The 116,097-nt window shown below is 42.7% G+C and overlaps 2 protein-coding genes across 4 annotated transcripts; one reads left to right on the forward strand and one right to left on the reverse strand.

Moving 5' to 3' along the window:
• Positions 1–27,979: 27,979 nt before the first annotated feature.
• Positions 27,980–103,068, forward strand: SLC16A12 (solute carrier family 16 member 12). 3 transcript variants are annotated; one of them, XM_013054759.2, is made up of 8 exons: positions 27,980–28,487; positions 28,919–29,012; positions 79,563–79,812; positions 89,237–89,340; positions 92,249–92,392; positions 94,131–94,710; positions 96,970–97,229; positions 101,088–103,068. In XM_013054759.2, the coding sequence occupies exons 3-8, from the start codon at positions 79,703–79,705 to the stop codon at positions 101,348–101,350; spliced, it is 1,461 nt and encodes a 486-aa protein (XP_012910213.1). In that variant the 5' UTR covers positions 27,980–28,487; positions 28,919–29,012; positions 79,563–79,702; the 3' UTR covers positions 101,351–103,068. The 3 variants fall into 3 exon arrangements, with proteins under 3 accessions (XP_012910213.1, XP_012910214.1, XP_012910212.1); XM_013054760.2 differs by having other exon boundaries at positions 28,923–29,012; XM_013054758.2 differs by lacking the exon at positions 28,919–29,012.
• LOC101680447 (U1 small nuclear ribonucleoprotein A-like) lies at positions 33,958–35,015 on the reverse strand. The gene is given in 2 exon segments (XM_045068610.1): positions 33,958–34,435; positions 34,438–35,015. Coding segments are annotated over 2 exon segments (846 nt in total). The 5' UTR covers positions 34,940–35,015; the 3' UTR covers positions 33,958–34,091.
• Positions 103,069–116,097: the final 13,029 nt, after the last annotated feature.

Consider the following 116,097-nt stretch of genomic DNA (forward strand, 5'->3'; position numbering starts at 1 on the left):
CAGATGCTTAACCACCAGAGCCACCCAGGCATCCCAACATCATTCGATTTTTCAAGCATTTTTTTTTTTCTGTGTAGTATTGAATAGTTTTCTACAATACAAGATACTTGTTTTGCTAATGAGGCCAAGAACCATCTAGATGTTTCAGTCAAGAGTTAAAAGTCTGCTTAAATGTTTGGTCTGTGATAAAGTCATTAATGAGCTTAGGAATCTCTAGTGAGACTTGTTAGAATGTGGATTCCTTGGCCCTATCTGCATAGATATCAATTAATTTGCCAGGAAAGGGATTGGGTCGTTGGTATTGTTTAACTCTCCTTAAATGAGCCTAAATGTGAAAACAGGGTTGAGAGCCATTGGATTCAAGGCAGCAAAGAATACTGAAAGTGAATACTCATAACATCGTATCTCACATCTCACATTAGTGAGAACTGCTGGGTGTAAAGACACTGTGTCAGGTGAAGGCAACTAGTGAAAGCTTTTCTGAGCAGAAGAATGATGTGGTCTAAAGCCTGTTTCCTTTGAGACCCTTGGGCTCAGTTGGGTAAGCGTCCAACCCTTGATTTCAGCTCAGGTCATGATCTCAGGGTTGTGAGATTGAGCCCCGTGTTGGGCTCTGATCTGGGTGTGTAGCCTGCTTAAGATTCTCTCACTCCCTCTCTCTTGTTCCCTTCCCCGCCCTCTCTCCTTCTCTAAAAAAATAATAATAAAGGGGCATGTGGGTGGTTCAGTTGTTAAGCAGCTGCCTTCAGCTCAGATCATGATCCCAACATCCTGGGATTGAGCCCCGCACTGGACTCTCTGCTAAGCAGGAAGCCTGCTTCTCCCTCTCCCTTTCCCCCTACTTGTGTTCCCTCTCTTGCCATCTCTCTCTCTGTCAAATTAATAAATAAAATCTTTAACAACTATAATAAAGACTACATTTTCATAAGCAAATAAACCATGGCTCTTTTTGTTGTTGTTTTGCCAATTTAAAAAATTATAAAAGCAGGGGTCCCAGCTGGCTCAGTTGCATGTCAGCTGAGCATGCAACTCTTGATCTCAGAGCTGTGAGTTCAAGTCCTGTGTTGGGTATAGAGATTATACCCAAAAACAATTTTAAAATAATTTTTTATTTTTAAAAAATAATAGAAAAAAATAATTTTAAAAAATAATTTAAATTTTTTAAATTAAAAATAATTTTTAATTTAAATTAAAATAAAATAATTTTTTAAAATATAATTTTTAATTATATTAAAGAAATAATTTAAAATTTTTTAATTTAAAAAAATTTAAAAATTATAAAAGTAACATAACCTTCTTGTGATAATTCAGTAACACATCAAATGAGAGTCCCACCTTACCCCTGTTCACCCTCCATGTCCCCAGAAGGAGACACTCGTGGCAATTTGGGCTACTATATTTCCAATTGTTTTTCTGTTCATTTGCATGCCTAGGTACTCATGGAAATATGTGATCTGAGTCATACAGATTGGTTATGGATATATACTTGTATATTAGAAATATAAAAACATGCATGGGGGCGCTGGGTGGCTCAGTGGGTTAAGCATCTGCCTTTGGCTCAGGTCTTGATCCCAGGGTCCTGGGCTCAAGCCTCACCTCCGGCTCCCTGCTCAGTGAAGGGTCTTGTTTCTCTATCTGCCCCTCATCCCTCTCATACTTTCCCTCTCACTCTTTGTCTCTCTCAAGTAAATAAATAAAATCACACACACAAAAATAATAACATGCATGGGATTAATAAACATGAAGTTCAAGATAAGGTTATGAGGGGAGAAAGACATAGATGAACATGAGGTGGTTTTATATGTTGAGAAGTAAGCTCGGTTTGGAGGAGAGTGGCTTTTATGTTATTATCTATACTTCCTTAAATGCATGAAATATAATATAAATCCATGCTTTTATTGTGTGTTGAAATACATGTTTAAACGTATTTTGATTTTAGAACAGCTTTTTTTTTTTTTAAAGATTTTATTTATTTATTTGAGAGAGAGAGAGCAGGAGCAGGGGGAAGAGGGAGAAGCAGACTCCCCACTGAGCAAAAGGCCCAATGCAGGGCTCCATCCCAGGACCCCAGGATCATGACCTGAGCCAAAGGCAGATGCTTAACCAATTGAGCCACCCAGGCGCCCCAGAATAGCTTTACATTTAGAGAAAATAAAATGGAAAGATCGGACAGAGTTCAGATAGTACAGGGCTCAGATGCTACAAGGCTCCCATATATACTGTACTGGTTTTCTCTCTCATAACATCTTGCATTAGCAGGATACATTTGTTACAATGATAAAGCAATATTATTAACTTAACTAATATTTTATTCAGAGTTGGTAGTTTTAATTAATGTTCTTTTTCTGTTCTAGGATCCCATCCAGGATACTACCTTATATTTTGTTATCATGTCTTCTTAGGCTCTTCTTGTTTTGGATTCCTCGTTTTTGATGACCTTGACAGTTTTAAGTACTGGACAAGCATTATGTAGAATGTCCTTCAGTTGGGATTTGTCTGGTGTTTTCCCATGATCGAGCTGGGGTGATGGATTTGGGGAAGACCACAGAGGTAAAGTCCATTCTTATCACATTATATCAACATGACATCACTGATGAGGTTGGCCTCGGTCACCTGGCTCCTTGTTAATGGTCTTGGGTTACTGGTGGTGTTATTTCTATTTGTTTTTAGTTACATTTAATGTTAGGCATCAAGAAAGATACCTTATTGAGTAAGATCATGAATCACGACTTATATTGTTCTTAATTTATACTAGGATATCACCACCTCTAACTTTAGCAGATGAGATCTGTCAGGACCTGTTCTATCTTGAAGTGTGTGTGTGTGTGTGTGTGTGTGTTTTAAAGTTTTATTTATTTATTTGAGAGAGAGAGAGAGCACGCATGCGTGAGGGCACCAGTTGTGGGGAGGGGCAGAGGGGTCATGACCTGAGCCAACAGCAGAAGCTTAACAGACTGAGCCACCCAGGTACCCCAGTAAATTGTTTTTTATAAAAACAGCTTTATTGAGGGCACCTGGGTGGCTCAGTCTCTTAAGCATCTGCTTTTAGGCTCAGATCCGGAGGTCCTGGGATCAAGTCCCACAAGAGACCTCCTGCTCAGTGGGGAGCCTGCTTTTCCTTCTCCCACTCCCTCTGCTTCTGCGGGCTCACTCACTCTCTCTCTGTCAAAAAAATAAATAAAATCTAAAAAAACCCAACCAGTTTTATTGAAACATAATTTACCAGCCATACAATTTGCTCATTGTAGGTATGCAAATCAATGGGTGCTTGCCTGGCTCAGTGAGAAGAGAGTGCGACTCGTGATCTTGGAGCCATGAATTTGAGCCCCATGTCAGTGGTAGAGATTACTTGAATAAACAAGTATATATAAATAAAGAAAGTGTGTGATTCAATGGCTTTTAGTATAATCACAGAATTGTGTGACCATTACCACAGTCAATTTTAGAATATTTTCATCACTCCCCGTCAAAAACCCATGCCTATGAACAGTCATTCCCTCTTTGTCTCTAACCCTTCTCCTGAGCTCTAGGTAACTGCTAGCTTACCTTCTGTCTCTGCAGATTTGCCTATTCTGGACATTTCGTATAAATGGAATCACACAACATGTGGTCTTTGCGACTGACTTTCTCACAACATACTGTTTTCAGGATTTGTTCATGTTGTGCCATGATATGTTATAGTATTTCACTTCTCTTTGTTGCTGAATAATATTCCAAGGTATGGAGGTATCACCTTTTGTTAATCTACTCATTATACGATAAACTTTAACTTGGGCTCTTTCCACTTTTCCATTATGGTGAATAATGCCGTCACAGACATTCTTGTACAAGTTTGTGTGGGTGCCTGTGCGTTTAAGTTACCAACACTATACACCTGTATTATTCTGTACCATTCTGTATTCTAGCTGTCACATTTGTGGCAATTCTACCATAAGCTTAAGTTATTTTACCTTTTATTTTTATTTTATTTGTTTATTTGAGAGAGAGAGAGAGAATGAGCAGGGGAGGGGCAGGGGTCGAAACAGACTTCCTACTGAGCAGGGAGCCTGATTCGGGGCTTGATCCCAGGACTCCAGGATCATGACCTAAGCTGAAGGCACTCGCTTAACTGACTTAACTACCCAGGTGCCCCGATTTTTACCTTTTCATGAGATTATGACTGTTTACTTGTCAAAACATTCTATATTATAAATTACTGTCTTTTTATTCCTTTGTATTAATTTTAGCATCTTATATAGGGTATTGGGTTGATTCTTTTAAAATTCTGCTAGGTAATTTACATCTAGGAATTGCATTTCAGATGGCCAAAAAGAGCATTACAATGTATATCTTATTAAGAGGAAGAGCTGTTGGATTTGATAAGATTGGGGAACACTGGACCTTTTCTTTCTCCCAATCAGACTTAAGGATTCCTTTCCCTGAGCACCACTGTATATATCATCACTAAAGCAAATCATGTGACCATATGATCATTGTTAACAGATTAGTTCTTCGAAGACTACGAGCCCTTTGAGCCAGTGTCTTTGTCTTTTATTTTTATTTTATATTTCTAAGGTTTGGATAGCTTCTGGGGCTCAGCAAATATTTGCTGCATGTTGAATAATGGGGAATAAATGAGACGACCACCCAAAGGCAGCAAGGCAAGAAAAAACACTAGGTGGGAAGAAGGGAAGACTACTGTGTCCTGACATCTGAGTTCAGGCTCTAGGCTCTGCTCCCTCACTTCCAATCTAATTCTCCAAGTTGGCTCTGGACCCATTGGGTGGAACTCCCCCAAGCCACCACCCTTCACCATCACCTGCCCCAGCTCTGGGCAGCCAGGCCTGGACAGATTGCCCCAATCTCTCAGCAATGCAGTGTAGTGGGAGTGTACTTGCAGCTGCTGACCTTGTGCCCTCTAGATGAGTGCTGCCTTTCAGAATATTAGTGCCTGGATCCCGCTGCTAGAACAGGCATCAGTGGGATGCACACTGCTTCATTTGCTGGGCTCGATGGCAGCATGTTTAAATTAAAGCTGAGCTTCTCTGCACCTGTGCTGGTTTCCATAAGGCTCTAGCTCTGGAAACTTTCCCAGGGGTCTTTGCTGCGTGGCACAGCCTCAGCAGCCCCCACAAGTGTTGTGCCCTTCTCCAGGTGGTTAGTCATCTTTCCTCTCCATTGTGCCACTTATCACATTCCACCTTCTACTATTGGTATTAGAATATATGAAGCTTCGCCACTTAACTGTAACTTTTAGGGATAGAAACTGGGTTACACACCTTCACATTCTCATAGTACCTAGAGCATTGCCTCGGTCCACAAATGACAGGACACATATGGTTTATTATGTTCTGTGTTAAATTAATGTATTACAGATTACTATGTTTCATGCATGTATTTTATTAAAAATGTGTCTCAATGAAGTAAAATTCACATAGCAAAATCAATTATTTTAAAGCAAGCAATTCAGTGACATTGGTACCTTCACCACCTTATGCATCAACCGTCTCGTTCCAAAACATTTTCTTCACTGCAGAAGAAAACTCTCTGTATACTGAGTGGTCACTGCCCATTCCTGCTTTCCCCTATTGCCTGGCAAGCACTCATCTGCCTTCTGTCTCTATTCCAGATAGATACTATTCCACATAGCTCTTATACCTATTCCAGACAGCTCATATAAATGCAGTCATACAATAGATGACCTTTAGTGCCTGTGTGCTTTCACTTACCACCACGTTTTCAAGATTCATCCATGATGTAGCACTTAACAGTATTTCATTCCTTTTTATGGCTAAATAAATTCTGTGTATTTGCAGTTGATTGCAGGTACCCAATGTTACCACTAGATGGCACTACTTTCCTAGAAATTTCCTGGTGGTGGTTCCGGCAAGTTAGTGAAATTATGGAAACAAATTACATCAATTCAAGGACTGCTTTCATTGCAATGCCTGATGAATGAGCCATTATGTGTTCTTTGACAGTACAACATACAAAATGTTACGGATCTAGCCATTATATGTTGATATAAACAACAGTGGTTTTCACCAAATTAGATACTACTTTCCAGATTTGTTTACAGTATTTGTTTCATCTTGAATTATCAAAATATAAATCTTTTTATTAAGCTGTTAATGAATAATAACATCCCTGTCTAGAGTGGCATAACAAAACATTGTAGAGAAGTTTGTAATGTCATTGTAAAATCTGCATGATATTTGGCTTGGTTTAGACTCTGGTTCTGCTATTAGCTAAAGGTTCATGAGAAATTCTTACTGGGCATACTTAATCCCCCAGAAAGAAATGAAAGCAAATTAACAACTTCCTTTCAGGGATTTATGGGTATCAAGTGAAATATGTCTGTGAAAATGCCCCACTATCTGGGAAGTATTATACTCATTGTTACTAATTTTGAAGATTTAAAAATTCATACTTAGTGTTTACATCATGCATAAAAATGTTATTCTCTTTTAGGTAGTGTAATTAAGCTCAGAGCTTATCAAGAATTTTAAGAATTTTGGGGGGTCTGGCTGGTTCAGTCAATAAAGCGTGACTCTTGATCTTGGTGTCACAAGTTTAAGCTCATACTGGGTGTAGAGATTACTTAAAAAAAGAATTTTGACAACTTAAAAAGCAATTCCATTTTGAGCATTTCTCTGAGACTTTCATCAGAGAGAGTAGTTTGAGAAGATTCTGTGTGAGGAATTCTGTGAGGAAACTACAGCAATTTTAAGTAAGTAACCTTTGTACTGGAGAATTCGGCTGCGTTTATTTAGATTAGGTAACTTTGATTTGACCAACAATATTTCTTAGTACGAGAAGCATTTGTCCTATCTGGTGATAACAGTTCAAAGATTCTTTGTACCTTTAATTTAGTGCCCAACAGAGTTTGACATATAACAAGCCTTAAGTATATAATGGTAAACAAATAAACGAGTTCTAGTCCCTATATTTCTCCCTTATTTGACTAGAAATTTTCCCTCCTTCCTTTCCTTCTTCCAAGATTTTAAAGTAATCTCTACACCTAATGTGGGGCTAGAACTTAGGACATTGAGACCAAGATGCTCTACCAACTAAGCCAGCCAGGCACCCTTTCTAGGAATTTCTTTACGGTAACAAACGTTTTATTTATCAAATGCCCAGACCAAATACTGCCCAGCCCCCAAATAAAAAACAAAACAAACAAACAAGTAGTGTTTATTGGATGCACAAATGAATAGGAAAGTACATTAGTACTAAAATGCAGAAAATACAGGTTTAAAACAGTTTGTTATGTTTTTAAATTATTTAAAGTCTATTTCAAAGTTACAAATTCTCCCCTAGTTGATCTAGCAGTTTAGTTAAAAGCTAAAGCAGTTAGCATCTATAATCATCTTTTTTTTTTTTTTTTATAATCATCTTTTAACGGATAAAACCGAAGCAAGCCAGGGGTGTTCACAGATAGATTTGCAAGTGATTCATATGACCTCAATTTCTTAAAATGTAAGCAATACAGAGCTCTTTGCATGTATAGGGAGCACTGGGACCTTCAAAGCCGAAAGGGAGGGAGGTGTGGGGCAAATGGACTCCATGAGATTACATCCACACAAGCATTCAACTCGGAACCTGGCTCAGAGCACCTTTGTGCTAATTAGGTAAGGACCTCTCTGGGCAGCTGCAGCCCAGCTAATGGATTTCTGTTCCTAAGCTTCTTTGGTGGGGGGCAACCTTGCACAATAAACAACCTGCAGAACTATTTTTGGAGGCCCTGGGGCTAGCTGTGGTCATTAAGGAGATGGCACGATATAGTGGTCAGATGGCATTCCCCATCTTACCTGTAGGGAGCTAGGAACAGAGCCACCTTTCCGTGCCCTGACTTGTAAAGTGAGACAATGCGACAATGTCACTAGGGTTGTTTTGCCCACGAAATGAGCGAATGCTGTCCACGGCTCTGTCAGGATGGCTGGTGTATGCGAACCTCACATGAGGTGGTTTTCTTAGTCTTCTTCTGAGATGATTATTTATGAGTCCTTTCCCAAATGCGGCAGCATTCTGAAACATATGCTGCTGCATCTCTTACTGTTTGCTGTCACCTCCACTTTCTCACTAGGAATGTTTCTGTTCCGGTGGTAAGGAATATAAACAAACACAGGATTCCTCAGAGTGCATTCTCCTGGATTTTGGAATAGCAAAATTTCTCATCATAGACTTAAAACACTGAATAAACTTTATTTTATAGAGTAGTCTTAGGTTCACAGCAAAATTGAGAAGAAAATGCAAAGAATTCCCACGTCCCACACACCCCTCCCCCGACAACAGCCTCCTCCATTGTCAATGTCATGCCCCAGACAGCTACACTTGTTACGGTTGATGAACCAACATTGACACATCAATGTTAACCAAAGTCCACGGTTTATATTCAGGTTCGCTCTTGATGATGTGTATTTTATGGGCTTGGAAAAATGTGTAAAAACACCTATCTACCATCATAATTCTATACAGAAAAACAACAACAAAATCCCCCGTGCTTTACCTAGTCATCTCTCCTTCCTCTGAGCCCCTGGCAACCACTGATCTTTTAATATCCCTATAGTTTTGGCTTTTCCAGAATTTCAGGTAGTTGGGATCATACAGCACGTTAGCCACTTTAGACTGCCTTTTTTCATTTAGCAATATGCATCTAAAGTTCTATGCCTTGTCATGATTTGATAGCGCATTTGTGTTTAGTGTAGTATAATATTCCATTGTATGGATATACCACAATGTATGCACCCATTCACCTACTGAAAGGCATCTTGTTTTGGCAACCATGAATAAAGCTGTATGAGCATTCATGGGTAGGTTTTGTGTGGACGTAAGTTCTTGATGCCTTTGGGCAAGGAAAGTGATTGCTGGATTGTATGGTTATAATAGGTTTAGTTTTGCAAGAAGCCGCCAAACTCTCTTCCAAATGGTTACATCAGTTTGCATTCCCACCTGCAATGAATAAGAGTTCCTTTTGCTTGGCACCTGCACCAGCATTTGGGGTTAGTGTCTTGGATTTTAACCATTCTACTAGGCGTGTAAAGGTAACTCATCATTGTTTTAATTTGCAATTCCTTAAGGATGTGTGATTTTGACCATCTTTTCATACACTTCTTTGCCCTCTGTATATCTTCTTTGGTGAAGTGTTTGTTCAGGTCTTTTGTTCAATCTTAACTGGATTCATTTTCTTATTGGGTTTCACCATGATTTTTTTTTTTAAGTTGTGGAGACTTCAGTAAATACAGAAAAGCACAAGGGAAAAAATAGAAATTTCTATAGCTTAAAAATAACCAGAACACTGTTTTATACCCTTTGGACCTGTTTTCTCTGTACATATGTAAATATTGTTACATAAAGTACATAAAAAATTATTAGGATAACACTCAACAACTAGAGAAAGGCCATGTTCATCAATGTTCCCCTGCAGAATTAGAATAGGATCCCTTGTCTTCTTGTCCTCATGTTGCCTCAGTTCCAGAAGCTCCTCCTATACTCCTTGTTGCAAACTATGCCAGCATCTTCACAATGGCTGAGTGACCGACAGGCAGCCTTCCATCTTTCTTCCTTAAAAACTGCAGTGAGGGCAAGCAATGTCAATACATTATGGAAAGGTTTTCTACAAATCTCCTACAGATGATACTTCTCAAGGAGTTTGGAAAATTACACCAAATGCAGTTCCTAATCCACACATGTCCAGTTTACAGCTTGGTACAGGTTTGGATGTCAGTAAATCCGGATTCAAATCCCAGCTCTGGGTGGTAAAATGTAAGTTGTTGCCGCTGTCTCATTTTGTCTTTCTTTTTTTTTTTTTTTTTTTTTTTTTTTTTTTTTTTAAAGATTTTATTTATTTATTTGACAGATCACAAGTAGGCAGAGAGGCAGGCAGAGAGAGAGAGAGGAGGAAGCAGGCTCCCCGCTGAGCAGAGAGCCCGATGCGGGACTCGATCCCAGGACCCTGAGATCATGACCTGAGCCGAAGGCAGTGGCTTAACCCACTGAGCCACCCAGGCGCCCCTCATTTTGTCTTTCTTATGTACTGAATCAGAATGACCAATGAGAGCTTACCTAGTTCAGTTTGACACCAGGCCCCTTCCCAGTTGGTAGCAAGTACTAGAGGCCAGCAGGCCAGGCAAACACTATGGGCTGGGCTGGTATTATCGAAATGAGTGATTACTCGGGCGCCTGGGTGGCTCAGTGGGTTAAGCAGCTGCCCTCTACTCAGGCATTGGGACTGAGCCCCACATCAGGCTCCCTGCTCACCAGGGAGTCTGCTTCTCCTTCTCCCTCTACTCCTTCCTCCTGCTCATGCTCTCTCTCTCTCTCTCAAATGAATAAAATAAAATCTTTTAAAAAATGAGTGATTACTGGGGCACCTGGGTGGCTCAGTGGGTTAAGCCTCTGCCTTTGGCTCAGGTCATGGTCTCAGGGTCCTGGGATCGAGCCCCGCATCAGGCTCTCTGCTTGGCAGGGAGCCTGCTTCCTCCTCTCTCTCCGCCTGCCTCTCTGCCTTCTTGTGACCTCTCTCTGTCAAATAAATCAATAAAAATCTTTTTAGAAATGAGTGATTACTGATATTATTTATTCATTCGCAAACATTGTCTCTCTTAATGATCTATTATGACCATGTGGGTATTTACACATCGAAGATATTGAAAGGAAAAAGGAAAGAAAGCTTCTTGTTTTGGAGAAGCTTGTTGTCTAGCATGTCAGGCAGATAAATAAACCACCAGCTAGAACATGGGGTTGGAAGAAGGACAGGACCTAGCTGTGTACAAGGCGTCAAGGTCTCCTGAAGGGGTGGGTGCTTGCCTTGTCAGGGTGAGGGAAGCTTTCCAGGGCAGGCTCGGATTAAGCTTGACTTGATGTGTGAAGAGGAGTCAGCCTAGATAACCAGAGAAGGCACAGAAGGCTGAGTGAGTACAATCTATTCACAGAACCATGAATGGCTGTGTACAAGAGAGTACCAATGACTCAGGCAGCCATAGGAGAAGAGCCCAAGAGGTAATTTCAGCAGACATCTTTATCCGGTGTATAATTTGCCTTGTCCTGACCCCACCTCATTTCCTACAAATGCCCTCCCTGTTCCAGTCCCACTGGCCTCCTTGCTTTTCCTCCAAGACACCAAACACACTTCAAACTGCAGATAGCCACAGGCCCACTCCCTCAGCTCCTTCCGGTTTCTGCCTAAGTGCCACTTCCCTGACCGCCCTGTCAGGCATTTTTCCTGTGCGGTCTCTCTCCATGGCGCTCATCACAGCCTGACACACTGTATGCTCCACCCGTCACTAATCTGTTGCTTGTCTCTGCCGCTCTGCCCTCCGGGATGAGAACAGAGCCTGACCTTTGCCAGGCAACTCACATATTTTTTATGTTTAAATGAAGCCACACGATTGCTGTTAATTCAAAGTTACGACAATACATCTCACGGGATGATACTTTTGTTCCTGTTTGTACATTTGTTTTTGCTGTACTGTCATGTAAAGGCTAAAGACATACAGAGTTCTTACCTGATCTTTCCCTATGTATGAAAGCAGCCAGGGCTATGATCAAAACAATTTAAGTTGCTCCTAAAAGATGTTCCACATCACTCATCATGAGGGAAATACAAATCAAAACCACAATGAGATAACACCTCACACCTGTCAGAACAGCTAAAATTATCAACGCAGAAAACAGCAGATGTTGTCAAGGATGAGGAGAGAGGGGAACTTTCGTGCACTGTGGGTGGGAAAGCAAACTGGAGCAGCCACTCTGGAAAACAGGATGGAGGTTCCTGGAAAAGTCGTAAGTTGACTACCCTATGACCCAGCAATTGCACCACCAGATATTTACCCAAAGAATACAGAAATACTAATTCAAAAGGGTACATGCACCCTCATGTTTATAGCAGCATTATCTACAGTAACCAAGTTACGGAAGCAGCCCAAATGAACATTGACAGATGAATGGATAAAGATGTGGCATAGATATGCAATGGAATATTACTCAGCCATCAAAAAGAATGAACTCTTGCCATTTGCAAAGATGTGGATAGAGCTAGAAGGTATTATGCTAAGTGAAATAAGTCCATCAGAGAAAGGCAAATACCATGTGATTTCATTCATGTATGGAAGTGAAGAAACAAATCAAATGAGCAAAGAGGTGGGGGAGAGAGGCAAGCCAAGAAACAGACTCTTAACTATCAAGAACACATGGATGGCTGCCAGGGGGAGGTGGGCAGGAAGAGGAGGATGGGGAAAATAGGTGTTGGGGATTAAGCAGGGCACTTGCTGTGATGAGCACCTGGGCGTGGTATGGAATGTGGAATCACTGTATTTTCCACCAGAAACCAATATATCACTGTATACTAACTAACTGGAATTTACATAAAAACTTAAAGAATTTAAGTTGATCCTGGGAAATGGTGATGGAGAAATCTGTAAGAATTTTTTTATTCCTTTAAAAGGGGTTCACACATTCCTCTTATTTAAGCAACACTGTTAGAGTATCTTGGCGTGTTTTGTTTTGTTTTGTTTTGTTTTCAGTTCGTAAGGAATATAAGAGTTAAACATTAAACATCTTAGTACCACCACCTACAAGCTCTCTGTTCTTGTGCAAATTATTCACCTGAGAACCACCTGACTATCGTTTCTGAGCGGATTAGATGAGATAATGCATGAGGAGTGTTTAGCACAGAGCCAGAGCATAGTGGGCTCTCCATAAACTGAGCTACGTTAGGCTAATTATCTTAAGAGGTAGGGAATAGAGTTGAATCATTTTCAAAGTCATATCCTTTCCTCCACAATATGTATTTGAAATACAAATTCCCTATGTTTTTGAAAGATGAGCATTTCTCTCACGAGATCTCAGGAGCTGTGTGGGTTTTGCCCATTTATCACTCTCTAGTTACCTAGCCCTGTGCCTGGTTTGCTCAAGTGTTGACCGTCTCTCAGGTGCCAGCATTGAAAGGCCATGTAAGTTCCAATACTGAGCACAAGAGGACAGTGTTGTCCCACTTATCCCCACCCTGGCTCCATGCAGTTAACTCGCCTGAGGAAAACGTATTGTTCAAGCCTACTTCTAGTCAAGGAAGCAAGTCCTTCATTTCTTTTTTTTTTTTTTAAGATTTTATTTATTTATTTGACAGCGAGAGATCACAAGTAGGTAGAGAGGCAGGCAGAGAGAGAGGAAGGGAAGCAGGTTCCCTGCTGAGCAGAGAGCCCGATGTGGGACTCGATCCCAGGACCCTGAGATCATGACCTGAGCCGAAGGCAGCGGCCCAACCCACTGAGCCACCCAGGCGCCCAGTCCTTCATTTCTTGAAGGCTCAGGCTCTTCGTTTTTGCTCCATTTCTGCCTAGAATATAAACTATCCTTCCCACAGAAATAAAAAGAAATTCTAAAAGCTTGACTGTGTTTGTACCCAAGACTTCATAGTTTAACGACAAATTATTTAAATCAAAGCAATTTAAACTGGTTATCCCTCTCTATTGGGTAACATAAAATATAATGATATTGCAATTAACATGATTATGTGGACCCTCTGAAACACTAGTTTGCTTGTGAATCATTGTGAACAACTTTCCAAAGGTAGTTGCTAACCTTGAACACTTCATTCTACAAATATTTACTGAGTGCCTTCTAGGTGCCAGGGATTTTTCTGGGCACTGGGGAGTTAAGTGAGGAAGACAGAACATTGTTGTGTCTTTGTGTTTAGCCTGGTGGATATTCTAGAAGGACAGGGAGGAAGAGATATGCCTGCTTGCAGAGGCTCAACACCCTTGAAAGAATATCTTAGAAACATCTAGATGTATTTAGAGAGACAGGGATTTAGAGATGATCTTGTGGAAATTCAGATGCTTAGAGGGGCTAGACAGATGATATAAATAAGTAAAATGGGCCAGGTGGGAACTAGCATTAAATGAAGAGCAACATCCAATTTAAAGACCACACCCTCCCCATCAGCTCAAGCTAGAATTTTCTTCTCTCTCTCTCTGTATGTGTGTGTCTCTCTCTCTTGTCTCGCTCTCTCTTTTTTACAACCAAAACCCCCCTCCCCTCAGCACACACACCGTTTTCCTCAGGTCACCAAACAGAAAGAACAGCTCTCAGAAAGGTGGCTTCCAAGAACCATCGCCATCAGGTGCTACAGAAGAGGAAGGAGCTGGGTGAGCAGTGCCTTCCTATTTGCAAACATGAGACGTGAGATGCGGAAGGGAGTCTCAGAGGCCAGAATTTTCCAGGGAATTCAGATTTGGATTTTGCCGAAGAAACCAAGAACCTGGACGTCCATGGGCAATCTCCCAATTTTAGAAAGGTGCCTATGAATGAAATTTTTTTCTTTAATGCCATGAGGGCCAATCCAGGAGATCAGCTGAGAGCTAAATTTGCCTCATTGCCTAGTAGCTTCATCTCTAACCTAGTTCAGTCCTCTAATTTCATAGTGCAAATAACAGACTCAGACATTAATGACTGCCCAACATCCCTATTCTTTCCATTCAGTAGTAAAACTGATAAAAAAAAAAAAAGTGGAGGAAATGTCTGACAACCATGAGATAACTCCTGTCAACTTTAAATAAGTTGGGCTTGATATGAACCATGCTACTTGGCAGTGTTGGTGCTGAGACGATTCAAAGAATGTGATTCATCCCAATAATGAATGTAGTACCTAATGTGAAAAATGATGTTATTGTCCCAGCGGTTGGGAGGGGGGTGGGGAGAAGGGCTGGATAAAAGCACAAGATGTGCTCCAATGGCTGCCAGGGGTTCCAAATGGGCACCCCGATGGCACTGTCAAACGTAACATGGACACAAACCCGCATGGGAAACCAGCTGCAGGGTAACATGTCAAGAAATCCCAGGTAAGTCGGCAGTTGCATTATTTCACAAGACTAATCAGAGAAGGGCATATGCCTTTTACTATTAAATTAAGAAAGAAATGGCTCCGTATCACACAGGAAACACAACGGCCATGCGGATCTGGTGAAGGAGCTCAAATGAACAAGGGGATGAGGAAATGTTCAGGAGAGGGCAGCTGGGGCTTCAAATTCTGGGGCCGTTTCCAATGCACTGAAAATCCTGTTTCATGGAAACAGGAGCTAAAAATATTGTGGTACTCTTCAAGAAAGTTCCATTGTCTTGACTGTTTACTCTGCGTGGCTAATTCCTGTGTTTTGCTATTCCAAGGCGATGGCCAAGTGCTGACGTCACCCTCTGGATTTGCTAAGTCTTCTTGACCTCCCATTTATTCTGTTAGGGCAGAGTGGATGTCTCAATTTTCACTGTCCTATTCCCAGCGCGGTTTCTGGCACTCAGAGGGCCCTCGGTAACTGTTTCTTTAGTTGGGTTGAGTTGGCAAAGGGGAACTGAGAAATCAGAAGCAATTGGAAGGGACCTTAGAGCTAGTTCTCATGGTCCCCACCCTCTGTCACCCCTCTGAGTGTGACAAGGCTCCCTCCTCTCACACATCCTTTTCCGTCGGTGATGGGAAATGCAATATACTATCGAGCCATACTTGGCAAGCAGCCAAATTGAACTGCTCTAGACCCTCCCTAGATGATGATTCCTAACTCCAAAATAGATTGTCCTAATGTTCTTGGCCAAAAGCCCATAGTTTTAAAATGAGACTTCATGTGATTCATGGGTTTTAATATAACCATAATAAGTATTAATAACACATGCTGTGTAATCAATTGGCATTCTCCCACGAAGAGCTCTAACTCTTCTTATTTCTTATTGTGATATCTTTATACTTACATATGAATATTAATAAATCTCTCTTCATAAGGGGCAAAACAAGCTTTTGGCTTCATGGAAGTTTCCTGACAGCAATGTGATCTAGCTCCACTAGTTTGGAAGAGCAAAGGGCTGGGGAATTTCATTTTTTTAATTTATTTTTTAATTTTATTTGTAAGTAATGTCCACACCCAGCACGGGGCTCATACTCACAACCCTGAGGTCAAAGGTTGCCCACTTTACCAACTGAGCCAGCCAGGCATCCTGTGGGCTTGGGAACTTCAGTCACTGAGATCACCCTAGAATGATGTTTAATTTCTGAATTGCACACTCTTACCCCACCCAAATGAGAGTTTCTAACTTGTCTAAATCAGGGACTTATCCACACCTTGAAAACTTGGGGTTCTTTTATCCACTCATCCAATAATCAAATTCCTAACATACGCTGGGCACTGTGGTACACGTAATGGACAGGTTCCTGTTCACCTTGAACTTTTAGTTTAGAGCAGAACAAAATGAAAGCAAACAGCAACAAAAAACTCAAGTTGCAAAAAAAAAAAAAAAAAATTATGAAGGAAAACATAGGCTAAGATGGAGAATAATGGAGACTCCGGGAGACTGGGTTTAAGTGGCACGGTCTCGGGAGACCTCTGTGGAGATGATACTTAAGCGGAGGTGTTTGCAGAAGAAGATGCAGAGCTGTTCAGGAGGAGGAAGAGGAGATGCAAAGGCTTCTCCCTCCTTGTCTTGATGCCAAGCAAAGAACCCAGCCTGGCCACAGTTCTAGCGAGACATGGGATGTGGCTCCAAGTGACGTAGGGGGTCTGACACACTCGCGCACCGTGCTCCCAGGAGCCCAGGCTTTGTTTTGGGCCTTTTGGAGCCATAGAAGAGTTTCCGCCTGCAAGGCAATGTGATCCCAATTAAGTTTTGAGGAATATGTTCTTGATGCTCTAGTGGGACTGGCCTGGAGGAGGCTAAGAGCAGCCCCAAGCGGAAGGGTTAGGAATCGCAGACCAGACGGAGTGGGCAGTGCCCCTGGAAAACAAGTGGGACAGATCAGGTGTCGTGTTTTGATGAGGTCATGGATAGAACTTGCTGATGGATTGATGGGGGAGGTAAGGGATGACTTGGCTTGACAAATGGATTGCATAGAATCCCAATATAATAAAACCATAAATAGAGCTGTTCTATTTAAGGAGGAAGAAAAAGAAAAGGGGCAGGTTGGGTCCAGTCTGCTGGGTGCCTTCCTCCTCCCCAACCACCCTTGGGTCTCCCTAGATTACCCACGTATGGTTTTCTGTTTTTAGGGAGCTGAGCCACTTGGAAAGCTTGTTAAATACTGGTTCCTACAGGTAGTGTTCTGGATCAGAGCATTTAGAGCAGATAAGATGGTTAATATGGATGTGTCTGCTGATAAGAACTATGTATCCACTGGTTTCAACTAACCTGTAGATTGCTGGGTAGAAATACCTTTTTTTTTTTTTTAAGATTTTATTTATTTATTTGACAGAGATCACAAGTAGACAGAGAGAGGGGAGGAAGCAGGCTCCCCGCTGAACAGAGAGCCCAATGCGGAGCTCGATCCCAGGACCCTGAGATCATAACCCAAGTTGGGTAGAAATACCTTACAGCAACTGGCAAGCAGTTTGTTGGCAGACTTATGGCTCCTTTTTTGTAAGCTTTTTCTTTCTTTCTTTTTTTTTTTAAAGATCTTATTTATTTATCTGACAGAGATCACAAGTAGGCAGATAGGCAGGCAGAGAGAGAGGAAGGGAGGCAGGCTCCCTGCTGAGCAGAGAGCCTAATGCGGGGCTCAATCCCAGGGCCCTGGGATCATGACCTGAGCCAAAGGCAGAGGCTTTAACCCACTGAGCCACCCAGGCGCCCCAGCTTTTTCTTTTTTTTAAAGGAGCTTTTTTTTCTTTTTTGATTTTGTGCTTTTCTAGTCTTCACTCTCTACTGAAATACAATAGGACAAATGGTTATTATTTATATTCCTAGAATTTCTATGAGTGGTTCTTCCAGTAGTTGGGATGAGTTGTACCTTTTTTTCTTCTTTTTTTTTTTTTTTTTTTAAGGTAGATGCCATACCCAGTGTGGTGCGTGAATTCACAACCGGAGATCAAGAGTCACGTGTGCTCCCAACAGAGCCCGTCAGGTGCCCCTGAATTGTACTTTCTTAACTTAATGATGTTATCATAACCTCATCTAGAACCACAAGAACTAAGTAATAAGGCTGTGTAAATATGTGTTTCTGCTGAAGACAGTAGATACAACAGAACCCGTAGCACAGCTTGTAGGAACTTGTGGATGTACTTACAGCGTATAAAAAACTAAAAGTTACAAAGGATTTGGTCATTGTTTCCCTTGATGCTTTATTTCTTTGGACTGGCTTTATCCCCATCTAACATGTTCTTCAATTTACACATGCTGAACTTATTAAAATGAATAAAGGTGAAGCAGAAACGTGCTAATTAATCCATTAAGAAGATCAACACAGAGGGTCAAAAAGGGTAAATCAGCCCCAAACAAAGCCGGCTGGCTTTCGTTTTCTGTTGTGTGGTTTCGTTTTCGGTTTTTGCAAACGAGTGTCATCAGTCCCTACTATGTTTCTGTTGTTAGCAGGTGAGACGTCCAGCCCGGACCACGCATCCCTCCACATGACTTAACCGAAGCGGCGTGGTCCCATTATCACTCCTCCTCTTGGAAGAGAACGTTTCTGCTCTGCTGGTGTGTGTCTCCGTCCCTTCTCCGACCTTCTCCAAGGGGTTATCACACTTCTCTGACTCCCCTGGCGCTTGTGACATCCTGCTGGGCGGGCAGCTGCACCTCTTGCTTATCTCCCCCACTAGACATTGCCGACATTCCCCGAGATCCAGTCCTTGACCTTCTGCTCTGGTTTCATCTCCGCTTGCTTGCACTGAAGGCTTTCAAGCCCGATCTCCTTCCCCCTTGGCCCCTGACCTGAATTCCCAGCAGCCTGCTGGGCATTTCACTCCCACCTCCAGTTCCGCCATCTAACACAGAACAGTTCACCAGCGGCTCCCTCCTAACTTCTCTGTTAATGATCACCATCCTCGGGCTGGAGACACACACACTCCTCACGCCCCTTCCACTCTGTATCTCATCAGGCACTTTGTCCTATTGATTTTCTCTGCTCTCATCAAAAGGACTTATTTACTCTCTGCCAAATACACCTTGCGCTTTCCCTTTGCTGGTATTTTACCTGCCGCTAAGCCTACCGAGACAGGCCTCCCAGCTGCTTATTGAAAGGCTCCCAGAAAGAGTTCCAGCCCCACCTGTCAAGTCAGCCCCCACCTGGGCAGTCCTCTGCCAAGCCTTCCACTTCTGAGTTCTAGCAAGGGCTGACTTCCTTTCTTTTCGAGACACAAGGTTCTGGTGCAGGGTTCTTGAAATCATTTATTGTTATCCAGTTTCTCTCATTTCACGGCTACTTATGTGTCTATTAGATTGTAAATTCCTGGAAGACAGGAACCACATCTTAAAATACTGTGGTACTGTGCAGAGTGCCTATACAGACCAGACACTCAAAACTGCTGGTTGATTTGTTTGCATGGGGTTCGTCTGATGATAGAAGTGAAGGAGAGACACCCGCTGCGGTTCCGTTTGCAATTTAGCTGCTCATTCCATTGACCTACTAAATGCAAACTCTTTCCAAATATATTGCTCACAACATGTTTTTTCCCCCGTGAGTACTTGAAAAGAACAAAATAGCATGATAAAAACTGGGGGAGAAAAGACTTCTAGTAGAGGTGATGATGTTCTAGAACCTAGGTGAGGTTCGGTGGGCTGAGGTCCGGAGCCCATGACCAAAAAAGAATTCTTGAGACATCTTTGGTGCAAAATGGTGGTTTATTAAGCAGGGGACAGGACCCATGGGCAGGTGAGGGGAAGGGAAGTTTCAACGGAGTTTTCATATGCTAAGAGGGCCTATAAGGTGCCGGGATACCAGAGGGATTGATCAAAGTTCTTTTGGCAAGCCATTCACATTTCTGCTATCAAGCATTTTTGTTAGTGAGATTTGGGTTTAGAAGAAATTTAACTTTATTTAGGGCTGAGGAACTGAGTGATTTGCCTCTGGAAATTTGTGCTATTGATAAGGTAACTTCTTTGTAGATCTCTAGGACATTTGTAAACCAAGCAAAACTTTGTCTTGCAGGACTGTGATCTCTGCAAGTTAACTATTTGTTTCTCATTTATGGCAGTCAGGGGTGCCTGAGGAATGTCACCCACCAAGGGGAGGGGAGCGGGTGGAGAGGGGGTGCAAAGTGCCAGCTTTTGCTTTGTCCTCAGCCAGCCTCCTGCTCCCTCATCAGAGGCATTTGCAAAAACATATCTCTTCATGCTATTGGCAGGTGCAAAGGAGATCTGCCGGTGTTGTGAATTTATATTCTTCCTTGGTTAAATGATGATGCATGGCAAACAACCACAACACCTCAGTGGCTATGATGGCAAACCTTTATTTTTGTGTATGAGTGTGTGGGTTGGCTGGGCAGTTCTGCTGATCTGAGCTGTTCTTGGGGGGCTCACTAGTGCACCTGAAGCCAGCTGTGGGGACGGTAGCCAGTTTTGGTGATCTTGGCTTGGCTCTCCTGGTGTCTGGAGCCTTGGCTAAGGTGGCAGAACTGGGTTCTCCTATCGTCCCACAGGCTAGCCCTGGCTTGTTCTTGTGGCCATGCAGTGCTCAGAGAATGAGAGGGGGAGAGAGAGAGATTTAGATTAAAGAGGTATGGCCCCGTTAGACTCAGAAATGGCCCCAGGGCAGCTGGGTGGCTCAGTTGGTTGAGTGGCTGCCTTGGGCTCTGGTCATGATCTCAAGGTCCTGGGATAGAGTCCCACATTGGGCTCCCTCCTCAGCGGGGAGTCTTTCCCTTTCCCTGTCCCAACGCATTCTCTCTCTCTCTCTCTCTCAAATAAGTAAATAAAATCTTTAAAAGAGAGAGAGAGAGAGAGAGAGACTCAGAAATGGTCCCCTGCTATTCCTCTTTCCTACTGGCTAAAACAAGGGCCAGACTAGCCCCGATTCAAGGAGTGGGACAATAGGGATAGGGAAGATAAAAATTCACATCACAAAGGGTATGGAAACATCTGGTGCCCGCTGTTTTTGTATCCCGGCTACTCCAGACTTACACCAGGTTCTACGGACCAGCACGGCTTCCTAGTTGCACAATACTGGGCAATTCGTGTAACCACTGTGTAGGGGCTGCGGGCAGGCTGCCCCAGACCAGCCGCTGCGGTGTGAACATTAGTTTGAGCTACAGGCAATTCTAGACCTGCTGGCTTGAGAAATTTTGCCCCTCAGCTAACTGCATGGAAAAATGTCAGTTGGGGGGGGGTGGGTCTTTCCCCAAATAAGGGTTATCTGGCAGAGGTGAATTTTATCTAAATGACCATCTATATGGCAGGGCAAACATCTACACACCAAAACTCTGCTTTTCTTCTTCTTTCCCGGTGAACTACATTCCTTGTCTCTGAAGTGCCAGACCCCTACCACTTCTCCTTAGTTCAGGAAGACAAATATACCGCATCGGATCTGACTGTCTTCAGAATTTCCATGTCTGTATGGATTCCCCGTAAGTACCCTAGTACATTTGATCTTCTCTTGTTAATCTGTCTCATGTCGATTTGATTCTCAGTCCCGCTAGATGGACTGAGACGCGGACAGACATTCTTGCTCCCCAAAACTCTGAGCCACTTTCCCTCACTTGGAAAATTGTCACTGTAAGAATAAACGGATACACAGGACCCGGGGCCCTGAGGGAATTCGGTAAACCCCTCCTGCTCCCCCACCAGCCATGCAGAGGTGGGAAAGAAGGGTATCCCCGCTGCAAACATTATGGACATTAAATAACTTTATTTAAATTCTATTTGGAGAACCAAAATGCTAAAACCAAACACATCCTTTGGGGGAAAAAATGACTTAAAAGTTTCAGCAATAACTTGAAAGATTTTGGGTAAATTCACTGGGAAACAAAGCTTGATGTTATTAAAATCAGTAGGGCCTTTGGGCGCCTGGGTGGCTCTATCCGTTCCGTGTCTGCTTTCTGCTCAGGTCATGATCCCTGGGTCCTGGGATCGAGTCCTGCATTGGGCTCCCTGCTTAGCAGGGAGACTGCTTCTCCCTCGGCCTGCTGCTGCCCCTGTGTGTGCTCTCGCTCTCTGTCAAATAAATAAATAAAATCTTAAAAAAAAAAAATCAGTAGGGCCTTACACTACTCATGGGAGCAAGAAAGAGTGGGTCATGATGTCTGTGGGCTAGGCCCATCCTCAAGGGAGGAGTGTTTGTTATTTTCAGCTAACATGTATTTTAATTTTTCCCCCAGCTTTACTGAAGTATGATTGGAAAAATTGAAGTAATGTGCACAACATGATGATACGATACATACATACTTTATGAAATGATTCCTGCAAACTAATCATGTCTCACAGTTAGCATTCTGGTGTGCGGTAAGAACACTTAGGATCTACTCACTCAGCAAATTCCAGTATATAACAGAGCACTATTACCTATAGTTACTAAGTGGTACATTGGATTCCCAGAGCTTACTCATAAGTAAAAGTTTATAGCCATTTCTTCCACCATTGATAAAGGCAACCACCATGCTATTTGCTGTTTCTGTGAGTTTGAATGTTCTCGAGTCTATCTGTAAGGGAGATCATAGAGTAATCGTCTTTCTGCGTCTTCCTTATTTCACATAGCATGATGTCCTCTGGGTTCATCCATGTTGTTCCAAATGACAGGATCTTATTCCTTTTTTATGGCTGAATAATATTCCATTTTAGAAATACATACCACATTTTCTTTTTCCATTCTCATCAACAGATTTTAGGTGATTTCCATATCTTCCTATTGGGAACAACTTATTAAGTCCTGACTGTGTGTCAGCTCCTGTGCTAGGCATGAGAGAAGTCTATGTCTCATTTAACTTTGCAACAGTCCCACAAGGAAAGTGTTCTTCTGTCATTTCATAAGTGAAGAAGCTGAAGTTTTGCACTGATCTGGAACTTGCCCAAGGTCATCCAGCCAGCAAGAGGTGGACCTGGCTTTGAACCCAGGTTTACCTAACACCAGAGCCTAAATTCTTAATCACGTAGGGCTAGAGTTAGATGGGAAGCCTTTTATATGTTTGTTTTGGCTTTTTTTTTTTTGTAATTTTATCTCATTTATTTTTATTAGGATAATTTTCAAACAGAGAAACAGTTGAAAAATTATGCATCTGCTGCTTGCTAGATTCTAGGTGAATATTCAGCTAAAGTGCTTTTTCAACTGACTTTCCATCTCTGTCTCTCCCTCCCTCCATTCATCTATCTTTTTGGGGGGTGCCTTTCAAAGAAAGTTACGAGCATCAGTAGAAGTTGGGATTTGAATTGAGACTTGAAGGATGTTATCAAGACTATAAAGGCAGCCGAGAGAGAGGGAAGAAGCCAAAGTCCAGGTATGGGGGAAAAGTGTGGGTGAAAGAACAAAGGGGCAGGAATGTGCATGATGACTTGACAGAACAAGAAGGAGACTATGATGCAGAATGACAGGTGGGGGGTGTGATGATGAAGGATAGACAGGAAGGCGGGATGGAAGAGAAGGATGGCCAACCAACAGTGGAGTTCCATTCAGTGAGAGTAAATAAGAGGAACAGGAACTACCAGAGTTTCCAGCAGAAAGAATGTAGGGCATGAATAGTATCAGGAAGGCTCTTTGTCCAGATGGGCAGGAGTAAGGAAACACTGGACTAATAGAAGTCTAGTAATTCTAGTGAGCTATGCGTAAGGGAATCTGAGTCTGGAGATCAGTCAAAATAGATAGGGAGAGAACAAAACTATTAAGAAAATTTAATGTAAGAAATGTGTCTTATTGTTGCTTAAACTCACAAACAGCACCTGCTAGGATAGAATAATAATGTAGAAGAACACAATCTAAATTAATTTTTTTTCTGAAAGTGTTTCTCAGCTGTGAGTTTCAGAAAATTCCTCCCCTTGACAGAGCTTCAGGAGTGAGTAGATATCCATATTCTGCTGATGCTGACCTGGTCAGGCTCTGTGCGGGCTGCCTTCAATGCCCATCAGTCTCATGGAATCCTCACAGACCCAGAGAGGAAGGCCCTTCTGCTCCCCCCAAAATTCCTCTAACCCAGGGGTGGCTAACAGGAGGTGATTTTGTCCCTGGCCAGGGGACTTGTGGCAGTGTCTGCAGGCAATTGGGATTGCCATGACCAGAGGGTTACTGCTGGCATCTAATGGGTAAAGACCAGGGGTGTTGTTGAACATCCTACAATGCACAGGCATCCTCACGATGAAGAATTATCAGGTCCAAAATCTAACGAGTGTGAAGGGCGAGAGTCTAAACTAATTAGCACAGAATCGGAGATAAGTAGCTGCCCAAGCTGTGTTTTTTGAAAGGTACTGTTGGTCTAATTTTATAGATGAGAAACATGAGGCTCAAGAGAGTTAGGAAATTTCCTAATTTCCTCTTGCCAAGGACTGACAAAGATGGAAGTTGTTTTTTGTTTTTTTTTTTTTTTAAGATTTTATTTATTTATTTGACAGAGAAATCACAAGCAGGTAGAGAGAGAGGAGGAAACAGGCTCCCTGCTGAGCAGAGAGCCCAATGTGGGGCTCAATCCCAGAACCCTGACACTATGACCTGAGCTGAAAGCAGAGGCTCAACCCACTGAGCCACCCACGTGCTCCAAAGATGAAGTTTTTTACTCTGGCCTTTTGATTCCAAATTCAATGCCTTTCAGTTATACCACGACTCCATGAAAAAGAAAAAGGGGTTAACATCATTCCATTGTTTCAAGTTACAGGAGATGGGAGAATTTCAGCACCAAAGACCAAGGCAGTGATATCAAAGAGGAGAAAATAGAAAGTCTGGGGTGGGAGGGGAGCTAACTACAGAGTGTACTGATAACTTCAGTTCCTGAAAGGTTAACATTCGAAGTAATGGGGTACGGAGAAGGTAAATGACAGTGTCTAGTGGGGATCTGGCGAGAAGCCCTGGAGAGAGGTCAGAACCAGAAAAGTACTGCCTCTCAGACAGGTGTTAGCCACAGGCATGACAGGAGGGGTGTAGGATAGGGGTGAAGAAAAGAGAACAGAAAAATAGGGGCTGAATTCTAAGAAAATGTTCATAAGAAAAGAAGTGCTGAAAAAGAAACCAAGGAAGACAATAAAGAAAGTGGGAACCCAAAGCAGCCCATAGGATGTGACTTTATTAAAGAAGCCAGAAAAATAGGAGTTTGAGAAGAAGGTCATTCAGAAATCCGTGTTTCTCGGAGTGCCGGGAAGAATTTCCCTGCTTCCTGTTCCGCGTGTTGCCCTGATTTGTATAACTGACTGCAGACAATCTTTTAAAATGATGTTTGTAGTTATTCCGAGAATCTTTATTACTCATGAAAATAAACTTTCAACTTCTATTTAGGCAAAAGCCTCAAATTGTCAGTCCCAGGCCCCGCTCCCCAGCTTCTGTAGCTTCCAGTCTGATGTGTACACCCCAAATATTACTTCTCTGGAGCCAATGTTCTCATTTCTCTCTGCTGAGTCCACATACCCTTGTTTGACCAAATAACAGGAACAAACAATTCCTTCCATAATGTACTCTAAGGTGTCACAATTCTGAGAATTTCAACTGAAAATTGATTCCCCTGAACTATGGTGCAATATGATTTTAGTTAACACACTTCCTATTTATTGGACCCAAATGGTAGGGATTTGAGCAAGTATGCTGAGCCTCAGGCCAGAACAGTACAGGTGGTGCCCAGCTCTGAGCAGGGAGGGGGGAGGACGGGAGGAGTCGGGGCAGAGCTATAAATGGTTGCTGAGGGAGGAGAGCGGCTGAACCATGTCAGCAAAAGGCTATTTAACTAATACTGATGTAACTGTAGGACTATGTCCCCCCGACAACTTTTCTTTACAGTAAAATAACTGTTAATGCTTATTCTGGTCAGATTTTTTGCACATTTACTCTATGCAGGGATGACATTCATTCCCTGGAATGATTATGGATGAGCCCATTCCGACCCTCCCGAGGACTCAGTGACTTCGGTTTCATGACCAATGCCTACACCCACCTTAGGACAGCTGAGGTCCTGACAAGGATTTGGAAAAGCTGGAACACTGGGGCTTCCTTTTTCATCAAAATCCTGGCTTCTAAGCCACCACTGTAACGAAAATTTGTGTGATGAAGAAAACGTCTTATCTGCCATCTGGTACGGTAGCTAGCAGCCACACGCAGGGATGGAGCAATTGAAACTTGGTTGGTCCAACAGACTAGCACTAATGCACACTGAACACTAATGCACACAAAAACCCTGAGTTTTCATTAAAATATAAATGTAAATAGCCACACTTCGTAGCCATATGGACCACGCAAATGCAGAACATTTCCACCCATGGAGGGTGTTCTGTGGGGTAGTACTGTTTAGGAGAAATGTTGTCTTTTTCCTTTCCTGCCTGGTTGGATTCCAAGGCAAGCAGAAGGGTCTTTTTGCTTCCCTTCCCAGCTCCTCCAAACCCCCAGCCTCTGAGAACGGAGATTCCTCTCCTCTGACCATCTTCCCCTACTCCACGTCCACACTGCCCATCTGCAAGCCATCAGCTTGTTCAACAGCCTTGGGTGGGCAGATGGAACTGACCTTTCCAACTCAGGCACTGTCAGGCAGCCTTACCCTCCTCCTCATCAACAATCTGCAATTACCCCACTCACACAAGACAGAAATCATCCTGCCAGAGCTACAATCAGGCAGACTAAATCTGAACATTCCAAGAATCAAAAACAAACACAAAACCCAAACACATAGCATTTAATGAAATAAACAAAGTGCATGCTTCGGGCTTTGCTAGAGCTTCTCTGTGAGTGATGACTTCCGTCAGATGGAAGGAAGGTGAGGTTTCTATTCTCAAAAACTTTTTCTTTCCAAAACTTATTTTTTAAAGATATTTTAATTTATTTATTTGACAGAGAGAGATGCGGGGCAGGGAGAGAATACAAGCAGGGGGAGTGGGAGAGGGAAGAAGCAGGCTTCGAGGCTTGATCCTAGGACCCTGGGATCATGACCTGAGCTAAAGGCAGATGTTTAACGACTGAACCAAACAGGTGACCTCAAAACTTTTTAAAAAAAACTGGTTGTCCTACATTATTTAAATAGAGAATGGACCTTATTTGCCACCCAAAACAATGTTCTGAAATGTGAAAGTATTCAAGTCTTGAACCTAAAGACCTTCACAGGTCAGCATTCAGGGCTCTCCAAGGCTCTAGATTGAGAAATCTGTTTGAAATCTGTTTTCAATGCTAATGAATTATTTTACAAGCCATATTTGCTAATTCTTATGTGTGTTTTAGACATAGATTTACTAATCATTATTCAGTTGCAACCCAAAGGTTTTTGCAATGAAAATAAGACATAAATCCAGATTTATAAAGAGCAGGAGATTAGAGAAAGGAGAAGAAATAAAACAGCCAGAGGGTAAAATGATGAAGGGTTTCCTAGTCTATTTTTAAAAATAGACTAAAGTATTATATGGCTACTGCTCAGTAGCTTTGAAGCCCCTTTTTAAGATTTTCCAAGAAATTCAACTCTTACCGAAACTTTGATGTACCACTGACTAAATCACCTAGGGATTCTTGTTAAGACACAGATTGTGACTTAGAGGTGCCGGGGGGGGGGTGAGCCCCAGATTTCGCATTTCTAGCAAGCTCGCACATGACAAAGATACCGCGGAGTGGCAAGGGTGTAGACCCCAAGAATCTGGAATCAGACAGACAATTCGGAGAACCTGCTTCTGACAGGCTGATTTACAGGAAGGTTAGCCTAGAATCTGCCTTACGCGGGGTGCTTCTGGGCAAACCCGGGAAGCTGCCTCTCTAGGTCATTGAAACCGCCGCCTTTAAGGCAACATTTGAGGAATGGGGACGAGCCGCCATACAATCAACAGCAGTAACGTCGACCGGGGGCGTGTGACATGCCCGGCGCCTGCACTTCGCTTCATTGTGTCCTCTCGGCGAACACCTGAGCGGACTATTATTATTCTCATTTCACAGGTGAAGAAACTGAGGCCCAGGGACTTAACTTGCTCAAGGTCACAAGCTTTTCAGGAGCGTTGAATCCAGGTCCAGCTAACTCCCAGAGACAACGCTTTTAACTAACACTCCGGGGGCTCGGGGTCGTGCGCTGTGACCTGGGAAGCGCGGCCGGCGGCATCCCTGCCAGCTACGTCTAAGGGAGTCCTTGAATTCCTTCTCCAGACGTTGCTCGTCTACCCTGCAGGGGAAAGTTCTTTTGCGAACGCCCGGCCGCCTCTGCTCGCCTCGGTCAGGGGCGCGCGCGGCTGATAAGGGTCACGGCGGACCCCGCGGAGACGAGGGCGGTGCCGGGGCTAGCTGGCTGGGGACCCAGCGGGCTGACCCATTGCATAACCGCGAGGTGTCCCTCCGCCCCCGCGCCAAGCCTCGGCCCGGCGAGCGGATCCCGGGGATAAACCCCTTTCGCCCACCCGGCAGAGTCCACGGCGGCGCTGGCGGGGCGGGGTTGGACCCGCTGGCGCGTTTCGCAGGCCGCACTCTGGGCGCTTCCCCGCGACGCTCTCCTCCTCCCGCGCTGCCCGCCGGGCCCCCGGCCCCGCCGGCGCCTCCGCCCCGAGCGCTCCCCGCCCCTCGGAAGCGCGGACCGCGGCGGCTGGGGCCCGGGAAGGGGCCACGGCACGGGGAGTCGGCCGGGTGGGTGCGCCCGCGGGGCATGTCCGCGCGCCGCCGCCCGGGGTACATCGGTCCACGCGAGGTGAGGACGCGGCGGGACGGGGCGGGGGCCGGGAGAGGGGGGTACTGCGCGACCGGAGCGGGCTGCGGGGCGCGGGCACCGGCCGGGCGGGGCTGCCCGGGGTGCAGCCTCCTGCGAGCGGCTGTCTCTCTCCCCGTTTCCCAGCGGCGTGGGGGCTCGGGGGGACCCGGGGCATGCAGCGTGGCGGGGCGGCCTCGGGCTGGGCGTGTTGGAGCTGGCGGAGGGCGCTCAGTGGCTCCCGCGGCCCCAGCGTCCCCGGAGCCTGAATCCCTTCCCCAGTCCAGGTCATCGGGGCGCATGTTGGGATTGGGTTAGAGGGACAGACATGTGCTCCCTCGTCCTGTCGGCGTTGGGCCCGCGCTCCAGCTGTTTCTGGGCAGGTGGCTGGAAAGGAAGCGGCTTTGATCTCCGTCTCCTGTGCTTTTCCAAAGGTAGATTTCCCGGTGTTAGAGAGACTGCTTTTCTGCTGGATTGGGCTTCCAGTGACTTCCCCCCACCCCTTTTTCTTAATCGTCTTCTGCTCAGGTAATATTTATTTCTCGTGTACGGTGTACTAACAACATACCGACTAGCCTTCAAAACCCTCAACTGACTGAACTTAATTTCTCAGCTCTTTCTTGTCCTTAAGGAAGGATCCCTGTAGTGCAAACTCAGGGATAAGTGTTGACAAGCAAAATTCTAAGCATGATTCCATTAAGTACTGAGGCCATTTGGTTAGCCTTCCGTTTTCACAGTTCAGCTTTCTGACCATCTTTTTTTTTTTTTTTTTAATGTTGAGTCAGATGGAACCTACCAGAACACCGGTTAAACCATTCCATTCTGATGGGACTCTAATTCGTCCATCCTGTTTGCTTCTTTGCTGAGATCTCGGTACTCTGAAGTTGCAGCCGGCTTAGCCCAGGAAGAAAGACAAGGCCTGACAAATTTAGAAACACACTGTCTCCACGGATTTCTGAGATCACTAGCTTTTAAAATCATCAAGGGGAGGGGGGTGGCCTGGGTGGTTCCGTACATTGGGCGTCTGATTTGAGCTCAGGTCGTGTTCACAGAGTCCTGGGATGGAGCCCAGCATCCGGCTCCTTGAGCAGCGGGGAGCCTGCTTCACCCTCTCCCACTCCCCTTCTGCTCTCTCTCTCATTCTGTCAAATAGATAAGTAAAATCTTAAAAAAAGAAAGAAAAAAGATAAAGTCATCAATGGACCCTGCAGTTTGTCTCACCCTCCCTCCACCAATGTCCTGCTCAACTAAGCCAATGTCCTGCCGAACTAAGCGGAGGGTGTCTGACCCTCCTGAGGTGCCCAACGTCTGTCTGTTAAAGAAATAAATGGTGAAAATAAGGAATAGTAACTGAGTGACTGGATTTGGTCATGTAATGGCAGGATCTTAAAAATTGAAAAGGGTTTTTAGAGATCATCTATTCAAACCCTTCACCTGGCAAGCCAGAAAGCCAGGATTCCCATTGGCAAAGATTGGCTAAACTCACATTGTTCATTAGTGATGGAGCCAACACCACAGTCCATGCCTTCTTCTTCCCACTTGGTGACACTGGCAAAGCATATTGTTGCTAGGCATTTTGAACAAAAATGATGAAACTAGAATCACCTATAATTTTATTCTTATTATTTATTTATTTTAACTGGTGGAATTTTGAAATAAATGAGAGGTTGATTTAGCCAAACCACTTCTGTAGTACAATTTAAAAAAAATACAAACCTTTAAATTTAAATAATATTTACTTTCTTCTTGAACAGTGATGAATATTCACATACATCCTAGGTGAACATCCAGAAAAGAAAACTAATCAAAGCAGGTGGACTAAACTTACCTGCATCTCTCCCTGGAATCTCAGCTCCTTCTGGTGATGATTGGTTAGAGTAAAAGGTGTAACATATGACGTCGGAGCCAACTTGAGAAAAGGGGTTTATATGAGGATCGTTTGTGTGTTGTGATTAACACCATGACCTTATAACAGAGCTGAGAAAGGGACTTTAAGCTGACTTCTTTAGCATTTTAGGCATTGCATACTTTTTTACGTTTCTCAATTTTTAACAGAGCTTTTTATTTACCTGCCATATTCTGCAGTGACTACTGTGTGCCCGGTGCTGTTCTGGGCATTTGGGATCATCAGTGAATGCAGCAAAAAGATTTATTCCTGTGGAGCTCAAGTTATAATTCATTCATTAGAATGTTTCTGGATTTTGCTTGGCAGATAGAAAAGAATTTTGGTTTTGCCTAAAGTAGGGAAATGAACTTAAATGTTCCAGATTCTCTTCCTTCCAATCTCCTGATCCTGCTGATTTTATAATCACTGGAAACAAAGAAGGGAATTCAGATAAATTACTTTGACTTCTTTGAAAGGATATCCTCCCACGAAGAGCAAGTGCCACATTAGGTTATTTTATGTATGTTCATTCGGAGTCCCTTAAATTATATTTCCTTTAGTGCAGGGACATCATTGGGGTGACATTAAACTTAATGAAGCATGGGAGGGTTCTTTTTCTCACTAGCGTTAGCGTGCCCGTGGTCGTGTTGCTATTGTAATGGTACCAGTGGGTAAGATGTAGCTGCTTACTTATATATGCAGATGGTGTTCTGCTTTCATTTTTTCTCACTTTATATTTTGTCCCCCACTCCTCTCCATATTCCTAAGCTTCACAGTGTTGTGACTTCTTGGTAAATCCGTTACCACGGAAGGTTTTTTTCAGACATTCCAGTTTTAAGCATTTTCTAATTCCCTCAACTGCTTTTTCTTCAAAACGGCATGGTTTGCAAGCTTAGGCATGTTTATTGTTTTTAACAAAGGCTTATCAAAATGAACTTGGCAGTTTTTCAGTCATATACAGCCAAAAAAAGTATTCAGTGCAGACTTTGGGGTTGTTTATGCATTCCTTAGTACCCTATTGGTTTGCTTTTAAAAATCGCTAATTTGGAAGCTATTTGCTTATAAGGACCTTTGTAGGATATCTCAAAACTCACCCATTAAAGTGGTATGGTATAACAATTTAATTGGGGAAAAACCAAATCCACATTTGATGTTGGGAGATTTGGGGTACAGAGATTTTCCGTCTGTTTTTAATTTCTTCTCCATCAAAGGACATCAGGAAGTGTCATTATCAAACAATGTCCTATTTGAAAGTGGTCTCTGTGAAGCCCTTGGAGGAGAGTCATGATTTCTGATGGCTGCTAGGCACCCGGACTCGTTGATTTTCTTCAGTTGCCCTCTGCTTCTCCCCATCAGTCGCTCATCCCTAAGCTCATCTCTCCTTTTCCTCTTCTTTGACGCCATGTTGATGAATGGGCTGAGTTGCTCTAGCCAGGTAGGAAATGCCTAAATAAATTAGTTATTTAATGTGCTCCTTCTTTACTTAATAAATAAATAATAAATGCTTAGCGAATTTCTCCTTTTTTTTTTTTTAAAGATTTTATTCATTTTATTTGACAGAGATCACAAGTAGGCAGAGAGGCAGGCAGAGAGAGAGGAGGAAGCAGGCTCCCCACTGAGCAGAGAGCCTGATGCGGGGCTTGATCCCAGGACCTTGAGATCATGACCCAAGCAGAAGGCAGCGGCTTAACCCACTGAACCACCCAGGTGCCCCTCTCCTTATAAATATTGGTATAAAGATTGTGTTTTGAGCACCTTTTTTTTCCCCCCTATGCTCTGGCAGCATGCAAGGCAAAGACACAGACCTGCCTCCGAGGTAGCTTTCAGCCAGGTATGGAAAAAAAACAAAAAGATGTTACATGACTGGCTGTCATCCGGGTTATGAGCTTCATAAGTACTCTGGAAATTAGAAGGGAGGAGAGAAAGCATGCAGGCACTATAAGTAATCAGGGTTTAGGGAAGACTTAAAGAGAGGACATGTTTGAGCTTCTCCTTGACAGTTTGGTAAAGCTTTCTAGAAGTAGAAGGGTATATCTATCTTTTGGGGAATGTATCTCTGGTTTTTCTCTTTGTGGACCTATGGAGGACTTCCTTTTGAGGGGCCAGGTAAGGCTGTGTTGGGTTGTATAATGAACCCTGACCATTTCTACACCCTCTGCATGCTTCCCTCTCCATCTTGGATAATGGCATACTGACCGACACTACAGCAACTCAGGGCACCTGTGTGGCTCAGTTGGTTAAATGGCTGCCCCTTGGTTTAGGCTCGGGTCATGAACTTGGGGTGGTAGGGTGGAGCCCCACCTTGAGCCCAGTGTTGGTCTCCACGCTCAGTGGGGAGTCTGCTTCAGAATTCTCTCTCTCTTACCTCTCTACCCACTCTCTCTCTAACATAAATGAATAAATCTTAAAAAAAAAAACAACCCAACTCAGGGTTAGCCATTACTCTTCTTCCCTCCGGAACCCTTCCTGGTTGCTCCTCAGCACAGAGGCCGCGGTGGGAAGTAGCTGCCATCACGATGAATTGGTGTACTTTGCTTTTTATCAGCTCAGGGCCATGCTCATAGTCGTGTTTGCTCATAGTTCTGTTTATCACCAGCCTACCACTAGTACTTGCTATTATAATTTTGCAATTTAATGAAATATTACATAAAATGATGTAATGTAAATGCCGAAGAATGTTTTTTCTATAAAAACTGAATGGATCGCCCTATAGGCCCATAAAAGTGAGTCATTTCTAAAAAACGATGTCAACACATGCTACAGTGTGGATGAACCATGAAAACATTATGCTGAGTGAGAGAAGCCAGATACAAAAGACCACATATTGTGTGATATGTCCAACGTAGGCAAATCCACAGAGACAAAAAGTAGATTGGTGGCTGACATAGTAAGGGGGTGGGGAGAGTGGAGACTGACTGACAATGGTACATGGTTTCTTTGGGGGATGATGGCTTTATTCTAGAATTAGATGGCAGTGCTGGCTTTATAACATGGGAGTACACTAAAAAATCACCAAACTGTAGTCTTTAGGATGATTAAAAGGGTAGATTTTATCTCAAACCACAGCCTGCAAAAGACAGTGAAGCTAAAAAGAGAAAGAACAACATCAACAAGCAGGCTACTACTCCTTACATGTGGAGTGGACAGCTGTAGAAGATGGTTAAACTCTAATAAAACGAATCTAGGAAGATTTGGCACTTGGGCTTTTCCACAAGTAACTTTAAGGTACAAATGCTTTTACTGTCTTCGAGAAAATGTGGCAAGATAATAGACAAGGTGAAAACACTGATCTAGTGGATTTCTTAAAACTGATCTTAGTTGTTTGTTTTGTTTTAAAGATTTTATACATTTATTTGTCAGAGAGAGAAAGAGTACGCACAAGCAGGAGGATCGGCAGGCAGAGGAAGAAGCAGGCTCCCCACTGAGCAAGAACCCTGGGATCATGACGTGAGCCCAAGGCAGATGCTTAACCAGTCAAGCCACCCAGGCATCTCAGAACTGATTTTTTTTTTTTTTCTCAAAAAAAACCACTTTAATTCCGGCCTAACAGCGCCAGGTGCAATGTTGGGGATAGACTCTGGGTACAATGCTGTGTGGCGACCACTCACTCACACATGGCTCTGAGAAGGCCCCCAAGGGGGACTTACCTTCAGGGGGCTGAGCCAAGGGGGGGAAGGGGTGGCCCCAGAACAGGGGGCAGGGGCAGGCAGGGGGAAAAGGTGCTACTTCTTGGCAAAGGAGATCTTCATGGCATTGTTCTGGGTGATCTTGAAACCCTGCAGTGCGTCCCGAGCGGCCCCTGCCTGGACCTCATTGTCAAACTCCACAAAGGCAATGTCGTGCCGCCCAGGGACCAGTTGGACCTCCTTGAAGCCAGGGAACTGGTTGAAAAGCATGGACAGCATGAGCTCGTTGGTCTCCTCGGGCAAGTTGGTGAGGAATAAGATGTGATTTGGTGGATTTTCTGAAAGAGGCTGGGCAGGCAGCATCTGGCCCGGCATAAGCTGCTGTGGGGGCAGGGCCCCTGGTGGGATCTGGCCGGGAGCCAGGCCTGGGGGCGGGATCTGCCCGGAGGCGGTATGTAGGGAGGCTGGCCGGGCATGTGGTGCATGATGCGGGGTGCCTGGGTCATCGGGGGCATGCCCAGAACAGGGCCCTGGACAGCCCCCACCACAGGGGTGGCTGCCCCACCCTGCACGGCCTTCTTGGCTGCTGGGGTTTCCTGGCTCTTGGGCTTCCTTTTCTCCCGCTTGCGGTCCCGCTCCACAAAGGTGCCCTTCATCTTAGCAATGATATCCGAGTCAGTCTTTGCATACTGAATGCGCATGGGCTTGTCGTAGAAGGGGAAACCCTGCATGGAGCGCAGGGCGTTGGTGGCACTGCTGACCTCCTTGAAGATGACAAAGGCCTGGCCCCTCATCTTCAGGCTTCGGGAAACCAGGATATCCAGGATCTGGCCAAACTGGGAGAAGATGGCATAGAGGGACTTCTTTAGCTCATCCTTCTTGATCTTCTCGTTGAGATTGTTGATATAAATAGTGTGGTTGGGGCGGGTCTCGGGAACTGCCATGGAGAGGTGCCGAGGTAGAGCAACAGAGCCGCAGCTCCTGCAAGTGTCGCCGCGTAGGTTTCTGAGCGTCGACTACAAAAGCCAGAACTGATCTTATTTTTAATGACATTTAGTCTTATTTTACTCTCAACAGTAGTGGGAATTCTCACCCTCTGTTACCAGTTAGCTGTCCCCAAATGTGTTTTCACTGTTGATTTTTGTATTAAATGTAGTACTTCTGGGGCGCCTGGGTGGCTCAGTCACTTAAGCCGCTGCCTTCGGCTCAGGTCATGATCCCGGTGTCCTGGGACCGAGTTCTGCATGGGGTGCCTTGTTTGGCGGAGAGCCTGCCTCTCTCTCTGCCTCTGCCTGCCACTCTGCCTACTGGTGCGCTTGCTCTCGTTCTCTCTTTCTGACAAATAAATAAATACATAAAATCTATAAATAAATGTTTTACGTGGGTTTCAAGGAGTCTCGACACATGAGGGGCATGGGGACGGTGTGGGGAAAGATGTCCTACATCCAGCTTGGCGTTCCTTTTGGTGATCTCTTTGGCAACCTGAGTGCTGTGCTGGTCTTGATTTCACATTTTGGGTTTCCAAGTAAGATTTTCTCTGAACAAGGGATTTCTTGGTGAAAACAAGTTTGTAAATGATTAGGCCACATGTTTATAAGTTTCTGCTTCCCTTTCTCTGCCAAATTTGGTTTATGTCATTCTGGTAGCTCCTAATTATTTCAAAATACTACCGTGCACCTGTGTTGAAAAAGCATGGGAAGACACTGGTCTTATTAACTTTATATCCTCTGTGCCTGTGCACAGAGAGCATCAAATGAGTAATTAGATATTCTGGGCAAGAAGCATAAATTGGAAGTCATTAGCATAGAGACTCAGTTTAAGTCCTGTGTGTGTGGAAATAATCACGCCAGGAGGGTGTTGATGGAGAGATGTGAGGTGGGTTAAAGATGAAATCCTGAGGAATGGTGGTGCTAGGTCAGGTACTCTCTGTACTCACATTTTGGTCAGCAAAGTTCCTTCTTTAGTTTGCTATTTCCCCACATATGCTCGGGCATAACTGTCGAAAGAATTGAAGCATGAGTGTATATGTGTGTAGGTGGAGGTGTGGGGTAGGGTCAGAGCATAGGCCATGGAAGCCAGCCAGGGAAGTTTCTCTTCGAGGGCTCCTTCTATATGTGTACTGATGTCCAGAATGAGAAGATAAACTTGAGTGTTTGCCTCATGGATTTGGTAGTGAGAGAGCCATTGCGGTATTTTTGTCTTGCAGTGATTTGTTAAGAAGCATTACAGTAAAATTCAGACATCCCCCCCCCCCGCCCTGCCCCCACCATGTCTTCATTTCCCTTGTGGGACTAGAGTGGTGACTACTAAGTTCTGGGTAGGGTCCCAGAGAGACCCCAGGTAAGTCCCCATGCCACAAAGGTCTGAAGTTTTATTTTGTGTCATTGACACAGACTTTGCCTTCAGTGTTGGCCAGCTGTTTAGCAAATGTGTTACAAGTCTCAACAGGCAACAGTGTATTAACATAATTTATAAACCCTCTTAGAAGAAGTCAAAGTACCCTGATAAAGAATAAATAAATGCTCATAAGTAAGGCACTGGCAAATATATTTTACTTAATAGGGGGTTCTAATAATAAAGCAAGCATGATATGGGGGTGGGGAAAGTTGAGAGTGACTTGTATCAAAAAATTAAGCACCACACATTTTTTTCCCTCTTGTTTTTACTTCTTTCAGTTGACTTCTTCCACATCAGAAAAGAAAAATTGTAGATAACCCTATGTTTTAATTTTATTAGAGATGAAGGTGTAATTAAAATTTCAAATGAAAGTGGGGGGGCATCTGGGTGGCTAAGTCAGTTAAGTGTTTGACTCTTGATCTCAGCTCAGGTCTTGATCTCAGAGCGCTGAGTTCAAGCCTTGTGTTGGGCTCCATGCCCTGTGTAGAGTGTACTGAATAAATAAATGAATAAATAAAACTTCAAAAACTAAAAGAAATTTCAAATGACATTGAACAGCTGATGCATCTGAATTGGTCTCTCGGAATGGTTCTGGTACATTCTGCTTTCTTTAGAAATTCTTGCATGATCATATACCTAATTGGCTGCAGATACAGGCTAGATTAAGGCAAAGTTTAAGTTGTTTTTTTTTTTTTTTTAAGTTTTAATAGTTTTAAGGTAGGAAGAGCCTTTTGAATTAGATAGAATAGAATTAATTACTTTTAGAGGCCCTAATAAAAACATATTGTGCTTAAGCAATGTTAAAATAGCTCAGTGAGTTTACCTCTTCATCGGGCAAATGTTTGCTGAGTCCCAAGCATGTCAGGTGCTGAAGGCCCACAGAGAATAGATGGGGTCTTACCCAAAGGCTTGCAATCTCCTAGGGGAGGCAGATTACTTGTCTCCTAAGCAGACAAGTTATCAGGGCATTGTGAGTCCCTTCTTTAGTTCAAAGCCAGAGGGTCTAAATGCTGCCTGGGTTGGTCAAGCCATTAAGGAAGTATAGAGACTCATGTGGTGAACACCCTGAGGAAGGGTGGTCTAGGCACCAGGCACAACATGTACAAAGGCACTGAGGTGGGAAAGTAACACTGTGGACTGAAAGAGCTGCGTGGCTTCCCAGGGTGGTTAGGGATGGCTGACCTGCAGGGCATGTGTGTGGCTCCATGCCAGATAAGATCAGAAGAACCGGCAGGAGCAAGATCATTTAGGGTCTTCGTGGACCGCACTAAGGAGTTTCAGTTTTGCTTTAGCTGCTAAGAGTACTCCTTGAAGGCTTTTAAACTGAGGAGTGGGGGGTGGGAATGGGGTTTTGGTGATAAAATTAGCTTGTGCTTCAAACATTTCTGAATGAGGCTTGAAGAAAGGTCCAAGAGAGTGACAAATGAGTGGTCTGTTGAAATGGTGCCTGGGGAGTAAGGTTCATGCCTCATGGTAAGACTTCCGCTTTATTCATATTTATAGTCTTTGTGCTTGGTGCCCTTACAGGGCATGTGGTGGAGAGGCAATTTGATGTTCTAGGAGAGCAGTCCAAAATGTGGGCATTATCAGCTAATAGGCTCAGTTGAACATGACAGGATTGGATGAACAAGACATAATTGGATGTAATTACCTGAGGAGCATGTAAAGAATGAAGTGTGAAATGGGTCAAAAAATTGTGGAGAATAACTAGGGTGTGTTCACATTATACCCCGGGCACATCTTGGTCACTGTACCCTCCTTTTTCCATTCTAGTTACATGCCGATCTTTGTCTAGAGCAACTGTGAGGGCAGAGACTACGTCTTATTTACAGTGTCACTGCCATTGTTCACGGCTTAAGCCCTGTGTTTGGAAATGATCACCCAAGGAGAGTGTTTATAAAGAGACGTGAGATGATGGGTCAGAGATAAAATCCTTGCACAATTCCAGAAAGTGCTATTCATATGTCTGCGTAGTTGTGTCTCACTGTGAATAGTGCCTCTTGGGGTTGTGCTTCAGCTGTCTCTACTCAGCTGGTCACAGCAGCTGTCATGCTACCTCAGATATGGTAAGTGTCCAGTATGTTTGTTGAATGGATGAGTAAATGACATGACATCTAATGAGTGGCCAGAGAAAGAAGGCTCTAGCAAAGGAATGTAAGAAGCATAGGTCTTTGGGCCAGGGGTGGAGGATAAACAGGCAGGACTCTGGTCGAGGAAATTCAAGGAAGAAAGTTTCAATAATGAGAGAGCGTGCCAAGCGCTACAGAGAAGCCAGTTAATTAGGGATGGCAGAGTTACTATTGGCAATTAGGAGTCATTGGTGTCTACAACAGCTTGAGCGGTGTATAGGGGAGGCAGGATGCAAATTCCATTCTGCGGAGGTGGGAGTGAGAAAAGGGATGAGGACACAGTCAGTGTGGACAGGTCCTTAGGAGGCCAGGTTTGGGAAGGGAAGAAAGTAGTTGGGGGCAGCTGAAAGGGCAGTAGGGGTGAAGGGGGCTTTCTTCCCAGGTGGTAGGGGTGAAGGGGGCTTTCTCCCCTTGGCTCGAGTTCTCTTCCCTTCTTTCTTCTCTCACATTCCTCCTTCTCGCTTTCAAGATGACAGATACTTGAGGAAATTTGTAAGCTGAAGGTCTAGGTTCAAAATACAGAATGTAGAAGAGGGGACACTACCCTGAGAAATCAAATACGAAGGGAAGCCTCTTTCTTTGCCAAAGGAACAAAAGGGATGAAGGGTGCACATGGATAGGGAAGAAGTGGACGAATAAGCTGAAGGGGGAAAAAATGGAGTAAAAATAGCCCACATTTTCTCTCTAAAACAGTAACTGGTATTTTCGGGGGGCGCTTTATATGTTCTAAGCTTCGTTCAAACTACTGCCCTGGGTGAAGCCTCTGAGTTCTAGCAACAGTCATGTGAGGACGGAGTTATTTTCCTAATGTTGTAAGTGAGGCAGTGGCAGCCCAGATGGGTGAAGCCTCTGGCCTGAGGTTGAACAGCCGCCCAGAGGCAGGACCAGGATGCCTTCAGCGCTGTCCACCATCCTGCTGTGGGGTACATAGAGTACTTATTTTGAATAAGCAATGTGCAAATGGAATAGGTAGAAATATTGTTGCTGAGTCATTCCAAGCACTTGGTTTGTGTTGGAAATCATAATTGTGCCATTGATTTGCGAGGTTGAGAGATCTGCTCTGGCAGAACTTGCCTTACCAGTTATAGGAATGGAAATGTTTGGATGGTCTGGGTTGATTCAAAATTGAGGACTGGTGGCTTGGAAGGAATGGGGATGTCAGAAAGAGAGCAAGTGACATGGTGGAGAAGGAGCTCTAGCCTCTGGAGAGCAGGCAAGCTGAGGGGTTGGGAGGTGAGGGAGAGAGGCCAGGGGCCTGGGAGCTCAGGGAGGTTGGAAACCAGGGGCAGTAGGAGTTAGGGAATTGTGAAGGATAGAAGGTTGAGGTTTGGGACATCTCACATCAGCTCTAGTTTTCAGAAGTGAGGACTGGCATAGGTGATGATTGGTTGATGGCTTTGGGAGTACATGGCTGAATTGAATGGAGGTGAATGTTATGGGACGTGACGAGGTCAAGGTTGAGGCTGAGATCCGCAGAATGTTGGGCCCATGTTGACTAGACCCTCCCTCTTGTGGGAGGATGGTGCCCAGTAGCCCTAAGGACGGGTCTGGACTTTAGAAAGCTACAACCCAAATATGCGGTGGTTCTATCGAAGGATACAGAAGGCTGATCTCTGGCATGCAATAAGTACCACCACCTGCTCCCAACAGGGCAAGTCACAGAATGGTTGGATCGCTCCCATCTTGCACTGTAGTTTTTGAAAAAAATAACTTGCAAGTATCGGTTGGCAAAACAACACCTTTCAAAGCAACTTTGGATGCTTTAGCCAAATCATCTTTATCACACTGCAAAGAAAGGACTGTGTGCTCTGATGCAACCGCCTCCTCCTTCTCCCTCTTCATTCTCCTCTCTGGGAGTGAGCGGCACAGTGGGCGGGGAAGAAACTGAGGATCATCAGGATTCCAGCTGTTGAGCTTTGTTGTGCTTTGTGGGGGTGGGGGGTCGTGGGAGAGGGGCCAGAATTTGAGTGGGGCTCAGTGGGGCTTCTATAGTTAGCCATGTGATGGGAACCAGCAACGCGTGCTCCCTTTGTACAGCTGTGCATACCACGGTCAGCTTTGCTCTTCTGCCCATTCAGGGTTGCAGGAAATCAAAATTAGATCCGAGGTAAGCTTAGATGCCCTACATGTGAAGATCCGGAGCTACTCCTGGGGGACAGAATATGTGTGCCAGGCCTAGGCGAGTGGCCGGCACGGATAGTGAATCAGGCAGGCTGTTCTGGGGTGTACGGAACAAAAACTCCAAGCTGGACTGACGGCACTGGTAAGGAAAAGGATTTCTTCAGTTAGCAGAATGTCCCGGGCTCTGGCTTGGCTTCTCTGTGATTCTCTTGGCTCCGTCCCTGCCATGTGTTCATTTCATTCTCAACCTGATTGCCCTCATGGTCTCCAGATGGCTTCAGTTGTTCGAAGGATCACATGGAGACAGGAACATCCGCTGGGGGATGGGGGGAGAAGCAGCGTCTTCGTGTCTTCTCAGTAGTGAGCGAATCTTTCCCAGAAGCTCCCGGAAGACTTCCTTGTCCCTGGCAAAGAGGGGGGTCACAGCCCTTTCCTTAAATCAGCCCATGACTGACAGGCCCAACAGGGTTGCTGTGATTTTGATTAACCACTTGGGATGGACTGGATGTTGGGAATCATGTCTGTGACAGAGAGAAAGCTCAGGGGCATTGTTATAAAATTCCAGCCTTTTCAAGGGGAAGGAGCCTCAGGATGGCGGCGGTCAAGTCCCACTCCAGCATTTGCTGGCACTGTGAACTCCGGCAAATTACCAACTTCCGTGAGCTTCGGTTTTCTCTGAGATGATCATCGTGGGAGTTGGAAACTATATAAACTTTAAAGAGTGAATTTTTCATTTAATAATGATGATGATGACGATATGAATAATGGTTCCATTTACTGAGCACTTATGTGTTCCAGACTCTTGCTCTAGTAATATAATTCACTAAACACATATCAAGTAACCATCATACTCAAGGCATTCTAAATGTTTTATTTCTGACCCTGTTAAGCTGAGATCTGGAACAGTAAGGCTAGAGAAGAGGCTGGTGGTCAGTTTCACTGTGGGTTTCAGTGCTGTGGCCAGTGTGACTGGGAGTGGCAGCTGGCTATTGGGCCTCTGACAACTGCTCCGTTGTCTGCCACTGACGGTCTTTTGCTAACTAACTAGTTCAGGGCTCCCTGCTCTAGGGGTTTGCAACACACAGGTGTACATGTGCTTTTAGAACACTCGATCCTTTTCTTTTCTCTTTCCCTTTACTTCCCAAATATAAGATTTTTGTGTACTTATGCTTTTGAAATAGTAGAGGGATTTACAAATGTTTATTACACGCTTATCTCTATTGTCTCATCTGAGCCCCAGGAAGAAGTCAAGCCTGAATGTGCATCTGTATTGAGAGTTAGTGGGGTCATGAGTTCCATCATGTACTGAAGGCAGTAGGTGGTGGTGGCGGCATCATTTTTTTTTTTTTTTTTGATGTTGCAAATTACCCTGCTTTGAACATCACTGTGAAGTGAACTTCCCCCATATTTTGGTTTCTATCCATCAGATAGTCTCCTGGAAGAAGAATCTAGGTCAAAGAGTTTGAAACTTTTTATAGGGATTGCTTGATTGGCTCATGGAAAGTTTCTGGATGGTGAAAATGACACACTTGTAGCATTATTTGGGGGATTAAGCGCTTTCTCAGTCTGTGGTGCTTTTATCTGCCTGGGATCATTAACTATTTCCAGAAAACCTGAACTGTTCTGATAACATCTAACTTACATTTTCCCAGGTCCCCCTTGCAATTATAGTAAAAACTGTGATTCTGTGGCTCAGCTGATGCCATTTCCTCCCCATTCGTTTGTAAAGTCCTGGGGAGAAACTAAACTCATCCATCCTGATTCATCTTTTCCTTAGTGTGAGTTACTGCCCTTGAGGCTTCTCGGTCTGCATGCAAAGAGACTCCCCGAAGGTCTATCTTTGATACACATCTGCTTTTTATTCGTAGTTCTGGCCCTCGTGCTGGGACTTCTGCTCTACTCTGAGACAAAATGCAAGTCGTTGATGGCGAAAGTGAAATGCAGTATGCTGGATTTTCTGCTGATGCAGTATGATATGGAGTATCTGTCTCGGCGTTGTGGTGGGACTACGAAGACTTGCATTCATGTGACTTGACTTCCCATGTAATTGTCCCAAGAGTTTCTAAACGATACTTCTCCCCAACTCTTCCAAGCCCACCCGATATATTGATGAATGAAGCTACGTGAGCAATACAAAGTCAGAAGAAGGAACTGTCAGTAATCTTAAATGAATTTTTGAAAACTCATAGTTGCAACCATTTATGATACGAACTATATTTGTATTTTGTCCTTTGTACATTTCCTGAGCTAATTTTAAACAAAAGTGTGTCAAGTGGGATAAGCGGAAAAAGCAAAAGTGTAGGACCCTGGAGGTGACCATCAACAGAACACACAGTGTGACCAGGCCTGGGGGGCCAGGGTGGGGGGAGAGTGCTGTGGCAGCAACTGAGTTGTTTGGGGAGGGCAGGTAGAAACTGGAGACCCAGGAGGCCGCTCCTACCAGATTACAGGGCCAGTTAGGGGGAAAGCCTGCATTTCTACCCAGATCTTTATGCATTAGAATGGCACCTTCTTTATTTGCTTCTTTTTCCAGATTTGAATGTTCAAAATTACCTCTAGAATAATCAGACTTTACAGAAGGGAACAAAAGAGCATACTGCTTCCCCCACTTTCTCTCACATCTCCGGTTTACATTATTTTTGAATGTATTGTGCCAGTGCAGTTAACATACAGTGTTCTGTTAGTTTCAACTGTATAGTATAGTGATTCAATGCTTCCATACCCAGAGCTCGCCACAAGTGCGCTCCTGAAGCCCCATCACCTAACCCCGTATCCCGCCACCCCCTGCCATCTGGTGACCATCAGAGTGTTCCCTAAAGTTATGGGTCTGTTTCTTGATTTGCCTCTCTCCCTTTGTTCTCCTTTGTTTTGTTTCTTAAATTCGACATGTGAGTAAATCAGGGTTACATTTTGTATTTTTAATGTCCCCCTTCTGCCAATAGGGTTTCATTTTGAATTTCTAAAAAATGGCTCTTAAACGTTTGAACTTGTCTTGAATTAGTCCTTGGCAAGAACCGTTTGCCTATCATGGATTCAGTGGATCCCTGACCCTTATTGGAAATGTCAGGTTGTCCACAAAACTCTTGTAACTTGGGGGCCACCTGGGTGGCTCAGTGGGTTAAGCCTCTGCCTTCGGCCAAGGTCATGATCCCAGGGTCCTGGGATCGAGCCCCGCGTCGGGCTCTCTGTTCAGCAGGGAGCCTGCTTCCCTTCCTCTCTTTCTACCTGCCTCTTTGCCTACTTGTGATCTCTGTATGTCAAATAAATAAATAAAATCTAAAAAGAAAAACCAAAAAACTCTTGTAACTTGGGCAGAATGCTAACCCAAAAGAAATGTTACAATTCAAATGGGACAGAGTCGCTTAATTCCTGTGATTTGCTGAGCAACTTGAGGGAATTTAAAACAGTTACTCCCTGTCTTCCTGTCCAGGTGGAGCTCAGCTTGGAGAACCTCCCAAGACTAGGCACTGAGCTAACATTTCCCTTTTTGGTTTGATTCAACCAATTTGCCCTGATAACAAGTTTGAAGGAATTTATAATCGAATAGGAACCAAGGTAGGCATTCACCTTGTCAGGTAAAAATAGGGTGCTAAGCCCATAACTCGTGGAAACAAGATCACAGAGAGAATACATAGATTCCTACAAGAAATCTTACCAGTTATTTACAGTATCCATTTACAACTAAATGATCGGTGGTGGCACTTAAGCCAGGGGTTGCGAAACCCCCCTCTTTGGGAGCTCAAGCATGAAGTAGCTGAGCTGTGATTTAATACGGAGGGACAGGGCTCTCACCCGGTTGCAGAGAACATCATGTCACCATTGGACAGATACTCTGATTCTGTTCTTACTGCCAAGGAAGTATCAGCTGACAAAACCGACAAAAATCCCTGCCCTCCTAGCGTTTACAGTCTCATTTGTCACTGCCTTGGAAAACAAATGATCAAGCCAGTTAGAATGATGGGCAGAGCAAAAGAAGATGAGTCAGACACACTGGTTCCTGTAATAAATTGCACGGATTCCAGATTTGTTCATTTTGAGGCCTTTTTCTCATAGCCAGTGTTTCCGGGTAAGTGTGTTGACTGTAATTACAATAGAAGTTGAGGTAGCTTCTTTTTGGCATTCTGCTGGTTTTGTTGCCTTAATTTGCCAAATAACCTTAATCATAAAATATTACTGGCTCTAGGGGCACCTGGGTGGCTCAGTGGTTAAGTGTCTGCCTTTGGCTCAGGTCATGATCCCACGGTTCTGGGATCGAGCCCCGCATCAGGCTCTCTACTCCATGGGAAGCCTGCTTCTCCCTCACCCACTCCCCCTGCTGTGTTCCCTCTCTCACTGTGTCTCTCTCTGTCGAATAACTAAATAAAAATCTTTAAAATTAAAAAAAAAATATATATATATATATATATATTACTGGCTCTACAAGGCAGGCCCTGGTTTATTTCCTTCCCGTTTTGTTGTTGAATGGAAAATAGAGCGTTGCAAACAATTCCATCTGTCCTGTGCTGGTGGTGATGACTAATTGATAATGACTTGGGTGGGGTCCGAGCGCCCAGCAATCGGTTCCGGTTCCTTGCCTCGGGGGCTCCCCCCACCCCCAAGCCCCATCCCCCAAGGGGCCGTGCTCTTACAGGCCTGGTTTTCTGCCCTGCGGCATGACTCTGATGAGGTCACTAGAATAACAAGCCTGGGAGCTTGAACTGAGGAAGCCATGTGCCTTTTCTTTGAGCTTCTTGTGGGAAATGGGTGTAGGAACCATCTGTGACTGCACTTATCTCATTTTCCCAAATAGAACTTCTGGTCTTGCAAAGTGAGGCCAAATTGATAGTTTTGAAAAGAGTAATGCTGGCCACCGGCAGGGATCTATCTAGTCCTCTCTTCCGTTCAGGCTTCAGTGCCTGGGGAGCTGTCTTTAGCAACTGAATGAGTATTACCAATGTGAGTGTTTGTGGCCAGGATTCCTGAGCTGCTTGGATGTATGTGCCCAGAGCTCCTGCTTGTCTTGCACATTGAGGGGGCAGGGGGATGTTCTGTGCTGAGCTGGGGGCAGCGATCTGCCCAGCCAGGGTCTCAGCATTCCCAACCTGGGGCATTTTCCCCTGGAGGGACCTGTGAGTCCTGATGGCCACATGTCTTACAGAAGACATAGGTGTTCCTACTGACACTGTATGCCCTCAGAGGATCACATCACCCACTGAAATTGTAGCCAAACATTTCTGGGACACTTCCACCTCAATACAAAGTCCAGTGGGCACTCTAGGAGCCCAGTGTTTGTGTCTCCCCTTCATATGCTGAAGCCCCAACCAGCAGTGGTGCATTATTAGAAGGCGGGGCCTTTGAGGTTCAAGTTTAGAGGTGGTCATGAGGGTGGAACCCCGTGATGGGATTAGTGTCCTTAGAAGAAGGGGAAGAGAGGGAAGAGCTGAGGAGAGGCCATGTGAGCACACAGCCAGAAGATGGCCCTCTGCAAGCCCCTGCAAGCCATGGAGAGAGCTCTCTCACCAGCACCCCACCTGGCTGGCACTCTGATCCCCCCCCTTCCAGCTTCCAGAATTGCAGTAAAATAAATGCATGTTGTTTAAGCACCCCAGACTGTGGTATTTTGTTAGGACAGCCCAAGTGGACTAGGACAGGCTCAGTGCCTCTTCTTAGAGTCTTACCTGATCTGTCAGTACGGTTAATAATATTGTTCCCTTTTTTAAGGGGAGGGCATTTTATACTTTTATTTTTATATATATATTTTTATTTACATGTAATATGTTATTTGTTTCAGGGGTACAGGTCTGTGATTCATCAGCCTTCACAATTCACAGCACTCACCATAGCACATACCCTCCCCGATGTCCATCAGCAGGGCACCTTATCCCTCCCACCCCAACCCTACCCTCTCCAGCAACCCTCCGTTTGTTTCCTGATACAAATGTAGTGATCAGAAGGGACATGTGCACCCCAATGCTTATAGCAGCAATGTCCACAATAGCCAAACTATGGAAAGAGCCTAGATATTCCTCAACAGATGAATGGATAAAGAAGGGGTGAGATATATATACAATGGAATATTATGCAGCCATCAAAAAACATGAAATCTTGCCATTTGCAATGATGTGGGTAGGACTAGAGGCTAGTATGCTGAGTGAAATAAATCAGTCCGAGAAAGACAATTATCATATGATCTCACTGATACTAAGAATTTGAGAAACAAGACAGAGGATCATAGGGGAAAGGAGGGAAAACTGAAACCAGACAAAACCAAAGAGGGAGGCAAACCGTAAGAGACTCTTGTTCTGTTTTTTTGTTTTGTTTTTTGTTTTTTGGTTTTTTTTTGAGCTCTGACCCTGTGCTTGTCTGGATTTATCTTTACCTTTCTCAATTTCCTTGCAGCCTCTGCTTCTTCTACCCCTCCCTGAAAGACTGGGATTCCTCCAAGTCCTTCTCACTCTTCTCTCCCACCCACCATCAGGACACCTGGCTCCTCACATTGGGGTCTGGGGACCAGCATAGGCCTCCCTTGTGAGTTTATCAGAAATTCAAATCTCAGGCCCCACCCAGACCCGCTGAATCTGAATCTGCCATTAACAGGAGACGCCCAAAGAAGTCTGAAAGGCCTATTCTTCCATATCTCAGTGACCAGTGGCGTGCCTGGATACTGAGTGCAGGTCTGGACACCAGGTCTCTCTCCTGAGCTCTAGACCAGTTTCTCTAACAGAGCCCCTGGTCCAACCACTTCAGGGTCCCACAGGGATACCGAACTTTGCCGGGTCTAGAGTTTTGTTTCTTTTTTCCCAAATATGCTCCTCTTCCTTCGGGCAATATAGGGGCTCTCCAGAAACGTCTACTTTGGAACTCCCGTTTAACATTGTGCTAGATGGTTTCTTTGGGGTTAGGAGAGCTAATAGCCAGGCAGGATACTCTGATCTGGCTCACCCAGTGTTCATTTGGCCTCTCCTCTGACTGATCTGTGTGGCTAACAGTCTTTTGTTAAATACTTTGAATATTGCCCATGGTGTCATGTTCCTTTAGTAACATGTCTAAGATTTTTCCTCTGTAGTATGTTCGAAAGCACACAGGTACTAAATAAATTAGGTGCTAATTTAAAATTAGTATTACTTATTATATTTGTTATTAATTATAACATATTAAAGGCACTAGTACTTAATACATATTTTTGAGCAAGTAGGAGGTTCTCTGCCTGCAGTGCAAGATTTTCAGCATGTCTGGGATTGACCATAGCTATCCCAAAGGAAGGTTCATTGGGAATATAGTCTGACCCGATGTGTCACATGATTGAGTCCTACAATATCTGTGCAATGATAGAGGATGGTGACATCAATTATAGTGCATTTGTACAAACGCTTTATAGCTGTTAGAATATCAGAATACATTTACTAACATTCATGGTATCAAATGAAACGACAAGAACAAATTATATAAAATGATTATAGTTTGGGATTTTTTAAAAAGATTTTATTTATTTATTTTACAGACAGAGATCACAAGTAGGCAGAGAGGCAGGGGAGGAAGCAGGCTCGCTGCTGAGCAGAGAGCCCGATGTGGGGCTCGATCCCAGCACCCTGGGATCATGACCTGAGCTGAAGGCAGAGGCTTTAACCCACTGAGCCACCCAGGCGCCCCTAGTTTGGGATTTTTTTGAAGTGCGGTGAAATATATACAGTACAATTTACCATTTTAATGTTTTCAAGAGTACAGTTCTGTGCCATTAAGTACATTCATATTGTTGTGCAATGATCCCCACCATGCATCTCCAGCACTTTTTTTCTATCATTTTGATGAAGTTCTAGAACCTAGGTGAGGTTCGGTGGGCTGAGGTCTGGAGCCGATGACCAAGAAAGAATTCTTGAGACATCTTTGGTGCAAAATGGTGGTTTATTAAAGCACGGGGACAGGACCGTGGGCAGGAAGAGCTGCTGCCCCGGGTTGTGAGGAGTGGTTGGTTATATACACAGGAATTGGGTAGGTGAGGACAAAGGGGTGTCCGGAAGGGCTATTGATAAGGTAACTTCTTTGTTGTAATCTCAAGGACATTTGCAAACCAAGGGAGACTCCTGTCTTGCAGGATTGTGATCTCAGCAAGTTAACTATTTATCATTTTATGGCAGTCAGGGGTGCCTGAGGAATGCTACACATATGGAGGGGAGCGGATGAAAGGGGGGGGTGCAAGACGCCAGCTTTTGCTTTGTCCTCAGCCAGCCTCCTGCTCCCTCATCAATTTCAAACTGAAACTTCATACCCATTGAACAGTAACTCCCCATTCTTCGTCCATCCAGTCCAGAACCACTGTTCTTTCTGTTTCTATGAATTTGACTATTCCAGATACCTCACATAAATGGAAGCATATAATATTTGTCCCTTTGTGACTGGGGAAAACATTCACTTAGCATGTTTTCAAGGTTCATCCATGTTGAAATGTGTCAGAACTTCCTTCCTTTTTAAGGCTGAATAGTAAGCCATTGTGTATATACACCACGTTTTGTTTCTTCATTCATCTGGACACTTGGATTGCTTCTACCTTTTGGCTGTTGTGAATATTGCCATTATGAATGTGAATGTATGGATATCTGTCTGAATCCCTGCTTTCACTTCTTTTGGGTATACCCCCAGCAGTGGTTTTGGTCGATGGTATGATAATCCATTTTTAAATTTTAAATTACAATTAAATTAAAATTAATTTTAATTAAAATCTAAATTAATTAAGATTAATTTAAATCAAAATTTAAATTTATTAAAATTAATTTTAATTAAAATTAATTAAATTATTTTAAATTTAAAGTTTAAATTTATTAAAATTAATTTTAATTAAAGTTCAAATTTATTAAACTTAATTTTACTCTAATTAAATTTGATTTAATTTTGATTTAAATTGATTTAAAATTAAATTTAATTAAATTTTAATTTAAATTAAAATGAAATTTAAATTAAAAAGAGCCACCATATCATTTTCCAGTAGAGGCTGCAGCATTTTACATTCCCACCAACAATGTACAAGGGATCCAATTTTCCTGCATCCTTGCTAACACTTGTTATTCTCTGGTTTTGTATTTTGATTTTTTGTTTGTTTCTTATGATATTCATTGTGATGGGTATATGGAAAGATATATTTACAGGGGCGCCTAGGTGGATCAGTTGGTTGAGCGGCTGCCTTCAGCCCAGGTCATGATCTCAGGGCCCTGGGATCAAGTCCCTTATAGGGCTACCTGCTGAGCAGGTAGCCCGCTTCCCTCTCTCCCTCTGTCTGCCGCTCTGCCTACTTGTACTCTCGATCTCTCTGTCAAATAAATAAATAAAATCTTTAAAAAATTGATTTAAAAAAAGATGCATTTACATATATACATAATATAGAAACCATTTCTCCAGAGGACCTACTCCAAATGAAAGCAGTGTAGATGATTTTTATGATTCTCTCTGATGACTATTCTCTCCCTTTTCTGCATTACGGATGTATGATATGTGTAATTAAAAACGCCTGAAGCTCAGAGTCAAGCTTTGTCTTCAATTCAGGTCTTGGTAGTAACTCCTGTTTGTCTGGCTGTGCAGCCTTCAGGTGGGCCTCCTATTTGCTGATTTTGGACTTGGCGCGCCGCCGCTGTCACAAGGACAGTCTTCACATGCGTCCACCGCCACTCCTATGCTTGAGGCCTGGCTCACAGGGACAGTCTTCACGTTGAGGTCCTCCACAGCCACTCCCGTGCCTGAGGCCTGGCTGCATGCGGCTTGTTCCTCTGCCGGGTGAAGCAGCCCCAGGCTTTGTTGGCTGTGCAGGAGGCTCAGGAACTGATTACAACCAGGTCTCAGCATGTGGCTTTCTGTGCCTGAGGCCACCTTCCTCCCCCAACTGGATTTTTAGCACAAAGAAATCTCCTTTTTGGGTTATGTTTACTTGGCAAGGTTTTGGCTGGTCATCTTGGTTGATTACAAATGAAAGGGAAAGTTACTTTCTTCCTAGTCTGTGCATTATATATTCTGTAATTTTCCAAAGTGTTTCAAGGCTCATTCATCACAAGAGTCTGTGTCGGCTTCAAAAGCGGTAAGGGTTGCCTACGTACCAGTTCAGAAAGACCCAAAAGAAATCCTTTCACAGAGTGAACGACTACATTCATGCAAAGAAGAATTGTCCAGAGTGCAATAATATAATTTATTCCTTTCTTTTTCAAATTACTATATTGGATCACGTGCAGGCCGAAAGGGTGGCTTTTCTGCTTGTTTTTGAGGACTCAGGAAGGAACGGGGGATGGGTGATCAGGGAAGGCTTAGCCAACGCTCTCTGTACTTGTGATGGGGTGTTTTAATCAATTACCAGTGACCTTTTGTGGGAACCTTTTCCTGGTGGTTTTGTTTTGACATGATGATCCTGGCTGCCTAGTTTGCAGCAAAGTCAAAGAGACTGAATGGTCCAGACTTGAGCTGTTAGCAGTTGGAGCTGATTTCGTGCGGATGTGAGCAAGAGTGGTGAGATCTGGTGACTAAGTCTGGGGCCTCTGAGAGATGGAGAGAGTGGAAGCTGAGGACACATCCCCTATGAGAGGCAGGAGAGCAATTCTGCATCTTCATCCTGGTCTTTCTGGATGAAGCATCACTGCTCCTTCGATCTCAACACTTCTTCCTGTGCCCAGATTTCTCGGAGATGACATCTCAAAGGAGAAGCTGTTGATAACTTTGAGTTTGGCTTTGGAGCCCCTTCCTCCCTCACTTCCAGCCTCCCTGCATGCAGGCTCCTCTTCCTCCAGGCCTGCCACTGCGGGCCGTAGCCCCACCCAGCACAGGCCTCGGTGGCCCACCTCGCATGGGGACAGCTGCAGACATCACTGCCCACAGTCTGACTGTGGGCTCAGCTTCTCGGGTTCCACTGATCACCCCCATCCCCCACCCTGCCGACCCTTGGTCTTTCTCAGTCACTGCCTCTGACTCATCTGCTTGTGTCTCTTCCTTCTCAAGGCACATCTAGAAGGCCATGTGCTCCAGCCCTTGCTGGACTTTCCCTCCCGTCTCTCCAGACAGGCTACCTCCACTCCCCGCACATTCTGTTCATTACTGTGTCCACCCCTCACAAGAAGGCAGCCACCCACTGGGAGAGAGGGCCTTCTCAGGTTTGTGAGATTTTATGGGGAGCTTTTATCATTCTAGGTGGGGTTGGGATAGCAACTATGGATGAGAGGCCATTACATGAGCAGTTCGTGAGTTTTCTTCTTACCGAAGTCACCACATCATTTTACAATCTTTAAATAAAAACTAGGTCATGTTTATATGATGAGGTTAATCAAGGACCTACCACTTCTGTAAGACATAGTTAATATGAAAAGAAAGTAATGAACAAAAAAAGATAGAAACCAGTTCCATGAGAAATAAGTCATTTTGACATATTTATAATTTAATAAGTTCTGTTCTTCAAAGAGAGGGTCGCATTATCCTTTTTGAAGCCTGTTGTTTTGAAGGATCTGGGGCTGCTTTTGAGAATCTTCACTGGAGAGAAAGGAACTAAGTGCTTGTCTGTTTTGACAAGGTACTTCCTATCAACTAGAAACCCCCAGCCCCTGACCTCAGATTGTAATTTTAATTGTGGGTAGAACACGAGTTTCCTCCAAGCTTTGCTGGGCACCGATGCTTCTCATTTTTTTAAAATTTTTGCCAAAGAGGTAAGAGAGGGCAGACTGCTGGCTTCTTTGGACAGATGGAGGTCTAATGGATATGAAGTTGGGGAATTCCTGATCCTCTGCCAATTAATATTTAAAAGCATCGTGTTGGTCTCAGTCTGTGGCAGCCAATGTGACTTGGCAGCTGGAAACAGACGTATGCTCTTTATGGAATGGGTATCGACTTTATTGATGCCTTGCAAATGCAAAGCCAAGATGAGTGATGTTTATTTGCTTGTATAATCCCAAGGGCTCAAGGCACTTGACACATTTTTGATAGCCCTCCAGTTGCCTGGCTCTGAAACACGGCAAACCTCTGGGCAAGATGCTGAATTCTCAGGAGCATTGCCCGTCAGCTGGTGAATGCATGCAGGATCCAGTTCTCAGTTGTACCAGGAATATTTCTATGGGCGTCGCTCCTGCCTGAATTCCAGCATCATAAGGTGGGTGTGTGGGCTGTGTACGCCCCTCACTCCTCTCAGGCAGGGCTTTTCAGCGGTCTTGAATCTGTGAGTAGCCAATCTGCATAACGGAGATGGAAAACACCACGGTAAGGATCCAATTGTCTGCTATCTATGAAGCAATTCATCTTTCATTTTCAATAAATATTCGTTGGGACCTTGCTAAATGTTAAACTTGTTCTAGGTCTCCGGAACCCAGCAGCATTTAAATAAAATAGGCAAAATTCCTTCCCTCGTGGAGCTTACAGTTTTGTCCAGAAGGCAAATAATAAACAATTAAATTAATGAATGATACTTCAAATAGTGGTAGCTATAAGGCAATGAAAAAGCCTAATTAGTTGGAGAGTTATTAAGGGGTTGAGGGGATAGGAGACATCATAAATTACTATGGTGGGGAAGGGGTCTCCTAGAAAGAAGCATCTGGCCTGAGATCTGAATGACAAGAAGGAGCCATCCATGTAAAGATGAGGAAAGAGGGGGCTTTCTAAGCATGAAAGGGCTTTCAAGGCATGAAGAGGCAAGTGCAAAGGCTATGAGGCAGAAATGAATTTGGAAAGTTCAGAGAACAGAAAGAAGGGCTAGGATGCTACTTCTCCATGACTGAGGGGAAGGGTTAGAGTACTAGAAGGGGAAATATGATGATTTGAAAAGTGTCAGATCATTCAAGGTCTTATGGGTTATAAGGAGTTTAGGTTGTATTCTCAGGGAAAGGGGAAACCATTAGAGAGTTTTAAGCAGGGGGGTAATATGATCTGATGTATAGTTTTGCCTAACACCTGACTTTGCATTTATAGTCCATAGTCTTCTCTTTTCATATCCTGACTTTTTAATATATAATGTTCTAGAGGTTTTATAAATGTTTTTATTATATATATTTGGTAAAAATGAGGTAGATCATGCCTAGTTTTGTAACGTAATTCATTCACATATCTATATATCTAGAACAACTTTTCTTGTTAGTAATTATACTTCAGCCCGTCGTATGTAAATGAGAGATCATAACTAATGTAATTAACCTCAATCAATTGAACTAGTAAATATTTACTTTCTATTTACTGGTTATAAAAGTAATACTTGTTTCTTGTTTTATTTTGTTTTTTGTTTTTTTTTCTTATTGTTTTTAAGTAGTACACAATTAGATAAATTAATAAGTTGTACCTATATCTAACTTTATCTTATGTAGTCCGAGTGCCCTTATAATTTACGATTTGGAGGGAATAATTACATAGTTAACGTACATACATAAAGTATGGGTTTGGCCTCAATACGAAAATGTTATTTTATATATTGTTAGAAAGGGCCTTCTTTAATTAAGAGAAGCATGCTCTTTTTTTAAGATTTTATTTTTTTGAGAGAAGGAGATCGAGAGAGTGAGGGGAAGGGCAGAGGAAGAGGGAGAAGCAGAATCCCTGCTGAGTGTGGGACCTGTGGGGCTCAATTCCACAACCCCAAGATCACGACGCTCAAGTGATTGCACCACCCAGGCACCTCCAGAGAAACATGCTTTCAATGAAATCATCCTGGGTTTTCTTTTTCTTTCTGATGTCTATACCCTTCCAATGCTTAAATCAGTAATTGTGCACCAGATAGCAATAGCATGTAATAGGATGCAGCTAAATTAAGTCAGGAGATTCCATCCCATTCTGCTTCTAACCAACTGTGTTTGCAGGAGACTATCTGGGCCTTGATCTAGTGCTCTTTCCCCTGTACCAGGGAATTGGATTCCCAGGGAATGAAGAACAAGGAATTCTCCCCGTGGGTGTGCCACTACCCCTGTTGCACCGTTGTGCTTTCCAACTTAAGCTAAAAAGACCTGGTCTGCGTTTGCAGAAATTTGATACAAAAAAGTTCATATATAATAGTTTGATTTATGAATAATTAACATTTTTATTTGTATAAGGAGTTACATGTTAACTTCTGAATTTCTTTGTTTTTACCTTTATTCTTTAAGAACACATACATAGTAATTGTACTACTGGGTATTTACCCTAAAGATACAAATGTGGTGATCCGAAGGGGCACGTGCCCCTGAATGTTTATAGCAGCAACGTCCACAATAGCCAAACTATGGAAAGAACCTAGATGTCCATCAATAGACACACACACACACACAATGGAATACTATGCAGCCACCAAAAGAAATGAAATCTTGCCATTTGACAATGTGGATGGAACTAGAAGGTATTATGCTGAGTGAAATAAGTTAATCAGAGAAAGACTTATCATATGACCTCCCTGATATGAGGAATTTAAGAGGCAGAGCAGGAGGTTTGAGGGGCAGGGAAGGAAAAAATGAAACAAGATGGGACCAAGGAGGTGGACAAACCATAAGAGACTCTTAATTTCATGAAACAAACTGAGTGTTGCCGGGGGAGGAGGGTATGGAGAGGGTGGTTGGGTTATGGATATTAGGGAGGGTATGGGCTTGGTGAGTGCTGTGAAATGTGTAAGCCTGATGATTCACAGACCTGTACCCCTGGGACAAATAATATATTATATGTTAATAAAAATAATTAATAAAAAGAAAAAAGAACACATACATAAAACCAAAGAAGCTGGATAGTCTCTGTGACCTGAGGAGAACATGTTTAGCGATGTGGTGTAAGACCTGATAGGATGGTTTTGAGTGGACGCAGCATGTGGATCTAGCAGTCCCCCCTTATCCTTGGGGGATATGCTCCAAGATCCCCAGTGGATGCCTGAAACCAAGGATAATACTGAATCCTATTTATACTATGTTTTTTCCTAAGATAAAGTTTAATTTATCTTTTTTAATCTAATTTTTATCTAATTTAATTTTTTATTTTATTTATTTTTATCTAATTTAATTTTTATCTAATTTAAGTTTTTTATCTAATTTAACATACCTAGGATAAAGTTTAATTTATGAATTAGGCAAAGTAAGAGATAAATAACAATAATAAGAAAATATAATCATTGTGACAGTATAGTATAATAAAAGTTATATGGATGTGCTCGCTCTCTCTCTCAAAACATCTTACTGTACTCACCTTCTTGTGATGATATGAGATGGTAAAATGCCTATGTGATGAGATGCACTGAGGTGAATGATTAAACACTGTCTTCTTAAGGGTTAATTGTTTTACCTTTTATATTTTGTTCTATAATACACCGGAAATTGATGTTCGTGAATGGGGTAAGATTGGGGGCTCTGGGGTTTTTTGTTAAATTTTTTTTGGCACACTCTCATGTGGGGATGTTTTTGTAGTGTTTTTCATCATTTATCTTTTCTGTTCCTGGGACACTTGTTCTCTGAATGTTGGATCTCCTGAGTTTATCTAGTAATTTTCTTATTTCTCCTAATATTCTGTATCTTTGTGTTTTTGTCTACTTTCTGGGTAGACAGAATTTTACTTTCCAATTCTTCTATTGGATTTTACATTTTTACTCTATTTTTATTTATTTTTTAACTTTTATTTTAATTTTAAGTAGGCTCTATACCCAGCACAGAGCCCATTGCAGGGCTTGAACTCTTGACCCTGAGATCAAGACCTGAGCTGAGATCAGGATTCAGATGCATAACTGATTGAGCCATCCTGGCATCCCTCTACTCTCATATATTTTTTAAAGATTTTATTTGTTTATTTGAGAGAGAGAGACAAAGAGAGCGTGCATGAGCTGGGTTGGGAGGGGGGGGCAGAGGGAAAGGGAGAAGCAGACTCCCCACTGACCAGGGAGCCTGATGTAGGGCTCAATCCCTAACCCTGAGATCATGATCTGAGCGGAAGGCAGATGCTTAACCAACTGAGCCACCCAGGTGCCCCTCTCATATTTTTAATTCCAAGACTTCTTTTTTAGTTCCCGAATGTTTCTGTGTTACTGCCTCCTTTTCCCATTTCATTCGCGAGCTGTCTTTTCTTTATCTCTCTTGAGTGGTTTTAAAATTTTTCTTTCGGGGTGCCTGGGTGGCTCAGTTGGTTGGGCGCCTGCCTTTGGCTCAGGTCATGATCCCAGGGTCCTGGGATCAAGCCCCACATTGGGCTCCCTGCTCAGCTGGGAGCTCGCCTCTCCTTCTCCCTTTGCTACTCCCCCTGCTTGTGCTCTCTTGCACTCTCTCTGTGTCTGTCGAGTAAATAAGTAAAAATCTTAAACAAGAAATTTTTTTTCTTTCATGTCCTTGTCCTTTTCTTTTATGCTCTGAATTGTCCTTTTTCCCCCTGTGTTCATTACCTGCCCCACCCCCACTCCTGAGTCCTCCATCCCAGCTCTTGTATTAGAGGCTTTTAATTAGCTGGTGATCTTTGGTTGTCTATTTGTTGAGGAATGAGACACTCAGGAGCTGATCAGGATGGGCGGACTTCTGAACGGGCAGCTGTGTTACGGTGAGCAGTTCTGTTGGATTGAGTTCCTGTATCTCCCAAGTGAAAATGCCTTTTTTCTCAGTGTGGTCTGTTTCTCCAAGGCTACATCTCTGGGTTCTGCCTGGTGGTCAGAAGACTGGCTGCTAGTCATATGGCGCCAGGGTGATTTACCATTTAGCATGATATTGATTTAATCCTCTTGTCTTCATGTAGTGCCCCCCGCCCATTCTAGCTTTATCGGCCATCCCCGGTAACGTAGCATGCAGCATTTCCACAGAGTATAATCTAGTTTCTTCCAGAGAGGGGATGGCTAAAGACTTTCCATTAATGCTCTTATTTTTAACCCTGTCCCACACTCACTGCCTTTAGAAATCTCTGTTCCTTCATTCTTGACACTTCCTGGGATTCTGCGGTTGGCTTACTTCTTACTGTATTCCCTCCCTGTTGAATTAGCTGTTAGTTCCCTGTTGTGCTGCGTTGTATACCGTCTGTCCTTGCACTTCCAGCTTCCCAAATGTGCTTTACATCGTTTAACTCACTGTCTTCTTCTTGCCTGGGCCCTTCCTCTTTGCAGCTTCTTTTTTATTTCTTTACTATTAGTGGTGTTTCAGGAGAGAGTAGATATAAATATGTGTGTTCAATCTGCTATATTAAATTGGAAGTTGAGGGACGCCTGGGTGGCTCAGTTGGTTAAGCAGCTGCCTTCGGCTCAGGTCATGATCCCAGCGTCCTGGGATCGAGTCCCTCTGCCTCTGCCTGCCATTCTGTCTGCCTGTGCTCGCTCTCTCCCCCTCTCTCTCTCTGATAAATAAATAAAATCTTTAAAAAAAAAATAAATAAATTGGAAGTTGAATGTACCACAACTTATCCAACTGATTCTCTGCTCATGGCAACTTACTCCAGCGTGTTTGCAGTTATGACGAGTGCCAACGTGCCCTTATCCAAACATATATGTGCCTATGGGGGAGCGTGGCTGTATGACATGCCTACACCAAAGTCAAGTTCTTTTAAACTTTTGGTAGATACTGCCTGCTACAACTCAAAAAAATCGAATGAACAAATACTGTTAACAGCATGAGATTGAACACATTTTTATTCATGAATTAGCTCTGTGTCCTTCCCAATCCTTGACTGAAAACCTTCTATTTAGTATTTTTGGCAGACTTTCATATTAGATAAGTGAAAATTTCAATACTAAACATTACTGTATTATAGTTCCTCAAGAAAAAAATTGTAGTGTGTGGGTGATTAATTACCAACAGGAATGGAGCCAATATGATTCCTTGGGTTTTCTTTATTTCTGCTCTGTTCCTGTGGCTCATAGTACTTCAGTCTCATAGGCTTCCAGAAGTTTAAGCACTAAAGGAACTGATGACTGATGTGGTAATAGTCTGCTTTGACAAAATTACTTTGGTGAGAACCCTTCATTTGTCTGTTTCACGTTACAAATTCATTCTCCTGATTCTTCTACTTCTGACGTGGCTGCTGGCCCATCTGATTACATGAGTGTTTGTGCAAAAAGAGATAAAAATGTGTTTGTTTAGGCCTGTAGAACACGGGTAGTATAAGCATGTGGGATGGAGAGCCAAATGGGGAATTGGGAAGGAATAGAGAATTGGGAAGAACCACAGATGGAGAGTTTGACAGCTTTGGGTTTGCTTCCTGCCTCAGCCACAAATTACGGCAGGATCTTGGAAAATCATGTAGGCTCTGAGCCATGAATAACAATGATTATAAAAACTAGATACGATTTTTGGGTGCAGGAGATAGAAATCAAATGCAATGTGACCAAAAACAAAAACAAACAAACAAAAAAGAATTCATCTGTATACTTAACAGAGAACCCCAGGGGCAGAATTTAGACATAACCGAATTCAAATGTTTACACAACTTCGGAAATCTGTATTTCTCTCTCACTCCTTCCCTTTCCTGGTTGACTTCATTTTGGGTGGGGGTCCCTCCAAGTAGAGATAAGAACAGCTACCAGCAAGCTCTTGAGAACCCCATGTAAAGAAAGCACTCTTTCCAGTTGTTTCAGCAAATAACCCAAGGCCGACTCTTACTGGTCGAGCTTGACTCACAAGTGTCTGTCTGGATAAATCCGTGTCTCCAACTGGCCAGGCCTCTCCAGGAGCATGTAGTTTCCTGAGGCGTGTGAACTAAGAATATGGGATGCCCAAGGAGAGCAGCTGCTGCCCAGAGGAAGGGCCAGGGATGCTGGGCAGAAAAAGAAGCAAGAGCTGACCATTAATCGCCCTTCTCTGTTTTTCTCACTAGAGGGTGGGAGGCTGAAATACAGTAATAAATGTCATGATGTAATAAATAATGTAATAATGTGATACATAAATGTCTTATAAGCTCCATAGCACTATATAACCAATGTAAGGTATTCTTTTTATTCTACTTTATGGAATAAATGATATCCATTTAATTATATCCAAAATGGAATAAACTGTATCCATTTGATTCCATTTTATGGATACTCAACTATAAGTAAGTAATACAGATTCACCCCCAGAAATGATTTGTAGTTAGTTTTTGCAAGTTCTTTTAGGCCTGGGTGGGTTGTCCTCGTGCCTGTTTCTAAACTGGTCTTGTCTCAGCCACATGAGCTAAGCATGACTTCAAGGGAAGATTGAGAAGAACCTTTAGTGGATAGTCTCTGTACATTCATCATCATCTACACAGAGTCTTGTTTAAAGTGTCTTGGTCAATGAAATAATGATCATGACAGATTATTCTGTCTGGGTATATAACAGTTATGGCCAATGAAGATCTACACAGTTTTAAAACACAGAAATTGATCTTTTGTTTGCTCGTAAGTATGACACCAGAAACAAAAGAAGCCAAGGGGAAGACATGGTTATCACGTTAGCACAAAGTGTGACAGCATCTTCCAAATATTCCCTGTTTCTCTTGGTAACCTGTTTTGATATTACCCATGAATTGATCTAAACGTCTCTTGAATCTGTTTATACTTAAATTGGTATTGCCTCTGGAGATGAGTTCCCTAACTTTTTTGTAGGTCCTATTAATATGACTCATTTTATATGGGTGGTATATGGAACGAGCCCTGCTTACAGAATGTAATAAAGTGGCAACTTTATTTTTTATCTCCTGTTTTCCTTTAGAACCTGCTCAGTGCCATCTCTGAATAAAAACCTGGTACCCTGGCTTTCCATTCATTCTTGGGTTACAGGTGGTCCCTTGGTCACCCCAAGTCACAAATACGGTCTTGGTTCAGAAATTAGAAGAGCTAACTCATGCAAATAATAAGAACATAGAATTGGATTTAATGTCAGTCCTTACCTTCTCATGCAGGGAGGGCCACTAAAAAGTTGGCCATTTGGAGTGGGAGAGAAGGCATGATTCTTTCCACTTTGCCAGCCTAATGTCTCTTTCTTACAAGATTGCTATAATTTTTCTTTTTTCTTTTTTTTTAAGCTCTTCTAGAGCCTGGTTCAAGTAGAAGTGGGGATTAGGAGAAGAGGGCACAAGCTTGCACTTGTCAACTCTTAATATAGTGTGTGATTTTTTTGTTTGGTTGGTTGGTTTTGGTTCTTGTCTTTTGCTTATTGGGTTTTTGTTGGTGGTGGTCAGTTGGTTGGTTTTTTGCTCAACCTTTCCAGGTGCATCACCTGTGAGACATGTAGTACGACCTCCTTGGCTCCTGGTTCTCCAGCAGTTAAGGACCTTCGGTGTTTGAGGAGCACCCCATCCCACTCTGGCAGGATGTCCTCTTGAGCAGTACTGGAATGGCTCCAGGCAGCTCTTTCCTCAGCAAGGTCTGTGTCTGACCCAAGGGAAACTCCTCTGCACCTGTTGAGTTTTCTTGAGAGAAGGGGTAGTGAGGCTGTACGGTATCCAGAACTGACAGGGATGAAAGCCACTCTAGTCAGTTTCTGACATGTGTATTTTCATTTTGGCTCTTGTCACATCAAAGCTTCTAATTATCCTGATACTGTGCAGAATAAACTCAACCAGACCTTGCTGTGTCTGGGTAGAGCCTGTGTCTTAGTTCCCTGTGAGCTCTTCGTGTCCTGGGCCATAGCCATTCTCCTTATTTCCTTTACATGAGGGAGGTTGTCCTTTTGGAATCCATACAGCTCAGAGAGGGAACATCTCTAGGCTTCTAGGGCATCTGTTGAGAAACTGTCACTCTGGTTGGTTTATTGGGGCTCCTGTCCCAGGCATACACATTACAATGACCAAATTAATTAAAGCTAGATTATTTTATTATTTTTTAAAGATTTTATTTATTTACTTGACAGAGAAATAGCTCACAAGGAGGGGGAGTGCCAGGCAGAGGCAGAGGGAGAAGCAGGCTCCCCGACAAGCAGGGAGCCTTATGTGCGGCTTGATCCCAGGACCCCGGGATCACGACCTGAGCCAAAGGCAGATGCCTTACTGACTGAGCCATCCAGGTGCCCCAAATCTAGATTATTTTAAAACTTCTCTGAACCTCTCCTGCGGCCCATCAGTTTGAGGGAGAGGGTTTGTCTGCCAAGCTCATATTTATTACTTCTACAGTCACAGAATCAATTTGGGCAGGAAAATGAAATTCTGCTAAACGGAATCATGGTACCATGATGCCGAGCTCCATTGACAGTGAAGGGCATGTACCCATGTCCTCTTCTGAAAGACCATCACGTATGTGAGTCCCTGAGCACAGTGCCTGGACCTCAGATCAGTGCTCACAAAATAGTAGCTGTGGCTATTATTATGCTATTCATCTATAGAATCAAAATGTTGAGTTGTCTTTTTGCCCCACTGTTCTGGACATTTCCTTTAAACACCCAATTCATCAAATGTTATTTGCCTTTAGAGAAGCCTTGTTGCCTTGCCCCGATTGGCCATGTTCCTTTGGAGGAATCTGACCCTTTGTACAGATTGCACAGAGCCTATGGCCTCCTTCCCAGCCGGCTGTGAAAGGGATTGGTGATGGCCGCCCACCAGCTTTCTGGAGCATGGCCTACTGGCAGTGAAAGGGTCTGCGTGTCACCCCTTTCTTCCAGATTTCATCCTCGAGCGTCTTTTGCCCTGCAGGGGTCAATTCGCTACCAGCAAGCACATGCATCTCTTCTGGAACACTGTGTATCTACTGTTTTCTGACCTAGGACCTTTGACCTGTCAATTGCAAAAGTAACTTTCCCTCAGAGTCACGTTACCCACATGAGAAGCAAAGCTGAGGCAAAGAGAAATAAGGTCTCGAAGAAGCCTCTGTTTCTCTAACATTCATTTCTATTTCTCTCTGTTTTTAGACTTGTTTCTACTTATTTCACGTCACAGTCACAGAGTTTACATATGTAAATCACAAATTGCATTTGACTCTGTCTTTGACAATTTTTCTTCCCCAGAGAGATTTAAAAAATCAAATTTATTTAAATTTATTAAATTAGTTAAATTTAATAAAAGTCTGTTTTTGAATCCTGAACCCCCTTCTTAGACTGAGGTGAGGGGATGCCCATTTCTCAATCTTTGTGGACTTTTTCTTTTTTCATATATAGAAGGAACCCCATGGGGCTCTTGCACACAACCCCAGACGTTCCTTGGTGTCAGGCAGTGAGCTGCTGTCCACCAGCTCCAAGACATGCCTCAGCCTCCCCTTCCATCTTCAGGGATCCAAACAGCTCCTTAAGAACTCTTTCAGCTGATAGCCACAACTGCTAGAGAGTTCAGCCTCTGTTCTGTTTATTTAACAAAATGACTCCAAGCTTTTGAATTTCCTGGGTCTTTTCTTAATCTTTCTCTCTGTTCTTTCTTTTTGTCTAGGTTGTCTCTATTGCTCTTAGACCTGTAACAATGATCTCATCCTTGGTTACAGATTCGTCCGTGATACCTTCCCCCCCTCACTCCACCCACTGTGATTACTGCTTGTCTTTGGTGGGCCTGAAAACCAAAACCTGTTCATGTAACATGCCCAGTAAAAATATACTGGCCTTTGGAATGTGGATGTCAGCCACTCATCAGCCTTTTTTGCTGTGTTCTTAATAGGCTGTGTTTTTGAGAAATGAGAAGTCCAATAAATTGAATTTATGTTATTTGACACTTGATTCTCAGTGAGGAATATAAGTTTAAGACGAGCAATTAAGCACACACAGAGCTATACTTTTCAATCTTATACATGATTGTTTTGTTGAAATCAAAACGTTTATTTTCCCTGTTCAGATTATTCTCATTCCAAGATTCTAAAACTAACCAGTATAACTCAAGACTTTACTTATTCTTGGGGCGCCTGGGTGGCTCAGTGGGTTAAAGCCTCTGCCTTCGGCTCAGGTCATGATCATGGTGTCCTGGGATCGAGCCCCACATCAAGCCCCTCTGCTCAGCAGGGGGCCTCCTTCCTCCTCTCTTTCTCTGCCTGCCTCTCTGCCTACTTGTGTTCTCTGTCAAATTAAAAAAAAAAAAATCTTAAAAAAAGGACTTTATTTATTCTCATCCTGAACAAATTAAATAATTCCTTTTCCCCTCACCCCCAGGGAAGACAATTTTGTCATTGTCAGCATCCTCTCAAAAAGTCTGTCAAAGAAGCGGGAATGATGTTCTCATGTGAGCCTAAAATTCTGTGAGCAAGAAGGTCACATTCTCATTCCATCCAGGACAGTTGTCTAAAGTGGACTTTTTCATTCCCTCTTGTTTACCCATCAAATGTTGCAACACTTTCTAAGAGGAAAACAAGCTTGAATATTGTAGTAAAAGACCATGCTGGAATAAAGTCTTTTATTTTATACACACACACACACACACACACACACACACACTACACCAGACACATATATGAAGAAAAAACAATATAAACTAAATTCTGTCAACTTTCCTTAGACAAACTTAAAATATGATTAGAAAGGTTTTCTTTCTACAGGTCAATTTCTTGTTTTCAGCCTGTTGGGAAGAAAAGACGTGAGGGGTGACATTTAAAAGCAGCAAGTGCACGCTTACTTGCAAGTCTATAAAAATGATTTTATTACTTTTTATAAGAAGGCTATGAGTCCTCCAAGAAATTCAGAGAAGAGTATTCATATCTTCCTTTCTTCACACGATTTTCTATTTCTGTGCATTGCTTTCTCATCTTGTCTTTATGCATACGTATTTTCTGTACTTGTACTCATAGTGCATACATTTTGTGTTCTGATCGTGAGTTAGCCCAGTTATCGGTGTGGATTTGGTGCTGCTACAGTCCTTGTGACCATCCCTGGGAAAGGCTTTACTGGATCCCTGGTGGGGACGTGCCATCCGTGCACCTCTTAGGAAAAGTCATCAAAAGGAAAGAGAATGTGGATCAGATACTCTGTGTACGGATAACTGCCTGCAAAGAATTTCAGTGTGCACTGCAAAGAAGTGAAAATTGGTTTGAATGGTTAAAAACTGTGGTATTTCTTCAGTGTTTTCTTTGTCATCTTCTCTGCCACTCTCTGCCCATTATTGGCCTCTTTTGTATTGTCTCTAGATCATAAGAGAAAGTTGACATAGCAACATGAAGTCATTGGGTGCCTCCTGGCTTTTTTCCCCTTTGGATGCTCTAGGCAGTGAAATATGGCTGTGCTTTCAGCTATGGTGAAGATAATCATTTATGAATAATTTAGTAGTCATGTCAGTATTTGAACTAGTAGCTGATATAGTTTTAACTTAGGTAATCATGTTTTGAGTTTGTACTGTGTTAATATGAGAATATTTTAATAGGTGGGAAGTGCTTTTACGTGTACTTTGCCCTGTACTCCTCATGAAGGCCCTGTTAGAGAGGGTCTATGAACTCAGATGTCTGGGACAGGAGTCTGGGATTCAGAAAACTAGGTCCCAAGTCAAGCTCATTCAGCCAGTGGTTGTCTGAGCTGGGTTTCCAAGCCAGACATGTCTGAGCTACCCCAAGTGTACCATTGTATGTGCTTAACAACGAGATACAGTGTTCATATTAGAGGCAGGTTTTTTTTTGTTTTTTTAAAAGATTTTAATTTATTTAGTTGCCAGAAGAGAGAGAGAGAGAGCACAAGCAGGGAAAGCAGGAGAGGGAGAAGCAGACTCCCTGCTGAACAGAGAGTCTGATGGGGGCCTCGATCCCAAGACCCTGGGATCATGACCTGAGCCAAAGTCCAATGCTTAAAGGACTGAGCCACCCAGGCGCCCCTCTTCATGACAGTTTTCAAGTCCTCAAGAGCAGTAGTAGAGGGAGCAGGGAACCTCTGGAATCCTTTAGAGAGGGGTTTCCTGTCAGAGCAATGTGGGTCTCTTTTTTCTTTCTTTCTTTTAAAGACTTATTTATTTATGAGAGAGAGAGAGAGAGTATGTGTGTGAACAGGGGGAGGTGTGGAGAGAGAGAAACAGACTCCCCCCGGAGTGCAGAGCCCTTATGCTGCAGGAATCGACCCCATGGCTCTGAGATCATGACCTGAGCTGAAATCAAGAGTCGGACGCTTAACTGATGGAGACACCCAGGCTCTCCCCTTTTTTCTTTAAAAAATATTTTTGTAGCCGTGTTATGTTACTACATACAAGTGCACCATGGGCTAAGGGCCTCCTGTAAGCCTCCTTCTCAGAGAACTCTCTCAGAACATATTCACACTCAGCCTCAGAACACACGTACATGCCCCAGTGAGAAGTCTCTGGGCAGGGAAAGATGCCAGGTCTTCTTTTGCAGTTTATAAAGTTCTCCCTGGTAGAACTGTGACTCTCCTATGCAGTTTTGATACAAAAAATTTAATAATCATAGAATATTGAAATCTTAAATTCCTCACCCCTCTCCTAATGCTCAGGGAGGCAGTCTATTAACAACGAGTGTGATAATAGCTAACATTTATTTGAATGTTTATGCTATGGGGCAATCCTGTGCTTCATGATATAATACGAATTACCTCATTACATTTTCCAAATAATTCCACGAGTCAGGAAAGGGGATTTGAAAAAAATCAATTAGAAAACATTCATCAGGGGCCCCTGGGTGGCTCAGTCCTTGAGCGTCTGCCTTCGGCACAGGTCAGAATCCTGGGGTTCTGGGATCGAGCCCCATGTCAGGCTCCCTGCTCAGTGGGGAGCCTGCTTCTCCCTCTCCCACTTCCCCTGCTTGTGTTCCCTCTCTCCATCTCTTTCTGTCAAATAAATAAATAAAAATCTTAAAAAAAAAAAAACAAAACATTCATCATTTCCCTAAGTTCAAAACCAACGTAGAGGTGAAAACAGGTATCCAACCGATGAAGATCAAAATCCCACCTTCAAAATCTTTTTTTTTTTTTTTTTTAAATGGCTCAGGTCATGATCCCCAGGTCCTGGGATCAAGTTCTGCTTCTCCCACTCCCTCTGTCTGCCGTTCCCCCTGCTTGTCCTCTCTCTCTGTCAAATAAATAAATAAAATCTTTAAAAACAAAACCAAAATGCCACTTCAGGGTTCCTGATACTGAGAATTGGGGAATGAGGCTTAGGACAACAAGCCAGGTAGGACTGCAATTCTTTTCCCATAAAAAAATGCAGGTTTACCTACTCGCGGTCCCTGCCAGCCCCAAGCAAGCACGGGCCGACTTGCAGGGCCACCCACCCCTATTTCACTTGTCGCATGCAAGACCCGAGAAGGAGGAGCTCTCTCTACTAACAAGCAGATCCCAAGTGGGAAAAAAAAAAAAAAAAAAAAAAAAAAAAAAAACAAGGAAGAGAAGGACTGAACTGACCAAGTGCAGCTGTATCTGTTTTCCCCAAAGTCACAGATCAGATAACTGCTTTCCTCCTCTGGGGAAAAGTCAGCAAGGAGGTTGAGAAAGGCCTGGGGTGTCACATCTCCCAGGATGTCCCACACGGGGATTCAATGGAAAGGAGGTCTCTGTCCCCGGTTGCAGGTATTGTCCACAAATCTGTCCTGCAGATAAGGGAACCGAGGCGCTGAGACACTAAATAAAATCTTGCCGTGTGAGGAGCAGGGAGGTCCAAACAGGGTCACCTGTCAGTGACGGATGGAGTCGGGCAGGCCGCGGCAGGCTCCGGCTCGGTTCAGGTACGAGACAGAGGGAAATTTAAGTGGGAAGGCAGATGGGAGAGGCACATGAGTGGACGTGGTAAGAGTTGGCCTCACTTGTTATGAGAACTGGGGAGTTGTCAAGGTGACTCAGAGTGTTCTAGTGTGCCTAGCTGGAAAATGCTAAAAGCATTACATGCTTGCAAATGCACACACGCACACATACATATTGTGTTTCCAGGGGAGAAGAGCCTATGATGTTTTTGGACATGTGAATTTGAAGCACCTTGTAGGCTCTTGGAAGTCTGAGGAAGGCTGCGAGCAGAGATGCACATTTTGGCCTTGTCCCTTTGAAGGTGATTGCTGGCTGAAATTAAGGGAGCACTAAAGTAAGAGCAGCAAAAGAGGAGGTCGGTTTCACAACTGAGTTTTGTATTTGAAATAAGCCAAAAGATTTGAGTTGGTAACCTCGAGTGACTTGACCTTGTTCAAAGGCAAGCCCACGATGGCTCAGGAGTTGACCTCATCTTTCAACCACAGGCCCGGTACACGACCCAAGCAGCCCACGCTGGTGTGCATGATGGCTTCCCTCTGTCCCTCTAAGGTCACCATCCATCCATAAAGGTCTTACCCCGGGAGACGGACATGCAGGAGCTGTGACAACTGGGACCCCCTGGGTCCAGCCACCAAGAGGACTCAGAAGTGTCAGAAATGTGAGGCCGGTGTACTTGTGTCCTCAGCTCTTTTACTGTCTGATCCTGGTGGCTTGGCTACTTTCCTTTGCCCAAGATTTCCTATGGTAACTTTATAGGAGGTCCCAGGTATCATTCTCTCCCTCTGCCCTTCACGCCCAGCGGTGGTAATATCTCTCACCATTACTAGCCCCAGGGGACTCTACTGACCTTTGTTAGAGTTTATGAACATAGCTCACATCTTTATAAATGTCTTTGTTGAAGTCTCCCCAACTTCCTGGCCCCTACTAGGACCTTGGGTAAATAATACATCTAGTAAACCAGAAGGAATTTATGTTCCCTGAGGCACTAGCCCTACCCTTAATAAACAGAGAGGGGCTTCTAATCAAGGTCGGCGGCAGGGAGAGGGCAGAATCTCTGACCTGGAAAGAGATGAGAGATTTAGTACAGGGTGTGCAAATCCACAATACACACAGCGTTGCCTATGAACAGAATAACATCTTACACTGTTGTCAGGCTTTGTCAAATGTTTTAAGTGCCTTAGTGATTTATAAAATAAAATAAAATGTATTTGAAAATACCATGAAATTCATTTTACCTCATGTCTTTATATATTTTTAAAAAATATTTTACTTATTTATTTGACAGAGAAAGAGAGAGCACAAGCAGGGGGACAGCCAGCAGAGGGAAAAGGAGAAGCAGACTCCCCGCTGAGCCTGATGTGGGACTTGATCCCAGAACCCTGGGATCACGATCCAAGCTGAAGGCAGACACTTAACCGACTGAGCCACCCAGGCTCACCTTTATATAGTTTCTTAATCAACAAATAACATTAAAATATAACTGTTTCCATGTTTAGCTAAGGAAATATTTTTTTAATTTACTTTTAGGAAATATTTAAAAATGTATGGAGCCAACTCACCCGTGAAAAAGTTGGCTGGGAACTACTTCTAAGGTCTTTGTTGTGAAAGCTCACCAAACTTTCCCCTGAGTCCAAAACGAGGAGGGACTAGAATGAACTGGTTCCGTTCTAATGACTTCTGTCAGGATAGAGACAAAGACAGCCACCCACATCTTGAAAGAATTTTTATAAAATCGTTTCTAAGTTTTTCGTTTCCAGAAAGAAATTCCAGTCCTTGGTCTTATACTCAAGAGTACACCACATTCTCAGCCTTGGCAACACCTTGTCCTTTGTGTGACCTACCGTGGCTCAAGCAGTGAACAGAGTCTACTGAGCGCGTAAATAAACATCTCTAAGGGCCTGTGGAATTTGATGGCCTGTGCAATGTGGGTCAGACAGTGGGCCGAGTGCCAGGCTCTGTAGGTGAGCCCTCCAGCAACCCACGTGCATTTTTAGCCACTCTCTTGGTCACCAGAAAGGCCAAGCTGTGATTAGAAGCTTGGGATTTTCAGCCCCACAGCCCCCTCCCTTTTTCAGAGGGAGGAGAGGGGCTGAAAATGGAGTTAATGATTGATCACGTCTCTGTGAGGAAGTGTCCATAAAATCCCAGCAGTCAGGGGCTTGGGGAGCTTTCAGGTTGGTGAGCACGTGGAGGTGTGGGACAGTGTCCTCCTAGGACAGGGCATGGAAGTCCCCTGGCTGGGGAGTCCTGCTCACATACCTCAGCCTACATACCTCTGGCATCTAGACGTTCGTCTGTATCTTTTATCATAGCCTTTCACAGTAAGTTGGTAAACATGAGTGTTTCCCTGAGTTTTGTGAGCCGCTCTAGCAAATTCAGGGAACCAAGGAAGAAACCGTTGGCACTGCCCATCTACTGTTTGTTAGTCAGAAGCTCAGATGATACCCTAGGCTTGTGACTGGTGTCTGAAGTTTGGGGGTGAGGGACAGCCTTCAGGGACTGAGTCCTTAACCTGGGGGATCTGATACTTTCTCTGCATAGAAGTGTCAGAATTGAGTTGAATTCTTGGACACCCTACTGGTGTCCAAGAATTGCTTCTTGCTGTCGGGGTGATCAGAAGGGTCAGATCTGAAGTGTTTTGTGTGTGCAGGAAAGGAGACTCATGAGAGAGACACACATAATAGGGAAGAACTGGATTTTCCCTATACAAGAAGGAAAAATCTGCATTTTTCCATTACACTGGCAGTGAAATTACATTTGCAGGTTTGACCTGGTCTGGGGTCTGGGCCTGGCTGTGCTGGTGTTCTCAGTGAGATATATTCACTTGAGGCCCTGTTACCCAGATGTAGGGAAAGCCAGTTAATCTGGTCTGACAGTGGATAAAAAGAATAAAGAACCAATGGGTAATTTCTTGCCCTCATCCCTCAAGCTCCCTGTACCCCGTCCCCCATGTGATTTGAGAAAACACCCAGAACTTGAGAATTGGGGATGTTCATTCCCTAAATGTCTACTGAGTTCCTGTTCTCTGCCAAGCAGTGTCTGAGGCATGAAGCATCAAGGGTCCGCCGCTCTTAGGGACCTCACACTCTGAGCAGACCTGAATTCTGCCTGCACTGGCTTTCTAACATCAGTTCCCCCAACACTGCATGACTCAAGGGGTTAACATCTAGCCAACCGAAATATTTGACAGGTTGCCTCTCCCATTCCAGCAGCATGGCCTTAGCTGTGGTTATAGAGAGAGGAAAATGTTGTGGTATAGACCGGCAGCCCTGTCCTTCAATAAAAGACTCTCTGTAAACTAACAGAAAGACTCTGTGCGATCCATCTCAAGCCCCGAGGTTCTCCTCTGCAGTCAAGGAGCCTCTCATAGAACACAGTCTGACCTAATAGTTCCACACACTCTGAGAGTGCAAAATTAGAATTCGAGACTTCTGCAAGGCACAGGGTTAGACACGAGGATTTATTCACTGAGTCACACCAGCTTTAGACCAGACACTGCCAGGAGCAGACATTCCTGACCACATGTTATATATTTTTTTTTATCAGAGAGGGATATAGCCCAGGCCTATCCTTTCTTTTAAATGCACTTGCAAAGAGGAGAGACAAGAACTCTGTCACTGCAGAAAATGGTAACTGGGGGCAAGCTCCTGGTTATGAATTGCACCGTCAACAAACGATTAGACGCAGAAGTAAGCATTTTTCTGATGTTGCCTAGAATCAGCAGCTCTGCGGGGTAGGAGCTGGCAGGGAGGCAAAGAAGGTGCTTTCTACTCTCTGCGTCTTGTGTGAATCACAGGTTGTACCCTTTTCCCCCTCTCTGTAGACGAAATACCGTATAAATTGCTCTGCTGTTTATCCTAGGTCTTATGTAAAGTATTCCTGTCCCCAGAGTCTCACACCAAGCATAGGAACTCGGGCAGCTTCGTTACCAGAAGTCAGTGTTTCAGTTTAGTGCTCAAAGGCTCCCAACAGACACCCCCAAATTTCTGGGTGAAGTCAGTAGTTATTTATTCCCCTGTTACCAGGATCCGTGGGAGGACTAAGCAGAGAGAAGCAGAAAGGAGAGGAAAAAAAAGCAAATCACTAGTTTTTCTTTACTAAGAACAATATTATTTTTCATAGCACATGTGTAATACCATTGAGCAACAAAAATAAACAAATCCATATGCAGTAGAAGGCATCCCTAAGACCCAGAGACTCCAAATGGAAAAAATAGTTAGCTTTCTGGGCCAGAGACTGCAAAGTCCCGCAGACAGAGGAGTTTCTTTAACTTCCCTCCACACTGGGTCCTTTTCAGAGGCTGGGCTTGCCCCGGGCTATGAGGCTGTAAGGCTAGCAACAGGAACACGGCTCCCCAGCTCTAAAGGCTTTGTGAAAAAGTGTTGAAATCCTCTCCCAGCATACTTGGAAGACTGACCCAGTACACACATGGTGTCTTCTGTGATTCCCAGCCATTGAAAATATCAGTCAGCTTGCGTAGATTTGACATTTTCCATGGAATGAACATGGTATCTCTCTCTCTCTAAGAATTTATAAATTTCTTTCAACACTGTTTTGTAGTTTTTAGTTTAAAAGTAATACAAATATTAAGTTGATTCCTGGGCATTTCGTAGTTTGGGATGCTACCCTCAAATTTAAGTTTTAATTTGTAGTGGCTCACCACTAATGTCTAGAAATATATTGGACTCTACAAAAGAAAAATAATAAATTCCAGTTCATCAACGTTAGTAACTTCTGCTCTTCAGAATATACCACTAAGAAATGAATGGGCAAGCCACAGAATGGGAGAAAATATTTGTAATATGTATGTCTACAGAGGACTTGTATCTACAGTATACAATGAATTTTTACATCTCAATAAAAAGACAAACAGCCTCCCTCAAAATGTGAATGATATTTGAATAGACAAAAGAAGATGTATGAATAGTTAATAAGTACATGAAAAAAAGTCATTAACATTCTTAGTCATCAGGGAAGCACAAATTAAAACTATAATGAAAATCCATTACACGCTAGAGCAACTGGACTTCTAATTTATTACTCATAATATCATGTAGCTGTTTTGAGAAAGTCTGGGAGTTTCTTCTAAAGTTAAACATATACTTACAGTATGACTCAGCAATTTCAATCCTACATATTTACTCAAGAGAATGAAAATAGATGTCCACAGAAAGACATGCATATGGGTGTTACAGAAGCTTTGTTCATAATGTTCTAAAACCAGAAATGACCCTAATGTCCATCAACAGATAATACATAAATAAATTATAGTATATCCATAATATACATTGCTATTCAGCAATAAAAAGGAATCTGCAGATATACACAACATCCTAGATGAATCTTGAAATACTCATCTGGAATCTGGAATCAGAATGGTCCATATTGTGTGTTTCCATTTTTACAGAATTCTTGCCTGACAAAACTTATCTATATTGGATAGAAAGCAAATCAGCCATAGTGTGGCACTGAGGTTGATGGAGATTGACTACAAAGGAGCATGAGGGAAGATATGGGGTGAGGATTTGGGGTGAAGAAAATGTTCTCTATCTTGGTTGTGGTGGTTGTGGTTATGTGAGTGTATACATTGTCAAAAGTCATCGAAACATAGATTTCAAAATGGGTGTGTATGAATTATATCCCGATTTTTAAAAGTTTCTAGCAGTCTTTGCCAGTTTGAAGTACTTGCTTTCATATTAGCTCAGTCTTTTTGGATCAATATTTAGCTAAATCCAAGGTTAATCTGTAAGTAAATGTTGTTTCTCCTTTCTGTGGTGTTTATTCCTCTGTCCCTTTTCTGCCTGTCTGGCTTAGGGGAGAACTCATGTGTCCTCATGGTAATGGTGGACAAGGTGATTGGCAGGCAGGTCTCTGAGTTCTCATTGGCCTAAGCAGAACTTTCCTTAGTATTGGTGTCTTGGCATTCTGCTGGTGACACTCATCTTGCTGGTTTCTAAGTATTGGCTTCGATCCTCACTGTGTACCGTAGAAGCCAACCCAGAAAGGAAAGGCGAAAGCTCTTTTAAAAGGAAGAGTGATGAGCTGTCTAGGTTTTTCAGGACTGCACTTCCGGTTCTCTTAAGTCTTGACCAGGGGTGGATAAGTGGTATGGTGAAGAATTAAGAAATTACTTTCCCTTTGTGTGGTAGAAACTTCCCCTTTATCCCAAGCCTATCATTCCTTATTTATGGATGAATTCATTATGGAGGGGACTCACCCTTCTGTTTCTTACAGCAATGAATGTCTTGGCTTAGCCTTAATGACAGAAGTGGGGCAGCGAGAGAAAACCAGCTTGCCAACAAAAGGTAATAAATACCTCAAGAGATATCCCTAAAATACTACCTGCAGTACCGGAATATTTTAGAAATGCCTCAAAAATGAGAGATACTGGCAAATTTCATGATTCTTAAATCAAAACAAAGAATAGAGCTATCAGTTTACTAAGAAGTGCCTGGTCGACCAGGTACTCACTTATGAGGGAAGAGGTACCTAATACTCAGCCAGCTGGTTTGAAGGATAAATAGTAATTCAATTCCCTGGTTTTATAGATTAGGAAATGTTCGCAGAGACGAGGTGATTTGCACAGGGTTATAACAACTATCACATGTCGCTTAGACCCAATGGTTTTAATTCCCATTCTTGATTACCTTTCTCCCACACACCTTTTAACTCTTCTGTGGCTGCAAAGCAGTTTATGAAGAAGGGTTCAGCTAAAGGCTAAGACACCGGAAGTAAAAGGGAATGGAGGAAGGAAAGAACAAGATAGTATTGGGACCCCTAACAAAACAAGTGTTTCAGGGACCATTGTCGACTTTTCTCAGCAACACATGGACTGTAAGAGATGCATAGGTCTTCTACTGGCAGAAGAGATCACTTCAGAAAACTTTACCAAGGTCAGCATGAAAGATTTGCCCCACAAATGCAGTGCTTTTGTGGAAAGTTATTGACTGTTAGCAAGAATTCTTTGCAAATGGTTAGATTTTATTTTAAAAATTTTTATTTATTTGAGAGAGAGAGAGAAAGCATGAGCAGCAGGGAGGGACAGAGCACACAGAGAGAAGCAGACTCCCCAATGAGATGGAAGCCTGACACAGGGCTCAAACTCGGGACCCTGGGATCATGACCTAAGCTGAGATCAAGAGTCAGATGCTTAGCCAACGGAGGCACCCAGGTGCCCCAGACATAATTTCACATTTATAGAAAAGTTGTAAGAATAGTACAAAAACTTTTTCTTAAAGACTTCATTTATTTGGGAGAGAGTAAGTGAGAGAGAAAGCACAAATGAGGGAGAGGCACAGAGAAAAACAGGGGCAGCGAGAGAAACACACTCCCCACTGAGCGGGGGCCAACACAGGGCTTGATTCCAGGACCCCAGGATCACGATCTGAGCCAAAAGCAGATGTTTAAGAAATTTAATTGACTGAGCAACTCGGGGTCCCTGCAAATGGTTAAATTTTTTAAAGCCAGGAGGGTGAAGTGAAATTGAGCATATATCCTAATTTGTATTATTAAAGAGTAATCTTAGAGGAACATCATAATATAGAGATGCTTGTGTTCCAAAAAGATTTTCTGGAACCAAAATGAGATGCTTTAGTAGTTGGATGTCAAAATGAAATAGTTTGGAGGCCAATTAGTAAAATGAAGAATTACATGATGGTAACATGCTTCCTTTCCATATTGTTTTCGGTATACTATTAATTCAGTAAAGGACCTTTTTCGTATATTTGTGCCATATCGGGGCAGTTAATTATTTATAAAAATGTGCAAGCTAGTATTCTAGGGGAACGACAGGCTGCTCCAAAGTCTCCAGGAAACCAGGTTAGCTTTGTCTAACCCCTGCATTTCTTCTGAATACAAAGAAATCTATCGAATGACCTGTTTTGAGAGAAACACGAGGTGCTTTTTTTATCCCCTTGTGTTAACCTGTGGGCTTCCTCTCTTTCTTCTTTCCTGATCACTCATGGCAGTGGATTCTCAAGCTTTACCATTGTTTGTATGGCTTGTTGATAGCAGTGTCCAACAGCTGTTTGGAAATCTGGAAGGTGGATGGGTAAGCACACTGCCCAGATCTGCCAGGGTCTCTCGCCTCCACCCGTATCTCCATGTAGCACTGCCACGTGAGTCCCTTCACTCCTCTCGGCTTCAGCTTCATCATTGTGAATGGGAGAAAACAGCACCCATCTCTGAGACTTGTGAGGCTCAAGGGGGCCTGTTCATGAGGAATTATTAATCATGGCACCACCTTCTAATGCTTTCCAAGCTGCTTCTCCCCACCCTGGAACCCTGTGAGAATGTTCCAGGTTCTGTGGTTTTACCCAGGTTGACTTTAACTTAAAACAGACCTCTGTTCATGGTGCCGTCAGCCCCGCGCTGCTTGGGCGTCTGACTTTAACTCGCTCATGTAGCTTCTTGCAATTGTATATTTTTGAGAGATCTGCATGAATCAGTTCTTAACTTACAAAATGTGGGAATGCCAGAGAGATTGCTCAAATAAAACAAATGAAAATGGAATCATCTGGAGACACAAGAGATGAAGTAAAAGTTAATGATGCTTAAGACTTTTGTAATGAGACAGAACATTTTATTTTCGCCAGAGCTTGTTATGTACATCATGTCCTCTGCTGAACAATCACCTAATTTTCACTGTGTTGTTTCAATAACTGTGGTATGGTTCTTTCTAGTCCTTGAGAGACTATGCAAAAGAAATGCCCGTGCTCATATTTACATCACAGAAGTAGACCTGAACTACCTAAGAAAGCTATATATAAAATGGTATTGAAAAGAATTTTCCTAGCAAAAATACCAGATGTATTTTTGCATCATCTTTACAACTATATACCTTTTTGCATATCCTTGTATTTGCGACAGTTGCAAGTATGCAACTTCTACGTAAGTTTTACCTAGCGTCTCCTCACAATGTGTATACTGTTTTAGAGACTGTTTTTCCCCTTAACATGGCATCATAGATGTTTTCCCCTATTACAATATTATCTTCTTGTTGATGGTTTGAAAGGATTGAATACTGTTCTGTTTGTTCATGTCTCATAACTCTTGAGACACTTCCCAGTTATTGAACACTTAAGTTGTCTCCATTTTATATATTATTCATAATGCAATGATTATTTTCCACCCCTAGTGTCTATCTTCTCTTAAATTGTTTTCTTAGGATAACTTCCCAGCAATGAGATTACTGCAAACTATTTGAATAACTTTCTAATTCTTCATCTGTTACACTATATTTCACTGCACTTTTCAGCATTTTTTTTTTAATATTTTACTTATTTATTTGACAAAGAGAGCACAAGTATGGGGAAAGGGCAGAGGGAGAGGGAGAAACAGGCAATGAGCAGGCAGCCTAATGCAGGGCTCGATCCCAGGATCCAGGACCATGACTTGAGCCAAAAGCAGGCACTTAACCAACTTGGCTCTCGAGGTGCCCCTGTTCCAGCACCCCTGAACAACCCCAAGCAGCACTGACTGGGGACGGTCTGGATACTGGACATTTATGTGTTGGTGGACTTACAGTCTTCAGTTGGAAAACAACTTACCCTTGGGGTTATTTCAATGGAAAAACTATGAAGAGGCTTGAACTAAACCAAGGCAGAGGTTTCTGAGCTTCAGCTGTTTTTCTTGTACAATTGATTCTACCATTTCATGACGCTTGGCACCTAATGGTGTCTAAGCAGTAAGTTATTTCATTGTGTCTGTGTGCAGGTGTGGGTAGAACCTTGAAGTCTGGTCACGTTGAAATTGTGAGAGAGAGCCTGAAACATAAAGCATCCCGTGAACGTGACTCACATCTGGCCCTTCAAGAAAGTCTGACTTAGGGCAACACGGTATGGGCACAAGTAGAGAAGCTGTGTCTGTAGGGGCCTGTCACGTGTTGTATATTAGTGAGACCGCGAGGTCGGACAGGACAGGAGGTCAGGGACAAGGTGAAAGGGGGGGATCCAGGCCTTGCCCAGGAATGTGCTGCTCCTTCACTCCCTGTGATAGCTGCCACAAAGGAAGGCCTGCCTGCTGTATTCAGCATTATCCATTTCTCAAGGGAATTGGGACATCTAAAGCTTCAGTTGTCTTAGTCCATTCAGGCTGCTATAACAAAACTACTCTGGACTGGATGGCTTGCATAACAAACCTTTATTTCTCACAGTTCTGAAGGTGGGAAGTTCAAGATCAAGGTGCTGGTGGAATTGGTAGTGGGTGAGAACCCATCTCCTTGCTCCTAGACGGCCTTCTTTATGCCCTGTCCTCATGTGGCACAAGGCGTGGGGGAGTTCTCGGGGGCCGTCTTCTAAGGGAATGAATCCCATTCACTATCTCTGCTCTGTGTTTGCTCTCTGAATTCACAGGCTGCCAGTTTGTTCTGGTGGCTTTAAAGATGGCAAGATTCTACTGTGAGCCATCTTCTTAAAAGAAATTTTGGCTTTAGAGTAAAAAAATGTGTATTCATTTGGTTTGCCCATAATTTACCAAGTGGTACAGAGCCTGTGTTCCAAATAATGCATGCTTTGTCTTATTTGAAATGATGTTTCATTGAATTAATACCACCTCGATTTCATCTGATGATCATAATCAAATTGTACCAACAACTGAGTGATTTGCTCCATCCTGTAGGAAAAGGATCTATCAGAACCCTTATTTTTGTCTCTCAAACAGTTCATCCCTAACAGTATTTCAGAAGCCTGCTTGACACGCTATAGAATAATTTAAGAAGCACCTTATATCACAGTTTCTGTGGGACCAGAATCCAGGACGGCTTAACGAGTTCCTCAGCTTTGTGTGTCACAGGCTGGAGTCAAAATGTCGGCCAAGCTCTGTTTTCGACCAGAGGCTCACCAGAAAAAAATCTACTTCCTAGCTCACTTGGGATGTTGTGGCAGAATTTGTTTCCCTTTTGTTGTAGGATTGAGAACTTCAGCTTCTTGTTCTCTTCTGGAGGCTATCCTTGGCTCCCCCAGGCTGCCCACAGTCCCCGCTGACATGGCCCCCTCCACAGGCCACGTGCAATATGACAGCTTGTTCATCAAGGCCGCAGGAGAGCGAGAGCAAGTTTGTTTGTTTTTTTTTAGCAAGACTGAGTCTTATATAACATGACATAATCAAGGGATTCATGTCCTGTCACCTGTGCCCTACTCTGGTTAGCAGCAAGTCACAGGTCCCGCCTGCACTCAAGGGGAAGGATTATACACAGTCAAGAACAACAAGAGGCGGGACCATAGGAGGGTCTGAAATACTGCCTGGCACCTAGTAGACACTCAGGAAGTGCTGGTAATTGAATGAGTTAATGTTGCAGATATTACTTCTTTGAACCATGTCTTGCTAATGGTTTTTTCGCAGGTCTGTGGTTTATCATTTGGCTTTATTTAGTACATCCTGTGATATGTGGAAATGTTAAATTTTAATTTAGACAAATCAACAAAAATTTCCTTAGTTTGTTTCATTACTTTATATCTCAGGGAGTCCTTCTCCTATCTAGAGATCAGATAAATGTTTGCCTGTATTTTCACCTAGATTTTTAATGCTTGCTTGCTTGCTTGCTTTTTTTTTTAAATTTTTTAAATTTTTATTTTTTTGCATTTAACTCTGACCTATCTGGAAGGTTAAGAACTAGAGAGAGAGTTGTGACATGATATATTGAGTAACCCTTTTTTCCCCCATCCAATCTCTGCTACCTTATTTAGCTATATTGAATTATTATATACTTCCTACTGGGCTCTCCATTCTGGTTCATTTATTTGTCATTCTCATCTTGCTTTTATTGCACACTCTGAAATGATAGCATTGAAGAAGAAATTTAAAAAACAAAAATAAATACAAATTATAGCATTGCTAATCAGAAATGCCAAAGAAGTTACTATCAGAGTCATTTGGTGTCATAAGTAGGACATAGTCTAAGCTGTTGTGACAGAGAGACTCCAAAATACAGACACTCAAAAAAAAAAAAAAAAAAAAGGAAGTTTTTTGGTATTTGTGTAACAGTGCAGAGGTCTGTGAAGTCCGGAGCTGAAGAGGCAGCCCTTCTCCACCATCACTGGGGACCAGGGCTCCTTCTACGCTGTGTTTCTGCCAGCCCTCAGGGTGCTGTCCTGGTCTGTGTGGGTGAAGCTGTCTCACCCCTCACATCCAAGCTTGTCTATGGGAGAGGGGGTGGTGGAAGTCCTGAGAAAGTGCCTTTGCTTTTGAACTCCTGAGCCAGAAATGGTGCATCACTTTATCTTCCATCCCTTTTATTTAGATTAAACTGTGTTTCCACATCTACCTTCAAGACAAGCTAGGAAATAGGGTATCAAACTGGGTGGACATGGATTTATCTAAAATTTGGGAGGATCTTTTATTAAAAAGAAGAACAGGTATCAAGGACAACTAATGGTCTTTGCCTCAGCCCAGCATTCATAGTTACAAATAATCGTATTTCACAGGAAAGTAACGATCATTTTTGTCAAGTGAGAAATCAACCTTTGGATATGACAATGAAATAAATATATCCTAATTTTTGGTTTTAGATGGCCAGTAACCTATGTGCCAGGTAGCATTCCATGCTAATCTTGAATGCCAATAGGAAGTCACTGGACAGCAAAACTCTTCCAGGATTATAACTGGGCTATCAGAGTAACCCGAAAAAGAAGAAAAAAGAATCGAAGTCATGGCCAAAGGAACTAGAGTTCGGTCTACCTCTCCTCCAGATGGAGGCTGGGGCTGGATGATCGTGGCTGGCTGTTTCCTTGTTACCATCTGCACCCGGGCAGTCACCAGGTAGGTGGGATTCTCCTCTTCATGGATTGAGGTGATCTGGTTTGTCTTTTTCTCTGAGTCTGCTTTGTTCTGTTTCTGAAACTGTCATTGTGAAAATATCTGTGTGTATGCATGTGTGTGTGTGTGTGTGTGTGTGTGTATTTCTTTGTTCAGATGTCTTTTTCTTTGCAAGGAATGGGATTTTGTGACACTTGCAAGTCCTGGGTAGTCGTGTCTTCTATGATATCTGGCACAGAAATCTGGAGTGTTATGGCATTTTTAGACTAAATGTTATGGCTGTTCCAGCCATTTGTTTTCATAAGCAGACCATCCCAGAAAAGAAAAATACATAAGGTCAAAACAATCCTTGAAAACCTCTTGACTCTCCAGATACTGAGCTGTTAGAAGCTTAAAACCTAGAATTTAAATTCTGCTTCATTTTACACTTGGCCGTGATGCTGGAAGCTAAGTTCTAGGTTGAAAGAAAGTAACAGCAAAAGTACAGTCTTCTCTCATTCTTGCTTGTTCATTTCTCCTCTTTCTTTTATTCAAGAGCATAGTGTGGAATATGCTTAAGTTACGCTTGTGTACATTGGGACTCATTCATCTTGTTTATATTTGGAGTAAGTGCATGCTTGACATCTGCATATGCTAGCTCTTTCCTCTATGTGTGCTTTCATTCCAGTAGAGCTCCTTGTTGCTCTTCTTTGAAAATGCACATTTAGCAGTGAAGCAAAGTAATTTGCACTAAAAACTTTGATGACATCCTCAGTGAAAGCATTGATGTTTCCCCCAAAACAATATATAATGCAGAAAAGAGCAGGTTATTTGTTTTTACTACAATAAAGGTTGGTTGACTATGTATCATTTAAAAAATAATGCGATTGGTGTTGAGTCTGGATTTTATTCCATCTGTATCATGGACCTTGTGTTCTGGGTATGAGGAGTCATAGAGTTAAAAAGGAAAGTCTTGGTTCTTATACATGTGGAAGCCTCCATTATATCCATGATGTGAAAGTTCTAGAGGTGAGTTCAGTGCTTTATAAGGAGGGCTCAGGTTGATATCTTTCAGGTCGTTGAGTCTTCATGATGCACTTTAGGCAGACTAGGCTTACCCCGCTGTCATAAGATTAGGACACTGGTACTCAAAGAGCTTAAGTGACTTACCTACAGTTTTGTCTGCTGGGACAGAACTGGACTGGGTTTCTAGTCTTTTTTTTTTTTTTAATGTCTTATCTTGTGTATTTGCCATTGCATGTGCACACATAATCCATTGATTCCTTCCAACACAATCTAGGTGTTTTCCTATCCTGTTATTTCTCATGTACACGTCATACTTCTGCTTGTTCTTCCATTAGTGTATATATCCACTATACATCCTCTCTCGGTGCCTTTTTATTGCAAGAAGTGACCTTGCTTCAATCTCCATCTTTGTTCTGCTCCAAGATGTAGGCACTTTGAGGAAGTTCTGTGGCCAGTTCCTGTCCCCTCAAACATAGGACCTTCTTCTCTAGAACAGCATAGTCTTACCAGACATAGGTGTTGTTTTTTTTTTTTTTTTTAATTTCCTTGGTGATGGTGTCATTGCCTTAAGGTAGGCTACTTCCTCATCTCCATAGGGTTGTCATGTCAGTGATGAGAAGTCATGGTGCCAGGGGACAGTTCTTACAGAGGCTCTCCATTCTCCCTGTCCTGTTGCTAAAATAGTCACGAGAGCGGTCACCCCCTTTCATGTACAAACAACTACACATTAAGGCCGGGAGACATGTGAATTCTCTGAGTGTTGTCCTCTGAAACTATGGATATAACTTGGGGTAGGGGTCTGTAGAAAACTGAGGACTTGCAGCAAAGACGCTAACTTATTGATGGTCTTTTTTTTTTTTTTTAAGATTTTATTTATTTATTTGACAGAGAGAGATCACAAGTAGGCAGAGACGCAGGCAGAGAGAGAGAGAGGAGGAAGCAGGCTTCCTGCTGAGCAGAGAGCCCGATGCGGGACTCGATCCCAGGACTCTGAGATCATGACCTGAGCCGAAGGCAGCAGCTTAACCCACTGAGCCACCCAGACGCCCTTATTGATGGTCTTTAATGCTCATTTAACATCTTGTGTGGCTGGTCTTGTTTAGCAGGACACTGAATCCCAGTTCTTTCTCAGTCACAGTAGAAATGCCAGCAGAACCCACGACTGTCACCAAGGGCCGAAAGTCTTGCATATTTCTTTCAGGTTGTACCCTTAAGTTTTCAACTTCAATTTAATAGAAATTAGGTCCACTAATATATAACTACGCATTCACTGAGGACAAGCATCTATCTAGGCACTTCCAAACACACAGAGATGTTGGAACACGACCCTGGTAGGCTCAGGCACAAATAACTGAAAATACAAATCAAAACGTGCCAAATATCCATCAGGTAAAAACAGACTGTAGAATAGCACGGGTGAGAGAGGGGTTTTTCTGACATAGCAGTTCAGGGCAGGATTTCTAGGGAAGTCATCCCCAGAGTCTTGAAGAATGGGTAGCATTTGGCCAGGAAGGAATGAAATAAGAAAGAGGTTTCCAGCTGCATCAGGTCTGTGCCCTTCATCTGCTACTCACTTTGTGATCACGGTGGGCAGCCCTCCTTCCTGAACCGTTAAGGGTTTAGCTGGTAGCCAGAAGGGGGTTGTGGCTAGTGGTGAAGGCCTATTATCAGAGTTTAATAGGGGAGGCTTCGAGGGACATAGCTGAGCAGAATTAAGCTCAGAGGAGAAAAATGTGAAGACACAGCGAGCATTGGAACTCGATGTCATGAACACACAGCAGCCAAGAGGACCGGAGATCCAGCCAAGGAAAGCAGCCACGAGGGTGGTTTGTCAGTGCAGAAGATCAGTGCCTGTTGTGCAATTAAGTCTTTTTTTTTTTTTCTATTTAAACTGTATACCTAAAAATTAAACCATACAGAGAGGGATGAAACTTGGGTGGCTCAGTAGATTAAGCGACTGCCTTTGGCTCAAGTCATGATTCCGGGGTCCTGCAATTGAATAAGGCTGCAAGCTCAGCGGGGAGTCTGCTTGTCCCTCTCCCTTCCTCTCTGCTCCTCCCCTGGCTCTCTCTCTCTCTCTCTCTCTCTCTTTCTCTCTTTTTCTCTTTCTAAAATAAATCTGGTTTTTTAAGATTTTATTTATTTATTTGACACAACTGCAAACACAAGCAGGGAATGCGGCAGGCAGAGGGAGAAGCAGGCTCCCCGAGGAGCAGGGAGCCTTCCACGGGGACTTGAGCCCAGGATGCTTAACCAACTGAACCACCCAGGTACTCCTAAATGAAAAAAACTTAAAAAACAACAACAACAACAACAAAAAATTAAGCCATACATCCAGATGATAAAAATTTGAATTCAGAGATGCATAAAATAGTCTTTTTCTCCTCACCTCCTGAATGCCAGTTTCACTTCCCAAAAGTTAACCTTGTTGATATTTTCTTCAGACCTTTCAAAAAAATTTTTTAGAACTTGTATCCGTATATAAAGCATATTCTTTTCATATTATACACACTGTTTTGAACTTTGTTTTTTCTTGCTTAACAGTACCTCTTGGAAACATCTCCATATCAGCACATATGGTTCTAACTCGCTGAAAAAGAACTGCTTAAAATTCCATCACAAGGATGTGAGCATAATTTATTTTACACATTTTTTGAAGGACTTTTTAAAAAAAGATTTTATTTATTTATTTGACAGAGAGAGATCACAAGTAGGCAGAGAGGCAGGCAGAGAGAGAGGAGGAAGCAGGCTCCCCACTGAGCAGAGAGAGAGTCCGATGTGGGGCTCGATCCCAGGATCCGGGGACCACGACCCGAGCCAAAGGCAGAGGGCTTAACCCACTGAGCCATCCAGGTGCCCTTTGAAGGACTTTTGTATTGTTCCCTGGCTTTTGCTTTACAAACACTGCTACTATGATGACCCAGGACACTTTAAAATCGTATTTCAGCTCTTGCCTTGTAACTGATGACACTGCCTTACATGTGAAATTTACATAAAGCTTAAAGTTGTCCAGGCTAGTAAAGCTATCCTTCTTATTTATTTTCTGTCTCTGTCGATGTGTGTTGACTACTTATTTTTTTCTTCAAGATATCTTATTAGCAAATACATTCTCTATTTTAAGAATCATATTTCATTGTGAAATTACATGATGTTCTATTTGTAAATGGACAACTTGAATTAGAGCTGACTTGAAAAAGCAATAGTTGATTTAAATGTTCAAAGAAAGCATCCAGCTGTAAGACCTATTTTTCTCTCAACCTCTTCTGGATCCAAATTAACTTAGTTGCAATAGATGTCTACAGTCCTGTGGGATTGGGAGCTCTTCTAACAACAGCTGAATTCCTGTAAGTAATAGCTAATGTTAGCAGAGTGCTTGCTCTGTGCTGGTTAATGTTGTTCCAGGCACCCTTCATTCATTAATTTGTTTAGTCCTTGGAACACAGATAGATTGGATATGTCCAAAGTCACATGGTTATCCTGAAACCAACATTTCACTGTATGTTAACTAAAATTTAAATAAAAATCAGAAGAAAACTGTACAAATAATATACATTTACTTTAATAAAAAAATTTAAGGAGCTACAAAAACAAAAAATAAAACAAAGTCACATGGTTAGTGAGTAGTAATTCTTTTAACTACTAGGCTACACTGTCCAGTGGATCACTTCTGCCATTGATGCAGTGCACAACTCCATCAACCAGAAGAAAGTCTTGACCAGTTACCAGATGTTGTCAGCATCTAGCTCTTCAGAGGCCAAAGAAGAATTCTCTAGCAGAGTAGCAAGGTAGAAACAGTAGGCATGTTGGCCCCTTGAGAGAAAGTATCTTTGAGAATACTAGATGACACTTGGGTGATATTTTGTTTTTGTTTTTTTTAAGATTTTATTTATTTATTTATTTGAAAGAGAGAGAGAGTGAGTGAGAGAGGGAGCCCAAGCTGGGGAAGGGAAGGGGAGAGGGAGGAGCAGGTTTCTTGCTGAGCAGGAGCCAGACATGGAGCTTGAACCCAGGACCCTGCGATCATGACCTGCACTGAAGGCAGGCGCTTAACCAACTGAGCTACACAGGTGTCCCGATATTTTGTTCCTCATTCTTAGGAATAGAGCCTGTCAACCCCTGCAGGATGTTAGGAGTTTTTTGCAACTGCAGCATGATCTAATGCATTATGGCTGACCCAGTTATGTTTATCAAACTGCTTATGTCCTAGATGAGGAACATGAGACCCTGAAAGATGAAGAAGCATTATCAAAATTCTCAGTTACTCCATATGAGAATCAGAGGTGAGGGCCCAGCTTTCCTGACATGTCAGATGCACACATTTTCCAAAGGACAGTAAAAATTATTTCTGGAATGAGAAGCCCACATTCTCCTGATAACATTTGTTTTCTTTAAGGCCGAGCCTATGTTTAGAAGCTATAAATCCTGAGCCTTTACCATTTCAAAAGTTCTTTTCCCTTTTGAGAACAAATAAGCAGTGATGCAGTATTATTCCTGTATTTTATGAAAGTCACGGTCAATCAGAGCATGTTTGTGGTTATTAAATTTCACCTCGGGCAGACCGGCTCCCATGTTTAGATAAGAAGCTCAGGGGTTATTTTTGAATTTTACATACCTAAAGTTTGACCGTTATGACTAGCCAAGTCAGTTAGGAAAACCGTTAAGCAGAAAACAAAACAGCAATAAAACAAGAAAGTCACGAGACAAACATAGTCACACAGATATTAAATCCCTCAGAACGATTTAGTGATGAGAAGAGACGATGATTTACAATCCCAAAATGTCATCGCCATCTGGGACCCTTTTTTCTTAGGCTGCTGCCTCTCCACCTTCTGTATTTCCCTCCTACTCATTTGTCCATCAGCTTATGAACTTCAATTCTTCACCTCTCTACTCCACCTTATCTCGCTACCCTTTCCTGAACAGCCAGCAACCAGGCTTCCTCCTCCTGTTTCCTCATTTATGTCCTTGAAGTTTCTACTCAACCTTTCTACTTCCTCACCTTCCAGTCACTTCTTTACCAATGCTAATCCTTCCTTCTTTCTTTCCTTCCCTCAATACCTTCAACCTTGAACAATAGTTAACGAGCACCCCAGTACACGAAAGGTGGTATACTGGCTATTTGGGATTAAATGCAAGATAAGACAGAGAGGGCCTTTGCTGACACAGAACAACAGTCTAATGGAGAATGCAAACGCACGCGAAGGGAATTGCCATCTGCTCATCATGTGGGAAGTGCCCCGCGTGTCATGTAAACATTTAAGAGAGGCATCAAACCCAGACTCGGGTAGTCAGGGAAGACTTCCTGGAGGAGCTGAAAGTTATCTTGAGACTAAAGGAATGAGGGAAGCTGAGAGCATCCTAGAAAAGAAGACAAATCTTTGATGCTCAGAGGTGTGGAGGAGTACGGGCGGTGTGTTGAAAGTCATGGAAAACCTTGGGTCCCACTGCAGTAAAGAATGCATAGTGGCGGGGAGCTGGGGGAGACACTAAGAAGAGCCAGCTCATGCAAGGTCTCAGGAGTCATGTTAAAAAGTCTGAAGCAGGGGTGCCTGGGTGGCTCAGTGGGTTAAAGCCTCTGCCTTCGGCCCAGGTCATGATCCCAGGGTCCTGGGATCGAGCCCCGCATCGGGCTCTCTGCTCAGCGGGGAGCCTGCTTCCTCCTCTCTCTGTGTCTGCCTCTCTGCCTTCTTGTGATCTCTGTCAAATAAATAAATAAAATATTAAAAAAAAAAAAAAAGTCTGAAGCATCAGGGTAACTCTGACCATTGATTTCAAAATGTACCCAAGGCACATGTGAGTTCTGGGAGAATGGTTGGGAGGGTTTGGGTTGTAGTTCTTAGCACTCCATACTGTCCCTTTTCCCTTTCCTATCCCCAGGACCCACAACATAACTGCAGGGCCCAGTGCAAAATGAAAACGCAGTCCTCTTTGTTCAAAAGGTAGGAAAATAAGGGCTGTTAAGAGTAGAAATTCACTGGTCTCCCTCAATTTTTCATGGAGTCCTTGATTTGCTATTCCAAGCTGTTCTTAAGAAAGAAAAATGGAAATATTAACTTACTAGCATGAACTTCCCATTCATCTTTATATCCTGCCATACTCGTTTTGAACACAAATGTGAGTATTTAACTCCTGTGTGGGACCTCTGGGGCTCGTGCGTGCCTCTGTAGTTCATTTTCACCAGAACAGGGGAAGCCGTGCGCAAAAACTCAAGTGTTTTTACTTCACATCTTGATGCATGCATTTCCTTTCTTTCTTTTTTTCAAAATTTTATTTACATTCTAGTTCACTAACATGCAGTACAATGTTGGTTTCAGGAGTAGAATTCAGGGATCCATCACTTACAACACCCTGTGCTCGTCATCACAAGTGCCCTCCTTAATGCCCATCCCCCACCCGCATCCCTCCATCAACCCTCAGTTTGCTCTGGGTCATTAAGAGTCTCTTATGGAGATCATATGATAGTTGTCTTTCCCCACTTGACTTATTTCGCTAAGCATGATACGCTCTAGTTCCATCCATGTTGTCGCAAATGGCAAGATTTCATTTCTTTTGATGGCTGCATAGTATTCCATTGTGTATATATACCACATCTTCTTGATCCATTCATCTGTTGATGGACATCTAGGTTCACAGACCTGTACCCCTGGGGATAAAAATATATGTTTATAAAAAATTAAAAATTAAAAAAAATTTAAAAAAATACATTAAAAAAAAAAAGAGTCTCTTATGGTTGGTTCCCCTCTCTCTTTTTTCTTTTTCTTTTCTTTCTTTCTTTCTTTTTTTTTTGTTTTACCCCTCCCATACGTTCATCTACTTAGTTTCTTAATTCCACATATGAGTGAAATTATATGGTATTTGCCTTTCTCTGACTGATTTATTTCACTGAGCATAATACATTCTAACTCCATCCACATGTACACACAATGGACTATTACTCAGCCATCAAAAACAATGAAATCTTGCCATCCGCAATGACGTGGATGTACGCACTTTCTATGAACATTCTGTATCTTCTGCTTACGGGTGAGTAAGGACAGACAGACAAGGAAAGGAATTGTGGATGGCCTTCCTTTTCCCCTTTCCTCTGTGCCATCATTTTCAGGGTAAGTGGTTGGCTAGTAAAATACAGTCATACCCTGAGTAGGAAAGGATACACGAACCCTCAGTCCTTTGTGTTGCTTAGAATACCATTGCCTTCTTTCTGCATTTGAAGCAAGTTTTGGGTTGAAAAAAGCATGGCCTCTCTACCCCCACACTTCCTCAGTCGTAGCTTAACTTACCCTGTGCTCGCTCTGAGTCTCACCGAACTCCAACATGTGAGACTTCCAGAGTTTGTGTCTCTAGTAATACATGTGTCGATGGCAAGGTAAAGAATCGCAAACACACATTGTGTGTGTATCTCCTCTGGTCATATGCATGCCCCGTTGTTCTTTTGGACCTTGCTTACAAAACACAAATTCGAAGATAAAATTGTTAGGAATTTTAAGTTCTGTGCTTCTGGGTACCAGATCCTGGGCCTTTGCAGAGGAGGCCCACTGGTAAAGCCGGACCTGCCTAACACAGCTGTCCTGGTTATACCTGATTCTCTTCCTTCTTCTTTTTCCCCATCACCCACCTTCACACCCAGCAGCAGCTGGAGAGGGGAGGAACAGTGGAGTGGCAGGTTGCCGTGGGCTGCTGAGGCCTGGTGAGTTAGACTGTAGTCCTCTTCCAAGAGACTGATCACTTCCTATCTCATTCCCATCAAGGCCGGATTCACCCTTGCTGTCGCTGAGTACTGAGAACTCCTGCCCTGAGTTAGGAAACTTGCTGATCTGTAGAACATTCATTTCAAGTTGTACAGTGGTGCAAACTATCGCTCCTGAATTGCTTATGTCTTTTTATCCTAAGTAATTAACCATTTTTCAACATAAAGTTTCTCTGCCTCTATATGTCTGCCTCTCTCTAGAGTGGTCATTTATAATCTCACCATTCACATATAGTGACTGAGTACTTTTTGGTCTTATATGCTTTGGCCTTTTTCTATTTATATGAACTACGTTCATTTGTTTTTTAACCAAAATAAGCCTTATTATATAAGCTACTTTGTAACTTACTTTTTTACTTAAGACTGTCCTGTGAATTTATTCTGAGATCAATAAATACACACCAAATCATCCTAACACCTAAAAATATTTCATTTTATTGATAAGTTTAAATTTATTTGGCTGGTCCCCTATTGATGGGCAAATAGGTTCGTTTGTCTTATCCTTTAGATGGTCCAATAGCTTTGACTACCCACCTACAGTGGTCCAGCAATGTACCACCGAAAACCATTAAAGCTTACGGACATTCAAATAGCGGACCCAGAGCTTGAAGCTGTGGTTTAGATCCATGTTCATTCACGTTTTTTTCTATAAAATGCTTGCATTGTTTTTTTCAGATGTATTTCAATTTTTTTTGTGGAGTTCCAGACATACTTCACTCAGGATTACGCCCAAACGGCTTGGATCCATTCCATTATAGATTGCGTGACCATGCTCTGTGGTGAGTATCCCTTGCCAGGGATAGACTGGTGACTTGAACTGTACCTGACAGTGACCTTCCACTGATTTTGCTTACCCATTTTTTTCTGAGTAGGAAGGATTTGCTAAAAATTGGCTAAGACTATACAAAAAGAGAAGACCAATCCTACTTTCAGCCAAACCCAACCAGACATGCTCTTGGAATTAATGGTCTTGGCTGATGGTAGATGAAACAGGCAGTTAATATTCTCAGAAAGACACATATTATTTGGTTCTCCCGTAATGAGATAGGATGCTGGGCATCACAGGACTCCTCCTGATTTGGGAAGCAGTTAAACATGCAGTGTATGTTTGGCTTCTCTCTTCTAAATGCTATGGTCCCCTCGTTCTCCAGTCACGTAAACAGCCATCGGATAGCACTGTGAGCCATTTCTATGCCGTCTTCTTAAATGAGGGCCAGCAATATGTGCATGACAGCTCAAGTCTTATTTTCATTCTGTTTCCTTCCCAGAGATTCATAATTTGGCTAGTGGATTTCATTTTTCATGCATAAACATTTATTCTTAGGAAAGTATGAGGGAAGGATAGGATGGTGAAGTCATGAGAGAAGTGTACTCACCATGGTTAAAATTTCATTCAAGAGACCCCCAAGGGTACAAATAGGGTCTATAGAGTGTTCTCAGAACTCATGGACTCTTTCAATCCACCGGTATGATAGAGGAGAACTAACCTTGAGATTTTTCTTTTTGAACATTTTAAACCAAAGTTATTATGTTAATGTCTTAGAGAGTGTCTGAGATTGGGTCAAGCCGAAATGATCTATTTGTAGTCTAGGCTCATTTAAACGTTTCATTTATTTATTTATTTTTTAAATTTTATTTACTTATTTATTTGACAGAGAGAGAGAGAGGGATCACAAGCAGAGTGGCAGGCAGAGGGGGAGGAGGCAACAGGCTTCCCACTAAGCAGAGAGCCCGATGAGGGGCTGGATCGCAGGACCCTGAGATCATGACCTGAGCCAAAGGCAGAGGCTTAGCCCATTGAGCCACCCAGGCGCCCCTAAACATTTCATTTAAATGAATCTTTAGTTTTAAAAAAGGAAAAACTACTGTTAATCTTCAGGCCATGTCATGGTGGCAAAAGGGAAATACTATGTTATTTAATAACTCACAAATAACATCAACTGATTCCATTCTAGGTACTGATTCATACTTATTTTTTATGGGAAAAAATGTACATACACAGGAATCAGTTGAATCGTACAGAAATGTATTTCCTTTGTTGGGAGGAATTTGGGAACAATTCTAGGACTAAAAAGTTTCATGAGAAGGCTAAGTTGGCTCTGGCTACTGATAGCACTGGAAGGTCTTAAGGGATAAAAAAATAATATCTTTGTATTTTCTAGCCTGTTTTTTTTTAATCAGACAGTCCCTTTGTTTTCAGGGTCATGTTATTAGTCACAGCCTTTATATGAACATGCCAAATGAGCCATGTTTATCTTTCTCAGAGGATACAGGTGACTCATTTCCCTCACCGTTATCCTTTGGAGAATATTTATAATCCCCAGAAGAGGAATAAATGACCTTCAGTGACCAACACCATCACAGTGACTATGTGATCAAGCAGGGTTGTGTTAGATGCAGCATTTTTAAATTCAAGGGCTTGAGGCCTTGCAAGCCGTCCGACCTGTTGTAGCCAGTTGTCATGTACACACCTGCTCACCGTACAACATTGGTGAAGTTTCAGGACATGGACGAAAACTGTGGAGTCAAGTATAGGGCACTCCCTGGGGTGTGGGGCGCTTTGCCCTAGGATAAACAGGGAAGTAAACATTTTTCATCGAATTTGGTCTGAATTTTGTCACTTTCTGATAGACTTAGATATAGTCTCAGGAGGGTCACTCCTTCCTGTCTTCTAGAGGTTCTATCTACAGCCAGCAACTGTGTTAACTTGACAGGAGACATCAGGCTGATGACTGGTTCCGTCATGTACATTGGAGTCAGGCTCCGGTTTCAGCTTGACCAATACAAAATTATACTCCCCAAATACCCAGAGAACTTGCTCTTCTGATCTTGTTAGTAAGAACACTGGTACCAGCTTGTTCCACAGAAAGAATTTACGTGCTGCCCCTCCCCCCACCTCCCTTGCCGTCAGTCTAGAAGGCCCAAAGAGACAGAGTAAGAGGGTGAAAAAACCCTGCCCTTGGTGTCAGGTGCCCCAAGCAGTGCTTCTTGGTGATCTTGGACATGTCATATTCCCCTAAACTTCTATTTCTCTGCAGTCTGTTCCAGCTTTAATTAATATTCTATAAACCTGGCAGTGGGCACAGTTCTGACACATTGTTAAACCTCTACAAAGTAGAGGGAGGCCAACCAAAATATCACCGTGGACGTGAAGCATTTGATTTCTCATCCACAGAGTTTCCTAAAGCCTAAAAACAGTACCAGATTGTGAAATGTGTCTGTGGTCTCTTTCCCTGGCCTTCCCTGCCTAGCACTGCCAGCCACAGTGTCCACTTTCCTTCCCTGCCAGCTGACTGCCGTAATTATTGCTATTGGTGCATGATCAAAACCATATAAAACATACAAGGTACATCCCAGTCCAGGTGATAACTAATTTAAATAAGGAGCTGATTCACTGTTCAAAAAGCACCCCAGAGCCCTGGGATTATAACGGTAAGAGAATGAAGTGAGGGGGCCGCGAAAAGCAAGTCAGCAGACCCTGTCCTAATTCCAGCTTTGCTACCTGTTCTCTGTGTGACTATGGACAAGTCGTTTCCTCTTTCCTCAGTGACCGAATCCATAGAATGAGCAGGACAGGCTTGATGCTGTAAAGGCCCATCATTCTCGGCTTTGCCGATGCAACACCACAGTCTTCTCGCAGTACCCTCAAGGCCCTTCTGTTAAACCCATTTATTATTGCTTTTGAAGCGCCGCTTGGGAGTGTTGTCAGTAACCACTTATCCTGCCAAGTGGGAATCATGCTGGGTGGCTTGCTGGCCTCTACTGGTCTCATCCTGGGCTCATTCGCCACCAATCTGAAGCATCTCTACCTCACTCTGGGAGTTCTGACAGGTAAGGGCACTTGGTACCCCTTATCTCGCCCCATCCCCATTCAATTTTTGTTAAGCACATCCACAGAACTGTAATCCATAAAATATTCATCTTGCTAGATGCACCGTTTAGCTGACCTTGTTTATGCTTACCTAACCTAGCAGTTAAAAGAGCTGGAAATCCAGCTGATTGTACTGCTGTACTGAAAATGTACCAGCTGCATGATAAAAGTAACTGCTGGCTTCCCCTTGGGCAGCAGAGCATGGTGAGATTCAGTACTCGGAAGCAATGAGTGATTAGCCAGGGCAACATATATTTTCAGCAGTGACCATTCTCCCAACATCTTTGCCAAGAACTAAAAATACTACCTCTGACGACCTGAGTCGGCCCTGCTTTATAGTGAAGATCACTGTCCAGTAAGTGGGGGTTTCTCTCAATGTCATGGAAGTACACTTTAGAGAATTACAATGAACCCTGCAGGAAGAAAAGAAATCCATGTGCATCCATAAATCAGATGCTAAGGGGACTGCTTGGCATCAAGGTGGGATCAGTTGGTGGCACTGGAGTGGCAATATGCCCCATCACTCAGAGCGACTTGGATTAGCACTAACTCACAGTCTGCACACCGTGCCATAGCAGGTAGCGTGATCTGGCCAATAAAAGCCATAATCTCATAGTGATTTTATAAATCTGGCTCTGTCGGCTAAGAAAATGTGTCTAAAAGGCCCAGCTGCTAGGGTGTCCAGGCATCTCAGTTTATCAAGGAGGGCCCTGGTCGTAGCACTGAAAACCTCATCTCCAGGAAACCTACCAGTCCCGGCAAATCAGGATCATTGGTCACCCTGCAGTACGGATGGAAAAGGGAGCTGACGGTGGTTCTGTTTTTCCATTTGGATGCCATGAATTCCCAGGGGTTGACTCCCTTTTAGAATTTCTTGACTTAAAAGGAATTGAAGCTGAAAACCTTTCAGAGGCTTTCCCCTGACTTTAAGGACTATTTTCTTTTTTTTTTTTAAAGATTTTATTTATTTATTTGACAGAGATCACAAGTAGGCAGAGGCAGGCAGAGAGAGAGAGAGAGAGAGAGAGAGAGAGAGGAGGAAGCAGGCTCCCTGCTGAGCAGAGAGCCCGATGCGGGGCTCGATCCCAGGACCCCGGGATCATGACCTGAGCCGAAGGCAGAGGCTTTAACCCACTGAGCCACCCAGGCGCCCCTAAGGACTATTTTCAAGTTACTCTGTCTATATGCAAAATCCGTGTATAAAGCTGGCATGACGTTTCCCAATCATGTGAAATTACCCTGGAATTTCACGGGGCCGTATATGCTTTTGAAACCCAAATTCCAGAGTAGTCCTGACGATCAGAGTTGTGTTTTCATAGGCCATGAAAAGTTGAGTTAATTCTCTGGATAACTTAAGATAAAAAGATTCGTTGATGGGGAGAATAAGTTTCTCTAGGTCAGCATTATCCTGATTTTCTAGTTAATTCAAATTCAGTTTTAAAGTTCTTCATTGCATTTTAAGAAGCCATATCCCTTGAGGGTTTCTTCCCAAGAAGAAAGTCATATATATGCTGTATTTTCCCAACTGTGGATGACTGGTTGGGGGAGACTCCCCTGAAGCTTGGTGTAGAAAATAGTTTTCAGAGGGTTTGACAGAAAGCCAGATTCTCCTTCATCCAAATAAATTTATTCTGAAATGTTTTCTTTCATTGGCTGTTCATGGCGTGCCAGCACTCATGGACTTCTCCCCATCCTTAGGTCTTGGATTTGCACTCTGTTATTCTCCAGCGATTGCCATGGTCGGCAAGTATTTCAGCAGACGGAAAGCCCTGGCTTACGGGATCGCCATGTCCGGAAGCGGCATCGGCACCTTCATTCTGGCCCCAGTGGTTCAGCTCCTTATCGAACAGTTTTCCTGGCGGGGAGCCTTACTCATCCTCGGGGGCTTCGTTCTGAATCTCTGTGTTTGCGGTGCCTTGATGCGGCCCATTACCCTGAAAGAGGAACAGATGACTCCAGAGCGGAACCCCATCAGTAGAACTCAGAAACAAGACTTCAAGCGAGTGGCTCCCTGTTCCACTTTGACTAAAAAATGGGTGCAGACCTGCCTCTGTTGCTCTTTGCAGCAGGAATACAGTTTTTTACTGATGTCAGACTTTGTCGTGTTAGCCATCTCTGTTCTCTTTATGGCTTATGGCTGCAGTCCTCTCTTTGTGTACTTGGTACCTTACGCTGTGAGTGTTGGAGTGAGTCACCAGCAAGCCGCTTTCCTTATGTCCATACTCGGGGTGATTGACATTGTTGGCAATATCACATTCGGATGGCTAACTGACAGAAGGTAAAATCCTTTGAGACCACAGCTGGTTCCCTACCAGGGGGAAGTTTTCCATATCTGAAAGCAACTCCCTTGCTTGTTCTTCCAGTGAGAGGTCGGCAAACATTTTCTGTAAAGGGCTAGAGAGTAAACATTTTTGGCTCTGTGGGTCATGTGATCACAGTTATTCAACTCTGCTATCATAGCACAAGCCAGCTGTAGACCCTATACAGACAAATGCAAGTGAGGGTGCACCAGTAGGATTTTACTTATGGATACTTAAATTTTTAAATAATTTTTTTAAAGATTTTATTTATTTGACAGACAGATCACAAGTAGGCAGAGAGGCAGGCAGAGAGAGAAAAGGGGAAGCAGGCTCTCTGCTCAGCAGGGAGCCTGATGCAGGGCTCTATCCCAGGACCTGAGTGGAAGTCAGAGGCTTAACCCGATGAGCCTCCCAGGTGCCCCCGGATACTGAACTTTTAATTTCTCATATAATTTTTATGTATCAAAATAATCGTGTTCTTTTTATTTTTTTCCAGCCCACTCAAAAATAGAAAACCATTCTTAGTTCATAGAGAGTGCAAAAACCAGGTAGTGGGGTGGATTTGGCCATAGTTGCCCAAACGCTGTTCTAGATGGTTTGGGAGAGTGGATAAGTCTAAGTGGCCGAAACCTGTAGTAACTACAAGTTCTGGTGACAGATTTAATTTCATCCCAAGTCAAGTCTGTCCTCAGGCTGGGTGTTGTGGTTTTAGTTATTTTTTAATGACCCCAGAGGCTGGCTGGCAATGGAGAGAGGAGCAGAACTCAGTCCAGGCAGAAAGACCGGGGCAATAATCATGCATGATCTCTAGGCACATATTTGTGTTTGACAATTCAAAGAGCAAATACTTTCATTATAATTTTAAGTTTGGGAATCACAGTTGTCAGAAATCCACTAAGTGGTTTCTTCAGCTAATGCTTATCTGCTAGGATTGAAGAGAGCAAGGTCCTCCTCTTCTCCTAAACGGACTCTTCACACTTGAGCTATGAAGTGGGAGAGCAATGATCCTGTATTATGTCTTTGGTAATTAACCAGGGCTCCACTGCCGTTCTCCCGGGCTATGAATATTTAAAATTAATTCCAAAAATGTAGTGGGTAAGGAAAAGAGCAGAGAGCAGGGGCATATGCCTGGACAATCAACTCAACAAAGAAGTAGCCCAGTGTAGGTTTGATAGAGGTGTATGAAGTCGGAGATACGTGAGACATAAGTTCCTGCACTGACTCTGCCCCCTTATTATCCCTGTGAGCTAGGGAAAATCACTAACCCTCAGATCCTTAAGGGTCTTCATCGGCAAAACAGGCCAGTGCAATATTTTTCTATTAACCCTTAGCATTTTGTGAGATGGTAGGTTGAAAACTGTTTGTAAAGTATAAACTGCTGGTGCTGATATTATACTGAGTCTTTGTAATAATGATGGTATCAATGCCATTTGGTAACAATGATGAGTTTGGAGCTAGAGAGGGAAAGTGTAATGGAAGTACCACTGGGGAGGGCTCGAAATAAGACTTGGTCCTCGTACAAGACCTTCATAGTCTTTGGTAAAGCATTTTAATGTCTTCATATGCTAGCTTCTCCCTTTTATATGCTGGGGTTTTAAAAATATTTTATTTATTCATTTGACAGAGAGACACAGTGAGAGGGAAAACAAGCAAGGGGAGAGGAAGAGGGGAAAGGTCCCGATGCAGGGCTTGATCCCAGGACCCAGGGATCATGACTTGAGCCAAAGGCAGACTCCTGACCAACTGAGCCACCTAGGAGCCCAGGTGCCCCTATGCTGGGTTTTTGAGCATATATGACATACCACATACCAGTGGATATCCTATTTGAAAACATCTAGTAGGATAGGCTACTAGGAAATGTTAGCTTCCTGATACTGTACCTGTTATTTTAGAACTATCCTTAGAGTAACCCTAACAAGATTGGTAACAGTCCCATTTTATAGCTAAAGAAATTGAGATTAGAAGTGAGCCATTAGGAGGTATAGAGTTGGATTCAAAATTCCCATCTTTCTAACTTCAGAGGGTATGCTACTTTCTGCCATACCATGTTTCCTGGGAAGATGCATTCTGTGTCTCCGTATACCAGAAAGAATGATAGGCAGACAACATAGATAACCATGGGAAGCCTTCTCTATAAGTAACAACGATGCTTATTGCTGGGGGCGGGGGGCATGGTTCTAAAGCTCTCGGATAGAACCCGTGCATACTACCCTCATTCTCGATCTTCAAATCCACAGGTGCCTGAAGAATTACCGGTATGTCTGCTACCTCTTTGCCGTGGGACTAGATGGGCTCTGCTATCTCTGCCTCCCAATGCTTCAGAGCTTTCCCCTGCTCGTGCCTTTCTCTTGTACCTTTGGCTACTTTGATGGTGCCTACGTGACTCTGATCCCTGTAGTGACTGCAGAAATAGTGGGGACCACTTCTTTATCCTCAGCGCTCGGTGTGGTATACTTCCTTCATGCAGTGCCATACCTGGTGAGCCCGCCCATTGCAGGTAAGTTTCCGGAGAGATCCCCCAACCACCTCTTCTGTTTGTCATACCAATGTGAAAACAGTGAACTCATGCATAGACAATGAGGATTAGAAAATAAGTTGGGAAGAGTGAAAGAGAAAGGGATTCAAGAACCATCAGAATATCATGGTCTTACTTATATCCTTGTTTTATAACTTTCTTCCAGCCAATGGAGACCTTAGCCTACTTGAAAAGAAAAAATCCAAAATTAGGGTCCTGATTCCCTTCTACACTAATGACGGGAGTAATGGAATGGAGCAGCTGTTCAAAACTTGTAAACAAGTCAGGCACATGTAGAGGGAAGTTTAGAGGGAGTACAGGGTTCCACTTGGGGATAGCAGGCAGTGAGGCTGAAATGGTAAGTGAGCATGTCACAGTGGAGTGCCTGGAGTGCCAGCCAAAGGAGCCAAAAGGGCCCTATATTCTTCAGAGACTCTGGATAATATTATGGGTTTTGTGTAAAGGGGTAATATGGTAGAGAGTATATTTTAGAAACTGGGACCTAGCAATTGACCTGGTAATTAGGGGAGGAGCAGTTAGGATTCCATTCTAATAGTTCAGAATCAAACTGATAGAGACCTACACTTGGGCTGCTGCAGCAGAAATAGAAATGAGCTCTTAGGGCAAAGAGGAAGTATTGGGGGGAAAAATCAACTGAATTTAGCATGTGGGAGTGAGGGAGGAGAAAACACAAAAGATAACTTAGAAAATAATGGCATGGTTGAAAGAAATAAGGAAGCTGGAAAAAAATGGCTTTGCCAGAAAAAACAATGAATTAAAAGTTTAGAAATATTCAGATATCTGAAATACCCAATAAAATGTCCAACAGAGCTGTTTAAAGATGAAATCTGAGCTTTAGAGGGAGGCCAGATTTGGATTTAAAGATTTGGGGATTATCAGATTAAGCATCTAGAATGGTTTGTGAACCGTCAAATGCTATAGAAATTTAAAGCATGATTGAACAAGTGATTTGACAACTATTTATTGCTTGCGTGCACCAGCATTTCTGTTGGCACTACTATGGCAGCAAACAGGTCAGAGTCCCTCCCTCCTTCCCGGAGAATGTGGTCTAGACCAGTGTCTCTCAAAATGGAAGTTCTGGGACCCCCTGCGTCCAAACCCCTTGGGGCCCTTGTAACAAAACACAGATTCCTTGATCCTCCTTTGTGATCTGAATCTTTCCAGGAATCTACATTCTGAATCAGCTTTCTTGTAAAGCTCACGCACAGTAAAGATTGAGAATAATTGGTTCTTTTTTTATTTTTTTGTTTTTTATTTTTTATTTTTTTTAAAAATATTTTATTTATTTTATTTGACAGAGAGAGAGATCACAAGTAGGCAGAGAGGCAGGCAGAGACAGAGGGGGAAACAGGCTCCCTGCTGAGCAGAGAGCCCAATGTGGGGCTCGATCCCAGGACACTGAGATCATGACCTGAGCCGAAGGCCGCGGCTTAAGTGACTGAACCACCCAGGCACCCCAGTTGGTTCTTTTTTTAAAAGAGCTTTTTAATTTATTAGAGAGTGAGTGCGCAAGCCCAAGAATAGGGTGAGGGGCAGGAGGAGAAGCAGACTCCCCACTGAGCAGGGAACCTGATGCGGAGCTTGATCCTGGGACTCCTGGATCTTGACCTGTACCAAAGGTGGCCCCTTAACCTACTGAGCCATCCAGGTGCCCCGCAAATAATTGGTTCTGATTTTATCACCTGCCTAAACTAAAACTAAGAGAGTGAAGGTCTCTGAAAATAGGCAAAAAAGAAACGAGCCAAACATGTGCTTAGAAGAAAGGAAGGGAATTTTTGAAGAAGGCAGGATTTCTGCTTTAACTGATATTGTGAATAAAAAGTTTTGAATTATTTCCAAACTCTAGTGATTGCTAAAGAAGCACACTGGGGGGCAATCTGGTTGCTTCAGAGCTGTGGATAAAATATCCTGGTCAGTTTAAACTGGTGATATTGGGCTACATGTTTAATGCTTCATTTTGGGAAGTGCCCCAAAATGTTTTTTTGGGGGTCATTTTGGGGGCAGTTTCCCAAAGTGTCCCCACATCCTCCCTCCATAGCCAATTTTTGTGTTCACCAACCTTTAGGAGCAGTATAATTCTGTAATTCTTTTAAAAAGTCACAGTGCATCAATGAAATTGGAATTCCTAGATCTTTTTTCAATCTGTGGCCTTCCTTTGGCAAATCAGACATTATACTTATTGTCAGGCATTGGAGAATCTTACCATTTATTTAATTACCTTTAAAATGACAACTCAGTCTCTTCTGTTTGGTGCTACCGAAATATATGCATAAGTAAATCCCACAATAACTAAAATATTTGAGATACTGTGAATTGTAGGAAACTTTGTGGGGCTTATAACAATTTCTCCATAACATTTTTTAAAAGATTATTTATTTATTTGACAGAGAGAGATCACAAGTAGGCAGAGAGGCAGGCAGAGAGAGGGGGAAGCAGGCTGCCCGCCTAACAGAGAGCCCGATACAGGGCTTGATCCCAGGACCCTGGGATCTTGACCTGAGCTGAAGGCAGAGGCTTTAACCAACTGAACCACCCAGGCGCCCCTCGACATAACATTTTTGACTAATGAATTGAAGTGGGTGAAAGGTAAAATCATATGCCTTCCCAGTGGATTTAAGTTTAGAGACACTTTTTAAAAAGATTTGTTTTATTTATTTTAGAAAGAGAGAGAGAGAACATGAGAGGAAGGAGGGGGAGAGGGAGAGAATCTTCAAGAAGACTCCTCACTGAGTGCAGAGCCTGATGTGGGGCTTACCCCCACGACCCTGAGATTGTGACCTGACAAAACCAACTGAGTCACCCAGGCACCCCAATTTAGAGGAATTTTTTTTTAAACTTTTTAATCAGAAAATAATTGCCTGCCGAGGTCTAATTTGACCCCATTGATTCTCTGATCCTTGTGGCCCATGTTTTGCATATCATATACCTTGGTCCTCCTCAAAATTTTGAGGTGGAATAGCTATTGATATTAATTTGTTGCAAGAAGAAATAAAGGGGGAAAGAAAAACCCATGATTGCAAAATGATGCCCGGTGATACGAGGTGCAGTTTGCATTGGCAACTTCTATGGTGGCCCAAAGGTCTGATTTCAAACTGCCCAGGGTACAGTGACTGGATCCAACTGAAAATTTGAATTCTGCTTTATCCAGAAGCATGTTATGTTACTCAGGATAGACAGTATGTGGGTACTGGGAATACTACTAACATTCGGTACAATTATACAACAAACATAAATGATCCCAACTCAGTAATTTGAATGACACTATTTTTTTTAAAGATTTTTAAAGATTTTAAAGATTTTTTAAAGATCTTTTTAAAGATTTTTTAAAAGATTTTTTTATTTGACAGAGAGAGATCACAAGTAGGCAGAGAGGCAGGCAGAGAGAGAGGAAGGGAAGCAAGCTTCCCGCTGAGCAGAGAGCCCAATGTGGGGCTCGATCTGAGGACCCTGGGATCATGACCTGAGCCGAAGGCAGAGGCTTAAACCACTGAGCCACCCAGGCACCCCTGAATGACACTATTTTTATCTTTTCTTCCATACTTGCTGGTATTAATAATAATATTTGTTGTGTGATCTCTAAGAATGGGACACTGCTCCAAGTACTTTACAGAACAACAATCTGTTTTATGTGTTTTCCTAGAAAACAGAATGCAGTTTTCATTTGCTGCACAATATTTTTAGATCGGCTTTGTGTGTCAAAACTATGATGGTGGTGCTAGCAACCTAGTGTTTCTTATCATTAGAAAGCATTAGATTTTGGAGCATGTAAATAATTGGATTTTACACTCAACAATGTAATTTTGTGGTTGCTTATTACAGGATGGCTTGTCGATACAACTAGCAGCTACACGGCGGCATTTCTTCTCTGTGGATTTTCAATGATATTCAGTTCTGTGTTGCTTGGCTTTGCTAGACTCGTAAAGAAGAGGAAAAAAGCCCAGCTGCAGTTCCTTGCCAAGGAATCGGATCCCAAGCTGCAGCTATGGACCAATAGATCGGTGGCTTACTCTGTAGCAAGAGAGTTAGATCACAAAGATGATCAGTGTGTGGCTCTGACAGTGCCTGGTTCCAACCCCACATGACCCATGGCCTTGAGCCTGGGAATCTTCAGGGCTGAGAGAGGTGGGACCACTGGACTGCACGTGTCTCTGAAACATTTAATTTTGGCAGAGACATTGCCTTCCGAGGAAATTACTGTTATTATTTTATTAACGTTTATAGGGGAAATACCAAATAACAAAGCAAGTTGGACTGGCTCAGAGTTTCCTCATTTGAGATTTGTATTCACAGTCGAACTTGTACCTTTCAGGCAATGAGCATCACTCTATGGAGAATGTTAGGACGGAGCTGCTATAATTCGCTGTAACTGGGGGTAATTTCGAAGCATGACCAAAGCAGATGACATTGGAAAGCTTTGTTGCCAACTCTGCCCCTCTGTCTGACTCCCTCAGAATGGAAACGGAAACAATGGCATGTTAGATGTGCTCACTTGATGCTTTCTTGGAGAAAGGGGTCTGTATAAATCACTGCCTTTTGCAGAATCTAAAGCGTTCTTCAACAACTCCGTGTAAAGCCCTAGTGAGAAACTCTACTAGAGAAAGAGTTGACATCTTCACCTCCCACCTCCACAGAAGGCTTCTTCCTAAGGCTGAGCCCCTCCCCTCTGATTAGGCACCCACATCTGTTAATATAATACTGAATTTAACAGAATACAGCAAGTCACAAGGGTGATTTCTAAAATCTTACCTGACATGTTAATACCAACACTTCTCTCCCCCCTTTTTTCTTTAGAAACAAAGCTTTTATTTGAATTGTACACACAGTCCTGCCAGGAACTGAAAGTGTTGGCAGAATTCCAGCTGGGCAGGAATTGAATTCTTGAATCAGCAGGTCTCTGATGGGAGGTTTTTTTTTTTCAGATCAGACATTTCGGTTCATCATTACCCAAAACAGAAACTTGGGAGGTTAGCCTGAAAAATATTCTAAAGGTGAGATTCCTTTCTCCCTGGATTAAGTTTTTATCTTTTTATGGATAATCATTAGAAACTTGATTCTAACTTGGGCCTCTTCACCTGAGTGAGAGAGAAGGCTTTAGGGATTCGGCTGAGCATCCCAGTGCTCATTAATTAGAGCTTTGGTCGGGGGAGAGGGAAGAGAAGCTTAAGAAGGCTAATGCTGTGACACTTTATAGTTCATAGAACTTGTTTATGTACCTTTGCTCATTGGATTAGAATAATTTACTCATTCTCAAGTACTCTGTTTTCCTACAGTTTGGAGTAATTTCTGACTTTTCAGAGGGAGGACGTGGGAAAGAAGAGAAAGGCCAGATCTGCTGGCTTGTCTCCAACCATTTGCACCCCCAAATTGTGTCATACCTGTAAATTAGAAGCAAGTTACACCGTTGAAGGGGGATTTTAACTATGGAAAAATTTAAAATCTGAGCCTCAAAGAAATATTTTGACCCCGAAGTCCATTTTATCCATTGTCCCTCCAGAGGCCTGCACTGAGGAAGATCTTAGGTTGACTAGGCATGTTCAGCAAGTCTTTGCCTATAACTGGATTACATCATGAAATTACATATTAATACATTGCTTTCAGAATGAAATACTGCCTTGATTTAATGGAAGAAAGCTGTAGTATTTCATAGTTGTTTTCCAAAGATAAATTTGAATGTTGCCTGTTATCTGTTTTACTTAGTTTAAGGCTGTAGTTTTGTTTTGTTTTTTTTTTAAAGATTTTATTTATTTACTTGACAGAGAGAGATCACAAGTAGGCAGAGAGGCAGGCAGAGAAAGATGAGGAAGCAGGCTCCCTGCCGAGCAGAGAGCCCGATGCGGGGCTCGATTCCAGGACCCTGAGATCACGACCCGAGCCGAAGGCAGCGGCTTAACCCACTGAGCCACCCAGGTGCCCCAAGACTGTAGTTTTGAACCCATTTACTTTGTCACTTGCAATTTAAAAACAAGATTTGGAAAATATCTGTAAAAAAGTCAAAGTTAAATGAACTTATGTGTGTTTGGAGTACCACTTTACACTAAATGTCATTTCTTGAATCTTCAAGCCTAAAGATTTTTTGAAATATAGTTATAAATATTCTTATACATATTTTTTTCCTGGTGATCACAGTAAAATTTTGTTTATCCAGCTCTGCAATATAATTTCTCTAAAGTATTATAAGTATTCATGAAAAATGAGTATAGAAACCAGAGTTTTTAAAATTTTATATAAAATAATTCAGATATTTTACTTTATACATGCATAAATTTATATTTTAATTCCCTTTTGGAGCAACATTTTTAGAAAACCAGCAAGGAAAATGTAGATTTTTAGAGTCTATCATTGTCTAACTTCACAAAATGTTACTGTTAAGGTTCCATGTGCCTATACTGTTTATTTCAAAAGGGAGGAATTTGTGGAATGAGGTATTTTGTGGAATCAAGAACAAGATTGTGGTGTGATGATTCAACATCTTAAATATTACTTTATATCACTTCAAGTTCTACTTTGAAATTGATAGAAAAGCAAAGAAACTAACCTATAGATACATTGTACCATTGGGCCTTCTTTTCAGATTGAGATTTTACTAATAGATCGGATATTTATGCTAATATTTTCTTATTTCAAAAGCATAATAAAGTGAATTTATATTTGTGTTTGGAAAAATATATATTTTTTCCTGTACATGGGCTTGGATTGAATGGTGAATGGGCTTGTCTGAATTATGCTAAAATGTAGCTAGCATATAAAGATGTGGTAAACAATCAAATAATTTACAAAAGCCAAACCCATTTATTGAGTACTTCCAATGCATTAGCTACTGTGCTAAGTACTTCCTACATATTGTCTTATTTAATTCCCATAATAACCTATATTATCACCATTTGATAAATGTGGAAACTGAGGCATCAAGTGGCCACTGCATTCCTCTGGCTCCAGTGAAATCCTATAAAGCTAGGAAGCTGTGTGTGGCTGGAACCTGCCTTGGGTTTTCTTCTTATGTGTGTTCAAAAAGCCATTTGGAAACAGACCCTCCTTTGGAAAGATAAAATCCTTCAGATTATGCTTCCTCTCCCAGTTCGTATAAATGGGAAGATTCTAGAATGGAAATTTCTAAGAGTTTTCCCAAGAGTCTGGTTTTATCAAGACCATCACTTCCAGCTAAGTGGTTTAATTTGCTTTTTATTGATCCAGGCCTCTCTTTGGGGGCATTTATGTATGTATAGCAGGGAGAAGGTTGGGAAGCACACTTTGTCTCAAAAGAGAGTTCTTTCTTCTGCATTACCAGAATCATGCTTTCTCAGCCAAGAATTGAATTTTTTTTCTAAGTGCCTATACCATTGCCCAGTGGTGACAAAGATGGTAATGTCTATCTGGCACTCACCTTCCTGGTCTTGATTCTAATTCTGAAATTGCTTATTGAATTGAAATAGTGTGAACTCAAGGTAGATAGCTGAGTTTTCTTTCTCATACTTCAAAGTTTGAGTCTTTATTTTTTTCTAACTCCACCAAACAATAGATTTTAAAAGATTTTTTTTTAGGGATTTTATTTATTTCTTTGATGGAGAGAACGAGTATGGGGGGGAGGGGCAGAGGGAGAAGGAGAAGCAGACTCTCCACTCAGCAGGGAACCCAAAGCAGGACTGAATCCCAGGACTCTGAGATCACGATCTGAGCCCAAGGGAGATGCTTAACCAACTGAGCCCCCGGGTACTCCAAACAATAGATTTTTATAACTGTTGCCAGAGCAGCTACCAGTGAGAGATGACTGGGATTTGGTCCCATAACACAGAGAAATATTTGAGAGAGGGAATCTAGAAATATTCAATCACAATAAAAAGACTAACATTTAAAATAAAACATTTTATTATGGAAATTTTCAAATGTACAAAAATGTACAGTAAAATGAACTTGACATAACCATCCCATAACATCTACAATTATCTACCTTTACCCTCTCCCTTGATGAAGCTGACAGGACATGTCTTCCTTCAGCTGTCAAGGAATAACCGAACCTGGCAAGAATAATTTATTCACGCAAGCAGAGGGTACAGGTGGCTGGTATCACTTGTTAAAGAACCACATCATTAGGAAGCTGATTGGGTCCTCTTTCTTTCTGTGGACTTTGGGTATCTGAATTACAAGTTGCAACTCTTCCTTCTTCTCTCCCCAGGCCTGATGTGATTTATCTTCCTCTAGCTTAAGAAGGTGTCAAATAAGTGAAAAGTGCTTTTGAATTCTGGAAAAGAGTGATGATTATTACATTCATTCTTCTTCTTTTTTTTTTCCTAAAAGATTTTATTTATTCATTTGACAGACAGAGATCACAAGTAGGCAGAGAGGCAGGCAGAGAGAGAGAGAGAGAGGGAAGCAGGCTCCCGGCTGAGCAGAGAGTCCGATGCGGGGCTCGATTCCAGGACTCTGGGATCATGACCTGAGCCGAAGGCAGAGGCCTTAACCCACTGAGCCACCCAGGCAACCCCATTCATTATTATTCTTAATTATTTAAGTGTCAGGGGCTTCTCTGTGGAGTCTGGACCTAGGATTGGTCTAAAATTAAATAAAAAGCATGTTATTTTTAAGGAGTTAATGTGTAATCGACTTAAGATATAAAGTGGCATTAAAAGACATTAAAATTAACATTTTGAAATTAATTTTAATTAATAATTAAATAATAATAAGTTAATTAAAATTAATTTAAAATTAACATTATAAAATTCTTTCTTTTGCGATGGCAAGTTAGGTCTTTTCCCACTGACACAATGGTGGAAGAATGAGAAGCCCCAGTCCTAGCAATGGTGAAGACATATATATTCTCATTCCCAAAGTACTTGTTTCTACAACAGGGACCTGAGCAGAGTCTGGGTGTGGTTCAGGGTGGGGAAGAAGATATGAAGGAGGCAAAGGGATATGTGGTTACCTGAGATTCCAGCAGACTCTGAAAGAGCCTCTGGATCTAAATTTGCCAGTCCCTGCTCACGCAGGGGTGGAAGAATTTGGACATCTGACTTCAGTTTCAACGTTCAGCCATCGAGGAGAGCCTATTTTAGAATCATAAGTTACAGGTCTGGTATGAGCCTTCAGTACCAGCCCTGGTCTCCAAGGTCAAGCAGGGTGTAGCTCCTGCCTAACTTACAGACTTGATGTTGGGCTGCACTCTTGCTGCCAGTGACCTTCTCGGTAGGTTCCCCAGGTCATTTTTGCCTATGTTGATCCTTCAGTGTGCTCACTTCTGGGGTACACTTCTGGTGTACACTTCAGTGTACTCACTTTTGGGGTACAATTTAAACATCACTTTCTAGACAGCCCGTCTGTAACCACTGCCCCATCTAAATTCTATATCACCACTATCACGACACACATAACATTCTCATAACATTCCGTTCTTTTCCTTTAAAAAATATATTTTAGTTATAATTAGTATTCATGTGTGCATTTACTTAAAATGTCGTCTCCTCCACAAAACCACAAGCTTTCTGAGGCTAGGAATCATACTGACTCTTCACTAGTCAGTCCAGTGCCTAAAATATAGCAGGCACTGGACAAATACTTGGTGTGTAAATGAATGAATGAAGAAACTGCTAATGAGAATTTAACACACCTAGAACTGGGGCTGATTGAAGGGTTGGGTGTGCTTGAAGTTGCTCTTGGCCCCAGAATGGATACAATATGTAAGATAATTATAATCTGTGGGCCTAAATAAAACACCTGGTGAGATGTGTCCCAGGATTAGTAGGAGCTTCAGAGCACTGAGTGGCACTCAGGTTTGGAAAAGCAAATAAAGGTAGCAAAGAGAAGAGTTGGTAGAAATAAAGTAAATAACTAAAACTTTTAATTGAGGCCTGAAACTAAAAATGGTATGACTGTGTTCAACCCAAACAGGCTTAATTAGAAAGCTCTGTTGTGCTCAGACTGAGTAGAAGGCCTAGGGGTGGGGGCTTACACAGGGAGCCCTGGGACGTTAGGAAGAGGTGGAACACCTGTGTCTCATGCATGAAAAATGGGATTTCAGGTACAGGCAGCACACAAGCTGCTTTTACTTTGCAGGAAAACTACACCACTATTTGGCCAGGAGCAGAAGTCCCTGACTGGAGTCTTCTGCACAGTCCTAGGCTGGCCTCAAACTCAAAGGGCATTACTGAAAATTAGCATGCTTGTAAACATTTTTAGGAGTTAATGGGAGGGTTTAGTCAATTAATGACTATCTTTAAAGCACCTCATCAGCATCTGATATCGTTTTTATGGTAGGGAATTAAAAATTCCTAGCACCTTCCATGATTTCAAGTTAATTGCCTAATTGGTAAATTGAAACCATCGCCATGGGAACAGTACCATGAAGTTGTTAAATGCTGACCTGAAGCTAAGGGCTCTGCGTACTATGGAGGTTAGGAGAGGAGGAATTCATTAAGGGCTGGAGAAACTGGAGGCCATTCCAAGGAATTCAGGTATAGGGCTGAATGGGTTGGAATCAGCCCCTACTCTTTCTAGGGGAAGAAGCTGGGAGTAGGGGAAAGGGAAGTGGGACAGCCACTTTATGTGGCTACCTGAGGTTCCAGCAGATACCCAAGGCCAGTGGAGCACTAAACACTAGTTAAACACGAATAATTGTGTTTAATGATGAGGGGATCCATAGGGTATCTGGAACTTTGGGTATTGCTAAGATCTGGGGTTGTATTTGGTGTCTATAATTTGAAAACAGGAATTTTCAGAGAATGGGTTTATACCTCAATATTCATTTCTCAACTCTAAAAAGGAACCATTTAGGGGCGCCTGGCTGGCTCAGTTGAAAGACCACGCCACTCTTGATCTTGGGTTGTGAATTTGAGTACCAAGTTGGGTGTAGAGATTATTTAAATAAGTAAAACTTTAAAAGAAACCCAAATAGATAAAAAAGAATCATTTGTAAGTTTTCTCTCTTAAAGGGTCCAGAGCTTCAGGAAGTTTTTTGTTTTGTTTTACTTTGCTTTAAATTGACATGTTATACAGCACTGCCATCTGCTGGAATTAATGAGACCACCTCCCAAAATTTGGTGACTTCTAATTATAGTTCAAATGGACAATGGTGCCTTAGAATAAACATTGAAGTTTGTGATTGTTTCTTTCCCGTTCAGCCTCCAGTTCCTGCTCATTACCCATCCCACGTTTATCCTCCTCTTCTTGCAGTACAAATATAGGAATAAAGATGTTGTGTTGTGTTTTTCACCATTTTGATTGCCTAGGTCAGTTTTCTATGTGGAGTATCAAAGTTAATATGAATGATGGTTTTGATTGACTTAACTAAGGATAACCATTGGTAAAATTTAACATAAATTTTTTTTGAGCCTTTTGCCTTCCTTAGGAATCCAGATTGCCATCCTGGGTTCCCTTCCTAGTCCCTACTAATGTTAATTGATTTGATTTGAGTTAATAAAGGGTTAAATTAAAGTATGAGACACAGACTCTTAAACACGTATGAGAAAGTCAAATTTTGAGAAATGTTGAAACCAAGTAATCTAAAGGAGTATATTCTGTGTCAATTTGGAAACATATATAAAACATCATGTTTATTACATTGTATACAAATTGCGAGACAGTGATCGGATTTCCTTTAAAAATGTGTAATTCCGGGGTGCCTGGGTGGCTCAGAGGGTTAAGCCTTTGCCTTCGGCTCGGGTCATGATCTCAGGGTCCTGGGATCAAGTCCCGCATCGGACTCTCTGCTCAGCGAGGAGCCTGCTTCCCCCTCTCTCTCTGTCTGCCTCTCTGCCTACTTGTGATCTGTCAAATAAATAAATAAAATAAAATCTTTTTTTAAAAAAATGTGTAATTCCTTCGAAACTGTGAAGGAATACTATTTGTGTCTACCAACAATTGCCTTCAGAGGGAAGTATATTGTCTTAAAAGGAAAGAGCTTTTTGTTGAACTAAGCATCTTGATGAATGTGGCTACGCATCTTGGATCTGTGGGTGAGAGTGCGGATGACTTACAACTGAAATGCTCTTTAAGGACAATGGAGGCATTTTCAGAGGGAGAAGAGAGGAAGGAAAGATGTGAGGCCCGGAATCATGACAAGAGGCAGGAACATCAAGAAGTAGTTGAGGGTGTTTCCTCCTTTACTTCTCTCTCAGTCCCTCTCTCACTTTTCTTTCCTTCTTTCCCACCCTCTCCTTTCCCGCCTCCTTTCATTCATAAAAAAAGGGGGATTATATGATATTAAGTTGTGGTTTTTTTTTTCAAAAGATTTTATTTATTTATTTGCCAGAGAGACTCAGCGAGAGAGGGAACACAAGGAGAGGGAGTGGGAGAGAGAGAAGGAGAAACGGGCTTCCCCCGCCCTGCGAGCAGGGAGCCCGATGCGGGGCTCGATCCCAGGACCCCGGGATCATGACCTGAGCCGAAGGCAGACGCCCAACAGCTGAGCCAACCAGGCACCCCTGTGATATTAAGTCTTAAGTAATAGATTCTTCCCTCTGAAACATCAATAAAGGGCTTTTATGTACAAATCATCTGCAAGTAGTTTTTGTTTTTTGTGTTTGTTTTGATGAGATTGAAGCATAAGGTTGCTGGAGTTCATGAGATATGGAGAAGGGAAAGCATGTGAAGAGAGGTGAAGCTATTCTTTTTTTTTTTTTAATTTTTTATTTTTTATAAACATATATTTTTATCCGTAGGGGTACAGGTCTGTGAATCACCAGGTTTACACACTTCACAGCACTCACCAAAGCACATACCCTCCCCAATGTCCATAATCCCACCCCCTTAAGTGAAGCTATTCTTAACACTAAATTAATGTTCAGTGGAATTAGGGTTCAGAGCCATTTTCCAAAGTCCACAGCTTAAAGGCCCGAGGCAAATCCAGACTATCTTAAAGGACTGTTAACTTATGACAACACTCTCCTTCCTTGCATTCTTGTGCTGCCTTCCACATTGGGAGAAGGTTCTGATTCCCTTTAGCGTGGGAGACATAGTTCTTCTCCCAAGGACAAAGGACTGGGTGTCTTGGCTTCTACTTGTTTACTGGTTCTTCAGCCTTCCAACGTGGGTTTACTTCCTTTCCTAGGGAATTTATTCCAAATTTCTGTTTTCCAACATTCAACTCCTCCAACTCTCCCTTAAATTGAGTTCCTTGATTTCTTTCTTTCTTTCTTTTTTTTTTTTAAGGTTTTATGTATTTGACCGAGATCACGAGTGGGCAGAGAGGCAGGCAGAGAGAGAGGTGGAAGCAGGCTCCCCACTGAGCAGAGAGCCCGATGTGGGACTTGATCCCAGGACCCTGAGATCATGACCTGAGCCAAAGGCAGAAGCTTTAACCCACTGAGCCACCCAGGCACCCTGAGTTCCTTGTTTCTTAAGCCATTCTCTCCAGGGGTTTCAGAGCAGCTTTTAATTCCAGCATCAAAGACAGCTAAGGAGGACAACGAATTCTTTTTCACAATTCTTTCTAGGGAATTTGGGGACTCTATGTAAAACAGTGTTGGGTGACCTATGATTGTGGAATGTCTAAGCTTGGTATGATCCTCTGTAACATTGTCCCCAGGATCTCTGTAAAGATTGGTCCTATCTTCCCGCATCCCTCATTCCAAATTTTAAGAATACTTTGAAAATACTATAGAGAGGTTAGATGTTAGATTCTAGAACAAGACATCTAGGGTTTGAGTCCCCTTTCCACCTTTTCTCAGCTATGTGATCTTGGGCTTACTTAATTTCTTCAAATTTCAGTTTATTCACATGCAAAGGAAAGAACAAAATGCTTTTCTATAGGGATTTCATAAGTTTAATACACGTAATGTACTTAGAACAGTACCTGGTACCTAGCGCATTCGGTGTGAGCATTTGTATGGTTATTCGTGTGTCACCAGCATCTACAGATGTGGCCAAACTAGAATTCCCCTTTTCTTAGGGCTTTCCTGCACTTTACTGGTTAGTTAGAGATGGGTAGAGGGGAAAGTCCTCCACAGGCCGACTTCTGAACTCTTGTGTGTTCATCTCTTTCTTTACCCTTACCCTGTTTTACCCCGGATGTAGGAATGGAAGAAACTTAGACAGAAATGGCTTTCTCTGAAGGAAAGACTAGTATGTTCAATGTCTTCAATGTTCAGTTCAAGTGACAGCAATCCATGCTTGAACTTCATAGTTTATCTGTGAGGTACCTATGTCCTCTCATGAGCTATGGCTTTCCCAAACCTTACACATCTCCCCTTCATTATCTCATTGATTATTCTGTCTAGATGCCACCATGAAAGGGGATATTGAGAATTCTAGTTCATCACTTATAGAGACATAGGTTCAGAGCAATTATGGGAATATACACATGGCATTTCTGTGCATGTTTCTAGTAATTATATGTTGTTTTTTAAAATTCAGTTATAGTGAAATACAACAAAAGCTTAATGAAAGTTTATTTTAGTAAATATGAAACTGCCAGAGAAGGTGAGAGTTTTGTTTGGGCTCAGATGAGATGTATATGGCTTGACCACAGGAAAAGAGGAGACTATAGAGGAGAAGAAAGCACATCTCAATGATTCTGAGAACCTTGGCTAAGAAGAGAAGTGGAGGCGCACAATAGGCTTAGTCCTGGGAGAGGAATGGGGAAGCAGAGAAGAGGCAGTGTCAGAGCAGAAAGTTACATGATAAAATGTGTGGCCATTAAATATAAAATAGCTCTGGGGCACCTGGGTGGCTCAGTGAGTTAAGTGTCTGCTTTGGTTTAGGTCAGGTTCTAGGACTGAGCCCCGCATTTGGCTCCGTGTTCAGTGGGGAGCCTGCTTCTCCCTCTCTCTTTGCCCCTCCCCCTTTTGTGCTCCCTCTGTCAAATAGGTGAATGAAATCTTTAAAAAAAAAAAAACAAAAACAAGAGGTAATTATTTAAAAAATAAATAAAATAGCTCTGTTGTTTTGTGGGGAGGGGTAGAGCAAGAAAGTTCAGGTTTGGGGGAGGATGCTATCCCAACCTGCAGTGGGTGCCTGTGGTGTGCTTATAATGCTATTGATCTATTTAATGTAGACTTTATTGATTTTCTGCTATGTTAAGAGAGGATTTAATTACTGAATTTAAAGAACTCCTATTCTAATTTCCCCCAACTTTGACAGTTATGACTCAATTCTTAGTTACTTTATCAGTTTTATAATTTATAATAATATATTTAAACTTTTTTTATTCTTCCATCAAGCTATAACTCAATCTCTTGACTTCCATTTTTACAAGAAGTCTTTTTTTTTTTAAATTTCTACCCTCCCTTAACCTCTTTCCCCTTTTCTTTTCCAACTCAAATATTACAAGGTGAAAAGATTATGTTCTGTTCTTCAACCATATTACCGATCCAAAAAGTCGAAAAACAATAGATGGCATTTGATATTAGGTGAACATGATTTACCCTACAGTCAATTAGAGTCATCTAATTGCATTTCTTTCACTGGGTGAGTTATTTTTACCTCCAAAGGCAGACAGAGATATAGGACTGTATACGATGAATTCATTAGGGAAACATCTGTTGGAAAAAATGGATCGGAGCAAGGAGAGGCTAGGAGAGCCATCAGATTGCGATTCAGGTCTCACTCCAAGTGCTGGAGAAAGAGGAGAAAAGTTGGATGGAAGCATCTTAGAGTACAGGATAGGGTTTTTTTTTTTTTGTTGTTTTTTAAGTAATCTTGACAACATGAGGCTCAAACTCATGACCCTGAGATTGAGTTGCATGTTCCACCAACTGAGCTAGGCAGGTGCCCCGGAGTACAGTATAGATTTGAGTAAAACTTGGCAAGGGTGATGGGGAATCCTTGAGCCTAGGTCACCTGTCAGAGGAGTTGTACATCTCCTAGGTCAGGGCCTGAGTTAGTGTCCCTGCCATGCTGAGAAGAATGGTCTCAATGCAAACGCAATGATGGATGTCAATATTTAGCAGATGGGAACCTCAGTCAGTATAATCCTTGTAGCTGGAGATCTGAGAGGTGATTCTCATGGCCACCACCCCTAGGGTTATAATGTTATTGTCCCTGAACTACTCAAAGGATTCTAATTGTCGGTCAAATTAATTCTCATTTCTTCGAATCCACCAATTATACAAAAGCATGGTACATTTTAATTTATTTTATATTTCTGTTGTGTTCTTTAATCTCAACAATAAGCACAGTCCATAAAAGAACCACTCTTGGGCCTGCTTGTGTCATCGTTGATGTCATTTAGGCATAGTCACATCATGGCCAAACTATCAATTAAATTTTCATTGGTATAAGGAATGTTATTGATTATAGGTAGGAACTGTCAAACAGTGACGAGTACTACTGAACCAGGAGCAAGAAGAAATTATAGTCCATAAAGCAGATGGGAGATCTTAAGTGATGTCACCAGTCTAGGTCCCAACTTTCTTACTGATGTATTTGGTTAGAGCCGGGTCCTTCTGATTCTAAAGTTCCGTGGGTCTATATGGTTTTTCTTGAACTGAGCTTATGTGCATCTTGGACTTCTAGAAAAGAATACTGACTGCTTATATTGCCCTTGAAAGTCGAGCAGATAGCATGTAATCAACTGCTAAATCAGCTCTGCACGCAGAGAGGACAGAGAGTATGTTTAAAAGGTCTATTACTCTGAAGCCAGTTTTCCTGCCAGCTGACCCACGTGTTGGAAGACTCATCTTTGCTTTCATGAGACTGGTAGCATAGCTTTAGTGCCAACAAAATAGCTTCCAAAAGGCTGTGAAAGAGACACTTCTGTTTTCTTGAAGGGGCAAATTACCTGAAGGGCAATTACAACCACTCCATATTTTTTGGTTTGTCTAATAGGCAAAGAAATAAACTCAGGCCTGATATCCTGGACTTTATCAGGCCACATGATGAGTTTATCTAACTATTCTGATTTGGACCCATTTCACAGGTTTTGAGTCAATTGGTAAGGCAGGTTTTCAGAGGTGGGGACAGGATACTATGCAATTCAATTCAGGCAACTTTTGTTAGACTTATTATATACCAAGCACTGTGTTACATACTGAGAGATTCAAATAAAAACAAGATACTTGAGGAATTTAGGATCCCCTGCCTTAAGCCGATTAGCCTAATTAACTTTATTTTGTTTATATTTTCCATATTGTAGACCAGAGGCTCTCAAACTTTGCAGCACAATAGTTTCACCTAAGGAACTTAAAAATCACAATGCTGGGTGCCTAGGTGGCTCAGTCAGTTAACATCTGACTTTGGCTTGGGTCATGATCTCAGGGTCCTGGGATTGAACCCTGAGGCTGGCCCACGTGGAGTCTGCTTGTCCCTTTTGCAGTCCCTATCTTGTGGCCACTCCCCCTGCTCATACTGTCTCTCTCTCAAAGTAAATAAATAAATAAATAAATATATTTTTTAATCGTAATGCCAATTTAGTCAGCCTCTGAGGTGGGACCCAGACACCAGTGTTTTGTTTTGTTTTAACTTCTCGGGTGATTCCAAACTGTAATTTGAAATCCGAGGAGCAATACTATAGACTCTTACCTGAAGAACAGAAACATCATTACTTGAGAGCTTGTTTAAAGTTCAGAATCTTGGGCCCTCTGTGAAATCTAAAGAATCAAAATCTACCTGTTAACAAGATTCCCAAGCGATCTGCGTGCACGTTAACGTTCGACAGGTGTTGTGGTAGGCCCTGTTTCCCAAAGACTTGTTCTGTGGCTAAGGCAGCTCTTGTATACTGATATTTCTTTTTCTTTCTTTCTTTCTTTCCTTCTTTCTTTCTTTCCTTCTTTCTTTCTTTCTTTCTTTCTTTCTTTCTTTCTTTCTTTCTTTCTTTCTATTTATTTACTTGACAGACAAAGATCACAAGTAGGCAGAGAGGCAGGCAGAGACAGAGAATGGGGAAGCAGGCTTCTCACCGAGCGGAGAGCCCAATGCGGGGCTCGATCCCAGGACCCTAGGACCATGACCTGAGCAGAAAGCAGAGGCTTTAACCCACTGAGCAACCCAGGCATCCCAGCTCTTGTCTACTGATTTCTAAAAACAAATTAGTTGAAACAAATAATCTTTTCTATGACTCACAATCTGAATGGTTCCTGAATGTGAAAGTTTTATGAATTAGGTGCAAATGTTGGAGTTATTATTTACTTTAAGGTGAAAGAACAGGGTAACGGTCTATAAGTCATATTGAGGTCCCAGTGAAACGCCATGTGGAAGGGGAAATGGAGGAAGAACTGAACCTGAAAATCCAATTTTGCAGTGTAAAGGGCTAAGGTACATGTGCACGTGAGAGAGAGAAGGGAGGAAAACTTTTTAGTGGGCAACTTTGATGGATTTTGAGGAGTCTCTTCGTATAATTGATGAGGTGGAATTTGGGGAAGAGATTCAAGGTAATCGTGGGTTATCTCATTCTACTTTAGTTGATGTGGCTTCAGAGTTTAAGTCAGGCTAACATTCTGAGGCAAGATCCTTCCCAAACCTGATTCACCATTCTTCTTGATTTTCCCCTCAGTTATTTCCCCTAACCTCTTTATTTGGAGAGTTTGCACATAGCAGATTGAGAATTCTGTGTCTAAATTTGGACCGTTGTTAAACTTCACCTAACACATACACTGTTCCCCTGAGCATTTCTACTTGCAAATGGAATGTGTGGGATATAGAACAACAAAACCACCCTGCTAATGGTATTATAGGCTCTAACCGTCATTTCCCTACCTGGCTAATCCTCTGAATTACTTTGGGTGCTTTATAAATATAAACTTCCAGATTTCACCCCTAGAGGTTCTGGCTTTGTGGGTCTGTGGTCATACCTGGGAATTTAATTTTTTTTCTCAAGATTTTTTAAAATTTATTTGACAGACAGGGATCACGAGTAAGCAGAGAGGCAGGCAGAGAGAGAGGGGGAAGCAGGCTCCCTGCTGAGCAG

The sequence above is a fragment of the Mustela putorius genome, unplaced genomic scaffold (genome assembly GCF_011764305.1).
Source record: "Mustela putorius furo isolate JIRA1106 unplaced genomic scaffold, ASM1176430v1.1 tig00003909_pilon_pilon_pilon, whole genome shotgun sequence".
Classification (NCBI taxonomy): domain Eukaryota; kingdom Metazoa; phylum Chordata; class Mammalia; order Carnivora; family Mustelidae; genus Mustela; species Mustela putorius.

Excerpts from the sequence above, each read along its gene's own strand:
- SLC16A12 (XM_013054759.2), top strand. The coding sequence starts at position 79,703 with ATGGCCAAAGGAACTAGAGTTCGGTCTACCTCTCCTCCAGATGGAGGC. Across the intron at positions 92,393-94,130 it reads CACTCTGGGAGTTCTGACAG|GTCTTGGATTTGCACTCTGT; the intron begins GTAAGGGCACTT and ends CCCCATCCTTAG. Across the intron at positions 94,711-96,969 it reads GGATGGCTAACTGACAGAAG|GTGCCTGAAGAATTACCGGT; the intron begins GTAAAATCCTTT and ends TCAAATCCACAG.